General features: G+C 36.4%; 2 protein-coding genes across 4 annotated transcripts in view; both read right to left on the bottom strand.

The window, feature by feature from the left end:
• The window catches only part of LOC113110197 (kinesin-like protein KIF2A), a 17,373-nt gene extending 201 nt beyond the window's left edge, over positions 1–17,172 (bottom strand). The window contains exons 1-21 of one of the 3 annotated variants that reach the window (XM_026274249.1): positions 16,941–17,172; positions 15,098–15,192; positions 14,345–14,473; positions 12,873–12,927; positions 12,080–12,190; positions 11,315–11,415; positions 9,731–9,826; positions 9,556–9,610; positions 9,312–9,474; positions 8,451–8,541; positions 8,305–8,368; positions 8,135–8,226; positions 7,290–7,432; positions 6,355–6,559; positions 6,122–6,232; positions 5,966–6,033; positions 4,220–4,333; positions 3,100–3,235; positions 2,922–3,023; positions 1,532–1,667; positions 1–351 (exon numbers count right to left, since the gene is read on the bottom strand). The exon at positions 1–351 is cut by the window's left edge and continues 201 nt beyond it. In XM_026274249.1, the coding sequence (XP_026130034.1) occupies positions 266–351; positions 1,532–1,667; positions 2,922–3,023; positions 3,100–3,235; positions 4,220–4,333; positions 5,966–6,033; positions 6,122–6,232; positions 6,355–6,559; positions 7,290–7,432; positions 8,135–8,226; positions 8,305–8,368; positions 8,451–8,541; positions 9,312–9,474; positions 9,556–9,610; positions 9,731–9,826; positions 11,315–11,415; positions 12,080–12,190; positions 12,873–12,927; positions 14,345–14,473; positions 15,098–15,192; positions 16,941–17,001 (2,214 nt within the window). In that variant the 5' untranslated portion in view covers positions 17,002–17,172 and the 3' untranslated portion in view covers positions 1–265. Of the gene's footprint in view, positions 352–1,531; positions 1,668–2,921; positions 3,024–3,099; positions 3,236–4,219; positions 4,334–5,965; positions 6,034–6,121; positions 6,233–6,354; positions 6,560–7,289; positions 7,433–8,134; positions 8,227–8,304; positions 8,369–8,450; positions 8,542–9,311; positions 9,475–9,555; positions 9,611–9,730; positions 9,827–11,314; positions 11,416–12,079; positions 12,191–12,872; positions 12,928–14,344; positions 14,474–15,097; positions 15,193–16,448; positions 16,483–16,940 lie in introns of those variants that run through there. The other 2 variants (XM_026274250.1, XM_026274251.1) reach the window with 2 other exon arrangements.
• Positions 17,173–56,967: 39,795 nt separating this feature from the next.
• LOC113110195 (zinc finger SWIM domain-containing protein 6) lies at positions 56,968–128,151 on the bottom strand. Its single transcript, XM_026274248.1, has 14 exons — positions 127,621–128,151; positions 87,570–87,926; positions 85,953–86,101; positions 84,127–84,277; positions 75,403–75,582; positions 74,069–74,245; positions 73,668–73,814; positions 71,274–71,423; positions 68,419–68,685; positions 64,727–64,862; positions 62,067–62,224; positions 60,798–60,961; positions 60,623–60,704; positions 56,968–59,833 (listed from the first exon to the last, which is right to left on the bottom strand). The coding sequence occupies exons 1-14, from the start codon at positions 128,045–128,047 to the stop codon at positions 58,971–58,973; spliced, it is 3,408 nt and encodes a 1,135-aa protein (XP_026130033.1). The 5' UTR covers positions 128,048–128,151; the 3' UTR covers positions 56,968–58,970.
• Positions 128,152–139,988: the final 11,837 nt, after the last annotated feature.

The raw sequence follows: 139,988 nt of genomic DNA, 5'->3' as shown, positions 1-139,988 counted from the left end.
ATCTGAAAAGCATAAATGAGTCAATGACATATTTACAGGACAGACACACACACACACACACACACACGGTCCAGTCAGATGATGCAGAGCTGGTTTGTTCATGCATTAGCTCACTGTGTGCCCTCTCTATCATCATTCAGTTTAGTAAGAACTCAAATCATCTATACAGTTCAAATGTGCTTTTGTCTGATGAAAGAAAGCGTCACATCACGACCAGGTTACACATGTGGATACACTGATGAGATGAGGGCTGATGGGATTGTGGCTACAGGGCTCGTGGGCGTTTAGGGTTGATCTGCTTACTGGCCTGTTCCTCTTCCTGAAGAGCCGAGCGGAAAGACTTCACTTTATCTGAAACCAAACACAATTCACTGAGTGTCAATGCATTTGATTTGACGTGAAGGAAAACAACTTCATAAGAGACAAAACATAAAATAAGTCAAACGCTCTATGAAGTGTGCAGATTATATATTAGCCCCAAATCAGAAGTCTTAAAATAAAAACAAAATAAAGTCCATTCATATTTTTCTATTAAACAAAAACATTTTATGTAAATAGATACTTGACTCAATTGATTCTAAATAATTTGTAGAATTTAACAAATTATAAATATTTTGATCAAAGAATTTGAATGACCATAATTTGTATTATTTATAAATAATATAACCAATGGCAATGCTACAATTCATTATATATACACAATTAAAATGAATAAAAAAATAGATCTATTATTACTAGACTCTATATAAACCTATTGTATTCCACTATTAAATTCTTATGAAAAATATCAATTAAAAAAAAAGAGCACAGAAATGTAATTGTAATCAATTACATTTTATACAAATAATAAGTAATTTTATAAACAATTTATTATATTACTAATTTAAACATTTCATATTCTATAAATTTGGGAATATAAACATTCTATTTATTACATATTACAATTTGTGAAAATTAATTAACTCATTTATACAAAGTTATTTTAAAACCACTAGTTTTGGATGATGACATTACTTACTATTTTTAATCAAATAGACTATTTTAAATTTAGTATAAATAATGTACAAATATATTATACAATAATGTATTATGGCAAATTATTTTAGAATTTTAGAAATAAAAAAGAATCTTAATATTTATATAATGTTAATTTACATATTAAAATTATAATAAATTTGTATTATATAATTTTTAGTATATTTTTTATGTAATATAAAAAATCTATGCATATAAATTATATAAAACGGTCATTTTTGTATTATGACATTATTTATTAGATTTTTATATAAAATTGACAATTTAAAATGTTAAATCTTTGTAAAAAATAATGTAGTATTATAATAAACAACATCACTTCATAAAAAAATTAATTTACACTACAGTATTTATTTATTTTGAGAAAAATAATTTATAAAAAAAAAAATTATCTAAAAAGAAACTTAATTTCTATTTATTTTGGTCTTCTCTAATTAATGTGCATCACATTAGGAAGTGTGAAATCTTCTTGGTTAGTTTCTTCTAGCACACTGACCTCTCAGCTCTGTTAACACATCGATCTTCTGATCCAGGATTTGTTCAAGCTGAGTGGCAAAACACTCCACATCATAATCAACTTCCTCCGTCATCTCCAGAAGAACCTTCTCGTCCTCCAGCCAGCGTATGGACTCCTAAAGCACCAGACACAACATCAACACCCAGCTCATACCAAACTCATTCAAAACAGCTTTAGAACTGAGGACAATCAAGATAAACAGAGCAGTCCAAAGGTCTAGCCTCTGTGTATGCACTGAGGAACGTTTCCTTATTTTAATGTTACAAAGCAAATAATGATTGATAAAATGGCTTATAAATTATTTTTTTTTAATTTAAGTAATTGTTAACACATAGATATGCATACCAACAATATATACTGTTTACAGTTATACAACTCTATAAATGCATATAGGTAGAATATAATTTGAGATTTTTACAAATATGGTTTACATAAAGAACTTGAAAAGAAATGAATGAACGTGTACCTAAGTAATACTTTAGAATCTATATTATTTTTATATCAAATAAAAAATATAACTATTTTTAATTACATTTTTTAAAGGATTTTTTTTAAGCACAAAAATACTACCTTTACAGTACTACATAAATACTACATTTTTTTTTTTAAGAAAAGAAAGGACATTCAACTGATTGAAAGTGACAGTAAAGACATTTATGTTAATATAATTCTATTTCAAATGCTGCTCTTTTGAACTTTCTATTCAATGCATTCTGAAAATTTTTCAGAAATCTTTAGCAGTAAATCAGCATATTAAAATGATTTCTGAAGGATCATGTGACACTGAAATCTGGAGGAATGATGCTGTGAAAATCTACATAAGATTTTAAACTACTGTCAAAGAGAAAACCATTATTTAAATTGAAATAACATTTACAAATATGACTATTTACTGTTTTTCTGATCAAATAAATGCAGCTTTGATGAGTAGAAGAGACTTCTTCCACAAGCATTGACTTGACAACTTCCTTGTATATTCAGAAATGTGTCCCTGGAGCACAAAACCAGGCTTAAGTCTCTGGGTATATTTGTAATAACAGCCAAGAATACACTGAATGGGTCAAAATTATAGATTTTTCTTTTATGCCAAAAATCATTAGGATATTAAATAAAGATCATGTCCCATCAATATATTTTGTACATTTCCAACTGTAAATATATAAAAACTTTTTATTAGTAATATGCATTGCTAAGAATTCATTTGGACAACTTTAATAGATGATTTTGTTAATATTTAGATTTTTTTGCACCCTCAGATATAATAGTTCTGTTATATATCTTCGTGGTTTTACTTCTAAAGCAAGTCGAGCTTATTTGAAGGACAGGTGAAAGGGCTGAGAGTTTCTCCTCTGTGGTTAACAGCACACACCTGAAACACGGCGCGGTGGTCCTCCAGAACCTGCTCCTCCATCTCCACCAGCTGAGACACCACCTCATGGAAGGTAAAGAGCTGCGGGGACACTTCCTCTTCCTGTGCACAACATCAACACAGTGTCAGGTTTTCATAGCGGCCCGAACAAGCTGAGCTGGGAGGATAAATGGCTTACGTTTTGTTCACAGAGCAGCTTGAGATCGTCTCTCTGAGGAGAGCTGCCCACTCCCCACTGCGCCTCCAGGACGTCCAGCTGACTGAGCGAGTGTCCCTCCATCACCACACTGGGGTCGACGCTCAGCTCCTTCACCCTGCGCTCACAGACACACGACACAGTTCACCACACTCCACATGCAACAGCATTTATGATAAACCAATAAACCAACAGAAATGTGTAATGTTAGATAAACATGTTCATGCAGCAAGCAAACACAAACCAACACGCAAAACAGAAACATGCCTCAAATGTACACACAAAATATACATGATAAATATACGAAAGTCATATGTAAATATTTCTTATTTTTAGCATATTACAAACTCTTTATATACTATATTAATAAAAATATATATCATACATAACATACTGTTTAAACTACATTAATACTTTTCAAAAAATGTATCAATATCTGATTAAAAGTGTTACAAATTATTAATGTAGTTTAACATAAAATAGAATTTAAGCATACTGTATTTACACTTATTCTATTCTAGTCTTACAATAGTCTATATAAGATGCAATATATTTGATTACAACTTTTATTAGTTTAAAGAAGTTTTAAAAATATATATAAATAAATTGTAGAATGTATGCACGCATGTAAACACACACAAACACATTTTATACATGCATGCAATTATTAAAACTCATGTATTTATATTTTTGTAATTCTTGTTACAAAATGATGCATATAAACTGTCAATTATAAAATATAAAGTGCATAAATATGATTATAAATAGTTGTATAAGGGATCTTAATAAGTAAATAGTGTACATTTATAAACATGTCCATAAACCTAGAATGCATGATAATTCACCACAGTCAGCATATGAAAGCATGATAAACCAACAGAAATGGTTAATGTTCCATAAACATGTTCATGCAGCATGCAGCCACTCTCTGAGGCACAAGCAAACACAATCCAACATGGCAACACAAAACAGAAACATGCCTGAAATGGGACAAATGGACTCAAAAAACAAGAGGCACATGAGGCGTAACAGAAGAAACACAGGACTCGTATGGAGGCTCTGTCTGAAGTGAGACAGGCTTGAAACTGGAAAAGGATGAGACCTGCTGGGTGAGGAAGCAAAGTCATCGTACTCATAGGTGGGAGAGAGTTCGGAGCGCCCGCCGCCCCCCTGAGAGAAGGGGATGTCAGAGGGACTGATCCCAAACTCCTTCACTCTAAAGACACAGAAGACATCCTAACCCTAACATTCAGCCGTTACAGGAAGATTCCTAATCTTTGGAAAACACACTCGAGCAGTGACAGCCACTGGTTAATCATTCTATACTTCACACACAAAATTTAAATGATACATATAAATGTCATATTTAAATTATTATCAATATCATTTTTTTATAAATTAATGTGTATGTGTATAATAAATAATGTGTGTGTGTGTGTGTGTGTGTGTATATATATATATATATAATGTGATACACATATCACATTCTATTTTTTTAAATGCACATAACTATAAAGATATAAAAAGTCTATATAAATATATAAAGGTACAATATATTTGGTTATAAAAAACATTTAAATTTTTACAATTTAAATACTATGAAAATAAATATATTCATATTCATACAAAAATATAAAATAAAAAATTATATTTATTTATAGAAGGTATGGTTATAACTACAGTGGTGGCCAAAATTGTTAGAACACATATTTAAAGAGGTTTCAGTTGTTTTTGCTGAACTGGCCATTACAATAACCATAAAACAAACTATTGGCAGAACTGCCTGCGACTGAAGTTTCATGAACATTATGGATCAAATCATGTTCTGGAGGCAAAAAAGGCCAATATTTTCAGATCTGTCAAGTGTTCTAACAATTTTGGCCACAATTATGTATAGATATATTTTAATAAATAATATATAAATAATAAATGTTTTTATTTTAGTGCTGTTTAATTGCATCCAAAAGAATTGCTTTGCTTGCATAATATATCCATGTATGTGATGTGTGTGTGTGTGTGTGTGTGTGTGTATATATATATATATATATGTGTGTGTGTGTGTGTGTGTGTGTGTGTATATATATATATATATATATATATATATATATATATACACACACACACACACATAAATATTTTCTAAATAAATGCTGTATTTACATGTCTATATTTATATTCATATAATCTATATTATAAATAAATATAAAAATAACAAAATATTTTTCTGAAATATGTACATGCATGTATGTGTATTTATATATACATAATAAATATACACAGCACATTTACATATATTAAGTAAAAAAAAAAAACTTTTATTTTGGATGCAATTAATCGTTTGACAGCACTAATTTATTTATTGCTATATTTTACTTGCATGCAATTATTTAAACTCATTAATTGTTTTTAAATTCTTGTGTAAAATGTGCATAATTTTAAATATAGTGTATTAATACAAAGTTAGATAAAGGATTCTACATAGTTTCAGAATTGTATTAATGTTTTAAATAACACATTTAAAAATCTGTATAAATGTGCCTAAATACATGTGCCTAAATAAATGTGCATAGTAATAAAATATTACATTTACTTAATATATAAAAATATTCTGTAAATATATTTTATTTTTTTACATATAATTCTTAAAACCAATTAAAAAAAATTCTATTTTTATATTCTTGTAAAAAAAAATAGTGTATATGATTAATATATATATATTTTTTTCCATTAATTACAGCCCCCAGATCTGACTGAATGTGACTGTCTGGTTACTAAAAGATGAGATTCAGCAAATATGTGGATGCAGTGTATACAGCAGCTGGCGCGTGTGCTGGGCTCACATCTGTACCTGTTAGCGTATCTCAGAGTGTTTAATGTGTTTTCACATGATGCCATTCCAGGAGAGATTGTAGCGATCTATTCACAAAAGATCAAAATCACTCACAAATACACAAATATCACTGCGTTGAAACTGAATATGTGAATATCACCCCGGTGTTCTTACCATACATGTTCTAGAGTTTTCTCCGATGAAGGAATCTCTCAAGACCTGCGTGAGTTTACTGGCTCGAAACGGGGTGTGTGGTTTGTTTCGACCCAAAGCCCTGATGCACTCCTGTCACACAGACATGAATGGACCCAGATCCTAACATGATCATACAGTTTCTCCATTCATCTAAACAAGAGGAAATCACATGCTTCTGGAGCCGTGTGTGACAGACGATGTGGAGCACAAACCTTCAGCGCCAGCAGACTTTTGTTGATCTCGGCGCCCTCGAGACGCGTCTGTCGGTCTGCGCTCGACGTGTCCGCCCCTCGCTCGTTCCCCGCCAGGTCGATGAGAGAGAATTTTCCGTGCATTTTGCCCCTCCTGCGGATGATAATCTGAAACACGGCGTGACTGCGGGACGAGTGAGCGTTAGCCGAGGTCTGTCCAGACGTCCTGAGGAGAAGCACAAACAAAAACCATACTGTGACTGTCGGAAACGGATTAAGAACTATTTTAGAATAATTACAATCATAAAAAACTAGATTTTTAAAAATTATTCATATAAATAAAAAAAAGAATTGAAATTCTTTATATAAATGTGTGTGTGTTTCTCTCTCTCTCTTTATATATAAAGGGTGGATTAGGTTCAGGGTGTGTGTGACCCTGGAGCACAAAAGCAGTCTTAACCCCGTAACTGTCACTCATATTTTTGAACATTGACTTTGTAGTGCACGATCCAAACTTAAATTTTTATTATTCATGAATGAAAACATTTTGTAACATGATATTGATGTACCGTTTACATGGTAATGCAATTTCTGATTTTAAAATGGGTTTTAAATGATGAATTTTGAGATTTTAAGTTTTCAGTTGATATATAATTTCTGATGATTTCTAAAATGTGATAGAGAAAAAGGCAACAAAGTCGTCTTGTTTTTTTAACAAAGGTCAAAATTCCTGTTATAATGTAGATTTTTGAGGGTGCACTCTTGTCATAAATTAATCTATTACTTTTCCTACATAATTTTTAACAAAAAACATTGATAAACTATATATTTGGGAGTCTTAGACCTCCTTTCCAACGATATATACATTACCGATATAGATTACCGTTCAAAAACCTTTGACTGTTCATGTGTGTGTGTGTGTGTGTTTGAATTGTATTTCTTCTGACCAGTCCTACCTGCAGCTGTTGCCCATCTCGATGAGTTTGAGCACGTCCTCGGTGCATTTGACCTCTCGCTCCTGCAGCCCGACCACCTGAACCTGCTGCTTCCCGTCTTCAAGCACACGCAGCTTCGCCTTCCTGTTCAGAAGATCAAACACCTGCAACGGACCACTCAGATCTGACTTAATGCACTTTGAGAACAAATTAATAATTCATGTGAACTAGGAAACTTGCCTCCCGCGGTTCATGTTAAAAACCTTCTCCTGAAGATCTAACTGACTTAAGTTGAAGTACTACAATTACTGAAAACAAATTCAATAAAAACTGAAGCTAAATAGAAATATTAAAATGACAAAAGCAACATAAAATTTGCTCAAATTAAAATGAAGACTAGTATTATCCTAAAATAACACTGCTTTGTTTTATAATAATAACAACAATACTTTTTTCAAATTTCAAAACAAATTAAAATAATTAACTGCTGAACTTGTTAGAACTTGCTTTACCTTGTAGATTTCGAAGAAAAAGATAACAACTAAAATAAAGATAAAATTATACAAAAAATCCATTTTAAGTACAAGAATAAAAATAATAAATAAAAGCTGAAATAAAATAGAAATATAAACTATATAACTAATAGTTTTTAATACAAATATAAAATATTTAACTAATAAAAATGTCAAATCACAAAACACTGAAAATAAATAAAAGTGTATTCAAATATCATTAAAATGCTATAATATTACATAAATAATACTACAACAACACCTCTATTCTTTTTTTTATATAATGAATAATTCATTATATTTGTCATTAACTCATTTATTATGTTAATTATTAACGTGAACCACAGAACTTGCCTTCCCGCTGTAGATTTCAAAGAACGTGGCGTACACCTGAAGATCCAACTTCTTGTAGTTTGGTTTTTTTAACATGAGAAAAACATCCCGTGCTGAAAGAAGAGCACAGTCACGTTTAGGAAAATGATCAGTCAGAATGTGAACAGAAAAACAGCAGGTCAGACACACACCAGCGAGAGCGTAGATCCCTTTGGAGCAATCCTGGTTCTTCCCCGAAAAATCTCCTCCCATGGTCTGGAATGGAGGGAAACTGATTATGAGAAATAAATGATCCTCTGGAAAGATCTGTTCCAGTAATGTGATGTCATCAGCTTACATGAGTCTTCCCGCTGCCCGTCTGACCGTAAGCGAAACAAGTGGCCATTCCTCTCTCAAATATAGTCTCCACCAGCGGCCGAGCGGTGAACCTCAAACACATCACACCCAGAGACATCACTTTATATGAAGTCTAGAAATCTTATTATTCATAAGTGCATTTTATTTTAATGAAAAGTTTTTGCATAATTAAAAAAATAATAATTCCGCAGAATGACATTACATTCTCTTGTCTCTAAAATAAATGATCTTGACTGCTGATGTTATCTACACCACATAGGCAGAGAAAACAACATTAACAGATTAAAACACAAATATGATTTTCTTTTGTGTAAATTAGTTTAGTGCATACTTTCTATTTATTTGTTTTTATATTTTTTTTATTTTTGTTACTTTTTACACTGCAAAATCGAACAAATTATATTTAAACATTAATATTTTCATTTTTTATATCCGTTACTTTTTACAGTGTGAGACTGATTTGTTATATTGTAACATTTAACAAAAAAATTTAATTTATAAATTTATATATATCTATATTTGTAAATTTGTTGTTTGCATAGCTTGAGTCTGAACAAATAACATTTATATATTTTTTATTTCTATAAAAATAGATATTTACATACACGTGACTTTGTACAGTGTGAAACTGAAATAATTTTATATGTAAATATATTAATAAACTTTTCTAGAAAAAAAATTATACATTTTTCCATTTGATACTTTGCATAGTGTAAGACTCCACAAATTGTATGTATATATAATTTTTTTTCTTACTTTTATAAAATTATGTATTTATTTGTTACAGCTTGAGATTGAACTGGTTTTTTTTTTTTCACTATTTCTCAGTCAAATAACTGACCTGTACACCATTTCGTTTGTCGAGGTGTCATCGAAAGCGTAATCGAAGCGGAACGTCTGGTTCTCCAGGTATCTGGTTAAATCCACTTTCTGCTTGGGCTCGTGGACCATGACCACGTCTTTACTGGGGATGGTGATGACGTCCAGATCCTTCGTGGTCAGCTCTGAGTCGACACACAAGATACACTGCTTCACAAACAACACCAACACACTGACAACACAGAATCACAAGATTTCATCCTTACCTTTCTTGTTCAGTGGCCGCGTCCGAACACACACACATATCCTGTGGTCCTCGATCTGAGAACATATACACATTATTAAGACATATCTACTATAATAACATGCAGCACAGCCAATGCATCACATGGAAGTGAAATAACTGTGGGAGCACATGATGGTGCTGATGCAGTTCTTCACCAGATCTTGAGTGGTCAGTGGTCTGTAGTCCAAGCTCGCTCTAAAGTCTCGAATCATGCACATGATTTCATAATTAGGGGTGGTGGTATCGACCTCCTGTGTAATAAAAAAAAAAACCCCTCAGTTAATATTGTAAGCAGCATTTGAAATTAACACCCTACTAAGTTACTTTTCGTAAATTATGTTCACTCAATTTTTGGGCAAGTCCAAATTGCGCAGATTTAGTGCTAATACTGAACTTGTGAGTGATTATGTTTTTTTTAACTACAGCCTAATTGCTATTAGAAAAAGTTATAGGACTAGCCAAATTGGCCGGTGAGTGAAAAAATTCAAATCCCCATGTTCACCCAAAAAAAATTAAATTTGATGTTTATCTGCTTACCCTCAGAGCATCCAAGATGTCGGCGACTTTTTTCAGTAGAACACAAACAAAGATTTTTAACTCAAACCGTTGCAGTCTGTTAGTCTTATAATGGATGTGAATGGCAATCACGGCTTTGAGAGTAAAAAAAAAAAAACATACCGTATTTTTCGGACTATAAGTCGCACCTGAGTATAAGTAGCATCAGTCCAAAAATACGTCATGACGAGGAAAAAAACATATATAAGTCACACTGGACTATAAGTCGCATTTATTTAGAATCAAGAACCAAGAGAAAACATTACCGTCTCCAGCCGCAAGAGGGCGCTCTTTGTTCTCAGTGTAGACTACAGGAGAACTGAGCAGCATAGAGCGCCCTCTGGTGGCTTTAGACGGTAATGTTTTCTCTTGGTTCATGTCTCTCACTTCCTGTCAAATTAATTTTGATAAATAAGTTGCACCTGACTATAAGTCGCAGGACCAGCCAAACTATGAAAAAAAGTGTGACTTATAGTCCGGAAAATATGGTACACAAACAAAACCAAATTAAACCCTGGGGATCATGGCGACACATTGATGTGTAAAGACACAAAACGATCGGTCTGTGCAAGACACTAAACAGTATTTATATTGTTTTTTAATTAGTGTATTATCACCACCTATCTCTCAAATGGACCATTGACATTTCTAATTGAGATTGTAGATAAAGTGTCAATGGTCCATCTGAGAGATAGGTGTCAGGAATACACTTATAAGTCTGCAATCCGCCAAAAAGCAAGAAGAAGAGGCATCACGCCGGCTGAAGAAGACGTGAATGCACTCAGGACAGTTCAGACATTGCGGGGAAAATCAGAGGTAAAAAAAACAATATAAATACTGTTCAGTTTCGTGCACAGACCGATCGTTTTGTGTCTTTACACATCAATGTATCATCACGAGCCGCAGGGTTTTATTTGGTTTTGTTTGTGTAGGTTTTTTTTTTTTTTTTACTCTCAAAGCCGTCATTCCCATCCACTTTCATTATAAGTCTGAAAGATGGGCAACGGTTTGTTTTAAAAATCTTCATTTGTGTTCTACTGACGAAACAAAGTCACCTACATCTTGGATGCTCTGGGGGTAAGCAGATACACATCAAATTTCCATTTTGGGGTGTACCATCCCTTTGAGCAACACTAAATGTTTCACTGTAGTGAGTACACTAGTCTTCCAGTGCTTTCTGTCACCTGTGCTCTTTTCTCTCTCAGCTCCTGCTGCTGTAATCGTCTCTTTTCCCGCTTCTCTTGAAGTTTCTCCACTTCCTTCACACAGTTGGACTTCCTGCGAGCTGCAGACACGCACACAAAACTCTAACACTGGAATACAGACTCAATATTTTACAAACACTCATTAATAATACTGATCAGTTAAACCCGATTCCCTCACCGTAACAGGCATTTTGTGTTACACAATTCAGTGTGAATTAGTAGGTGTTTAACAATGGCAACATGAGGGCTCATCTCTGGAAAACAACTCTAAATGCTGCTTTTGTTCTGATGTGACAGAGGCCGCTGTGTGATGCACTGAGAGCCCTTCAGGCTCTCCTCTTCAGATCTCACACACTCAACATCATTACAACACACACACACACATGCTGTGTGTCAATAATTACACAACTGTTCAAAGGTTTGGGGTCAGTACGATTATATATTAAAAGCTAATACTATTTATTCGATCAAAAATGCATGTGAAAACAGTAATATTGTAAAATATATTTAAAATTTAAAATAACTTTTCTAATTTATTATATTGTTAAATGTAATGTGATGCAAAGCTGAATTTCCAGCATCATTCCTCCAGTCTTCAGTGTCACATGACCTTCAGAAATCATTCTAATATACTGATTTTCTGCTCACCAAACATTTCTGATTATTAGCAATGCTGAAAACACTTATTTCTGTGGAAACTCCGAACTTTCGAATGGTATCGCATGCGCTAGTGAGGTGTGGTACCGTTCTGCTGCTGCTGCAGGGTCTGGTGTTGGATGGGTGGAGGTGGGACGGGTGCTGATGGAGGCACTTCGGTCTGTTGGCTCGGCCGCGCTCGAGTCGTACCTACAGTGACTGAATAATGGACATCACATCACGGACCATAAAAACACAGACAGGTCAAATGCTACAGCTTCATACAAACATGTGAACAGGCAAGCTTATGGTCTGTTATGTTAAAATAATAGCAAGTTATCAAAATTCTGAAATAACCCGAAAATGGAAAAACAGGAATGTTGTTCAAAATTTGACACAAATGAAAATTTCATGTAGTGCATCCTGGGATGATTTAAACAGTATTGAAGGAGGAAAGTGTGTGTTTGTTCATGCTTTTCCTTTATTATATTATTACTCTATCAACCACTTAAGCCCTTAAGAAAAAACTTAAAGGCAATTTGTATCTTTGTCCATGAAAATGTTTTCATTAATTGAAAAGGCTGAAATAAAATATAAATAGTAGGAGAAAAACTGAACCAAAATTAGAAATGTTGTCTTGGCAACTAACTGAAATAAAATAAACTTAAGTACTAAAATTACTAAAACTAAAGAAAAATAAAGTTAAATAGAAATATACAAAAAAAAAAAAAAAACAAGTTCAAGTGAAATTTAAATACAAAAGCTAATTCAAAAGATTAATAACTGTTATCATACATAAATAATTTCAAGCGTTCAGATAAAAATATTTTAAAACTCTTAGCAAACTGAAATGACTATAGGACTTATATGGGTCATTCATTTTTTTTGCATGACATCATACCTCGATTATCCTTTGCAGGGGTTTCATTTTTCGGGGGCGCTACTGTTCGACGATTCTAGAAATTATGAATCCAAGAAAATAAACAGGTTTCATATTACCAGTTTGCACCATCTTTTAATTTAGCTACAATTTACATCTACATAATAAAAACATTCACAGTGAATTTATGCCAAAATTACCACCTACTAGTTGCTACAAGTATACAGTAATTTACCATGGTTGCATTATTTACCAATACAATGCATTAAATGAAAAAAAATAATTCAACTATTATAATTAAGTAGTGCAACTCATTTATATTTTGTATTATTTTTATAGAAAGATAGATACACGCTAGAGATGTAACGATAAACTGTGAGCTGGTTGAAAATCGATTCAAATTGGTTGAGATGCTAAACAAATCACGATTCAATTAGGGGTAGGAGTTTAAATGAATGCATGTCTACATGGTCAACTTTCTGTTTTTAGAAAAGTTTAGATGGTAATTTTTCTTTTCATCTAGTCTCTGTATAATGCATTTTAAAATTCATAAATTCAGGGCTGCTTTGTTTACAGCGGTAACCAAGGAAACTCTTTAAACGCCACCTGCTGGCAGAGAGTGAATCTGCATCTCGTCTGCTGTGTCATGCAGATATTTTTTATGCATAGTTTCACAAAACTGGAGTCAAACCATTCTGTTTTTGCTTCAAAAAAAAATATATATATATACAATCTAATTTAAATTAAAAACTGCTCTTGTTGCATGTATACAGCATCTTTGTTAGGATCATGATGCACAAAATGAAGTGGTTGCTTCTAATTTTAAATGGAAAGAGTACAGACAAGGCCTTATTTTGTTTATATAATGAGATTACTTATTTGATTTGGGCCTTGTTTTAAAATTTCAATTTGATTTTGTTATTTACATTATATTTAAATTTTATCGACTTACAAATGAGGACAACAGAAGCCATCAAAACCAACAAAAGAGCAATAATACACGATATACAGTAAGTGATATATTAGTATATTTCAATTTCACAAAGAAATGTACATTTTGTCCAAGCATAGTAAAATCTAATTTATAATTCGTCTTAAATCTTAATTTGTAAAAATAAAAAAATCGTGAATCGAATTGAAACAAGAAATTAAAATTGTGAATCGAATCGAACCGTGAGTTGAGTAAATTGTTTCATCCCTATTACACACACACACATACGTGCACGCACACATGCAAGGACTTATGGGTAATGTAGGATGCCATAACGCAAGGTATTTTCGTGTTTTCTTATGTTTACGACTAGTAATGACCCAGCCAGTATTGATTTCACCATAAAAGCTGGAAACAGTTTAGTTTATGACTCCTGTCTAGAAATCCATCTTATAAGTTATAAAAACAATATTGAGTGTGCTACAATCGTCTGTCTGTATGCTGCTGTGCTCATTCCTCCTCTTGGTTACAACAATAAAGGTGTAGAAATACGGACACAGACCTTGTTTTGAGGGATCTTGTTGATTTTGTTGGCACTGGACACGGACGGCGGAGGGGTCTCAGGACTTCGTGGGATTTCCTCTTCAGGTGCAATGTCTGGATTTAGCGCAAATACGCTCTCCAGATCGATCTGTTCATGGAGAATGAGAGCACGAGCATCAGGCTGGCAGGTTTAAAAGCACTTCTACTCACGGCACACGAGCGCACAGGATTTTCCACAGTTGTAAAAGCTGCTAAAAATAATCATCCCACAGGACACAAAAGGAGATCTCAGCATCTCAGCTGTTTCTCCTCGACAGCAATGAGATAAAATAGAGACTCCTGTGAAGATCAAAAAGTGCGCTCAGATTGAATATGAACTCATATTCTTCATATTGATTTATCAAACTCTTTCAGGGTCAAAGGTGCAATCCATATTCATTTTATACTTCTATTTCTCATGAGGACTGTTTGGAGAAACATCTGAGATTAAGTTGAAATTTAGCTGTAAAAGAGCAACATGAGCAATAAAACCTTTTTTTATATTTTATATTTCATACATGCATTATTGCACAGCATTTAATAATTAAAGACTGCTGATAAACCTAGAAGCTGTTTAAAACAGAGGTACAGAAACTGCTTTAGAATAAATCTCCCTTGATCCTGAAACGTCAGTGTTGTATCTACAAAGACAAACAACCATGAATCAAACATATAAGCTTTTGTCTTTAGTTGATTATGAAGGACATACTGAATATGATTATGAGACATTCACCTCTTTCCCTTTTGTGTCTCCGTTTTCAATCCACTCCACCGTCACGCTCTCATTGTCTTCGTTCAGTGACGTCACCATGGCCTGGTGGATTCTTCCTGAAATAAATAATAAAACAATGGTTTACAATTGCAGCTCTATGAGAGCACTAAAAACACTTAATAATGCCCAAAAATATAAAATGAGCTAAATGGGTCCATAATCCATAATAACACTTCCTCCAGTGAAAAACGTTAATCTCCTGATGTCCTCTCACATCAAAATCCACCCACATGTGTGACCCTGGAGCACAAAACCAGTCTTAAGTCACTGGGGTGTATTTTTAGCAATAGCCAAAAAAAACATTGTATGGGTCAAAATTATCGATTTTTCTTTTATGCCAAAAATCATTAGGATATTAAGTAAAGATCATGTTCCATGTAGATATTTAGTAAATTTCCTAATGTAAATATATCAAAACTTATTTTTTGATTAGTAATATGCTTTGCTAAGAATTCCTTTGGACAACTTCAAAGGTGATTTTCTCAGTATTTTTATTTTTCTTTATGCATCCTCAGAATCCAGATTTTCAAATAGTTCTATCTCGGCCAAATTTTGTCCAATTCTAACAAACCATAAATCACTGAAGAGCTTATTTATTCCGCTTTCGTGTAATGTATAAATCTCAATCTTGAAAAATGTATACTTAAGACTGTTTTTGTGGTCCAGGGTCATATTTTTGTTGAGAACTGTTTCGGCTTGCAAACAGTGTTCAATCTGTGCATATTTCTCTCCTGATTCAGATGAGATGACTTTTTCACTGAAGGTTTTAGTTAAAAACATCTTGATGGATTTATTTCTTACAAACTTGCAGATTTTTTTTTTCACAATGTGTTACTTGATGGACTAAAGTGGATTGTGATGTTTTTATCAGCTGCTTGCACTCATTTTTACGGCACCCATTTGCAGCAGAGGATCGATTGTTGAACAGATAAAGAAACAAACTCATTTACATTTCAGATGACCTGAGGGTGTGTAAATTGTTTTTTTTTTAGCAAATTTTCATTTTATGTTGAACTATTCCTTTAAATGCGGGATAAGGTCTCAAACTTGCAGTCTTCCACTTACAGACCCCCTGTCTGCATATTACACCCGCATTGCATTAAAACTTGTCTTTCATGTATATTATGTGTATTATTTTTGGTTTATTTATATTAGCTTACTAACTGTCGTGCTACAGTTTCAAATTAATTCTTTGTATTGTCTCTAATATACACGGAAGAAATGAAATTCAGCTTAACTTTAGACTTGCACATTCCTTGAATTTGACAACAAACTAAACTAGAATAAGTTAAATTAATACAGCAGTACAAACGAGTTTTGCAGGCGATGTCTCTGGGCGTCTTCCTCAGGGATGATGCTAACAGACTGCCAATTTATTAATGTACTATGGCGAAGGTTTGGTTTATAAATATTACATTACGTTCCGTGACGTGTCCCCAGTATGGTTCACTGATTGGCTGAAATCCTCACATCACCAATTAACGTTCTGGTTACATATTGGCTCACATTTTAGCAACGTCAAGACGACCTCATTAATATTTAATGACTCAAACCTCTGCCATAGTAGCATTCGTAAATTCGCTAACGGTTAGCAGGAGCATGCATCCCAAAAACAGGCAATACAATGGTGTGCCAAGGACGGAAGGGTATTGTATGTTTATGCGCAGGCCTATATCGAGCCTCTCCCGTCGTTTGCACCAGATGTCTTGCGTTAAACGGGTTTACCGGGTTAAACAAAGATGATGCAGCAACAAACTGCATCTCATGCAGTCTGATAAACGAGCTGCTGCTGGGTGTGACTCACCATCACTGCGCTTGATCTCCACGTAAATGCCGATCTGGATCTTCCCGAAGAGACCTGCCATGCCTCGTGTGTGCCAGGATCTGTGTGGAGGATTTTGAGCGGCTTTCACGGGAGAAGTTGATCGGCGGCGGCGGCGCAGCAGAACCCGGGAGGAGGTCAGGAGGGAGAGAAGGATGAGCGCGCATGCGCAGAGCGCTCATACACCCCTCACAGAAAGTCACATCAGCCTCTTTTGTCTAGTTACATTGGACGCAATATGTCCAACAGTTTTTTTTGTTTTTTTTCAGTTTTTTATGTTGATTATTTTTCTTGAGCAAGATTGCTTTTAATTAACTTTTTTTTTTAATTAAATTTTTTCTAAAACAAGATGTCAAAAATGTGTGTTTGTGTGTGTGTTGTGGGTTTGAGTCCTAGGGAACACATGTTAGGTAAAAAATGTTTAGACTGAATGCACTGTAATTCGCTTAAGCGTCTGCTAAATGCATACATTTTAATTTACTATATTTATATATATATTTGTGTGTGTGTGTGTGTGTGTGTGTGTGTGTGTGTGTGTGTGTGTTCCTAATAAACTATATTTATATCATGTATTCAATCTATTTTCGTGGCTTACAGGCTGACTAGTTTCCATTTAAACTGTAAATCAAATAATTGTAAAATATTTAATTCCTGAGGATGTAACTTAAATCATGATTTTGTTTCAGAAATACACATGATGGCAGCAAAGGGCTGGTTTGCGTGAAATACTCCGAAAGAAACATCAATGGGATATAAAACTGTTTAATTATGAGTAAACCTCATTGTTCAGTGATTTATTATTTTACATAACTTTTAATACTTAAGTATACTACTTTTGTGTGAGCAATAATTAAAAAATAAACGTTAAGACATTCAGTAACTAAAAATATGGACTAGTATTCAGATGTTTACAGTCAGTAAGATTTGTTAAAGCAGAAATTACAAATTTTATGCCGAAAGGATGCATTGGATTGATCAGAAGTGAGAGAAAATACTTTTATAATGCTACAAAAAATCTATATTTCAGATAAATGCTGTTATTTAATGTTATACTAAAATACTTAATACTAAAAAAAGAATGGTTTTGTGTTTTTTTTTATTTTTATTTTTTTTGCTTTTTGATAAAAAATGTTTCTTGAGCAGCAAATCAGCATATCAGAATGATTTCTGAAAGATCATGTGACACTGAAGCCTGGAGGAATAATGCTGGAAATTCAGCTTTGCATTACAGGAATAAATTAATATTTTACAATAGAAAAGGGATATTTTAAATACCAATAATATTTCACAATGTTATTGATTTTTTTATTTCATAAAAAAGCAAAAGCGACTTACTCTTAAAAAACTTACTGTAAAAAACTTTGAATGATTGTGTACAGTGGACTACAGTAAAATGAAATAAAAAATAATTTATATGTCACACTTTAACTTTACTGACACAGAAATCTAGCAAGCACCTGAGAAACTCACATTAAGTAATGGATTCTGTTTGAGCCCTTATGTGTAACCGCATGCGATGTTTGAAGAGAACACTAGACACGGGTCTTCTGAATGAGAAAATGTGCTGAACGTGTGTGCTGGAAACATCTGTCAGATGCAGACACTTCCTCACCTCCTTTGCCTTGAACTGTGCTGTCATTCTTCTGTATGATGACAATCCATTGGTGGAGATGAATGAAGCAAGCCGCTCTCGATGTCAGCTGAACGCACCTCTTCAGTTCTGGGTGGGTTCGTCATCACTCTCTCTTCATCTGTTTCCCCAGTAACAGTCCACCGGCCCTGCCACAATCTCAGGGAACTGACTTTATACAGGGGCATATTGTTAATGCAATGAAATGCATGCAATTTTAAGACCTTCTTATCTGTAACACACATGCAATCTTATTTATCTTTAGATTTGACAAATGTTTTAAATAAGGCAACAGTTTAAAAGCAAACTGGCATTCATTTCATTGGTCACTAAAGTTAGTGGTTCATAAAGAACCAAAGAAATGAAGGCAGATTTCTGCTCAAAGTCATGACAGATTTCCCTGGTTTAATTAGTCACGCAACCTCAGACTCCAGTGTTTAGATCGCAGTGGAAATGAGGGGAAAGAGAGAGAATGAACTCAATAGAGAGGTTTGATGAATAATGGGAGACGGCAGACGCATGGCCCTCTGTGCACTGGAGCTGCAAAACACCCCAGAGATTCACCACAACTGTGCCCTGCTCTCTTTCTTTGCAGTGGCATCATAACTAATATGTTTTGGACCTCTCATATATAATCATACTGACTGTCTTTTTGAGGTCGGACCTGATTAAAAATCCAACATGGAATGGAACAACAAAACTGTTCACTGTCATATATCTGAAACTAGAACGAGTTCAGAAAACTCACTGACCAAAGAATGACACATATATTTTTTTTTTACCATTTACTTTTTGGAGATTATGGGGGAAAAATATTTTGACTCCCATAACTAGTAAAGTATTATATTATATTATACATTTTTCATACATTAGCATTGAACGTTTTCCTTTTTTGAGCCTCTTGGAGATTAAAGGAATAAATTAATTTGGACTCATCCCTTAATCAGTAATAAAAAACTAAATTAATATATAATATAATCATATAATATAATATAAAATTGTACAGTTGCTCTGTAAGTTAATTTTTGGCCTATTGGATATTTAAATCAATATCATTGGGACTCATCCCTTAAGTTAGTAAAAAAAAAACATTACATACAAAATATAATAAAATACAAATAAAGTTATATAATAATAATGTTATATAACACGTTAATCTCTTTCATAAACAATACTTACAGCAAATAGTGGGCGGGGCTAAACAGGCAGCGATGTAACAGCAGGCATTGATCTGCGGAGGCGGTGCTTATCCACACTATGACATCATAGAGTAGAACATTCCACTAGCTGTTGTTTTGGCAGACTGACTTCAATATAAGCTGTTTTTAGATTAACAAGAAAGTTTTGAGTTCTGAAACTTACAAGACGTTTTTATAGTACAGTGACCTCTTATATGTCAAAAGATCAAGGGAATTTTGGTTTCTCGGTTCATGCCCCTTTAAAATAGCATTTATTTTATTGTTTATCACCTAACATAAGTGTGAAATGATCAGTTTATTTTACACAAAATGAAGAATTAATTTTGTGGCAATCAAACACTCAACTGTTGAACCCATGACCTTCCTTCAGTGGTTGTAGCTAGTTTATTGAGAACCTGACTTATAAACTAACCACATGGCACTCTGCTGTGATCATGTTATATAGGCTTGTTAAACTCCCTCTTACAAAATATAATATTTCCTTAATGTTGCTGTGTCCGTTTTCGCTTTGCTCTGCGATGACAAAGAAATCCCTTATCTAAGCCCTTTACACAGCCCGTCTGAAGCAAAGAAATGAATGTGTCACGCTAGAATTGCCATCATTCTTCTCCAATAAAAGAGGCTGGTGTCAGATATTGGCTTTTGTAAAGACCTAGACGGTGTGTGTAATTTGACTAATGGCTTCTTCCCGGTCAGAATCTGCATCTTTAGCTCCTGTCGGCTCTACGTGATGAATACAATTAAACATCCCTCTGAAAAATCACAGCAAAATGTCACGGCCAATATCATTATTTCATTGTGTTCCTTCTGATCAGGGTGTCTAGGGTGACTGTTTCTGTTTAGATGATTGAGGCAGTGGAGAGGAAAACAACACGCATCCCATGATGCATCTGTCTCTGAATGGAGCGTATTTACTTTCTTTCCACTCATTTTTCTTTTACACAGCAGGAGATGAATTACCCGGGGAATGAATTCGGATGCGGCGCTCCCTCATTCTGAGTCTTTCTTCTCCCGTGTGGAGATTTGACAGACGACACGCGGGCTGATCAGGACACACAGCGAGGTGAAGGGCGACTAAAAGACTTCCTCCAGAGACTCTGAAGCACAGAATGAGATTGTGTGCTGCAGAAAAACAAGGCGTTTGTTTGTTGTGTGTTCGTGCTTTCTTACTCCTGCCACCGGTGTGAGATTACAAAGGCCTCATGCACGGAAAAGGGGCAAAGGACATCACAGCAAACATTTGAAATCTAATATAAAACAGCAAGACTGAAAGTCCTTTGTTTATATCTGAACATTAAGAAAACATTCCATTTTAGAATTTTGCATACATAATGATAGAAATAACATTTAAAGAATATTAGTCACACATCCAACTAAAATGTTTCATTAAAAAAAACATTCCATGAACGATAAATAATGTTTTTGTGCTAAAATTTTGAGAGCATTATGAATACTGTAACTTTGAACTTGATTGTTTTTTATACAGACTGAAATTAATAACACGGCTAACAAAAACTTTTAACATTTTGCTAACCTTCCTGTTAGCCTAAGTTATGAAAACTTTTTTCCTGCATGTTCTCTTATCATACAAAATGTTAATGTTAAAGGGGTCATATGATGCATTTTCAAGTTTTCCTTTCTCTCTGGAGTGTTACAAGCTGTTTGTGAATAGATAAGATCCCTGAAGTTGCAAAAACTAAAGTCTCAAACCTGAAGCGATATTCTTTATAAAAGTTAATGACAAAAAACTTAAAACCCATTATAAACAAGGCATTTGTTGCGTCCAGGTGGGACATATTTACTGATTATATTGACATACTGTGTCCTGAAATGTTGTTCCGCATCTTTAAACTCACTGATATTGTCATACACCTAATCAAACCAACCTGAGGTGTTCTGCTGACATACTAACATACAAATCTAAGCTTTTGTCATTCATATAAAAGCAAGTTAACAAATAAACGGAGACTAGTTGCCATCAGCTGATCTGTGTGTTTTGTATAAGTGACTTTCTGAGTTGCTTTATTCCTCATTTCCAGTCTGCTGGCTGTCATTTCCACAGCGCTTTGATGATAAACTCATTATCTCCTCCTCTATTCAAAGCGCTGTCACACCTCAGCTCAGCGCGAGCCCAAATTAATTTTCTCGGCGCATACGCTTACATTATTTGTCAATTTCCATTCAGAATTGTATATTCCACCAAAGGCTGAGTTTCATACTAAACGCATTTGATACTCCATCAACAAAGCGCGAAGGGCTGATGTTAAAATGACAAACTGCGCGCCCGCGTGACAGCGTGTTATCAAACATTACAGACTGTAAATCTGCATGTTTGTCACTGTAAATTATTCACTACTGTCAGATCCTCAAAGCGGATCTCCATCGAATCTAACTTATACTGATATTTGGCATCTCTGCCTGATAAATAAATAAATGCAATTCCCCAACGAGGCTTGTGACAGACGCGCAAAGCTCTTTTGGTGCAAGTGCTGCTGTAACATCAGTAAGCGTGATATTTTACACATGCCAGACATCTCGATCTGCTGTGAAGTGATTTTACGCATGTGCACCGGGTGAATTCAATGACTATCTAGTTTTACCATTAAACTTGCATGCACAGCAGCTTTCTGCAAACTATTCAGACCATGTGACTGCTTTTAAAAAAATGCATGCCGAGTTGTGCAAGTACAACTCCTCTGTAGGAAAAGCATGAAAGTCTTTTTGGGGGAATCAAAGGGATGCTGAGAAATTATTTTTAGGCTTTGAAGAAGTTTCTGATATCACACAAACAACGATGTTTAGATGAAAAAGAACTGAGGAATTTGTCAAAAGAAATGAATTACTTATTTAACGATGATTACAGAGAGCCTGATTACTTTCAGCCAGGCCTCAGTTTGGACGGCCATTCTCACTCACACAGTCGTGTTTTATTTTTGTCTGTTTTTTAGGCCACACAGTGGCGCTCACAGCCACACATTCTTCAATGGAAATATACTTCTTGTACTTTACATGTACTGCACAGCATTTGAATATGTGTATGTATAGCTTAATACTTGAACAACAAAACAAAGAACGCTGGAATATACTCAACTTCCATTCACATCTGCATTGCATTTAGTCATTTAAACTGGAGCATTATCAAAACTGTGATTTTAGATGTACAGATTTCTCTCCACAAAACTGGAATGTGAATTAGCCTTCTATTTGCCTAAAATTGCTATTAGATGCCACTTTGTAAATTATATATGCATCCCAGCTAACAAGGAACACTTTCAGAACTCTAGGAATGTTCTGGCAAAAGTTCTGGCGGAGCTCTTTCAAAGTTATGAACAGATATTGTTCCAGTAATGTTAATAAAACATTCAGCCAAAGTTATCTGGTCAGTGATGTTTTGTTGTTGTTTTAATAATGTTCGGAATTTTCAGAGAACGTTCAACAGTAACTGTCCTATAATGATTCCAAATGTTGCCAAAATGATCAAATGGAATGTTTCCTAAATGTGCATAATAATAAAAGAAAAGTTAAAAAATGTGCAACTTTATAATGTTCAGAGAACTTATTGGGAATGTTAGTAAAACATTATTAGAACATATTTTTGTTAGATGGGAACATTCTGTACAGTAAATATTAGCCTATGATAAAATATAGTTAGAACATAGTCATTTTATTTCAACTTGCATGGAAATGAAAACATAGTAAAAGATGCCATTTTCATGCTAGATAAAAATATTCCAGTGTTATTTTAGCATAATTTATAATATTATAGTTTTTATTTATTAATTTATTTGAGTTTTCACTTTACTTTTAGTTAAAGTTTTTGTACAGTAATTTTGTTGTGTTTTTGTCAATGTATTACATCTATATATTAAAATATTTACTACTTCAAGGTAAACTAAACAAAAATGGGAAATGTTGGCAACTAGCAGAAATATATTAAGTTTACATTTTTTATATTTTTAAAATTAGATTTTAGTTTATTATTTTATTTAAAGAAACAAAATGTTTTTAATGTTTTTAGTTTTATTTAATTATAATAAATATGTTATATTCATGTTCAAAGTTGTGTTCATAATTAAACCTAATTCTAATCAGTTACATAAACGTAAAGGATTAAATATGGTTTGATCTTAATATTGCACATCTTGTTTATATAATGGATGATTATTCAGTGCATGTTATTAAGCACAAAAATGCTGTCTTGATAATTTCTATCATTAAATAAAACTTCATCCACAAACATTATTTTCTGACTGCACTGCTTCGGCTGCACAGGTTATTGGAGAACGTTAACTGATCTGTCTTAAACTGCTACAGTAGACAATGCAGGCTTTCTAAAACATGGCAAACCAGACATATGCATAAAAGTAAAACAAAGACCCTGTAGAAAACCAGATGCTTGTGCGGTTGCTGAGTCCTTCAATGGCAGTCATTATGCATTGCTATATTTTGGTCAGTCTTTTAAAGGCTTGAAGAAGAGGAAGGCCTCCGCTCAAGTCTTCAATTATTGCTCACATTCAGATATTGTATCCGGAGGCCTCACAGAGCTGCTTTTGCAGCCGTATCATCATTACATTTGGGATTTACAGCTACTGTCAGATAGGAGACACAAGGGTTATGAAGGGCTTATTTTAGAGCACCGTGTCACTCACTGTTTACATCTCTCTCTCTCTCTCTCTCTCTCTCTCTCATCCCGCTTTTCCTCTACCTATCATGAACGATGCACACCCCATCCATCTGACTTTATTATAGCCGCTCCTGAATATGCAAAGCTCGTCTCAAATGAGACGCATCTATCTTGTGTCATATTGGCCTGCCTGCTCTCAGAGCTGGAGAACTGAATCTTGGGATATCTGTAGATATTAGACTTTGCCATAAATTGAGCTTTTTAATAAAACATTTACAGCGTCTGCTATTTTAAGGCTAGCTGTGGAAAAATACAGTGAGCTAATGTAGTTTGAAAGAACTTGAAACCAGAAAACATCGCCAGGACTGACTGAAATCTATTCAGATCCACTAGGTGTTGATTTCTAGGTGTTGATGTTTTAAGTGATGCCGTACATCATCATGTAGATGCATCAAAGCTTTTTTATATAAAGGCCAGAATGACTGTTGTGTGCTACTGAGGCATTACAGCCAGTGATGTATGGTCTATAGAGGACTAAACATGACCACATCACACCAGAGCCCTCAGAGACTCATATGTGAGCCATATCCTCGTACTGTTTGTCATGATTTGTCATGATGGGTGAGTATTTTTATCTCGGAGCGTGTGGGCAGGTTTGGTGCATCTGGCTGCACCGGCCTTTCTTTTGTTCAGATGAGCGTTTGATGTGATGTCCTGTGACTGACGATGTGAAAAGAGCCCTTGGCACTGAGCTTGTAGGCATTAGCACATGTGTTTCCCTCAGACAGCCGTTGATGAATATTTCAGCCAGTAGGAAGTCACGGCCTGTCCCAAACTCACTCTTCGCATGAATTTGACACAATGATAAAAACTTTTAAAAGGTAATTGCAACATTTTACCTCACAATTTACCATTTTGATCATTTTGTGAGATACAAACACAGAATTGATTGATATAAACACAGAATTCTAAGATATAAACTCAGAGTTGTGACAAACTCAGAACTGAGGAAAAGATAATGAAAGCAAGATAGAAACTCAAGTGAGATATAAAAACAATTGCAAGAAAAATGCCAGATTTGTGAGAAAGTCAGAATAATTTTTTTTATTTTTTATTATTTAGTGATGGAAAAAAGCGTTGCGAGAAAAAGTCTGGATTCTGAGCTGAAATCTAACAATTCTGTATTTATATCTTGTAATTCTGTTTTTTTTCAGAATTGTGAGAAACAAATTTCAAATTGTGAGATACAAACACGAAATTACGAGAAAAGTCATAATTGTGAAATATGAACTTGAATTTAGAAGAAAAAAAGTCAGAATTGTGAAATACAAATTTGCAATTACACTTTATTTGTTATATTCTGGGGTGGAAAACATTTTGAATTCAGAAGGGAAAAACAATCGCAAGATTTAAACTCAGAATTCAACATAAAAAAACAGAAGTGCAATTCATAAAATTCAGAAAACAAAAAACTGAATTGAGAGATGTAAACTCAACGAAACTAATGCGAAAAAAGTCTGAATCATGAGAAACAAATCGCAATTGGAATTTGTATTCCATGGTGGAAACGGGGTTTCCATACTAATGCATTCACACTCACTAAAACATGAAAACAGATTCAGTTTATCGTAGGCATCACGAGGTCTGTTGGTTACTATGGAAGCTGTAACAGAGGTTTCTCCATTCTCGATCTAGATCATGATTGGTTTGGATTTAAACGCAGGGGTCTATGTCCAATATCCTGATTCATCATGGCCATCAAAGCCAATTATTTATGTTTCTCTCTCTCTAGAAACTAGAGGATAAGCACAATTTAGAGAGCTGATGATTATCTTTAATCCAGCGTAATCCTGTATTAAACTCCACATGGAAATTCACACAGATCAGCCAACATATGCTGATTATGGCAGAAGGACTTAAGAAACAAGCCCTGATGTCTAGACCATGACTATTTGCCTGGGCCCTAAAAACAGAAAAATCGATACAGATCTCAAGGACTCGTAATGGTCCAATTACTGCTTGTAGGTTTGTCAATGCCGAGTCTCAGAGGACAGTTGCTAAAGGCCACTTGCATGCGTTTATTGGTGTACTGTTCTGAATCTATACATGCCTAATATAAGCTGATCTAATAGCTTATACCTGTGCACTATACATAAGGCATATAAAGTTAGTTTCTGAGTGCTCTTCTGATTAATGCAAACATTTACACCAATACTCCACAGTGCACCAATTATTAATGAAATTAACACCATCCACAATAAATCATAATTGTAAAAAAGTGCATATATTTATATATTGATATATTTTCCATATATATTGTTAATTTTTAAGTTAAATATTTATAATTTCTATCATGCTTTAATTTATCAATAGTTTTATACATATATATTAACCAGCAATCAAATAATTACAATATTTTTTGCAAAAATGTAGGTTATATCTATAAATAGATGGTGATATAGGTATACAGATAGATATGCGTTTGAATATATATATATATATATATATATATTGATACGCAATTTATATCCCTATATCTATACATATTTAAATATGCAAGACCCCATGTTATTGAAAGTGATTTTGCGCATGAGCACATGTCTTGAATCATACTGTAAATTACTAAGCAAACAAACATAGTTGATGGTCTAAGTTGGACAAACAAATTTGTTACCTGGCATTACTTTAGGACATTATAGAATGACTGAAAGTCAATGTAATATTCATTATATAATGTCTGAACTAATGCCATTTGAATTCTTAGCAACTTCATTACTCATTTGTGGTCCGGCATTGCTCCACATTAGACCCTTGATTACATCCCATCCTTCATCAGCTTTGCTTTCCATCCGGCCTCTGCATGAAAAATGTGTTAATATCGAAAGACATAAATCAAGGCTCATTGAGCAGATTCCCACCTCCGTCCGGAAAGTTTTCGAACAGGTTCACTGGAGTGCAGAGAGAGAGAGAGAGAGAGAGAGAGAGAGAGAGAGAGAGAGAGAGAGAGCAGTGACTAAAACATACTTTAATGTTATTAGCAATAAAAGTATTGCTTTCAGAGCAGCCAATATTTACAAATAATTATAATAGTTAAATGTTTTCAATGGTACACTCTTATATATAAATGTATATATGGTTGCATGAAGAACCTTTAACATTATTGGAACCTTTCCATTCCACAAAAGGTTCTTTATACTAAAAAATGGTTCTTTAGATAAGTTAAACATGTTCTTTCAAGAACACTGAAAGGTTCTTTGTGGAAGTAGAAATGGTTTTTCTATGGAAACCCTCTTTTGAAGCATTTATTTTTAAGAGTGTATCTTGCACATTATCATGGCCTTGGTTTATGCAGCATGTTACATACCAAATTTTTCTCTGTGATTTTATTAATATATTAGGCATCACAAAAGAACATTACATGAAAAACACTACACTATATTGTCTGCATTTTAAGTGCTGTATAATCATGGCTGCATTTATGTGATAAAGTACAACAGAGACTTTTCTGATCATGCAAGCAATACATTGTGAATCTTAAACTTATGAGCTTCATTAACAAACATAAAACTCTGTTTGAATCATTCCTGGAGGTCTAAATCCATTACATTTTACACTAAATGTAGTGTGCATACCGAGCTGTAATATTGTTTAATAATTTCACTGTCTTCAAGCAACCAGGCTGATCATTCACTCTGTTGCACGGAAGTCCGACTGGGTCAGAGATGGGACGCCTGGCTGTGTGAATTGTAAATTTAATAACGGAGCTCTAAGAGGCTTCTTTTAAGGCCATTAGTCAAAGGCAGGGACACTACCAGCAGGGTTGATTACAATACTGCTGAATATTCTCAAGGGGACCTGCTGTTCATTCATATTCCACCGTTTAAACAGCCCATTCGTCAATTAATGTAGCGCCGGTGGCAGAATGCACATCCCAAATACACACGACTCCACTAAAACACTGTCCATGAACGGTCTCCACAGGCCGAGAGATACCTGTAGCCTGCGCTGGTTTGAAATGACCACTAAATGGCTCTTTTCTGCTCAGCTTGATCATTCTGCAGTCAAATATCTGGGTACAGTGATACAAACTCTACATGCAATGACTGGCCTAGTGCTACATAGCTGTTCTAGTTTTATATTTTATACTGTCAAACTGTGTTTACAGCAAATGCTCTACAATGTGAGCCAGCTAGACCAGATGAAACTGTCGGCCCTCCCCACATTTTTAAAGGGGTCATGACATGAGAAATCAAATTGGCCTTGATCTTTTGCCATATAAGAGGTATTTGTGCCTTGAAAACATCCTGCAAGTTTCTTAGCTTAAAACGTCCCTCTCACTGTAAAAAATACAAAAAACACTTTTTTGTTTTTCTTTTGCATTTTTTGTTCAGCCTATCCAGCTGAACCCACTGGATGCGGCGCTGCTATGTTGTTCATTCAAAATATTGTGGAAAAAGGACATCAATGCGAAGAAGATGTTGTTTACCTCAAAACTAAAACCAAACCGTACACACAGAATGCATATTAATCGCATTTCTATAGGGACATCTATAACCGTTGCACACGAGAGCCACATGTTTAGAAAGCCATGGAAAATTAAAGTTAAACTTTTAAAAAACAAGTCTCGAAACTTTATGGCGGTATGTCATGTTTTTTTTAAATGAAAGAAGTAGTCTTTGCGACTGGTTTTGGTCCTTTCATACATGATGCTGTTTTGTTTTTAATTGTTTAAGCAACTTAATTAATTATATATGCTTCGTAAACATTATTTTAAACATGCACTTTTGTGTTATTTTATTGCTTTGAAGAAACGTGCATTAGAAACGTGCATATATATAGAGAGAGAGAGAGAGAGAGTGTCACAGATATCAGAGTGTGTTCTTCATAATTTATAAACAGGCCATTCCTCTATCCATAATTTTGTTTTCTCCAAGTCATGTCATCTGAATCAGGAGAGAAATATGCACAGTTCAAACACAATTTCCAAGCAAAAACAGCCTAAACGTGAATTTGAGTAGACAACAGGGGATGGACTTTTTCAGTGGAGGATGCTGTGCTAGTTTGTTATTATGTATTTTAAACTCTTATTTTGACCAGAAGTAACTATTTAAAGTTAAATCACCTTAACGATGCATTTGTCTCTTACAAACACTCAGCTTTTTTACTTCACAAGATGTTAATTAATGGACTGGAGTGGTGTGGTTTACTTAGTGGTGAGGATTATTGTGATGTTTTTATCAGCTGTTTGGACTCTCATTCTGACGGCACCCATTCACTACAGAGGATCCACTAGTGAGAAAATGACGTAATGCTACATTTCCCCAAACCAGTTCTGATGATGATATTGTTAAACTCCTCCTGACCCGAGCACATGGTCTGCTGGACACCTGTCTACGCCTCTCACACATTTTCCCTCACTCCTTCTTAAAAGTTACAGACACACATTCTCTCAAATGCTTGCTGTTTCCCTCGGTGGTGGTCAGTCATTGTCTCGTGTCTTCATTAGTATGCTGGGAGCTTGTCTCTATGATGGGTGGTGACTTGGTTGGATGCACTCTCTCTGTCTCTGGTAAATGAGTATAATTATTTTCAGAGCTGCGGGCGACTCATGCATGTTTTATCCCTCCATCTGGACTGCGCGCGCCGCACCGCACAATGGTGATAAAAGATGTTTCTCGTCCCCACATCAAGGATGCGTGTGCGTGGACGCGGCTGGGCTCCTGAAGTGGTGGAACGGAACGGGACGGGGGGTGAGGCTTCACACATCCTGTGCAAATCGCAATGCATCTCTCTCGGCATGACAAACAGCGACACGTCCCTCCAGCACGCATTTGGGCCCCCGCGTTCAGCCGCTCTTAACAGGAACTAGTGATCTGTGAAGTGACAAATGAACTCTCTAGCACTTTTGGTCTGGCAGAGATTGTGCATGAAAAAAATCAGTGGGAGGAAAGTCTCTTTTGTCTTCACATGGCTTCATTTGGTTCTTTGTTAAAGGGATAGCCCACCCAAAAATGTAAATTCTTTTGTGTTGAAATGCATAAAGTAAATCCTTTTTGGTTGAACTACTCTTTAAGAGGAGAAAATACAGGTGAAGTGTTATTTAATGAAAATAGAACTTTGACAAATCAAAATGCATGAAAACTAATTTAACGTCTTTATCGATTTAAGTTGTAAAAATATGCAAATGAGGCCCAATCTTACAGTATTAATATATGCACACATTAGCATATTAGAACAAAGGTCATACAGACTGTAGAGAAGAAGTCACAACTTTTTGGTTTAAACATGATCATTAACACAGTTGTTGGCAATTGTCAGATTCCTTTTGTCAAAAAGTTTTTTAAAAATTAAATATATTTAATGAAATATTTATTAAAGCAGCTTTTTAAATTTATGATTTTTTTAAACAAATGCCTCAGCAGTTTCAGTTTAGAAGCGTGTAGCAAACCGTCTATGACATAAAACAGTCTTTTAAAAAATATGAAATTTTAACTAACAAACAAAAAATAAATAAATAACTAAATGCACAATCTGAGGTCTGCTGGAACATTAAGTCAACCATTCACTTGTTTAAAAAAAAGGCACATTTTTGATAAAGTACTAGAAAAAGAAGTTTTATACATTTTGTAAGCTATTATTTTAGAAATTTGATAAAATAGAATATGCACATTTTTGTATTATTCGACCTTCATTCATGTCTGACACCATAAAATGTTGGTTGTGTGTTTTTTGTGCCTGATTATGTGGAATGGCCTCACTTTTTCTCTCGGGCTCAATTTACAGGCACACATACGCAACAAAGACATTACACAGATGGCACATACATGGAGTTTCATTTGCATACCAAAACTCTCTTAATGTCAACAGGGAGATATGCGCTCATATGCTGCGCAGTATCTCTTCAAGCCAACACACAGACATGCACTTCATGTGCATACTAACATAACAGTACAGCTGTTCTGCTGCATGTGGATATGAAACGACTCCACGCAGAGGAGGATTTCAGCTGGTCATTCATCTGAATGTCTCAGAGACAAATGGCCTTTCACAGTCACACAGCCTTTGGTTTAGACAGTCAAGGACACGGCTTCTCACTGATGTAAAAGTACAGGGAAAACAATTACCCTCACAAATAATGAAAATTCTGTCATCGCCGTCTCTCCCTCATGTCATTTCTGCAAAGAAAGGGAATGATAAAGGATACGTTTTTCCATTTATCAAATACTTAATTCTGATTGGTCAGTCACGCCAGCGGTCTGATATCAGCATCATCCCTACTGTAGCAAAGCTGTATAACACTCATCAGGGAAACCAGTGTAATTTTGCCTCCCATTAAAACATAGTACAATTCAACAAAGAAAAGTGCTACCTTTCAAATTATGGTTTATTAATGTCTAAACCTACCGCAACCCTAAACCTACTCTTACAGTAATGCAAATACAGTAATAATGTGTTGTTCTGGGTTTGGCTCAAAGGGGATACAGCTATGGCCGGAAACCAACAATAAATGTACTTTTTTACCTATTAGATTGTTTTATTAATGTCTACACCTACCCCAACCCTAAATCTACCCAGTAATGCAAATACAGTAATGATTGTGGTTCAGCGTGAGAAAAGTGATGTAAAATTGATGTGTGCATGCTCAGTTCACTCTTAAAGGTGCTTCAAGAGGTTCTTCCCTGCGATGCCATATAGAAGAAGCATTTTTGGTTCCACAAACAACCATTCAGTCAAACGTTCTTTAAAGAACCATCTCTTTCTTAACATTTTTATAATCTGGAGAACCTTCTTTCGCCATAAAGAAGCTTTTGTGAAACAAAGGTTCTTCTGATGTTAAAGGTTCTTTATGGAACCATTTGGACAAAAAGGTTCTTTTATGGCATCGTGGAGCATCTTTGTTTTAAAAATCATGCAAAATGATATTCAAACTCAAATCAAACCGTTTTAACATAAAATAAAATACATAATCAGTACACAAGATTTTCATTGTAATAGTCGTATGATGTTATTCCAGTGTTTTTTCTTCTAAAATTAGCATTTTTCTCAGGGTCCTATGTGTAGTTTCAGTAAATTAACTTTAATGGCAATGAATATGTTGTTTACAGAGTAAATTTTCATACAGTTTATGTATGTGAAATTTAGCTAGCAGGAAACACAAGTTAATTAACTAATATTTTCCTACACTCTAAAAAACATTGGGTCGGTTACTGTAGCTACCCAATATCTAGGTTAAATTTATTGCTAAGTTATTCTTAGGTTATTCTTCTCATATTTATTGGATTATAATGAAACTTTTATAAAATGAAAGGTACTAGTAAAATATATATATATAATTGCAGATGTAAATGCACACATCAAATAGACGTCTCCTAGATAAACGTGTGCTATCAGGGATTCATTTGAATCAGTTTGGGAGTTCAAAGCGGGTTAGCGAATCATTTGAGTCGGTTTTGGGATCGCGAATCATTTGAGTCTGTTCGGGAGTTCGTAGCGGGTTTGCGAATCATTTGAGTCAGTTCGGGAGTTCGTAGCGGGTTCGCGAATCATTTGAATCAGTTCGAGAGTTCGTAGCGGGTTCGCGTATCATTTGAATCAGTTCGAGAGTTCGGAGCGGGTTCGCGAATCATTTGAGTCTGTTCGAGAGTTCGGAGCGGGTTCGCGAATCATTTGAGTCTGTTCGGGAGTTCGTAGCGGGTTCGCGAATCGTTTGAGTCAGTTCAGGAGTTCGTAGGGTTTTGCGGATCATTTAAATCAGTTTGGGAGTTCGTAGCGGGTTCGCGAATCATTTGAGTCTGTTCGGGAGTTCGTAGCGGGTTCGCGAATCGTTTGAATCAGTTCGAGAGTTCGGGTGTTCCGGAGTTCCGGAGTTCGTAGTGGGTTCGCGAATCATTTGAGTCTTTTCGGGAGTTCGTAGCGGGTTCGCGAATCATTTGAATAAGTTCGAGATTTCGGAGCGGGTTTCGCTATAATCATTTGAGTCAGTTCCATAGACAGTAAAAGAAATGGACACAGCGACCCCATTGGAACTCAATTGAGACAAATGAAGCCCAGTTTTAGCGTTTTTTAGCACTTCCGTTTCTGACGCGCAGACTCAAACGAAGCTTGACGACGTCAGCAACCTGTCTGACAGATGTAAATCTTCTAGTAGCTGTGCGTGCAAACTGCCATCGTTAATCTTGCAGAGACGGCGAGCTTGAGCGGGGAGTTCTTTGTCGTGAGTGAGCAGGAGTAAGTATTCTGATTAATTATTTTGTATAGTATTTTAAAATGTAACGCCATTACGCCATATTAAGTTAATTGCCTGCGAGCTTCTCCTCCTGTCTGTACGGTAATGCGACAGAGAGCCGAGTGGTTATGACGCAATCGTTAGCCTATTTTTTTACAGAAACTGTTTCTACGGGGCCATAATGTAACATAGAAGGTAATGGAGCCCTTTATACATTGTCGTGTATCTTTAGAAATAAATAATGGACAAACGGAGTCTTTAAACGCCTCAGATGTAAAGTTATTCGCTGTCAAAGTGACGCCAAAATGAATGGGAGTCAATGGGAATGCTAACGCAAGTGAAGTTCTGCTAAAAGATGGCAGCCCCCACCCGACTTCAACTTCCGGTCGAGTTCCTTGCCCCTTGGTCAGTTCGGGAGTTCGGAGCGGGTTCGCGAATCATTTGAGTCAGTTCGGGAGTTCGGAGCAGGTTCGCGAATCATTTGAGTCAGTTTGGGGTTCGCGAATCATAGCTGTATATGGATAGGCATTTTTAACTAATTTAGTAGCTAGTTCTAATAGAGTATCACAGTCCCGCCCACAGCTGGTGCTGGAAGTAAAATTTCAATGCAATTTCTGCATTGACATTTGGGGTATAAGCCATAAAAACGTAACCATACATGGTAGACTTAAAACCAGCTACGGCTGTACTAAGCGATAGTATATGCTCATATAAACGTAAAAGGATCATGGGGCACTAACCTTGTTTTGATATAAATGCCTTTTATTCGTGATGTCTTGGCTAAGTACTTTATTACCCACAATCCTGAACAATCCCACAATCCCACAGTGTTGCATCTGATTGGTGGAGCCATAGACAGTAGGTGGAGCTCGTGTAACCGTCTGGTTAATCCCCGCGAAGGTCCGTGAAGACTGATGATCATTAATAAAAAAATAAAAATAAAATAAAAACCTGTGTTGTGTTTTTGCTCGGTAGACTTATCAGTGCAATCATGATCTCCTTGGCTGCCATGAGAGTTTTGCAGGCAGGTTGGTAACTTAGCTAGGCTAGAACATTCCTGCATCTCACTCAATCCTATTCCATCATCATTTATAGCACAATTGTTTATACACTTATTTATTTGCCAATTTGTAAATTTCTCTCTTTTTTTTTTGTCTGTGTGTTGTTGTCTCTGTGTACTGGAAGCTTATGTCACTAAAACAAATTCCTTGTATGCGTAAGCATACTTGCCAATAAAGCTCTTTCTGATTCTGATTCTACTGTAGCCTTCATATGGTATGAGTCATATCAAGCATTTTATAATGCCACTGTCAAAACAATATTTAGCCTCGGCATACCTTTTTGTGCATTTACTGAACATTTTTGTAATGGCAACGACATGTGTTAACGACTGAGCGGTGATGCAGTCAAGTACAAAGCACTGCACCATGTTGCTGACTTTATTGTTAACAACTTTCACACACGCAAACAATATATATTACACGATGATAAATATAAAAATCAATACACAATACCTTTATAAAACACTATTTATTTACACGATTGTAAATTCACTATATAAATAAAATTCACTGGAGGCAAAAGTTCGCGCGAGCGGCCGTCATCAAGATTTGGAAGTCGCTCAAAAGGCTCGTAGTCGAATTCAATGGGGCGCGGTGGTTTATGGGATGAGTAGTTCCTGCGCTCGAAATTAAAATATGTACACAGTCTTGTACCCAGGACCGTTTCTAGCCTTTTTGGCACCCTAGGCGAGATTTTCCGAAAGTCAATGGGAGAAATGAATGGGAAATTTACTTCCGGCACCAACCACTGTTGGCGGGACTGTGATGCTCTATTACGTTTTCCACGCGTGTTTAGGTGTGATATGTGAACTCATATTTTTTGTTTTAATGATGTGCCTTTTAACAGTATCAAGTATTCAAAAACTAAACAAATCGTGCTTAAAAAGTGCATGCATCTAGGCTAATGTAAAGTTACATGATGAAGTCATACTAGTGCGCATGTGTATTTTGAGTGCGTTCTTTCACTGCATTATTCGGTGTATTCAAATGCATTTATGAATGCATGTGAATGATCACAAAATTCAAGATATGGGGGTTAGAAAATGTATATATTTATATAGTTTTATGTAGTTAATCAATATCACACGAAGAGTGCAATTTCAGTTTTTCTCCAAAAATCAGCATGATTAAAATGTGATATTAAGTTACTACAAACAATAATTTAATTACAAATACAAAATGTTGCAGAATAATGTAATATATGAATGAATAATAGCCTAAAGAACCTTTGTGCCAAAAGGCTTCTTTCTTGTCATTATAGAACCTTTTTAGCATAAAAGGTTTTTTGGAATTGAGTAAAGAACCCTATGGTTCTATATAGAACCCCAATGAACCCTTTTTACTAAGACTGTGCATAAGACACATGAGCCAATGAATTATATAAGTGGCAAGTTACAATAATTGCATGAATCACAACTGACATTGTGAAACTGCTTAAAATTCTGTTTATTTTGGGAAATAAAAGTCACCAATTACTATCACAAAACATCTTCAGAGAGTGCCATGCTGTGATGTTAGCATCGTAGCTTTCCAATCTTCGGATGAGGCCGGGGCCGTTTATGTATGCGTGTTCTGTAAAGAGAGCATGTTTGAGGTTATATTAGCCTGATGTGAAATTAGTATACATTATGTGTCATATCCCTCATTGCCTCTGTAAATTGGATTCTGTTGAATAGTGGCGCACGGCCGCGCTGTTCCCTCCCTTCCCTCTCATTTCTCTGTCTCTCCGCAGCCATTTGCCCAGGATGAAAGTGATCTGCGGCAAATTTGTGTATAATATATTATAATGACATGGCTAGAGGTGCTTCCACGACTTCCAACGGCGCCCCCTGGAAATAAACTAATATGGAATTCTGCTTGTCTGCATAAAATAAAAGAGTTTAAAGATTGTGCCGGCAGTAAGAGAGTATTGACTTACTGTATGGCTTGAACACAAAGAAAGGTCGCATGGATTACAGAGAGGCTCACTGAAACGCAGATGCTGACACACACACACACACACACACACACACACACACACACACACACACGGCTGTGTGCGCAAAATCATTCTTGCCCAAAAACTGCACAAGTGCATCTCTAAAAAATATTTTAAGGGAACAAATCACGCTCATTCACTTCCATGCACTGGCTGAGGTCTGTCTTTTGTGAAATGTGACTGCTTTGATGGCTTTTTCCTGCATTCAGGCCACATCAAGGGTACTTTTCTAGTTAAAAATGGCAGTTATATGAATTTTAATTATTTTTAGATCCTTGCATTCAAATTCAAACTGCAGTTTAAAGGACATTCTAAATTCCGTTCTGATTTGAAAGTACATGACCTGCATGCTGCCATCCTATTTTAGTCTGAGCCAATCATATGTGGCTAATCACTCTGGCACCGCCCATATCAAAATTAAACTGCATAGTGAAATGCATTATATTATAGATTACATATCCATGTATTACAATATATAATAAAGCTATGGCACAATCCACAGTATAGAGGATGTTGTGTTACATCGATAAAATTATTTTGTGTGCACAAGCACAACATATTATCAAGTTCTCATGGGTTGATTTTCACATGGACTCAACAAAACCTAACTTTAACACAGAATTGTTATTAAAAAATAATAATAATAATGTTGCACAACCCTTGTCCCATTCATCTCAAAGTAAAAGAAGGGTTAAATAATATCACATGCCATTCCAGCAGCATGCAGAGAAGTAAACAATGACAGTATTTTCAGGTTTGGATGAATTATTTCTTTAAAGGAGACATCTGGAAGAAATTCAACACAGCTAATGCATTTTTGTCCGTTTTTGTCATCCCTATTGATATATAAATGAAATACTAACTAATATAGGTATTATTTTTTAATGCCTATATTAGTTAGTATCCTTTGTTTTCACCAAAAAGCCTTTTTTTGCAACTATATGCTTTATTATATAATAATATGACAGCTTGTATGATCCATGTAAAAAAATATATCATATGTAATTTGAGCGGTATGTAGATAAGTAAACAAAGCTCGTATTTTGTTCCTCTAAACCTGGCATCAGCAGCTTTTGTACTGCATGTGTTTTTATATTCAGGTGATACAGAGCCTGTATCTCCTGACCCCATGTGCCTTTGTTCCACGTCAGACGCGGGGTGATTTATCCCTCCGTCTGATTGAACATGCTCTCGTTTTTGTAATGATAACCATCTCAACCGTTTGTAGCCGCCCAATGGAAGTGACACATTAGTTGTGGCTGCTCCAGCAGAGGTCCAACCTTCCTTTAATTGGCACCCGAGCTGGATTCTGCCTCAGCGCTGCAATGATGGTATGGGTAAGTGCAGCACTCCTGCAGGCGCTCGACTACTTAAGCATTCCCAATCGGAGTCAGACCTTTCATGGCACACACACAGGAAGTCTCGCAGTCATTCTGCACAGAATGTGGCACGCATGCATGCAGTCTGTTTCATCGAGCCTATTTGGCGAGAAAAAAAAATGCACACACACACACACACACTTTATCAGCATTTGTGCCTTGGTCTCCATGGCAACTGTATAATGGATTTGCCCTAATTCAATCCCAGAAGCGATTCCGAAGCATATATAGTGGGGGTGAAAGGCTGCTGCCTGGATTCTTTTGAAGTCGGGACTGACACGTCAAGAGGCGAGTCAAACGCCCCGATAACAGATAGAACACAAGAGGAACGAAAATATTCACAGTAAGCCATCACACGCTCTCCGTTTCTCTGTTCTTGCGCTTTTTCTCTTTCTTCTCTCCAGCCCATCCCCCTCTGTTTGCTCGCTCTGACATTCACAATCCAGGACCCCACTGGATTTCACTCCTACCCCTTAGATTTGTGCTTTATTGCGATGCTCTCCTTGAAATAGAATGGGAATTATAGCCAGGGTCAGAAGCGTTTCAGTGTAATAAAGTGCAGAATGAGTGCCGAAGAAAGAGTGAATCTGAAGTGACGCTCTCACGAATTCCAGGTATGTGAGACTCTTCAGCAAATGAATACTCTTGGAAGCCATTATGATGCGGGATACAATATAGCTATAGAATCGGCAGGCGGTGATGGAGAGATGCTGGGATGAGGACGACCTGCCTCTTCAGTTCATCTGCTTGGTGACCTTCTGCTCAGGGGTCGCATCTGAAGGAGACACGGACGCTTCTACTTCCTGTGGGGCAGGACAAGAAGAGAATGCATTGAATTTACTAGTTCTGATACACTTATAATTCACTTTAGGTACAAGAACACCCATTGAAATCAAATAGTGACACCCTAATATGCTGAATTATGTTCATAAGATATAAAAAAAAAAAAAATTAGTTGCATAAAAACCTAATAAGCTGCTTCACAAGTCTGAATATGAAATCAGAAAAAAATAAACATTCAAACAAACTTAATTAAATATTAAAAAATAAATATAAAAAATTATGATAATGATAATGATGACTATTAATTTTGTTTCATTTCTATTAGTTCTTGTTTATTATTATTGTCATATATTTTACATTTCAGTTTTAGTAATTCTATACTTCAACTTAAAATATATTATATTTTAGATAACAGCCAAAGCAACTTTTTATTAGGCTTTTCATCTACGTTTTTAATAAAATTTTATAGTTTAGCTATTTGGAAAATACCATCAGTCAACTTAAAATGGTACCTGTAGCATATATATATATAATATATAAAATAATAATATTCAAACAAGATATTAAAAAAGAAAAACCTGTGGGATTTTATCCATCTGAGAGGGTGAAGGTATAAATACCAGTATATATTTTTGTGAAAAATTTCTAAAATTAGAGCTGAAATTCTGAAAATAAAACAAGGAGAAAAGAAAAAATGCATTGTGATTTTCAAATAGATTTTTTCAAATAGAATGCAAGTATACTAAATCTATCTGTAAGATGCAGAAGCATATGTGAAATTCTATTATAAATCAATGAACATGAAGGAAATGTAGAAAGAAAGTGAGGATACATGGATTTCAGAAAGATTTGATGTGCACGTTTCTCTGTACGAGCCCAGCTCATAGAGATGGAGGATTCTGGCACAGAAATCATGATGAAGGGGTCTGAATCCTGACACATCCCTAGATCTGCTCCCCTGTGGACTTCCTGTGATCCGCCTGCCTCTCACCCTTTCCCCAGGGAAGCATCTCTCACCCCAGACCATCACATCACCTTCCCAGCCGCCTGTCTCCACCTTCTCTCATCCTCCGCTCTTTCAGTACGCCTTCGCACCCCCACAAATTGCTTCATCTATTCACCTGACTGCTGATATCTGACATGAGCGGCTGAGAGCTTCTGCGTTTCTGTGAGCCAAAGAAATCCTGCTGCAACATTTCAGCATCACCATCTGCCACATGTGTTTTATGTGAGCGTTACGCCAGCAAACAACATCAGATGGTCGCAGCAGAACATAACGGGACGCTGCTCCACAAACAAGGTGAAAAGAGACACCGTCCTCTTGGGATGTTCCTACTGTACTTATGAGGTCGGGACTTGGAATTACAGAAAAGAAAAGAAAAAAAAAAAGATTAATTAAATGAACATTTTTATTTTATATATATATATATATATATATATATATATATATATATATATATATATATACACACACAAAAAAAAACACACACAAAAAAAAACATAAATATAATAGATCTTATTCTAGATTTATTTTTATTTTAAGTACTTCCATTTCATTTTTTTTTATTTATAGCAATTTTTATAGTTTTTTGTCTTTTTTTATGTTGTTTTAAATGTGTATATAGTTTTTATTAATTTGTATTTGTGTTATAGGGTACATTAACACAACAGTGATCTTTACCATACAGACAACAACATTGTCAAGATGATCCCCATTTATAAAATGCTGTAATATGCATGCCCGGCCAGTAGTCGGCGATGTCACCTTTAAAGAAACACTATCTTTAGAGTAAACACATAAAATGCATGTATGTGACGTCACCGTTTTCACAAATTTGCGTTTTTGTAGTTTACACAGAGGCAATAAGGACATAATTTTGAAACGTGAACTTTGAAACCTGATTTCAGAAGTTTGCACTTTCATGCCCCCAGAACACCATGGTTGTGGAAATGAACGACCAAAATTCATAAACGTTACCGGTTTTTAGCTGAAAATGGTGTTGTGCAAAATGCTCCCTTAGTTAATATGGCACCATAGAAAATGAGATATGTTGCCTTGGCAATTAGCTGAAATAAATTTCTTAATTTTATGTAATTTAATTTCAGTTATTTTTATTTCAAGTGCAGCAAAAACTTGTGTGTTTTATGGTTTTAGTTTTAGTTAACTGTAATAACCCTGATAATCTGGTAAACATGATGAACATACTTTAACTCCTGACATAACAGACATGTTTTTAACATTGTTATTGTGCAGTGCGCCAGCCCAGCAACTGACATTGAGATGAATATGAATGCCAACGAATAGCTCCATCTCCAAGGTAGGCGTTTACCATGTGCACCTGAATGCAGCAAAAGTCTCGAGTTGCCCACCGGTAATTACGCTATTTTGGCGGCGCTCAAGTGTGCTCGTAAATACAATAATTCCACATGACTTAAAGGCAGCAAGAGACAAAGAGAGCGCGCGAGCGAAATAACAGGAAGGGGGGCCTGTAGCGCGGAACAATGGTCCATTATGCAGCGGCATAAAATGATCACCTCTGCGCGGGGACGAGGGGCACCTGTCACGCCAGCAGCTGATGGCTCCATCAGCGCCACTGGGACCTGCCTGGGCTTCTCAGCTCAGCTTGGCCTTCATCTGTGCGTGTGTGTGTGTGTGTGTGTGTGACAGCTCCACCGCTGGGCCAACCTCCCCGCTTATTATCTGGGATGATGGCTGGTGGAAAAGAGCTCCACCTCCTCTATCTCTCTCCGTCTCTGCTTCCGAAACGCCACATGCCTTTATTTCAAACTCGAGCACTTTGCCTCTCATTTCCTACTGACATCATAAACTCCCGTTATAGTTTAGCCAGTCATTACCGTATAGCTTATTATGGAAATGTCACCGTGTTTATAGCTGTATTCTCCGGTCAGACGCAGAACAGCGTGCGCGCGCGCTCTCTCTCTCTCGCGCTCTCTCTCTCTCAGAGGAAAGCGGAGAGGAACTGATGATAGACACTCGAAACGCAAAGCCACGACAACTGGTAGACTTTGCCCAGATGACATAAAGAAAAACAGACAACTGACACAGGGGTGGAGGAGGGATGGAGGTTTGTTTCGAAAGAGAAAACGCCTCTTTGTGCTTCATCCTGACGAGATATGACTGACCTGCATGTGTGTCAATTTGTCTCGTTTTCCAGTACGTTATCAAAACACTCTTTAATAAAGATATATTTACTTGATAAACTAAATTACATAAGATAACACATGATTAATATTTGTTTTTTAACGAAAAATAGAAAACAAAAATAAAAAAAGTTTTCTTAAGAATTTTTTTTCTTATTTTCGGAAATAAAACAAAAGACAAAATAATTTTCCTTTTACAAGTCTTGTTTTCTGAAAAAAAAGTGAGTTTATACTGCCAATGCAAGAATATTAAACTTAATTCAATGGGACAACTATCTATATTTCTTGTTTTAATTATTGAATTACTAATTTTATAATATGTTATAATATTTTTTTGCAAACAAGATGTAATCTTTTGTTATGTATTTTTGTTTCTCCATTAAATGTAGCCTGATTTAAGAATGTTTAGATTTGTACTAAACAAGACAGAAATACAGAGTAAGAAAATAATTTTTTGCAGTGCGTCTGCAGTCAAAACACATAATTAAATACAAAATTTGGTAGCACATGAACAGTTTTGAGGTATCTATAGGATGTGAGCAGTGTCAGCTCCAAGATTTTTTTAGACAATTTGCATTCCAGTTGTAATAATGTTTCAGTTTATTAAAGTATTTGAAACCAGCTTCAATGGAAGTGATTACCTGCAGGTGTGTCACTAATCAGCATACAAAGTGTAATAAAAAAAATGTTTGTGGTAAAAAAAACATCCAATTTCATCATATGTTAGTGCAAATAATAGAAAATAAGTTTTCTGTTTGACAAACTTGATGTTTAGATTGTGTTTTTATATAGTGGGATGAAACTGCATCCCCAAATGAAAATTTTTCTGAAAATATACTCACCCTCAGGCCATCTTGGATGTAGATGAGTTTGCTTCTTCATCAAATTTGCAGAAATGTAGCATTCCATCACTTGCTCACCTATGGATCCTCTGCAGTGAATGGGTGCCGTCAGAATGAGACTCTTTTAAGGCCGGGAACAATAGTTTAAAGTTATTTAATGATGGATTGGTTTCGTACAAACATGCAGCTTTTCACATGGTGTGGATTATTTTTGTATTATAGTGATGTTTTTATTATTGTAAACGCTGTTTGATCTGTGCATATTTCTCTCCTGATTCAGACCAAACAACTTTTTCACCGGAGAAAGCAATATTATGGAGAGAACTCATAATTTAGCAGGAAAAATGCCTTAATTATGGATTTGTTTCTTCACTTCACAAGATGTTAACTGAAGGACTGGAGTGGTGTGGATAATTGTGATGTTTTTATCAGCTGTTTGGACTCTCATTTTGACGGCACCCATTCACTGCATAGAATCCACTTGTGAGCACGTGATGCAATGATGAATTTCTCCAAATCTAATGAAGAAACAAACCCATCTACATCTTTGATGTCAATATTCAGCAAATTTTCAGAGGAACCATTCCTTTAATCCACATTGATATTACTTTTAGATGTTAAAGCCCAATTCCATCACATATCTTGAGTACAGTGGTTAAATCTGTGGAGACCCACTTCAGGTCAGTGGTGTGAGGGCTTGCCAAAACTATCTTTGTCCAGCTGCGGTTCACAGAACAGCAAGAGCTTCAAAATCTCATCTCAGCGTTTCAGCGTGGCCACACTGCAGCATCACTGTTTGATGGAAAAAACACACACCAGAAATCTCCATATTTCATTTAATTAATCTCAGGGTAACCCAAAACCACAAGCAGATGTTCAGCTAATTTCCGGTAATTACTTCTCTCTTTATATCTGCGTAGTGTTTTTGCTAGCCCAAACATGCTTTCTTAATGAAGCTTTCTGCGAGCTGCTGCGCTGGTTATGTGTATTAAATGGACAGTTAGGAGCTAATAGCTCACTTAACAGGAGGGGTCACGTCATAAAATTACAGTGAAAAGCCGTCAAACAACACACTGACTGCGATTTTAATCAGGAAGGCTTTGTTCCTGCGGTGCTGGATATTGAAAGTTAAAAATCCACAAAGTCTGTATTACTTCCAAAAGTAGGAGAATATTAGCTTGACCATCAGCCGTGATTCATAAAGCAATGCATGTGCGCTTTGCACTCTCAGTGTAGCCACAAAGGGTGTTAAAATGAACGTTAGCATGAATGGCCACCTTACAGTCAGGTTTTCTCTTTTTATTTTAACATCATTGAGATACTGTTACAGTTTGTATTAACATTTTAGAATTTTTATATAGCATTGTTATATTTAAAATAATATATGCTGTCTTTCTAGCATTTAAGTAATGAAAGTTAAAAAGAAGGCAGTAAAAGCAATAATATTGCGAAATATTGCATTTTTCTTCTAATTGAACGTATTTAAAAATAATTTATTACTGTGCAAATTACTTCAGTCTTCAGTGTCATTCTAATATGCTAAATTTGCTGCTCAGGAAACATTTCTGATTATAATTTATGTTGAAAACAGTTTCATATTTCTTTATTAAAAAATAAATAAATAAATAAATAAATAAAAATAATAATAATAATATATATAATAAATGTCTTTACTGTCACTTTTGGTCAGTTTAAGGCATCATAGCTGAATAAAAGTATTAGTGTCATTATAAAAAAAAAAAAAGTCTCACTGACCTTAAACGATAGTGTACTGTATATAGAAATATGTTGCATCTACACCACGAAATGACAAGAATGGCCCTCATTTTAACATGCTCCAGTTTGTGTATAAATCAGGTTAAATTGAGATGTTAGAAGTGTGCCAGTGTGTGTGTGTGTGTTTGTGCATGCGTCTGTGTTGTGCTTGTGTATATGTGTCAGTGTGTTGTCACCTGAGAACCTGCTCTGCATGTTTCCTACAACACACACACACACACACACACTCACTCACACACCTGCTCGACTGCCTGTCAGTGAACAGGTGGAGCGGAACATAAGGTGTTCATTGTCTCGGTGGCTCACACCTCACTTCAGAAGCCCAAGCAGGGAAACAAACTGCAAAATAATCAGCAGAGACGAAACACTCAAGCTGAAAACACAAAGACAAGTGGTGGCTTTTAGTTCATCGGAGCTGCCCATGCTGCCTGCGTTAATGCTGTCATTACACAGTCGATACAGTGTGTGTGTGTGTGTGATTTAGAGGATGGTTGAGAACAATAGAAGCAAAATGGCCCCCTGCCAAAGTGTTTTGATGTGCGCTCAGCTCTGCATGGTCTGAGAAAGTGCTTGTCTCTCAGGTTAATATATGTGTTTCTGTGCATGTTCTGCTCTGGAGTGATAGAGGATTCTGATTGGCTGAATGGCTCTACTTTGCTTTATTTTTAACCAGTCACCTGAGCCGTAAATAGCATGTGATTCAATGTATTTGTCACAGGTTTATGAACAACAATAATAATAATAATAATAATAATAAATTGTTCTACTATACAACATAATAAATTCTACTACAACATAATACATTATGGGTATTTTATGTTGCTTGAAACAGAATGTATTTCTTTCTAAATATGTCAATACTTTTATATGGCTGTAAACGGAAAAATATGCAATGTTTGAAGGTTTATATTCACTGAAAAACATCAGTTGGTTCTGGTGTAAGAACATTTTTCACATTTCTATTTCACATAGAAATTGCTAGTACATTCTACGGTTACAAAGAACATTAACATTAAATCAAGGGTGAAATTTTACAAAAACTAAAATAGTATTTTCTTGTAAAACATAGTTTAATTTTCCTGGTTAAAATAAATAAGATATTTTTGTTATATTTATAGCTTCTTTTTTTTACAGTAGACAAAAATTTTTTTCAGAATGTAATTTTTTTTACAGCGATAGAAACACGTTACCTGAAGTCTTTATATTATAATGCATAAAAAAAATCTAATAATGTATTAATTATGCCTTGTAATGCACCTTATAATGCATTGTGGTCTCTTAATTGTGGTTTCTTCATATGACATTAAAACACACACACAAGGTTTTTTTCCCCAGATGTAACAAAAAATATGCAGATATTATATTTTTGCTTTGTTTACAATTATTAATGAAAATATATAATACATTACAAGGTACATTATGAATATAATGCATTTTACAGTCTTACTGATGTTTTTTTGCCCACATGGTGTAGTTATGGCATCTAGCAGACAAATCTTTAACTTATTAAATTGGCACTGAATTCATCCAGACTATTTAATAGCGGTTCAGGTTTATAACAGGAACTTCTATAGGTCATTTCTAGAGCTTTTAGACACACCAGTACAGTAAGCTAAAGGTCAGCTATACAGAGCTTCGTTTAAACAAGCAAGATCTGTTTTATTTGACATAATAGTGTAGAAGAACTTCCAATATAAAAAAATAAACAAACAAACAATAAAGTAGAACAGAACAAATGCAACTGGCAATGTTTTTGTTGTTAATTAAAATGAAAACAGCTACTAACTGAAAAATATATATATATAAGCACACCATTAAAATTAAAATCACTTGAAAATATGTTGAAAACTGCAGTGCATATATTCCTCTTCTAATGGTATTATTTGTTTCCGTGTTGAATACAGCATTAAGCTTCACATTATTTACCGTGATGTTATTCTGAGAAGCAATTAAAAGGAAACATTACAGAACAGAGCAGAAGTGAATATTAGAAGATCAGTCATACCCATAATTACCTGCTCTGTCAAGGTATTTCTGAGTTTCACTGATCACGGACATTAATTATATCTCCTTTAAATACAATAAAAAGTAATGGGGGCCCTCCGGTAAAATGCTCCTGAATTCACAATGCCTAAATGAAGTTATCAGTTTTATTAATGGTCTCTATTCTTCTTCATCTATTATGAATCTTACAAGAGATCTATTTTACTGAGTGGTCAGGTTGCCGGAGAACGGTCCGACGTTATCGAGGGCAATTTCGAAATTAAATAGAGAGCCGGTCTTTTTTCGTGTGAAAATGAGTGCGGAGGAACGATACTTTAATCAGGAACGTCGTGAGGAACCGGCCCTCTTTAGGTAGCGTAATAGATGGGCCCCATTCATCACCTGCAAGCGTCTACAGTATGTAAAGAACGGAGCCGGGGCTGGAGAATGACAGTATTAATTACTATTCAATTATAAAAGCCTGGCCCATAAATAAAAATAAAAGAGGGTATTCATGAGGCATTTATAGAAATCCACTTGGGATGTGAAGGAAGGGCATTTTTTGAGATAAATAAATCAGAGAGTGTGCGGCTAGTCTCTCTGGAGTCACACAGCATGGCTTTACAGAGGAGAAACTATAGAGGAGATGTTACACAAGAGACAGAGAGAGAGAATTTTAATACGGACTTCAGGAAAGACTACTGTCAGTAAAAGTTAAAAGTCGAGACAGTCTGACTCTATGCTTTTAAAATGTCTTGGCCAACTTCTAAGTGTACATTGCATGTGTCATTCTTGGAAAGTCAGTTTCAGGAGACACGTCAGTGAGCTCAGTGCTAATTTTCAGCCAATTAATATATTTCTATTTCATTCAGTAATGAAATGAAAGTTCCATCCAATCAAAATGAGCTATACCACTGATATGTTAAGCACAGGGTTAGTATCATTAACTAAAACTATATTTAAAAAAATTATTATTATATTAAATATATTATTATATTAATATATTTTTGTTGTCATTTGAAATAAAATATATTTAAAGTGAAATACAAAAAAAATGTGATGTACTAAAGTAAAAAACTAAAAATTAAATAAATTAATATAATATATAGAAAATATAATTATAAAAACACAAAAAAACTATTAACTAAAATAAAAATGATAATTAAAATAGAAACTAATTAGAATATCAATGAAAACTATATGAGTGTCTCTTAAAATTAGTGATATTAAAATAAAACACTCTAAGCATTATATAATGTTTTAAATTTAGAACATAATATAACATAACATAGGACATTTAATAGTGTTGTAACCATGTCTTCTAAATAAGTCAAATAAAGTCACCAAAACATGAACTTCTGTTTAATTTTTCATTTGTGGCCAGTAAGAAAATTCTTGCACATTTTCCTCACAAAGAGTTCACATTAATGTCAAGCGTTTGTTGAAAAAAAAAAAAACATATCTACAGCTAATGAACATGCAAAAAATTACTCTTTACCCTTTAAAATCATTTTTCTAGAAGCATTTTAATGAGTTTCCTTGACCAGATAAATAAATAAATAAATAAAGGCTTACTATTTAAGTTTAAATATAACTATCTGACTTTTTTGTTAGAATAATTATTAATAAGTATAATTAGTTTTCTAAATATTTGATAGTTCTGTTTAAAACATTAAAAAAATATTTTTTATTACATAATTAATTAGTTTAGTCCCTGGAATCACACAGTGCATTAGACATTTGAGCAAATATGTAACCCCTTATCAAAAAAACCTGGAAAAATTCTGTATCAGTTTCCACAAAAATATGAAGCCACACAACTATTTTCAACATCAGAAATGTTTGCTGAGCAGTAAATCAGTATATAAGAATGATTTCTGAAGACTCATGTGACACTGAAGATTAAGCTTAACATCACAGGAATAAATTACATTTTAAAATATACTAAAATACAAAACAGATATTTATATAATAATTATATTTTACAATATTACAGTTTTTTTTAATCAGATAAATGCATCAGAATTTTTTGTGTATCATAATTTTTTGCACAGGTGAGCAATCACGTGTTTACAGAAATGTTTTATATCTAGTGAATTAAATGCATGTTTACAAAAAGCCTATTAATCCAAGTCAGTTCATTGTCCATCATTATTTTCTTCTTTCCTAAGCGGTGACATTTCTAAAAACTTTATGAACAGCATTGTTCCTGTGTGTGACATTTTCATTTGCCTTTAAAGCCGAGATGTTAGGACGTCACTCGCCTGTCCAGAGACTCAAAAATACAACGCGACATGGCTTCAAATCTTGAGAGCGCAGCTACTTTAGATGAAAGAGTGTGATGGGGCTTTCATCTCCAGAGAAAAGGTCACAAATACCCTGGTGCAATGTATCACATGCTGATAGATGTTTTAGATATGAGAAGAACTTGCAAAGACCTTGTTTAAATCTCCAGGTTAACGGTGCATCTGTGGCCAGATCGTCTTTGAAGCCCGGCCCGGCGGCTTCAAACACCAGCAATCGCTTCAGCCCCAAAGTTTCCTCCTCGCCCAGGGGAGCACGGGAAGGCTAGTTCTTCATAAAAAATAAAAATAAAAGTCAAATTTGCCAACCACAGTGAAATCCCCCTCATGGGGAACTTGAGGAGGCTGACATTTTTAGATCACAGGGTCAATACTTAAGTTAATGAACTTAAAGGGCACCTTAGATTCTTCTTTAACAGATCTGAGACCTCATTTATCACAAACTACCCATACTTATAATTCATTTAATCATTTTGAGATTTTAAGACAGTTTGTCACTAATAACCATGCCCAGATATACTTCTTTTGGCATTTTATACACTTATTCTAGGAGAAAGTCTACAAAATTCTGCAGAAATTCAATTGAACATGGTCACACATGTTTAACAGGACTGAGTAAATGTCAAAAAAGATTATAATTGTGTTATTTTATTATCATTGATATACTATTATAGTTTTTGGTAATGTTTTAAAATATATATATATATATATATATATATATATATATATATATATATATATATATATATATATATATATATATATATATATATTGTGCCTAAATTTTAATTTTAGTTACATTTGAGTAATTTTGTGTGTTTTTGGTCGTTTTTTTTTTTTTTTTTTACACCTCTAGTATCTATTATGTTTAAGATTTGTTTTTTGTTTTTTAGATTAGCAACTGCATAGAAACATCGTGGCATGTAGGAGATCAGCTTGTGGCTCTGTTGAGGTAGTAAGGAAGCCCAGGTTTCTTTGAATATGGCCTTTAACTCATCTGCATTTTTTGGTCTCTTGATTCTTGACAATAACCCATGGGTTCAGGTCTGGTGAGTTTGCTGGCCAGTCAAGCACACCAACACCATGGTCATTTAACCAACTTTTGGTGCTTTTAGCAGTTAGGGCAGGTGCCAAATCCTGCTGGAGAATTAAATCAGCATCTTCAAAAAGCTGTTCAGCAGAAGGAAGCATGAAGTGCTCCAAAATTTCTTGGTAAACGGGTGCAGTGACTTTGGTTTTCAAAAAACACAACGTACCAACACAAGCAGATAACATTGCATCCCAAATCATCACAGACTGTGGAAACTTAGCACTGGACTTCAAGCAGCTTTTAGTATCTTTCAAAGACTTGATGCTATTAACATGGAAAACTTTAGTTTTGCCCATGTCCTAGAAATTAGCCAATCAGATGTTGTTGTTATTGAACATGCAGACTAACGTTCGCATAACTTACTATTTACTCACCTGTCAGTCACTTCACTTGTGCATGTAAATGCACATACAGCAAATCCAGCATGACTGGAGTGAGCCAGTGTGACCTTAAGCCTGATGCATGCATTCACGGCGCATTCCCGGCGTTCCCAGCGGAGGCACAGGGATTACAGACTCCTATCTCTCAAGGACACGCTCGCTCAGGTGAGCTGTGTGGTATCAGTGCCTGTGCTGTCCTTTGGTTCCCATAAGCCCCTGTGTGCCTAATTTAATCCCGCACGGCCCCCACACACCTCCCGCGGCCTGTGAAAATCCCATGGTTAATCTTAGTGTGTCATAAGAAATCCTGCTGCAACACACTCACATACACACACATTCAGCAGGAATTATTAATATGTGTGTTAATGTGATTTGCTTGAAACGCTTTGGGGGGTTTTCATGATATAGCTTAGCGTAATATTAGGGGTTTCAATTAAAGAGACAAATCCACACAATATCTGGAGTTAGTGCAGATGCATGTATCTTTATATAAATACACAAACCTTAAAATTCACTTTCTATGAATTCAGATCAATATCTGTTTTCAAAGTAGTATGTATTTAACTTTGTAAACACATAGTGATATGATGTGTCTATGGAAGGCAGACGGGGCCAAAACTCCACCATTTTTAATGTGCTTCTTTTGTATTCGTAGACATGCAGATTCTTGAAAATTTTATGGCATCAGTTTTCGCCACATTTCTTTAGTACCTGTAAAGCTGCGATTCATGTTTAGAGAACAAATATAACGCCTAATGTTTGCATACCAGCGTACCATTGTGACATCCTTCAGAAACATCAGGAATGAGGTCTGATGTTCAATTCCATTGTGACATATATGCAAATATAGTCTCAAATACAGAAATTTAATTGGCTGCTATGCATGTTGTCACATCGTGGATAAACAGTGCATACTGATACACTCACATTTTTAATTCTTATGTTTAAAGACTTTTGGCCCTGTCGGCCTTCCACGTGTCTGGCGTATTCAGGATTTCTGCATGTGACTGTGATGCTTAGCGCACCAGCATGTTTTACTGTGACAGTGTGGTAAAGCGCAACATTATCCCCTTAACAGATTACACACAAACACCAACGCGTATTTTCTGTCTGTCAGAGGTTCAGGTTTGAAAATATTACGCTCTGTGTGTTCCAGGCCCACTCATGATTGATAACCACATTGTCTAAATCAAGCATTATTTAATGCAATGATTAGTTTTAAAGCCATCAGATTGCGTAAGAAACAGATCACAGAGAGCTGACACTGATTTGCACAGGAGAGCATGAAAGGTTAAAGCATGCATAATTGAAAAGTAAGATCTGAAAATCTTGAGAATGTGAAAGTTCAAAAGGGGGCCTTCAAAGCCCTCATATGGAAATACTTTTTTTCCGAAAGAGCAAACAGTGGCAACTGGGTAAAATGTGAAGCACATTGATTGGTCAGTGCATTCTGTGGCTCCCACATTATGACCAGTGGCATTTACCAGCTCATTTCTGCAGTTAAAGTTGGACGCTCTTACTTGTATCTTACACTTTTTTTTTTTTAATCATTGTGCTTTTTCCCTGAGGTGCACTTATAATGTTAGCCGAGGCTTTTGTGCTAAAAAATGTCATAGTTTAGTTTTAAAACCATTTTCTATGTTTTTCTAAATCCATTTATAAATTTGAAAATTTAATTTAAAAATAAATCTTCATTTATTCCATCAGGATGGTGAATGGATAAAAAGCAATAAAAAGCGACTCAAAAACCTGTTATTCATTTCATGGGTTAATAAAATGAAATAAGTTGTTATAAAAAATGTTTTTTTTTTTTGAATAAGCAAACCAGTTTTTAAAAAATTTGGGTAGGGGGGAATAAATGCCTACATTAGTCAGATATGATCTTAAGAACATTCTCCAGCAAACATCAATAGCCTTAAGGAAGAACTTTACTACTTTTCACCCCTGACTTCCTTCTGGATATCTTCTCAAACCTCACTCAAGGAACATTTCCAAAAAATGTTTCCTTCCATATTCTTGTCAAAGCACAACACTGAGGGTATCCAGCCAGCTGGTATAGCTCCAACAATATAAAACCTTGAGTCTTTGCCTTATTTTGGAATACAACAGTTCTTAGACCAAACTGAGATCATCAGATCATTCCTCTAATACATTCCCATACTGAATTTAGTGTATCTACAGTAAGCAGTTCTACATGCTCTGGTCAGTCTCAGACACTTAAACCTTATTCATTCAACTTGACTGTTTAAAAATTTAGGAAGGAAAGAATGGAAATACACAGCTAAACATTACCATGAAGTGAACTTTGTTTGATCAATCAGGATAGAGTATATAGTGACACAAAACAAGTAAATCATCTGATCCATCGCTTATACTCACTAGTACTGCTGTTTCCCTCCAAAACCATGTCACTTCCTGGGCAGTGATGTCACTGAGGGAGTGGCTTTTGTTTGTTAAAGGGATTTTGCAAAAGACTAACAGGATGCCAGGAAAGATCAGCTAAAATAATATTCCCAAGTCTTTTATAAACCATCTTCTCAAATCAAAGTAATTTACAATTCACTTATATGTCTACTTAATTGTGATATTGAAATAAAAAAGTGAGTTTAATATTTTATCCGGTATATTAAAGCTGCGGTAGGTAATTTTTGACGCTCTAGCGGTTAATAAACAGAACTGCTTGCGTCTTGCGGAAGAACATTGTAGCCGGAACTACTTCTCTCTGTTTATGTCTATGAAGAATCACAAAGGTACTGTGTTACTCCGCCGCGGTACCCCCGAAGCAATCTAAAATAGTCCGAATATAAACACTTATTATAGGTGTACCCTAGTGATTCAGGACAAGCTAAAAACACGGTTTGGAAAATGGATTCATGGTGTACTCGCTTATTATATACATTTTTCTACATTTTGAACACAAACAAAGTTACGGACCGCAGCTCTGATTGGTTGTTTCTTACCGGGAGCGGATGAATTTCTGCAAATGGCAATAGGACACTGGGAGGAGCCAGAGGAGCTTGATTTTTTCACAGATTATCGGTCTCATATTCTACTGTGAGGACATAATGACAGGTTTAACAAATATGTAAAAAATACATTTTTACAAAAGTTACCTACAGCAGCTTTAAGAGACGTTTAATAGGGGATGTGATGTATAATGTGACCTTGGAATACCTTCTGAGGCATTTTGGAGAGTTTTCTGTGGATGTGTGTCTGTGAGAGCAGGAGGTTGTGGTGTTCCTGGCTGCAGTCGTTCATTGTTTCAGCGATTCTGCCGGCTCTGCAGTAATTGTAGGGTGTTTGGGTCTGGTTGTCTTGTGATAAAGGATCAAAGTTGACCACTGCCCAGCACTAAATGCCTGTGTTAGGAACACATGTCAACAGACGACATTTACAACCAGCGTTTCCTCCCAAGGAGGAAGTGTACAGCGCTCTGCTACCGTTATAATAGATACCGTATCTCTTTATCCGGCCGTTCAGAGCACTGGTCGAGGAGTTGAAGAAAAGGAAATTTCACAAATGTCTTATTAGCAATGAAAGGTATAAAAGGAACGCGTTTAATGATTTATAGCTGCATGCATTTTTTTTTAAATGTTATAATAATCAGTGTGTGTATGCTCAGAATGGCGATTTTTATAAATGGATCTTCTGCATGCATGGAATACCCAGATGACCTAATACATTTGCTAAAATGTGAAGTATACAACCAGATCACGGTGTGTGAGATCCAAATCCCACAATGCAATGCTCTAAGTTTGATTAATAAACCAGCCATGTTATGTTGTAATTTGTTCATATGGTCAAAAGGTCCATTATGCAGAATTGAATAAAAATAAATTAATAATAAATAAAACAATATTGCACAATTAAATATTCAACAATGGGAGAACATACTTAAACCTTTATTTACATGCATATCTTTGAAACATTTCAATATTGCATAAAGTTTTTGCATGCTATTTGTGTAGGCATAAAGTGCATTGCATGTGAATCAAAACAAAACTGCATTAAAAATACAAAATAAATGAGAAATAGTCAGAAATGCTAATATTTCTAACATGCTAACTAGATGCCACTGAATTAATCAAGCAACATTGTTAAGTGATAACGATTTAACATATTACCTTTTAAAAGTGCTTTTCACACTTAAATAGTTAACCCAGGGTCATTCTCAGCCCCCTGGTAAATGAAATCCAAGGTTATTTTATTTCATGTTTCACACTGTTCATAATTTAGCTGCGGTTAACAATTAATATTCATATGGTGACCTTTCATAAAAAAATGGGTTAATGTTCTCATTTGCATATTTTATGGTGTCAGTGTTATTGATTGGAAGAATGCAGACATGCAACTGGTTTACATAACGTCTCTATCCTCCTATGGACATTTTAGACTATAAAGGCATGATCAAATATTAAAAGGAGTTTCCATATTTGTACAAAAATAATTTGGTTGATGGTTGCCAAGCATCTAGGTAGAACATTGTAACACAGTATCGAGTCACACTGTACACGTTTAGCAGGGCAATGTGGGATTAATCCTGGGTTAAAAGCGGTGCTAAAATATAACTGTGAAACCTTCCTCTACTGGGGAAAAAAGCAGGTGTAGAATGACAAAGTTTAGCACAGTGTGAAAAGCGGCTATTTCAAATACTATTTTAAACCGTAAAGTACATGCAGTGAGTTAATATTGTACTGTAAATATAAGCAAACATTAACGCCAGTGCTTGGTTTTTATTGCACGGCTCTTCTGAACGGCCTCATCCTGTGTCTGCGGTCAGTGGTGTGTTGTGCCAGGACTGAAGTCACAAAAAGCTTGAATTTGTCACCGTCTTCACTCAAGCACTTGGATATCTCCCCCTGAACCCCCCCGGCCTCCTGTTCCACACCGCTTTGGCAGGAACGGATCTCCTCACAGCCTTCAAAATGCTTCATGGGAATTATGGCTGAGGCTATTACAGTTTGTTCTTCCAAATGTACTGAGGGGCTGATGGTCTGGGCAAAGTGCTCCATCTTGGATTGACTGTGCATCTGTGCTCTCAGTAACAAAATGAGAGTGAAAAGCATTGGTCAGCACAGGTCTTCTTCCCATCTGTCCGTTCCGCTGATGAAGAGAGGTGGAAAAACTGCTAAACTCTGTGGTTTTTACAGCCTGAAGCAAACATGGAAAAGAATCCATATGCATTTTTTAAGTTAAAAGGGTCAGAGAGAGGGATTTTTCCTCTTTTGAAATAATTTAATAAATACTGTATACTACTGTGCAGAGGTTGCGACAGAATACAAACTGTGGTGTTTTCATTAAACAGTAGCTTTGTTCAAGTATGGAGGTCATTTCTGTATCACTAAAAAGACTCTTTGTAGGAATAACTGGTTCAGTATGTCGCATAAAATATGAAATATTGGGAGAAAAAATAATTAATCCCCAAATGGGAAACTAAAACTGCAAGTAACTGTCTTAAGTGAGTCACTGATTGATTCATTCATTCAATCGATTTGTTCAAAACAACTGATTCATTCAGAAACGAAGCACAAGAATGTATGAATGGGTCACTGAATCATTGACAACAGATTCAAAACGAAGAATCATTTACTTTTTCGTTGGCTGTATAGTGCAAAACAGACAGTATTATGTATAAATGATGTCACAATATTCATTTAGATGTAGCGTTTTTTTAAATATACGTAGTTATGATATTAACATTACCATTGAATTATTAATAAAATAGTGATGGCAAAAGAGTATCGAGTTCAAGGCTGGCATTTCAAATCCCATTAATTTACGACAAACGTAATTTACACTGTGTGAAGTTGCCCACCTTATCAGTGTGAGAATGACTTTTTCCTGCAGTATTTAACATCGTTCAGTCCTTCACGTTCTTGACATCTCAAAGGCTTTAAACTCCTGGATGGTAATTACTGGAAGTTTGCCATTAAAAGCAATTGAGAGCGTGAGAGGATCAGTTTGGGAGTAACTGTGGTCAACCTTATCGTTCCGCTCCAAGTGTGAAGGAGAAACTCAAGTGTCATAATCTTCCACTGCAGCCTGTTTGTCCACTTCCTGTTTAGTTTAGACAAAAGGGACATGTCTTTGCAGAACTGGCATCTGGAAATAACCAAACTTTAAATCCTAAAGCTAATCTAACCCAGAAGCACAAGACAAAGGAAGGTTTGCTGGATTACCTAAAATTATAGACTTTATTTAAAACTGGGAGCATTTTCTTATTTATACTAACCCATTTGTTCCAAATCCAGTGAGCCGCTACCATTTTAAGCAGATTCACAATGTGTAGGATTGACTAAAATGCAGTCAGCACTATTATTTTATATAAGAAGTCTTATAAGAGTCTAAGAAATGTGTAAGAAATGATAATATAAATAGTAATTTATTATATATTATATTTAATATATATATATATATATATATATATATATATATATATATATATATATATATATATATAAAACAGATTCAAACCATTTAAAATGGAACATTTTCTCCTTATTATTGGTCTATGTCCTGAACAGATGAACATTCTATGAAAATCAGTCATGAAAAAAGTGAGTGTCGTGCACACAAATGACTCAATGATTTGCTTCCTCTCAAAAAACTAATTTTAATTAAAACAAAAATGTTGAATCATTAACAAGTTTATAAAACAGTGATTTAGTTACATAAATAAATTGATATCGGTGTATCAAATCTTAAATTCAACTTCATGAGAATGTTGACACGGGTGAAGAAGTACAATCGTTTACCTTTCATAATAAATAAAATGGAGAAAAATGATATCTCTGTTACTAAACGAACAAAAAAGAAAAGAAAAGAGCTACAGACATACCTCTAAGGAAGGGGACACTCGACAATGTTTTTGCACCAAAAAACATATGAAAACTGCTTTTTAAAATCACAGAATACAGAACCATTCAGTTAAAATTAAAGACCGTGAAGTTGGTTGGCTTTCATTATTAACGAACAAGTTTGGTAGTTAGAACTCCAGTTTGGTTATTTTAAAGCGTTAAGACAAGGCAAGAAAGAAGGCTGTTTTTGTTTCGTTGAGGAATTCTATAGGAACGACAAAAAGAAAAACAAAAAAACTAGAACGTAAAAAATAAAATAGCGTTTAAAAAAAACGTTTGAACAGTCAGACCTACACAGCAACTTTCTGACTTGCACAAGGTTAAGATGTCAGCAGATAGGCATGTACATGTTATTGTGCATAAAAATGGAGCTTCGTTGTGACTCGATTATTGTGGAAAGAAACAAGAGCGTCAGGCCAATCGCTCAGCATGTTTGCGTTAACATTGATACTGTTGGATCTACATTTCTAGGCGTTTTTTGAGGCACATGGGCCTGCATTTCTTGCATTCCCAATTCTTAATGCTAAGGCTTGCTGCTCTGGTTCACTGGGTGTCCGTCCAAACACGGTCAGGTCTACGCCAACCCATCCTGGGCCGCTCAATCGTGCATCGGAGGTGGCTCTGCATAGATACCCAGCACACAGGTTCACTGCCCGATTCCAGCCCCGACAGCACGGCTGTGTTCGGAATAACACTCTAGCGTACTGCTTCTGCGGCTGCAGTGTGTAGTATGGACACTGTGCAATGCAATGCGCTTTAAATTGGATTAAATGTGAAAAACACCCAGTTTCATTTCCAAGATGAACTAAATTAAACATGCAACGTCATGAAATCACGTTAAACGTTAATTGTGGAATAATGCTTACTGTTTCGCATACTATTTGTCACGCAGTAAAGTGCGCTAGCCTTCTGTTCCGAACACAGCCTGAGGCTCGCGTTTAGTCCCTCTGATATGTTTTGTTTCAAACCAAGGTACTGCAGCTTCAAGTATTTTGCATTACATAGAATATTCTTTTTATAAATTAGTTAACGTATACATTTTTTCAATATTCAGACATATACTATCATATATACAGTACAATAAAATGCTCTCATTCTTTCATGACCATTTTTTTCTTCTTTTTTTCTTTCTTTTTTTTTTCAAAGAGAATCCCTGAGATGTATGTCGACAGTCGCTAAGTTTCCACAAGCGCAAGCACAATGGGGTTGTGTGTGTGAGCGTGTGTGTGAGACATGCTTTTGGACGAAACAGCACTGCAAAGCCACGCAATTAGCCTGGTGAACTGAAAGGGAAACTCAAAAAATGGAGATGTGTTTTAGTTTTTCTTGTTTCTAACACTTCTTTAGTACACTGGTAACGTGTGACTGGTTCAGGAAGGAGTAAAGCTGAAGCCGTACGAGGTACTTGTCACTTAGGATGGAGGTGTTGTTTGGTTTAAAGCCATATTTCTTCTTCACTTTGAGGCTGTGAATGTTAAACAGAGAGATCTGGAGTGCTGTGAGGACTTTTGCCACTGGACAACATATACTCAGTGTAAACCGAAACATCGTGACATACTCTCACACGCTTTCACACAAATAAAGGGGAAACACACAAACTTCCACAACATGACAACGTTCCACTTTTTTTTTCCATTTTTTTTTGCGCAAACGTAAGTCTATACACATAATACCGGTGTGGTTTGTATTGTTTTTGTCGTATCTTTTTGTTTTTTACTTAGAAAGTGTACAAAGATGGACTAGCCGAAGCGCTCGCGCACGAGCATCATGAGTTTCTTTTTGCCTTTGTATATCTGTTTCAGGTTGTCTATGAACTGTGTGAACTGAATGTGTCCGTCGTGCGCCATGAGGAAAGTCTCTCTGGCTTTGCTGAGGAACTCGATGAACTCGCTGTAGTGCCGCGGGCTGATGTGCGTGAGCCGCGAGTGTGTCGTGTTGATGTAGGCCCCGATCGTAGCGTCTAAGAGCTGTCTTAGTGGGGCTTTGTCCAATGACATCAACTTCCCAGAGTTCCTGCGGCTGTGCAGCGCCACCATGCCAGGTGTGGTCAGCGTGCAACGCCGCAATATGTCCGAAAGCACGGTGGCGCACTTGACGCTCTTCACCACCAGTGGGATGATTGCGGCGAGCTCGTTCTTTCCCAGCGAGTGGCTGAGCGCACAAGCCCAAAGCACATCATTGATGGCAGGATGCGTGTCCTGGTTGTAGCTCAGGTTCAAATGCGCCATCGCAAGGGTGGCCAGTTTGTAAGCGCGCATGGGGTAGCCGCGGTGCTCCATGTAGCGTGCGATGGTGAACAGCTGCGTGTAGCTCATGCCCGTGGTGGCCGCGTCCAGCACGATCTGGTAGGCCGTCTCGAAGGCGATGTGGTCCTTCTCGCAGAGCGTGAGGGCCGACAGAGCACAGTTCTGAGGGTCCTTCATGGCGCACTGCAGGGCTAACGTCCGCGCGCTGCTCGCCAGGTTCTCCTGCTGATGGCAGTCCAGGTGCAGCCGGACAATGGTGCTGTTGGACATGACCGTGGTGGCCACGATGCTTGTGGCTTCGGTGGGAGTGAAGAGGGTGAACCAGCTCTGCATGATGCTGTCCAGTGCGTAGACCCCTGCAGACACACGAAGAAGCAGAATGTCACTCAACTTCAAACTTTATTTATATATTTAATAATATTAAACAGCCTTGACTACCCTTACGAAAGGAAAACATTTACCAATATACTTCTTAAAATATATTGTGATATATTGTAATATATTATTTTCCCTTTTTATTTCTAATATTTTATATATTTGAATACATTTAATAATATACTGATGACACATATTATATAATATATTGCAAAACATACAAATGATTGCCGCTTTCAATATACTGCAATATATTTTTGTTTCATAAGGGTAGCTCCTTTTTTTTTTTTTTTACTAGCAAAGACTACATAATAGTGATAGCTTAAGACTAAAACTTACAAATGCATTTTATTAGTAACAAACTAAATTATTCAAGTAATTTAATAAAAAATTTAATTGATGCAATAATATAAACAAGTCCACATGGCTGTTTATAAAGTTATTCAAGCCATTTTCGAGACTTAGGTCTCTGCAGAGCAAAAGTGGGCGTTTATCACCATGTGGGTGTTTTCAAACTGCTGGGTGTTTCTAAATCATGTAATCTAAATGATCCCCCTTACCCAACCCCACACCTAAACCTAACGTCACTATTACATCAACCAATCAGGTATCATGGTGTAAAAACACCCTGATCTGGTAACTCCCATTACTTTCCTGCAGAGACCTATACTTGCCATTTTCACTAAAATACCATGGCAAAATCACTGTAACAGCCTTGATTGCCTAGTTGCGTTTTTTGTGAACAGTGAAAGCTGAAGGCTCAAACTTACCAACTTCTGTGGCACATGTGACTAGCCATCGTACCATCTCTCGTCGCCGCCAGTTGAGCGTTGAAAGAGTCATACGCATTACCTGTGATTTATTAAAAAAAGTTAACGTAAGGATATGGGTAAAACCAGGTATAAGTGGAGATCACGGTGTGCTGATGCATGAAGAAGTGGATACCTGAAGACCCAGCTCCAGGGAGACCTTCAGCAGAGTGATGTCCGGCAGACTGTCCATGAGCGTCGCTATCTTAAAGGCATCCTGCGCCAGTTTGAAGATATGAGAGGAGGAGTGAATGTTCTTCTGTATGGACTCTAATACTGTCTCTAACCTTCGAGCATCACCTGCAAAAACAACACAGGAAAACAGCGCGTGTTAAGACGTAAACAGCTATTAAAACTATGAGATCGTTTTTCATAATTTCAAAGTGCGCAAATCATGCAGTGACCAAAAAAGTACATAGAAAACACACACACACACAGATAGACAGACAGATGTGATATAAATATATATAATACATCTTACACATCATAAGCAATTTAGATATATTATTTATAATTGGATGAAGAGATAATATGAACAGAGTTAATTTTTTTATCTCTCTCTCTCTCTATATATACATATAAATAAATGTGTATATATATATATATATATATATATATATATATATATAATACTTTTTTTTATAATAAATTGTAAATAAATATGTATGCATTCATGATTAAACATTGTTGTAAGCGTACAATTATTTAATATTAATATGATTTATTTAATTAAAGATGACCGAACATTGACTACTCAGATCCTCATGTCCATCTCTACTAAAAATACAAGGGAGGACAGAGAATGTTTAATATTTCATAAATATTTAATGGGATATAAACGGATTCATGCAAGTGATGGAATTTTGACATGACTGGCCATTTCTGTAAACACTGCAAAAAGTTACCAGTGACCTTGAAGAAAAATCAGGCGCTCAAAAACCCTTTCACTTCGTCTACAGCACTGCATCTCTCAAGCGCGTGTGCGTGTACACACACACACACACACACACACACACACACAGCTGCATAATGAGCTGTGAGTCAGCACTAGTGCCAGACGCCCGGTGTGATGCAAGACACTGAGAAAACCTTCAAACGCTCAGTTCTGGGACAGGATTTCTATTTATCACCAGCATGCTGATTTCCTCTGATTTCAGCTTCTCTGCACTGCGGTGCAATTAGATCTTAAAAATAGTGCTGCGAATTTGCAACTTCTCCGAGCGTCTTGTTTCTCCAAACCGAGGAGACGAATGCAGATTTGATTTTAGGGTCAGGGCTCGTTGTTTTGCAGTCTACTAGCGGAAATGCGGTGCACAGGCCTGCCATTAAGCAAACAGCGCTGTTGTCAGGGTAATTGCAGCCTGCGCGTGAGTGATGGACGCGCTGGCGAATGCGAAGCTCTAACCTTTGGCTGCAGTGAGCATGGTGGAGGCCAGCTCGCACTGCTGGGACTCGATGTGGCTGAGGGTGAACCATCGCGGGTAACGATTGGGGACGACTGATACTATATGGTGAGGCCGGGACATGTCGCCCGAAGGAGCCGTGGATTCCAACACCGGTAACCTGCGAACAGAAAAAAGACACATACTGATTAACACCAGCTAGTTCCAAACCACATCTGAGTACAGTCAGTCATCAATAAAACAAAACAGTGGTATAAGTAAATGTTGCTTCTTTAGCATAAAACTGTATTTTTCAGGCTGGTCCACAGCAGAAGTTTCCACTGGGGAAGCACAGTGTGTCGATCTCAAACAGAGGTTTTGCTGTATTGTTTTAGCCAGCTAACATGAGCCTGGAGGCGGCCCGCGGCCTTTACACACACCATTACTGACCATCCTTTTTGTCTGGACACTCAATGCACTTCTGAAAAACAACAACGAGGCCAACAGGTGCATCTGACTGGATTCTGTTTGAATCATGACACTAACTTAGATCTTAATAGGAGCATATTTTTGCAGTGCACTTACAAAATTGACATCCTCATTATGCATAGATTTCGAATATGATCTGGCTGTTAGTTGCATGTTGGGCATCTTTGTTGGCTATCTGAGGCTACCTTGGCTTTCTGGTCATGTGCAACTAAAAATCTGATCATGCTTATTCATGTCGGAGCAGGATTTCGTTCTTCATCTCCAATGCGGCGCAAATATGTCAAAGCGTCATGTCCTGGCATGGAGCTAATTACCAAGCCATCTACAAAGGGAATTGTATTATGAGGAGATCAGCCCTCGTCTGAGCCAATGCTATGGAGAGCAGTTATTTGGAGGCCACGGTCTTTTTATAGAGAAAGTCAATACTGAGCCCGAAGCTCCTGCACTGGCTAAATTTAGGTGGATCATTGTTTGATACCATCGACTTTATACATGTATCCTGAGCTGCAAATACCCCAGTAAACACAATCTAATCAAAATATAATACAATACCATACAGATTTGGATTTTTGTGTGTGTGGCTAGGTCAAAAAAGGTAAATTAATAAAACATATGAGAGAAAATTTGTTACAAGATGTCGATATAAATCTACTGAACCAGCCGGAAGGTGGAAACCAGCCATAAAGCATCATACGATCAAAGATAACACTGATGTTCACAAATGCATATTAAACATTAAATATGTTTGGACTGGGTGTGATCACATTGCGCAACATTTTAGCTTTCAGTGTGGATGGACCAATTATTGCATCACACCTATTTAGGACACAGTTTAAGAATTTCTGTTACACATCAGCACTCATTTAAGAAACACAAGCATAACTAACAAAATCTTTCAGAGTAACGATATCCCAATTTTGTGCAGATTTTAACTGCAACTTGGTTGGAATCATAATACTCGAGTGAATGCACCAATTTACAAGCAGAACTGATTTTCAGTGTTAATTCGTAAAACTAAACGTAAATTGTTGCTTTGAAATAGGTGAATACATTAAATTTGCAATTTGGATGAAAACATCTATATTTGAATGAATGCAACAATTTATATAAAAAAAAAAAAAGTCTTTTCTGTGATAATTCTTAGAACTAAAATCAACTGTTGCTTTGAAACGAGTGTATCAATTTACGCAAGAATCCAATTTTGCGCATTTATTAAATTTGCAACTTGAATGGAAATATACATACATGTAAAGTTACATATTTGTGTGTCTTTTTTGGTAAATGACATACATTTGCATTAATTTACATATTTGTTGTTCCACGGATACAATTTTCAGTTCTATAAATAATTATCACCAAAATCTGTTTTGCTTCTTATTTCGTAAAACCAAATGTAGATCGCTGCTCTGAAACAAATGCATACATTTTGGCAAGATTACAATTTTGAACATATATCAAATTTGCAACTTGGATGGAAACATACAAACTGAAGTAAAGGCGAAAATTTTATGATGAAAATTTACATAAGAACAAGCAGAACTGATTTCAGTGTTAATAATTTGTAAAACTAAGCTTAAATTGAAACATGTCAATTAACTCAAAAATAGCTGAAAGAACGATTTCCATTCTGCTTGCGTTTCATGAACGTGTTGTATGTGTGTGTGTGTGCTGACAAAGACTTAATTTAAATATTCAAAATATGTCTTAAACAGGTTTTGTAAAGGCGCTTGAATAAATGTAAAATTGTTGCTAACATATACACACACACATACAGGGTTTGTACAAGTGCGCATACATAAACGGCCTCCAACTCACATGAGGAGTCGAGGGGGAGTGTGTGGTGAAAGGAGTGTTCTGCGTTACCTCTGCAGCCCAAATTAGACTCAACGACACATATTTATTATTCACACTTTTTCAAAAACTCATTTTCAGTGGCCATGAATTATTTAGCAGTTTTCCAAGCAAAAGGCGCCTTTTGATTAAACTGTGCCCCAGATAACCTCACGCCCTACACACACACACACATCTGAGAATCAGCGAAGACGTAACCGTGCCTTCTCAGGGTGAGTAAAGTCAGTAAAAACATGAGATGCGATGGGAAAATAAGCCACAGCCGTGGGTGTGTTCATTATTGTAGGTGGACGTGACTGAGTTTTAGCAGCGAGTGTCGCCCGTGCGGCCTGTGGAAACTCACCGCATTGCTCTCAGTGCAAGTTTGTACGCCAGTTCGGCATCGTGAGGTAGGAGGCATGTGAAGAGATACTTGGCAAACGTGTGCATCGGAACGCTCTCTCTATAGATGAGCTCTCCCAAACCACTGTAGGGCCCACCTGGAAGAGAAAAACACAACCGTTCATGCACACAAAAAAATACAGGAACAATTGCATTTACAGAAACTCCCAAACTTTTTTTTGTCAGCTAATTTTTACATTTACTTTAGTTCCCCTCACCCCAATATATTTTAACCCTAGAAATCCTACTACTGTATATTATTTTTTAAAACACAAGGCCTCTAAATGATCAACATGATCAAACTTCGCTGAAAAACCTGTTGCACACAATCTACTACATTCTCTGACCGATAGCTTTTAGTTTTTTTGTTAATAGTTATAGTTGTTAAGGGCCTTAAACAACTATACCAAACTGCATACTTTCTGAATAAAACTGATGTATTTTTTCCTTTAAGCTCCAAATTTTCATTATATCACACTGTATGAGCCAAAAAAGCCTGATGCATCCAATATGGTACTCAACAAATAACAGTTTTTTTTATCTTTAGATGACTAAAGGTTCAATAAACCATTGCATTTCAAATTTAAATTGCGTTATTTTTCTAATTTAATTTCTAGCTTTGCAGATTTGAATCAACTCATCAACTCCCCAGTTTAAGAAACACTGATTTAAGTTAACACAGTTTCAGTTTTCATTCATATGTACAACTCAATTTATGTAGGTGCAATGTTTCTGTGAAATGTTAAAAGCAATAGTCACAGTCACATAAGATGTAGATGAAACCTACAGAAAGTAAATGCAAAATCATGAACAATGATTTGAATAAAGCTGTTGTACACCTTCGGAAGATACAGCACATGCCCTTCTGAAGGTGTGAGATGTGGTTAGAAATGCACAGATTTGTAGGTACAAACAGGGTGTAAAAGTGGGTTTGTGAGAAAGAAACGCCTTCGATGTTCATGTTTCACTTCGCAATCAAGTGATGCACAGTTGCACACACACCCAAGATACCCTTCAGCATGACACATCAAAACCACATAATGTACTGAGGTGCTGCCATTACTTTAACAATATTTGCATTTTGCTTTAAACACTGCCATGGTATTGTCAGCGTATTACCATTGGTTTCCCTCCAACATCATAGATTGGTCGTACTGTAGGTCAGGAGTGAACATGGATAACAACATTTCTGAAAAGCATCAAGCAATGTTATCCATTTCTAGGGGAAACGCACAAAAAGTGGGCAGTGGTGTTTCCGGGGCGAGTACAGATCGTTTTACAGACCCTCCCCCTCCAAATCCTCAAACCAGATGAAAACCACACGCCCACTTCCAAGCATGAAGGCCTTTTCACACTTGCCTACAAAATAAACTGCTATGCTAGAAGACATATGTGAGAGCTTAGCTATTTCTGTCATTAGATTATTTTAGATTGAGAGCACAGCGACCACAAGCCGGTTCACAAATACAGAAAGCACTGGACACACAAACAGACACAGACAAACTAACCAAAATAAACATTCATAAGAGGCATACGTGCTACCAGCTACCTAAGCAGCATCAAAATAAAACCTCATGTGTGATGCTTTGGATAGGCAGAAACTCACAAATAGCACTCGACTAGACTTAGCGTACTGCTAAGCTAACTCTGATAAGCATAAAAACACATATTACACACAAATATTTAGTAATATTGTACAGAAGTATAACTAAATAATAAAGTATACACATAGTCAACATCTATCTCGACTAATTATTCATCAAGGATACAATATCTCACCAGAGTTCGTTGCAAAGCATTCTGGGATTGATCATGATCATGCCGCCTCATAACATCCCTTGTTTTGGCTAAATTATAAACACAGCACTGCATGTATACTTCACAGAATGTCTTGCGATGAGCTTTGAGCGAAACTTAAATAATTTAAATTACTATGTATTTAACTACTAAAAAGGCAAAAAAAAAACTTATTAACTGAATACTATGTAATTTATACTTATTAGATCTTCGAGCTGTTAACTTAGCATCATGCTAATGTGCTAAGCTAATGTGATAAACTAAAGTCCCTTTCAAGGAAAGTCTGCTTCCTTTTTATTTTTGCTAGGTATTTTTCAGTGCGTTTGAACATGTGGCATGAGAGCACCAAGGCTTATCAGACATAGCAACAGCAACAAAGGCGGCAGGACTTTGCAAAGAGTCAATTGGCTATTGGCTCTTTCAATTAAAAGGTAGGACATTCTGCAATTTTGTGCATTTAACATTTTCCCATTCATAGTAATAGGAGTAAACCATCTTGGTAAATATAAAGTGTTTGGTAAACCTCTGTTCAACTGAACCTTGGGAAGCATTACAGCAAGGAAGCTCACGAGGCTTGCAACAGAGCTACAGTCACGTCCTGCTGAAGATGCTAACTGAAAACACACACACAACAGCTGAGCATGCTAACTCTATTACAGCGTGTACTGGAAGGGGGTGGCATGCTCTGGATGTCTCTCAGTGTGAGAACGCTCTTGTTGTTTTGATGGATTTTCACATTTGGCCAGAACTCCCCCAAACCCTTTAGCCAATAGAATGCATGCCTTCCTGTTTATTGTGCCCCTGTCACGCTCTTGGCATATGCTGGGTGGAGGAATCCACACAGCAGGGCCAGTTTATCAGTTCTCTTCATTCTTTCAAAACAACCCAGTGGCGTTCAGAGCTTTGCCTCTGTAGGCAAAGACCATTTCATTTTACTCCCAACACCAGCCGCGAGTGAAACAAACAGCCTCACCCCCCACTGAGTGCCTTTGCGCATGCTGAACACCGCTTTGAGGGAAATGCAACTTAATGGAGTCTGAAACTTTGTTAAAAGAGGAAAACAACTAGATTTTCTGAAGAAAACAAGCATGGTTCTTGCCCCTGCAAAGCACGCCACCATGCTGTTGAAGTTTGTAGCTTCACAACTTTTCTAGTTCATGCATTACTTAAGTTTCTGAATGATTTGCTAGACTGTTCTAAGTTAGTTGCTAAGGTATTCTTAGTGGTTAATAAGGCCTTGTGAAGTTAGCGACCATCTATCAAGACCCTACCTTTGCAACTGACAAGCATCCACCCAAAACACACTACCAATGCCCTATAAATGATTCAGAAACATCAGCAATGGATAAGCAATTACAGGTAAAATTGCTGAGCTAATTTCATGGTAGCGAATTTTGCAGAGGAGGCTTATATGAGGCTTTTGTGATACCTAGATAGTTTAACATCATCTTTGTTTAGTAAAAAATGTGTGAGATTTAACTGTAGCTTTTTCAAGCTTTATTACAGTACCAACTTCCCGAGCATCGCCTTCTGCGACAACTACTGAACCAGCTAATCAAGGTCTTCAAGATTACTAGGAACATTCAATCAAGTGTGTTGGAACAGGTTTTAGCTCAGAGAGCAGAACTGGACACCCTTGGTATATAGTATGTGCTTTTCTGCAGCAGATTTTTAAAAAACACTTCACAAACTATTTGGCTAGATATTAAGCTGACGCATAATGAAATCAGATGCACCCATTCCAGAATTGTTAGCTATGTCCAAATGGCTTCCCCAGGCTATTGCTTTCAGCCTCAGTTAATGAAAAACAAACAGCATTGCCGTCATTCCCTCGCACTGTAAATCACCAAGACTTACCCTCTAAAAGGAAGACAGCTTGCTTGCGGAAGATCTTGACCAGGGTGTCATCCAGGTCAACTTCCTGCAGCTTGGCGATCAGGTGCTCCTCGTTGCGGCACACCTTCTCTTGCGCGTACAGTCCATCGGGCATGATTCTCTGCTGCCCCAGTCCCATCAGGGCCGTTTCCACCGCCAGGGCCAGATATGACTCACCCTCCTCTAGGAAGCGACGCGTGGACGGAAACAAGTGCAGCTCGCTGTGCTTGCTCGAGCTCATTGTGCTGGCTACAGAGGGTGAGAAACAGAAAGAGCATAAGAAACCGGGAGGTGGTGACACCTCCGGAGTTAACCACTGTAGTGAGACCTTCCTCCCAGGCACTGGTTCTTAGACAGGTCTTGTTGTATAATGAGGCACCAGAGAGGAACTCTGCCTGGACTCTGCCTGGTCTAATGAAGCAGCTCATCCTGATATGGCATAGGGCAAGGCATGCTCAATTAGGCTCCAGAGTGACTGAGGTAATACACTGTACCCTGCACTTGCAAATGTATTGGATGGTTCATGCATCACATTCATATCTGTGGGATGGTGCGAAATGCTATTGGATATGATGAGGCCTAGGCTGTATTTAGTATGTAGTAGAGAGTGAGAGAAAGACAGAAAGACAGACAGACTGAGCCCCTGCTCTTCACTCTTCACTGATCTCCAGCTACATTGCTGCCAACTTCGACATGCAGCTCTGAGCCTCGCAAGGCTTCCCACCAACTCGGCATCAAATCCAGCTTTTTAATTGGCTGCACTGGAGTCGATTGAAAAGGCAGGTTTTTGTGCCGAGGATTAGCCCCTTAACCAATCAAAAGGCTGTATTTAGTGCCGAAGGCTCAACATCTCGGCCAATTAAAAGGCCAAATATGGTGCTAAGGATTGATGCCTAAAACAGTCTTTCGATTGGCTTTGAGAAAATTATCCTTAGCACTAAATGCAGCTATATTTTTGGATGAGAAGTCGATCCTTTGGCACCAAATTCAGTCTTCTTATTGGGTGTGAGGAACAGAACCTTTAGGTGCAATCAAAATGATGGATTTGTTGCTGAGGTGGCAGTCCCTCAGAACTAAACTGAGCCGTTTGATTAGCACCAAATTCAACCTGTTAATTTGCTAAGAGGTCAATCCCTATGGACTGAATAGAGCTTTTTAATTGGTTGCACAGTCATTGATTGAAAAGGCTGGATATGGTGCTAAATACTGACTCCTAAATCAGACTTTTGATTGCACCAATTTTTTGACTAGTTGAAAGGTTGAGCCTCAACACTAAAAGAAGCTTTTGATTGGCCACGAGAAACCAATCCTTTGCAGCCAATACAAAGGCTGGATTTTTTTCCTAGGGAGTCAGTCCCTCAGAACTTAATCCAGCCATTTGATTTGCTGCAAAGAAGTCAACCCTAGTCTTTTGATTGGCTATGACGTATCTACCCATCTGATTGGCTGGGCATCACTGATCCCTCAGCACCAATTCCAGGCTTTTGATTGGTAGTAATGATTAATTCCCTTAGGTTTTTAAAATTGAGATTCCTCCATGCAAACACTGGGCCAAAATGAGATGTGCTATGCATGAAGGCCTAAAGATATGCTTGATTAAAACAAGCTTTATAAAATGACTTTGGTGCAAACCCCTTCCTTAAAACCTTGAAAAATATGAAACGGGCCATGTATATATTTTTTTTTAAAACATAGAAAAAAAAGAATTGGATTTCTGATCGTTCATGTCGTTACTATTTTAACAACAAATTGAATCCAGAGCTCCATGTTCTTGGTTACACATTAACACCATTGGCGACTCATTCGGGGCTAATAATGAGAAGCATCATAACATTTTAATGATGCCTCTTTGGACCCGTGCGGCTGGCTCCGGGAGGATTTAATGTCCTAATCAAAAATGAGCACAAAGAGGAAAGCTTGAGGCTTCAGACCTTCTTTTGTATTGCACTCCCACCACCAAATCGCTTTCTTTCTCCTTTCCTAATAAACTAAGTTCAAAGCCAACCACAGCAAGAGAGAAATAAGTGCTTTGGCTTGAGGAGAGCCTTGTCTACTCTTGGACTAACTGAACCTAACAGGAAGCCTCAGACAGGAAGCTGGGCAAAATCCTATCCTCATCAAAATCCCTTTTGCACTCCTAATCAGGTATGAGTTCATTCATGGGTTCAAGTGCGGATAGGAGTTTGCATGTACACTAGACCTATGGCTCTACGGTGTCCATCTTGAGTGGGCTTGCTAGAGATGGACGATCACACCCACCCTTTCAGGTGCCAATCAGAATGGACATGAGCCCAAAGGCAACAATAATGTATAATTGCAGCACCGTGTTCTCTGATTGTGATACAGTCATCTCTCCAATCAAAGCTCATGAATAAAAGATTGGAACAGAAATCATTAAAATTAAAAGTGCATTAAAAATGCAGCAGGGAAGAATAAAGTTATGACTTTTAGGCTCAGATGAAAGAGGCTCATGCTTTACTCCTTTATCTTTTTAATCAGAGTCTAAAGTAATAGCATATGTGAGGTTAATTCGAGAGGGTTGATCAGTTCTACTACATTGTTCTAAAAACCTGAAAACTCTTGTTGCAAATAGAGGTTTTGTCGATAAAGCAAAAAGACGTACAACTTACAGACCGGCTTTTCCTAAGTGGAGCACATGGCGCATGAAATATGCTGTATAGATGTTTACATTAACAGTTTTTACTATAAATATTACAGAAGATGCTTAAGACGCCTGACGCTTTAACCGGGTGTTAATAGGACTTGACAGTTTCAGCTAGTTCGTAAAAACACTGTAAATAACATGAATCATGCTGCGGCATCTCACATCTTTGTACCTGAGAAATCTAGAAACCCGCCTTGCGAACTGTCTTCTTCCCCACGGCCCGTTTCCATCAGCGTGCTGAAGAGCGTTCCAATGGGGTCCAGAGGGTGTCCCACCCATCCCTCTAGATTAGTGATGGACGTCACCCCTTTATGAAGCAGATCTAGATAGAGAAAAAGATAAAGTGGTTTATTTTTTTAATGGTACACAAAGAAACACTCTTTTTGACATTATTTATGTAAGCAATGGCCTTCAAGCTCCCTATCTAGGCAAATTACATCACAGGGATGTCCCCTAAGCAAATGCTGTTCCAAAAAGAAGGTAAGAAAACTGCACTGCTTTACATGGAACTTTGTAATTGCCAGCACCTTGCAACTGTTCCAGAAAGCATTGCAACAAACTTGAGATCATTTTTCTCAGTACTGACATGCATTGAAAAAAATTAAAATAAACGTAAAAAGGCACAATTTTACTCAAATTTGTGTTATTTATTGTGCTTATTAGGGTGAGTCATTATCAATATACGAGTCACACTCTAGTTGATTTTAAGTCTTTTCAGATGACTAGAGAGAAATGATAAATATACGTAATTCAATAAAGAAACAAATACCTAACAGTGATAAAAATAGCACACAATCTACCAAAAGACAAAACCGTATCTAGAGTCTGACTATGTGAGTCGAACAATGGGAGACGGTGATTTCCTATAGCATCTGTCTTTTGTGGAAACACTGGTGTTTTACATAAAGCCCAGAACCGGGCCATAGAGCTTCCTCGCTCATTTGAATAATATGAATTATGCGTGGGCACTTTCACCACAACAAGCAGTCATCTGCATTTAAATGTAATTGACCTGGGCATGAGTGGACATTCAGCTCTAGTGAAGAGCAGTGCTGCATGAAACTGTTACCTGGCCATTAGGTACAGAGACAGCAAGCACAGGTACACAGTACTGAAAAGATAATTGGGTAACAATGCTACCATTTTTTGGCCTTTTTGGCACTGTTAAGGATGCAGATGACAGAAAAAAAGATGCGAAAATACAGAGAAAACATCTTGGATTTAAACTGCAGGTATACTACAGCATCAAAGCATCTGCAAATCACTTAAATAAAAATGGATGTTATCTGGCAACACAAGTGGCTGTTGGAAATGCAATGAGGGTCTGTCCAATCTTAAAAAAAACTGTTTAAAGGGCACCTATTATGCAAAATTCACTTTTATGTTGTTGTTTGAACAGTGTTTGTACACAACCTGTTCAAACAACAACATAAAAGTGAATTTTGCATAATAGGTGCCCTTTAAACAGTTTTTTTAAGATTTTAAGATTTGTAAGATTTTAAGGATAACAATGCCCTGACTCCTTTTTTTAAATCCCCATGAATCATAAGCAGTGTCAAATAACGTGCCGTTTGCCAAATCGGTAAAATGTGACATCATATTTTACAAGCCCCACCCACGGACACTGCCGTTTTAGCAATGACCCCACCCTGAGTGAGCTGCACACAATCTTCTATGTTTATCTTCACGCTAGAGCGTTTAAAAGCAGCATTCAAGTAAGAAATGTATTTTTATTAATTCTACAAAAGTTACTCAGTTCAGAGCAGAGTGTTTTTCTGTTTGTCTGGGTCATATTAACAGCATACACACTACTGTTACTTAATACACAGATCTAATAAAGACATGTGATACCTTTCCCAGACATAACCAACTGTGTTTTTGTTACTTATATGTGTGTATTTAACAAACCTGACAGTTTAAGTGCAATAAGACATAGTACTCGCATGCCATGTAACAGCTGCTTTCTGTTTACTCAGAAAACAGTGTAATCTGAAGTCTAAACTGATATGGCTTTAAAACGCATAATTTCAGTGCGATAGACATGATGATCAAAATTAATGATGTTGTTAGGCAGAGTATCTGAGGTACAGCAGCTCATTCGCATTTAAAGAGAGAAGCACAAAAACAGCATGTTTCTGCTTCCACTCAAATAAATGATCCGTGGGGTATTTGGAGATTAAACTTCACAGACACATTCTGGGGACACCTGAGCTTTATATTAAATCTTGTAAAAAGGGGAATAATGTGTGCCCTTTAAAATCTTTGAAATACTATGCAAATAAGCAGCAATGCGATGCATCAAATACCATTAAAAACTCAGACATGGGCTGCCTTTCCCAAAAGCATAATGAGCTAAGTTGATCATAGAGACCACTGGTGCCTTAGCAAGTTCATCTAAGGCACTGCATCATTCTATATGATTTATCTCCTTCCATATTTATGAAAATAATAAACGCAAGAAGTGATTATGCATTGTAACAACTTGCACACCAACGCTTTCCCCCACCAAATGTTAATTTTTAGCAGCAAGAAACCAATTCGACCAGCAGTACAGTTTTTAACTGACCTTTCTTGTGGTTTCGGAAGAGCTCCAGCTGTTTCTGCTGCTGCCGGCGCAGGGTGTTGACGATGGCGATGGCCAATCGCAGTGCTTCCCGTGGGTAACCATGAGATCTCAGTGCATCTACCCTGGCGCAGGCCGTAGGCACGTGTTCTGTGATAGAAAGCCCCCCCAAAAATCCTTTAACAAATCTCAGATGGGCACAATAGAAACATATTCACCCGCACACAAAAGCCAGAAACTAAAAATGCCTTTCATATTCTTAGAAACTCTTGTTCTTGCTCCCTATAAAGCCTCCATTCATTGCTTTTTTCTTAAACTCACTCTGCTTTATTTCCTTATGCTATAGACTGCGTAACACAAAGAGGCGAGTCAAGCAAACGTCTTTTTCCGGCCGAGATGCTCACCGTGCCACAGGAGCCAGCCGCGAGAGTCAAAGAGGGAATTTTCAGTGTTGTCATGGTAACAGTAGTTGGTGTAGAGGTCGTCGTTGATAATGTGCTGTAAGTGGCTGTCTTGCCAGTGGAGATCGCACGCCTCGATGGCTCGCGTGAAAACCGTCCGGTGGGGACGGGTGCCCGAATCTGAGGACGAAGAAGAGGAGGGAGGAGGAGGAGGAGAGACAGGGAAAAGGGAAAGGAAATTGCTCTGTCATTCTCAATGCTAGCGCTGAGAGCGAGGACCCTGGGGGTCTGTCAGTCAGGGGCAAACTGTAAAACCTTCGGAAATAAGTCCATAGATTAGTGCAGCGAGCTGAACTGTCATTTACAGGTGCTACAGATTCCGACATGACCACTGCAAGGTGGCATTACATGGGCTGGGTTATCTAGCATCACAAATTATTATATCATGCCCTTGGATCATATTTAATATGCAAAAACTCAGTTAACTATATGATGCGGGGACTTCTGTAAACATTTTTGAGTGATAACACGAATGAATAATTTAATCAGGCAGTCAAAAGTTTGTGGCAGCATTTATTTGATTAAAAATACAGTAAAAACAGTAATATTGTGAAATATGTTTACAATTTAAAATAACTGCTTTCTATTTGAATATATTGCAAAATGTAATTGATTTCTCTGATGCATAGCTTAATTTCTCCAGTCTTCAGTGTCACATGATCTCATTGTAATATGATCAAGAAACATTTCTTATTGTTATCAAGGTGAAAAACAGTTCATTCATTCATATTTTTGTGGAAATTGAGATACTTAAACAGCAAATGTAGTACACTGAGTTGAATTAATTCATTGTTTTATTGTCAACAAAAAAAATACAATATATCATAAATATTTGCTATATCACCCAGCCTTAGTGCATTACAGACAAAAAAAAAAACTCTAATTAAATCTATACAACCTCTGTGCCAACCAGTCTAGAGCCCATTCATGCCCAAAATACCCATGCCTTAGGAAAAGGGGAAGTCATTTCACTGCAATTACCTGTCTGGAGCATGAATATTTATAACAAAACACATCATAAAATCTCTGCAGACGCTGTCGCCTTGGTATAAAAGACCTGACTAATCGAAAAGTTTCAATGGAGCTATTTCCCCCTCGCTTTCGCCCAGAGTTATGATTAGCACAGCAAGGACAAAAGCCAGGGAGGAAGTACTGAACCGCTGTTATTAGGGGCATTCCATTAGTCACACAAAGCCTAATAAAAAGGGGTGCACGTTGATTAAAACACCCCCGTTTTTGCCCCCACCACCGTGACATGCACACACACACACACTTACCTTGGTTGCCGTGTGCACCCTGAGGCAAGGCATTGGTTAAATTGGGCAGCTCGTTGCCATGGTTACCGTCCTCCAAGGGACACACGTCCACACTGTTCCACTTCTTGAGCTGCCTGAGCCAAGCGGCCTTCTGTTCCGGCTTACAGTGGGGGTTCAGCACGATACACATCCACAAGGCACCTGGGAAAGACCGGGAGCGTTAACACAAAGCAATATGGAGGGATGCTTGGCGCTTCCTTAAGAAATAAATGATGTAGACCTCACCAAACAGCCTCCGAATCGGCCTGGGAGGTTCATACGGTACAAACAGACAGAGAGCTTCATTACATCTGACAGACAAACAGATAAATAGGTCAGCTGACTGCTCGACTGAACGCTGTTAACTTTAACACAGACAAACGACCTCCGAGAGCTCATCAAATCACTTCCTTTATACTGCGCTTTACATCTGATGCTAATCAGATAATCCTGAGTCACTAATGACAGCAATTTCTCAGAATCAGCTTCATGTATTTTTGCTCAGGCTTACTGAAGATGACAAGGAACTGAATGCAATTCTTTTGATTGGATGAATAACCAGATATGATTTTTGGATTTATATTGTTGTGATGTATCTTTCTGCTCTGTGGGGCAGTGAAAATGAAGATACAAAATTTGGGTGTGTAAATGAACAATGCAATTTAATAATGACAACATTATAAAAAACGATCTATCTACCCATCTCTCTATCTATGTCATTAAATGTAATCTGGAACACATAACTAGATTATATTACATTAAAAGTCAGACTACAATTGCTTTTTTTATTGATTAAATGATTACATATTCACATGGTTGAAATGCCGATAAATCAAAATAATACTTTCTATCTTTTTATGAAGTGTTTGTTGCAATTTAAAAAAATATTTATTTAAATGTTATGATTTAATTGATTATTAGCTCTACATTAAACTCATATTAATAACATTAAACATTTTGTTGACAACAATGAATAGAAGTATAAATTCTTTATCTTGGGTTTTTATATCGATATAACCTTAGTACAAAAGTAATATATATATATACACAAATATATAAAGTATAGTTTAAATCAGTTAACATATGAACTGACATATCATTCGAGAGACTTACAGATATAAAAATTATAATTAACATTTATTTGGAGTGCTACTTGAGCACAATGCACATTTCTTAACATTAAGGCTGTGTTTTATTGTCACTACTGATGAGGATTGTATGATCTATGAATAATATTGGTCTTTAAATGCAAGTGTACCTGAAGAATGCTTGCAATAGTTCCACTTTAGAACAATCACATATACTTCAGTGTATCTTTAGTTGGAATTCAGCAAGAAATCAACAAAAGATTTCTGCACAATTAAAGTGCATGTCCAATTCAGCGGACTTTTAAGTATTCCAGTTTAGTATACTAAAAGTACAATTGCTTTTATTAGGTACATAAATATGTAAATATATTTGTAGTATACTTAGCATGAAACAAATGCATTTCAAATACATTTACATTCAGTAATTTAGCAGACACTTATCCAAAGCGACTTACAAATGAGGACAGTGGAAGCAATCAAAATCAACAAAAAAGCAATATATTCAAAACCTACGACAAATCTCAGTTAGCCTAACACATAGCAAGGTTTTTATTTATTAAATAATAAATAAAAACATATAGAATAGAAAATACATTTAAGTATATATATTTTTATCTAGGGGGTACATGATTACCCTGTTTAAATCAATGTGAGGTCAAAAGTAATCTAAAAGTACAGTAGTCGGATTTTATCACCTGAAATGTGTAATGTAAAGGATTACTTGGATTACATTCCTAACTACAATATATATTTGTAATTAAACCAATTTTCTCATCTGTTGACCAACGTTACAGTAGATTTGGGAACTGATGAGAGAAAACCACTTCTAATTGGGCAAGCTAGCATTATTATTGGCCGATAACCTAAAAAAAAAACTCCCCAAAATCACTCTATAATAGCACAATATCTACACAAATGGCTGCTGTCAATCTTGACAAATGCAACTGAGAAAAGCACTTTTGTTTACTGCAGTAATCTGTAATCTGATGATGAACAGTCCAGCTGATATGTTGGTTGATCAAAAATGATGGCAGCGTACTCTATAAATACACCAAATGCTCACAATCCCTGCTTTAAAAAAAAGAATACAAATAAATAAGAGGACATCCATCCAGAAATACAGGCCTCTTTCAAGCCAAAAGGTACAAAGAAGTTGAGCATAAAGCTCCGGATCGATACACATACGTTCCTCACAGGGCAAAGCTCCTCCAGATCTCCAAGCAGAAACAACCCATGAGGTTCATCTCGCCTCTAATTCATCCCATTGGCTGCATCAGGGAGTGATGTATGGAGCCTGACACGAGCGCCGTGCCATACGGATCGTGTATGATGGTTTAATCACCCCCAGAGTGCTCCACAATGACACACTGAGAATACCTGCAAGAGCCAGCTGAGAGAACCAGAACCAGAGATGGAGGATGGGTGAAGGAGAAAACAATGAGACGGGGGGAGAAACGAAGCCAGCGGGAGAGACAAATCTATGATGGCAGCAGAGGAATTAGATAGTGGCGAGAGAAAAGAGCGGAAGACAAAGGAGGAGAGAGAGAGAGAGAGAGAAGACAAGATGTGAGGAAATCTGGAAGAGCACGGGAGGCTCGTGGGGGGATGGGACCGAGTCTCGGCTCTTTGTTTGGGCATGAAGGACAACAGACGTGGAAGAGATGAGAAGACATGCACCAGAACATGCAAACACAGGACGCAGCGGCGTATCTGAAAAACGCAAAGCTCAGAGACATTAATGCCTCTCTGCCAGGAGAAGGTAAGAGGCAGGAGTCAGGGCGCAAATATCATCAAAGTATAATAAATGTAATATATTGTTTTATAATAATAATGTAGAATATAATATTACATGCAAAGTTTTTTTGCTGCAAAATACTACTACTATTAATATAATAATAATAAATAATAATAATACAAATTATATATATTTATTTTTTGTCCTGGGAAATAAAATAAAATAAAATTTGATAGCCAACAAAATGTTTTTTTTTTTTATATAAAATGAGAAAAAAAAAATGCTGGGAAATAATAATAGAGCCAATCAAGTCATTATTATATTATGATTTGATGCCTAAGACAAGAGTAGGGTTAGAAATCAATCGAATATTACAGAAAACCAGAATTCCTGATTTTAAAAATAAATAAAATAAGACATCAATGCCTTTATAAACAGCCTCCACACAAGTAGTAAAGTCAGATTTATGAGAGAATGATTCTTACGAGTCGATTCTTTTGAAAGATTCATGACTCCAGTTAAAGATACACATCTGGAGTTCTATTCTAATAAATGCTACTAAAACAGCGCCAAGACTTGCTACAGTAAATTAAACGTAGTCTACATCAGGCAACAAAAGTAATTCACCCATCATCCAGTTGCCCTTAACTTGCCGATAACTAGTTAGTGAACATTCTTAGGTGGCATCTTCGACACTTCCAGTGTAGGGAGTTTCAAGTCGACACGGTTGCTTACAGTATAAACATGTATTAAGTGGAAACCAGAACTGGTCAGTGTCTTACGGTTACCATTTCTAGACAGGCGCGAACGGATCTGCAATGAACAAGACAATAAACACCACAAACAACAGCAAATAAGACATCATAAAACACTTCAAATGGCTAAACCAAAGCCAAACTTGCCCGTCACATCATCCAGTACATTGATTGAAAGCAAAAAATGGTTACAGCAGCTGTAATTCATTACGCCAAGATCACAATAAGTGAGGTGTGATGTTAGGGAGGGGAGGACGCTACATGCTCATCAAGACGCCGCTGGCTGTTTAGCACACTATTGTCTTAAACTTGCTGGCTACACGGCTTTGTGTTTGGACAATGTGAAGGGTTAGCGCTCGCTAGTGTAATTATGTCAGCTGAGAGAAGTCGTGGCCTAATTTCCAGGCTCCTCCATCACATACATAACCTAGATGAAAAGGAGTCGCTTCCAGCACACAGGCCCCTGTGCCCAGATTAATTAAAACAATATTGAGCTTTGCTGAATAAACTCATCCACACAATCACGCACACACATCCTTCCCCCTTTCTTTGACCGCGTCTTTCACGGGCCTAATTTGAGCTTTCACTCCAAATCTCATCCCTGCTGTCAGCACGCCTGTCCCAAGCCCAAAACATCCCATGGTTCCACTCTCTCAGAAACACACATACATAAACATAGCAAATTCTCAAGCAATATGGCCTTTTCTATGGGATAAACATCGACCAGGGCAACCAAAATAATAATATGAATAATAATAAAACATTACAATTAATATAATATAATATAATATAATATAATATAATATAATATAATATAATATAATATAATATAATATAATATAATATAATATAATATAATATAATATAAGTGTTAAGGTTTTTGGTGGAAACTAATCAATTATAATATATAATAAAATGTGAAAATATATCAGAAACAATAATCATCATAGTTAATACACAATATTTTAGAATATACTTGAATTATTAATGATTATTAATAATTTAAATGTATAATATAATATAATATAATATAATAATAAGAGTGTTAAGGTTTTTGGTGGGAAATAATTTATATATAATAAAACGTGAAATAGTATATTAGAAAATATATTCATCATAGTTAATATTTTAGAATATACTGGAAATAATAATAATAATTATTATTATAAATAATTTCAATGTATATATAATATAATATAATATCATATCATATCATATAAATAATATAATATAATGATGCTTTTTTTAGCTGGGAAATAATTATATACAATTACATGTAATGTAATACAAAATAAATAAAAGATTTCTTGAACTAATAATGAATGGTTCTTGAATGTCTACACATTACTCTATAGTGCTCAGTAATATAATAACATCACATCAATCTCCGTGTTTTCACTGGTTGTACACAACAACAATCAGACGACATCACTCAACTAGTCCAGTCTGATCGGTGAGGATCAGTCGTGTCTATGGGCCACTGCCACCAGAAGCACCAAACAGAACTGTGAAAATAATGAATAAAAGAGATCCGAGACCTGCCTGATGCAAGCGTGCCTTTGTTCTCCCAACAAAAGCGATTGGCTTGCAGCAGAGGGAGCGAGAGATGGATGAAGGAAGTGGTGGAGTGAAGGATGCTGGGAGGGGCGAGCATATAAATCTGGGCTGTAATCTCCCTCTCGCACTCGCTGGCAGCCGTCTCCTCCGCTCCTCATCCTCAGCCTACCTGACCGCCGGTGTCAGATTAAGTGTCCGGGATTTAATGAAACGCTCTTCGCATTATCGCGCCTGTCAGGGAGGAAGAGGAGGGGGCAGCCTTCATAACGAAGGCTTCTCCAATTACGCCGGGGCTTAGAGGGCCTGACAGGCGTAATGATTCATCTGAGAGAGGGAGAGAGAGAAGATCTCGCTCGCTCCTCTTTTTAATGAACCAGTGCCCCTCCACGGGTTCTTCAGGGGTGTAAGAGCTCTCAAAATGGTGGAGCTCGCCCAGAGGAGACCGTCTCAGCCTCGGTCAACACGTCCACAGAATGTTCACCAAAATAAACTCATGAGAGCATAACAGAGCTCCAAACAGTTCGCCTTAACTAAACAGCTCAAAAGAATCAGGATGCAAATGTAAAATAATAAAATAAATGTAATTAAATTAAATGGGTGCAAAGGTATAACTGCTGAGAAATGAGAAATGATATTACTGATAATAATAATAATAATAAATGACAAAATAATATGTAATAAAATATAGGCTGAAAGAGTTTAAGGTTATAATGATAATATTAATAGCATGAAATAAATACAATACAAAATATTGGTATAAAGGTTTTTGGTGAGAAATGATAATATGAAATCCTTTGAACCTATTATGTTGTATTTTATAAGGTTTTAATAATACAAATAATAATAAAAAAAAAAATAATAATAATAATACAGATGCAAATGGTTATATGAGTTGTTACAAATGATAATATAATATAATATAGATGCAAAGGATTATATAGTTAAAAATAAAAATATAATATAGATGCAAAGGATTGAACAGTGTTAAAAATAATAATATAATATAATATAGATGCAAAAGATTGAATAAAGTGTTAAAAATAAGAATATAATATAATATTATTATATAGATGCAAAGGATTATATAAAGTGTTAAATATACAAATATAATATAACATAATATAGATTCAAAGGATTGAATAGTGTTAAAAATAATAATATAATATTATATAGATGCAAAGGATTATATAAAGTGTTAAAAATAAGAATAATATAACAATATATTATAATATAATATAATATATAATATAGATGCAAAGGATTATATAGTGTTAAAAATAAAAATATAATATAGATGCAAAGGATTGAACAGTGTTAAAAATAATAATATAATATAATATAGATGCAAAAGATTGAATAAAGTGTTAAAAAAAGAATATAATATAATATTATTATATAGATTATATAGTGTTCAAAATAAAAATATAATATAATATAGATGCAAAGGATTGAAATAATAATATAATATAATATAATATAGATGCAAAGGATTATATAAAGTGTTAAAAATAAGAATATAATATAATATAATATAGATGCAAGGGATTATATAGTGTTAAAAATAAAAATATAATATAATATAGATGCAAAGGATTATATAGTGTTAAAAATAAAAATATAATATAATATAGATGCAAAGGATTATATAGTGTTAAAAATAAAAATATAATATAATATAGATTCAAAGGATTGAACGGTGTTAAAAATAATAATATAATATAATATAATATAATATAGATGCAAAGGATTGTATAAAGTGTTAAAAACAAGAATATAATATAATGTAGGTTCAAAGGTTTTAATAAGGTGTTATAATAACAATAAATATTAATAATAATAATGAATCAAATAAAATATAATAAAAATGAAAAAAGTGTAACTGTTTGTTTCTGTCCATTATTGGGGCATCATTATTTCGGTTTTCAAATATCTCCTAAATATGAAGCAATGAAGCAGAGCTTGCTTTGTTTTACATGTGGATAATATGTTCTCTTCATGTATATTAATCTGTAGACCAGAAAAGACTCAAAACCTGGGAAATACTGTGCATACTGCAAACACTGGGATGCAACATTATAAGGGTGTAGGACTCGTGTTGGTTGGGAGCCCCCATCCAGGGGCCACTCATTAAACAGCCCACTCCCCTCTGAGACACAAAGGGCCTCTCTTCCCCTTCCTGCAGCCTCTCCTCATCCTCCGTCAAACAAAAATGTGACACAGAAGGCCTCACTACACACAAACGCCCTGCAAATTCCTTGTAGTCACACGGTCAGCTCGGACACTAAAACTCCAGCCCTTGAAACCTTCAAACAGAGGACAGAAACCTTGTGAAAATATTGTGAAATATTAAGATTTCAAATAACCATTTTCCATTTGAATATATAGTAAAATGTAATTTATTCCTGTGATGCAAAGCAATCATTCCTCCAGTCTTCAGTGTCATATGATCTTTCAGAAATCATTCTAATATACGGATTTGCTGCTATATGCTGAAACATGGTTTTTTGAAGATTATTTAATGAATGGAAAGTATATAGAAGTCTTTTCTCTCACTTGTGACCAATTTAATGCATCCTTGCCGAATGCAAGTATTAATTCATTTCTTTATTGTAAATGCTGATGCTTGGCCAATGCAGAGTAGATGAAGTCCTACTTTACTCTAATGCATGCAACGACACCAGTGCAAAAACACTGAGAAGAATTGCACTTGCACCTCATTAGCAACTGCTTTCGGCCACATTTCAACACACAAGATCAAGCTTGAGTAGCTAGAAACGGTTGCGTTCACATACTTGCGTAGATATCTCATCAAATGCTTGAACATCCGATTTGCAGGTCCATTGGTCTAGTGCTTATCTCCCGCTCTGCTTCTGCGCTTGGCACACAGGGACCTGGACGCCAGCAATTGTGCCCACTGCCGCCAAGTGCCAAGGCAAAATTGATGAAACATCACAGGATTTGAGAACTGGCAGCCTGACACGATGCGGTGAGCCAGTCACAATTAAAATGATTACACGTCCTTCCAATTTTCACCACTTTCATTCCAATAGTGCTGATAGCAGGAGAAAAAACATGATATATTCCTCACATATACTACACTATGTGGACTGAATGGCAGTAAAACAACATTTGTTATTGGCTCCATGTGTTTTGATCCAGTTACAGTAATTGAAGCAAAAGAAGCAGGACGCAGCACTTCGGAAACGGCCTAAAGTGCGTCGCCGGTTTCTAGTGCTTGGGTTGGCTCGTGTGCTTACCACAGTATATTTTAGACGGAAACACCCGAGAGGGTTTTAAGTGGGAAAAGAATATGCAATATTGATCAAGAGCAAAAGCTACGAATATGCAATCTGGCAACGGCAGCATCCTCTAAATGGTCGTCCTCAGAGACGCAGGTGGATTTTAAACGGAGATCCGCACAGACGCTGAGTGCAGTGAAGACTGACTCGAAAAACAACACAACCGAGCGGTTCCCATACAGATCTCACACAAGACCTACTAGCAATCTAGCACAATAAGTCTTGCATCCAAAAAAAAAGATTTAGCCGTTCAGTGTTTGTGTTGTTCTCACCTAACTCGTCCCACAGCTGCCGGTATTTGTCCGTCATGGTGGTTCCCTGCTGCCGCCACAGAGCCAGCCGCGGGTCGGCCATGAACTGCTCTGTGATTAGCGTTAGCATGCGAGCGCCGTTCGAGTCCCGCATCTTCAGCATCTCCCGTACCTACAGGAAAACACACACACGCGCAATGTTTAAAAACAGGCACCAAAAATGCTAAACATGACACCATATCCAAACGCAGCCATGATTAAAAGTGATAGAGCCACGACCATGAAAAGTGGCGCAGGACAGGACATTTTATTTTGATATGAAATGTTTTTAAGGCTGCATTTAACTGATAAAAACCAGTTATAAAAACCTGCATATTTTTATTCCTGAGGCAATTCTATTACTTGTTTAATTTATTTTAATATAATATATTTTATTAGAATATAAGTATTTGATAAAATAATATAAAATATATTAGATTATATATAATCAAATATATACAAGTGTGTGTATATATATATATATATATATATACACACACAGTAGATAAATCACAGGTGATTATGTGCATTATTCAAAAGTAAACGCATCTAATATGAGTTTTTTAGATAATTTTGTTCGACCTTAGAGCCATACTGAAAGCAGCAACAGATCTTGAAAATAAATTAGATTAAAGATGTCCGTTAAAACAGTGAACTTACTGCAGAGTGTATTCAACAATAAAGATGGTATCAGTCACTCAGTATGTACATTTAATAATGTTAAAAAGCTTTAATATTTATGAATTCAATTATAAATGCATCCATTTCGTTGTGAGTGCAGTACGCCCACACCACTTCTGATTGGCTGTTATATTTGATTGAATTGCGATTTCGCATTTAGTCTGGTCACCCAAATTGTTTGTCGCAGGAATCTTGTTGCACCACGTGTAGTTAGGACTAGGGCTGCACAATGTGTCATTTAAGCATCGATATCACGATGTACGAATTCATGATAGTCACATCGCAGGATGTGCGATGTAGGCTGTTGTAGTTGATCCTTTATTCACTAACTGTACGGGCCAGCTGCTCCCCGGCCCTTAACGAATGTGATTCATGGAGAGCGCGAGAGAGAGCGCGTGCGAATTTGCCGTCATAGAGAGAGAGTGAGGGAGAGAGAGAGCGCGAGAGAGAGAGGGAGAGAGAGAGAGAGAGCACGAAAGAGAGAGATCGCGAAAGAGAGAGAGAGAGAGTGAGGGAGAGAGAGAGCGCGAGAGAGAGAGGGAGAGAGAGAGAGAGAGCACGAAAGAGAGAGATCGCGAAAGAGAGAGAGAGAGAGTGAGCGTGAGAGAGATAGCGCGAGAAAGAGCGCGCGCGTGAATTTGCCGTCATAGAGAGAGAGAGAGCGCTTCAAACAACATGAGCGCGGTCTTGCTCTCTCTCCCTCGCGCATATTAATAAATTGACACGATGGTTTCGATGTTTAAATCACTTAAAATGAGAATTTAAATCTGCTCACCCCATTTTTGTTTGTAAGAAAAAAAATTGATTAGATTTCATATCGCAATATATATCGCTGAAAAATAAAATATCGCAATGTCATTTTTTCCCAATATCGTGCAGCCCTAGTTAGGACACAGTGTTAAAGTATGTTATTTGCAAACAGACCACTTTTTTTCGTTCAAGGTTGTGTGATACCTGGTTAGAACCTCTTTTATGAGACCATCCAGACATTTTATTCAAATGTCGTGAGTGAGTTTATACTAGCATGCTAAATTTAAAGCATTTCATCATCTGATCGCTTAAAATGCTAATGCAGTGATGTGGAAAAGGTCAAATCATCACGAGTGGCTCCAGGAGCTTCAGCCCACCTTTGAGAACAGGAGATTGAGCTGTTTGCCCGAGCCGTGGTATCCCCCCTGGGACAGGAAGAGTTTGACCTGCTCCTGCACCTGCTCCTCGTCCAAATGCCAGCAGTTCTCATCGTCCACGCTGGCCCCCGCCGTGGGGTCCGGGGCCCCTGGTTTAGAAACACACAAGCAAGCGATCAGCGAACAGTATGGTGATGCTTATGCTGATCAAATAAAGCCTATAAAACGAGGCAATACTGATTATAGTCATGGAAAACCAAAACCAGAGATTATATATCAGCCAAAACTCTTCAATGCAATTAGTGCAATCAACACAGAGCCTTAATGCAATGCAGAAGTGCGCTGGTGTTCCAGAAGGAAACAGCTGATGATTTAAACACCGTCGACAATGCTGAGGGTCTATAGTAAAGATTTATTAGACGCCACATCAAACTAACTTCCTGCATTCCAGCTGTGACCTCACACAGGCCCGGCCTGATGAAAGCACTTCCTTTCCCCCTCATTCTGCCATACGCTGTTTGCCGACGCTTTCCCCCACTATAATTGGCACATCCGCTTTAGATTTCCCCTTCCTGAAAAAAGTGAAATATAATATGGCCATTGTGCCTAATGCCGAAACGATAAGAGAGACTAGAAGAGTCTTTCTTTCCCTTTAGATTTATGTCATCAGGGCATGATACTGGCAGCAACAGCTCCAGCCGACTCATTTTAAAAGGGTCTGGTCATTTTCAGCAGATCTATAAAAACTAAGCTGCAAAAAGATGTTATCTTCATGTTTGTGATGCCACACTTTACTTTAGCAACTACATTTACAGGCAACACACAAGGAAAACTGGATAATCAAAGCTCATTAACATACAGAAATCTTAAAGGTGCTGCCGAAAAAAAACGGTTTGTTTAATTCTAAGGATAGACAAAGGGTGGGAAATTGGTATGTAAAATAAACAAATAAAAGTAATTAATAAATAACAAAATAAAGTATAATTAATAAATAAATAAATAACGGATAATAATATAAGCTCAACATAATAACAAATAAACAAAATATAAAAATATAAAATAAAATATAAAAATATAAATAAAACAAATATAATAATTTTGTATTTTTTTTGTATTAATTTTATAAGCATAACAAGAAAAAAAAATTATATATATAAATGCTACAAAATGCAGAATATGGGTCTTTGAGGTTATAACAAAAAGCATCCAAAAATCCAAACAAAATGTCTTTTAATATCAATATAGTAAAATAAATAAATAAAAACTGAAAAAAAATGATATATATATAGATATCTATATAATATATATATATATATTTATAAATATAAAAAACTACAAAAATAATTTTTTAAATAATTATAAACAATATTAAAAGAATAATAAAAATAGTATCATGTCAAAAAAACATATTTCAACAACAAAAATTTTTTTTTTGCAGAATATGGCCTGTATTATAGAACATGTAAAAATTTTAAACAATAAATCTGTTGTACTATTGTAAATATGATATTATATAAATAGAAATACGCAAGTTTAAGCCCAGTTCTGGTAGTTGGCTCTGTTAGACAGAAGAAATGTCAAGCAGTAATGGTTGATATCAAGGCAGCTGGAGCTCACCGTGCACTTGATTGATCTCAGAGTTCTGTGAGAGAATCTCGTCTGCTAGTTTCTGGGCCGTGGGCAGCACTTCTGTGTGGTGGACGGTGATGAGATACTGCACAAACTTCTGTAACTGGTCCCTGTTCATCTGGAATAGAGTCTCTGAGATGGGGAGGTGAAGTTTGACCTGTTCAGGCCGCCGTACGCGGTACAGGGACAGCGCCACCACATGGGCGCAGTAGAAGATGTCCTTGTTTCCACAGCCGCACGTTACGGAGGTGATCTTGCAGCGGTCGAAGCTAATGGCTACGCTGCACACCATCTCTGGTTCTGACGTCGTGGCCGGTTCTGTTACTGTGCCGCTCAAATGGAAACCTGAGAGACCGAGAGAAGGAAAGAGTTAATTTTTGGATACAGTGTATGCTATATTTTTTCAACTGTTTGGACCATCCAGAAAATTGTGTGAAAATGCCCTGACTATATTTTCTCCAAGAGCTTTGATGCTCCACTTAATAAATTGTGCATTTTAAATCATCAGGCTTTATTTTTTCAAACTGATTGGTTTTCCTGTAGTGTAATGGATTAAATAAACAAACAAACTAAATTTAAAAAAAAGTAAAAATATAATAAAACGAAATAAATAAAAATACTTACACAATGAATATAAAAAAACTAATAGACAAAAACGAATAATAATAAAAAATACTTTAAAACGAAAACACCAAACATTAATTAAAAATAACAAAAGAAAAAAAATGAAATCAACATTTAAAAAAAGAAACAAATAAATTAAAAAAAAAATATTATATATATACTATATATACTATATATACTACTAATATATATATATTTAACTTAAGTGAAAATAAATAAAATATATTTTTAATAAATAGAATGAAAAAATAAATCTAAAATAAATTCTTAATAAAAAATTTACAGCTAAAAAATTTATAAATAAATCACTGACAAATTAATTCATGAAATTCAGAATCAAAAATAATAATAAATAAATCCACCTATCTATCAGTCTGGCTGCATAACCAGGCACCTAGCAACCAATCAGAACACCTTAACAAACATTCAATATTAAATGTTAAGATAAAGTGAAAATGGATGCAGGCACAATGTAAAGCGGGAGAGGATGAGGAAGTTTCAGTCTATGAGTGGTGAACAGATGTGTGTGTGTTGTGTGTGTGTGTGTGTGTGTGTGTGTGTGTTGGGGCGGGCGTTGAGGGCGGAGCTGCTCGGTGACTGGCGTGTGCCACTACAAAGGCAGGACTGAATAATACAGATGCTCATTTGAATATTATTTGAAGTGTTGATCCAAAAGAGGCGGAGAATTGTACATTTACTAGTAAGTAAAGCAGACATTAATGAGTGTGTCTGCCCCACACCTAGAGAATTCAAATGTGCCCGTCTACAGCCGACTTCACTTCCTGCTCGGGCTGCCTCCAGTTTAAGCACTGAAGTACTTCATCTGTGCTTTTGTTCTATTGTTTTCATTCGTCCTACTGCTTGCCAAGTAGTTAGTCCAAAAATAAATTAATAAAAACAACAACAAAACACACAATTAATAAAAAAAAAGAACTACATAGAAATACACATTTTATTCATCCCACTGATTATAATTGTAAAAAAAAAAAAAAATCAATATATAAAAAAGAAATTAAATAAAAAGTACTTCTAAAATTTATTTAAAAAAAATATATATATTAATTATAAATAAAATAAGATCTATATATTAAATATAAATAAAATAAAATATAATATACATGAAATATAAATATATAAAATATTAAAATATTTAACAAGGAAAAAAGAAATACTAAAATAAAGGTTTAAAAAATTAAAACAAAAAAATAATAAAAATGTAAAAATAAAATTTAAAAAAAAAGAATTCCCTCTGACAAAAATGAATTCATAAACATTTCAAAAATCAGAATCTGAAAATGTAAATAAACACATTTAAAAATACTTTGCATTTTTTAACTTTTACATAAATGAGTGTGTTCAATATTAGTTTTGTATTGACTACTACTATTTTGTTACAGAGACAATCTTAGTCTATTCTTGCTACCCTAGTACACATACACCCCAAAACCATCAACCTGCATTAAAATAAGATCATAAACTTGAGTATTTAATGGAGTCTGCTTGCCTAAAGGATAAGAAAGCCTCCTAACTCTTAAACAGCACATATCCTGTTAGCACTGAGAGCAGCCCACTATTAGCACAAGAGAAAAGGGATGAATGTTCAAGTTTCACTTCCTTTCCCAAAGTGCTGACCCAGCAGTGTCCATCTATACGCCTTTCCACCACGCTAAATATATTCAATCACTGGAGAAAAGCCTTCACTTGTAGGATGTGGAGAAAGAAGGCGCCAGAAGCGATTTCGAAACAGAGTTCAAGAAAAGCTTTTACAGAAGGCCGAACACCGAGAAACTGGCCAGCGGCGCTGCAATCCATGTTTTAGCCAACAACGCTTACGCAAGACAACGTTTGATCCTCCGTTCGCACCCCACATGTGCAGGTTAGTGTGGAAACAAGAAGACAAGGCTAATACACACACAGTGACTACTCGCTTTAGCCACATTGTCAAACCCAGGTTAGTGTTTGAGACGGTCTGATCCTAAATAAACACGTGACGCACGTCTAGACGTCTTTAGAGGGGATTCCTCATCCGCCTCAGGAAACAGCGCTTCTATTCATCTGCACGCGATGCAAACAAAAGCAGCGATGTTGTGTAGATCACGCTGCAAATCAACTCATTACGCAGGCGGTCTCAAGGTGGCCACTTCCTGCGCGCCGTTCATCACCAGACACAAACACTTACACTCTCAGCAGCGAGCTTCATAATCTAAATTATTTTTCTCTAAAACGCTCCCCGAGGACAGGGAAGGTAATAACCAAAGCAAGAGCAGATCTCGGAGCCAATATAAACAAATGCAGGAGAGATTCTGCTATTCATCATAACCCAAATGAAGCTGGAGCAGCGCTCTGGGTCACCTTACATCATCAAATTAACAAAACAAAACAGAGGAAAACAAAGATGAAACACACACACACGCACACACATGTATATATAAATAAATCTAAAAACTGAAATATAATAATAATAATAATAATATAAATTATTTTTCTCTACATAGAAAAAAAATTGTAAATTATTAAAATGTAGATACAAAAATCAAGCATTAATAAAATATTATTAATGAAAAAATGGAAGACAAATATATATATAAATATTTATAAAAGAAAAATAGTTATGGCAGATATATTTTTTTTATAAAACAAAACATCATGTCAACATGAAAAAAAATATTAAATATTAAAATGTATATAAAATTATTAAAATAAATCCATATATGAACATCGTTTGTGATCATTTATACCTATCAATCACCTGCAGGTGTGCGGAGGTTATTATTGATTGATATAAACAAAAACAAAAAGGCACAAATTTTAATTTCATATTCAGATAAATGCAATGACACCACAGACACAAAACAGGTTTTGTTCTTTGAGCAAAGTGTATTTTCTCCATTCCATGATTTGAATTCAGGGTGAAATATAAGCTGTATATTTTCTTGGCAAGGTTCATGAGACTCACACAAACACACATGTATTCACACTCGAAATGGTTTTCTTGGCATAGAGGCGGATTTGGAGACGGGAGAACTCTTTAACGAGCAGTCGGCGTCAGGAGAGGATGTCGTAAAGAGAGAGTCTCCCGAGTCCTCGTATCACGTGACAGTTCATCTTCTCTGACAGCCTCCTAATAATCAGCCTCACCTCCACCAAACACCACTTTCTCTTCCTTTAGTGGAAGCTACTTCATCTCTCCGGTCTTCTGGAAGATTCACTGAAGCACTCGATTCTACAGCACTAATAAAAAACGTATAACTTAGTTTTCTTAAAAATTATATTTCCATATTTTTTAAATATGTACGAGAAAAAAGTATTTTTTTGTAAAAATGCATTTAAAGTATTTTTAATTTTTACATGTACAAAATTTAAATTCATAATTTTTTCATACATCATGTTTTAAAAAATAACAAATAAATATATATTTTTCATTTGTACATATTTTACATTACATACATTATGAAATTATATTACATACATTAAATAAACTTTCATAATTAAATTATAAATGTATTTTTATTATTTACATATTTTTTGCAACAAAAACTAAATATTTAAATTCAAAAAAAAAAAAAATCACACGGCATACAAACTGCATGGAACTTTTTTTAAACAAGCAATTTTTATATTAACACATTTTTTAATTTATGTAAATATGAGAAAAATATTTACATTAAAACTAACATTTTCTAAATATATACATATTTTTTATATTTACATATATTTTACCTATTTGTAAAAATAATATATTTAAATATATTTGTTAAAAGGTTTATTTACAAATAATTTTGTTATACATTTAAAAAATTGTATATGCATTTCTAAAATACAAAAAAATATATTCCATAAAAACTCTCAAATGAGCTCATCAAAGATGCATGCATAAAAGTACAGCATGTCACAGCACACATCACGTTTTTCAAGTGAAGGCATTTTCTATTATAATTGCACTATGCACGCAACGCAATGGCGAAAGTAGCTTCAATGAACCTCATGCACATGCCACAGTGACATTTATTGTTTTTTTATGACAAATAATTATACCTCGTGTCGTATATCATGCTTTTATAAGCTGGAGCTGGCGGATGTGTGCGTGAGTTATGTCAGCGCCCGTCCTGCAGGGGGATTTTTTGCGTCGACAGATAAGGTTTAAGGCAGAGTTAATGGAATAGCTGGGGCAACAAGACAATTAGTACGACTTTAATTAAGACATTTTCTCTGTGGTCAGTTTTATTAAAGCACTTAGGTAAACCCTGAGGAGTTCACACACTTCAGACTGGCACAGAAGGACAATCTATAGCTAAAACGCAGCTTGGGATAGCGGGAAATTACAACATGCTAGAAATGCTATTGCGACGCTGCTACAAGACGCAGAAATAAGCGGTTTTGAACTTTGTCTGACCGCTGATAAGGTCAGGATTTAGATTATGGATGGATCATCTAGTTCGGCGATTATCAACTGAAGGACATTTGCCACTTAGCATTGCTTTTTCTTTTCTAAGCATAGATTGATAAAGGGATAGTTGACCCAAAATTTAAATTGTAATAATTTATTTCACCCTCATGTCAATACAAAAATGTATGGCTTTCCTTCTTCTACATATAAAAAATAAATTAAAAAATTATTGAACCCCATCATTTTTTGATAGCATTTTGAATAAAAATAAATAAAATGTAAAATTAATTTAAATAAAAAAATAGTAATAATATTAACATACAATAACAACCCGAAATAGGCTTTTTCTTAAAGCAAAATATTATTAAAATATATTTTAAAATAACTATAAATAACAATGAAATCATAAAATAAACAGAAAAAAAATTATACATTTTACTACACAAACATTCCTTTTTGAATATTTATTAATATATTGAGTCATTTTCATGTGATTTTATAATAAAAAAAATTTGACCTATGCCTTTAAGACGGCAAACTATATGGATTTTTTTTTTTTTTTTTTTAATCAGGTGAAAGCTATTCCCTTTTTATGATGTCAAAAGTTTCAATAAAGCAGTTTTTGGCATAAATTCATTGGTCACTTGGTAAAACTAGTCAAACGAAGAGTGTTAACATAAGGAGTGTGTGACATGCCCAGTTCCTCAAAAACGAAACTCCACAAAAAACAAAGAAAATACAACCAGACTTGGTTTCTTATGAACTTATATTATACAAAACAACAAATATAAAGTGTAAATCCAGTGAGTTTCTAAAAAAAACCAGTTGAGAAGCACAAATCGAGATCACGTAAGGGTGCATTTCTGCCACCAGCGAGGTGAAGTTTCTATCAGACGAGCTGCTGGATCTGCCGTGAGGACCTGACGCTACCGAATCCAGGAGATTGATAACTCCTGGTTTCCTGGCTGACAGCGAGGCTAGTCACTCTCACACACCCTGACAAAGTAAATGAAGAAGAATGGAGGCTGGGGGGTTTTTCCGCCCCTGAAAAGCACAGCAGAAATGTGCGCAGACAGCCTTGTGCTTCCAGAGATCGACAAGTCTGAGTGCTGTGCAAATTTCCACCGTAAATCCTCTCCTGTCCAAAGCCGGAGCGCTACGTCCCATGCCGGCCTTCAAGTAGACATGCATCTAACCTTTCCGGCCCCAAAACCGACCTTTTCGAGTATTTCGGTCTTGAAATGTCCAATTAGCTCTGACCTACACTTTGGAAAAGGCAGAGGAATGCAGTACAGCTACTAAACAAGACAAACGTCTCATGCATGCTTCCCTGCATAAACAGAACCACGCACATCGAAGATTTTACAACAAGGACTGATCGCTTTCACAAGGAAACCCACAATGCATTGCTCAACATCGCTCGTGCAAACAAACAAGTGGTTTCCATTATGCTGGAAGATATCGGAGCCAGGGAATGTTTGCTTTGGGGACGAAGGCAGCGATTTGAAACACGGTGCTTAATGATGCAAAACTTGTTTTTGGGGTTTACTTTTGTAGGCCTGTATCTGGCCATCATCGTATTCCCGCCACTCTGGCAAGAACAAACCGAATTGAATGTGATGTGTTTTCAGCCCACTGGCTCCACAGTCACACCCCTCCAGATGAACAGTGAGACACCACCTGCTTTAGAAAGCGCTTTGGTTTTTAAAGAAACAGTTCACCAAAAAATGCCTTAAAAATGGCCTCAAGTCATCCAAGATGTAGAGGAGTTTGTTCCCTCATCAGATTTGGAGAAATGTAGCATTGCATCACTTGCTCACTAATGGATCCTCTGCAAAGCATCCTCTATAAACACACAGCTTTTCACTTCACAAGATATTAACTGATGGACTGGAGAGGTGTGGATTATTGGGATGTTTTTAACAGCTGTTTGGACTCTCATTCTGACGGCACCCATTCACTGCAGAGGATCCATTGCGGATCAAGTGATGTAATGCAACATTTCTCCAAATCCGATGAAGAAATAAGCTCATCTACATCATGGATGGCCTGAGGATAAGTACATTTTTAAAAAATCTTTCTTTTTAAGACTGGAAAGTAGAGGAAAAGATTGTTTAACTTAGTTAGCCATCAAATCAAAAAGTCAAAAATAAAAGGAAATAAAGAAATTTGATTATTTCTATTATTAATATTATTCTTCAATGATGCAATAAACTGAACAAAAGTGACGGTAAAGACATTTACTATGTTTCAAAAGAATTAAATGCAGCTTTGAACTTCCTGTAATAAAATAATGTCTGTGCTCTTTTCCCTCATGATTAGAAAACATGTGCGTTTCTGGGTCTCATGTGCAAGTTATTAAACGCTGACATTTCAACCCCTCCGCGCCCTTAAGGCGGGTCACCCACGAGATCCAAAAGAGGCCAGCGTGTCTCAAAAGTAGCCAATTTTAGCCCGAGCCCAGAACCAAGTTAACCGTACTGAAAGCCTCGCTCCGTTTCTACACAAACCAGTTTGTTTTCTTCTCCGGACCACCCAGACACACGGGAGCGGATCAAAAGCATTTCTAACACAGCAGTTAACGTCTGCTAAACCGGTCGATGGAGCGATTACCACCACGTCCCCTCAGAGCTCGCCACTTCAAGAAAAAACGATGTTTAAAATATCAATTCAAAGTCTAATAACAGCAGCCGAATATAGAATATAACACTCGCGAAACCAAAGAGGGGAGCTGGAGACCTTGAGCGGGGTTTCCCTGCTTACAAATCAAATCATTGATCTCACGAGACGTTTGGAAAACATTAATGACAGTAACTGCAGCCTTATATCTTATATTTGTGAATACTTCAGCAAATTCAATTCCATCGCCGAATACTTGTCTAATTGAGTTTGGAAAATCCCAGTGAAGTAAATATAACCGACGTCCTCAGCGGTGAGTTATCTGGGAATAAACGTAATGAAAGCATGCTGGACTGTTACTGACATACATTCGTGATGTTTTCTTCATCCTGCGGAGGACAATATATGCTAAAGTATAAAAATCATCTAACATACATGATCAATTTTTTAATCGAATCTAATGTTAAGTCTAAAGAAAATATTCACAATATATCAGTGATGATTGTGAAGCCAATACAAGATATACATAGGTAAATATTGCTGTTTATTTATATGTACTGTTATATTAGTGCATATAAACAAAGATTTCTAAGTAATATTTATAGTGTATTAAAAACATGACCCTTGTGACTTGAAAACAAACGTTTTACTTAAATATTGAAAACAAAATGAGACAAACGCTAAGAAATTCTGTTACAGCTCTATTTGATCAATTAATCACCTCACAAAAAACATTATACACACACACACACACACACACGTGACAGTAAAGACATTAATAATGTTAGAAAGGATTTCTAATTTCACACAAATGCTGTTCCCTTGAACTTTTCATTCATCAAAGTATCTTGAAAAAAACTATTCTTACTGATTAGCAAATCTGTATATTAAAATGATTTCTGAAGATCATGTGACAATGAAGACTGGAGGAAAACTTCAGCTTAGCATCATAGCTTACATTAGTAACTTACATCTTTCAATATATTTAAATAGATAACAGATATTTTAAATTGTAATATTTCACAATATTACGGTTATTATTGCATTTTCAACCAAATAAATGCAGCCTTGGTGAGCAGAAGAGACTTCTTTCAGAAGCACAGGCGAGCTCATGAATTCATGGACATTGGCACAGCACGGTCTATCAGACGTAATGAATGAATCCCCCTCTGACCCACAGAGAGCTGCATTCTGGGTATTAGACTGGCTATATTGTCTCTGTGAAAGGCTGACTGAAAATAAGCAGAAAATGGCCCTTGATCTGCAGGCTGGAATTACATCTGGTCTCCTGAAAACAGACACTACAGGGACTCGCCGCAGCAACATTCAGCCATTTCAATAATCTTTACATCTCAAGTCAACAAGAAACGCCGTTCATAAGCCTTTTTACTTCCATAAATAATGCAAAGTGCTTAATAAGAAAGTTGCATTTGATTTCATGTTGATTTGCAAGCTTGCTTATACCTGCTTCATGCACGACTCTGTGTGTTTCCACATCCTATGCTGAAGTGTGGAGTGTGTAAAAGTCTTGGTGTGTGGTCTGTGGGTAAACAGCGTGCCACAGGTCTTCTCCTCTCGGCTCCAGAGGCCTGGAAAAGCACAGCTGCAGCCCAGCGGTGGTTTCACAACAATCAGGCTTTACCGTGCCACACGGGACCCTCGTCCACCAGCCGGGTCTCCAGCCCCTCTTCCAGCACGTCAAGCGGATCGCTTTCCCAAAACACACGAGAGAGGAGTAGCGGAGACCAGAGGTACACACACAGATATGCAAAAGAAAAGAAGAAACAGACGTACACCTGTTTCCTACGGCTGTGCTCGTGTGGGAGGGTCGCACTCGGGCACTGATTCATGTAACAGGATGAAATGGAGAACCAGGTTGTTGGAAAAACATAACGAGGGAACAGCACTGAAGTCTACGGACTGACCGCTTCCCTGGTGCTCGGGATCGAACTACACGCTGAGCGCTGAAGCTGTTCAAATATCCTTCCTCGTTTCCTCAAACAGAAGAAAGCACCAGCATGAGTTCCTCTGAACAGCCCAACAAACGTAAGCATAGACTCCCAAAAGCATTGTTGTCCATTCAAAGTATTCGAAGAAGAATTATTTGCCTTCAAGATTCAGAAGGCTATTTTGGGTTGTATTATTATAAAATAAAAAAATATATAAATTTTAATAATAATTAAAAAAAATCTATAATATATATATATATATATATATATATATATATATATATATATATATATATATATATATATATATATATATATATATAATATATATATATATAATAAACTAAAAGATGTCAACTAAACGCAAAAAAAAACAAAAAACAGACTAAATCTGCTTCAGTAAAGCAGCCAGGGAGAAGACCAGATAAACAAAGCTAAAGTTGGAGTCTGAGCACTGGTGGTAAAAGCTCCTAAATATAACGTTCCTGGCCTTTATCATGAGTGCTGGTCCACTTCATCACTGCAGGGAACAACAGCGCTGACATTCAGCTCGGCCTGCCGGGGAAGTGAAAAAACACTATTTGGGACACACTTAGTGCTTCAGCAGGGTCACGCTCCAGGATCGGAGCTCCCACCATGCTAACCATTAGCGTTAGCCAACAGCCACTTAAAGAAAAAGAGTGCTAGTTTAAGATTAGATAGAGTCCAGAACCTGGTGAACCTTGTGCTCTTACTTTGCTGTAAAAACACAGCTTAAACCAGCCTAAGCTAGTTTGCCGGACTCCCAGCCTAACAACGCTGGTTTATCTCTGGTTTTTAGACACGTTTTTTTTGCTGGGAGACTTTGTTTGTGAGTTGTAAAATACAAAACGTTTTTCATCAGACAACAGGGTTATTATCATAAACTAAAGTCATAACCATAAAGAAAATTGTAACTTGATAATAAACGTTAAAGTAAAACCTTAACTTAAAATATTATAACTCTTAGTCACTTAGTCACTTTACACTTAGTTTTTTTTCAAGGCAACATTTCTTTTTCCATTTAGTTTATGTACTAAAACGATACAATTAAATGTATAAAAATAAATATTAGATTTATAAAAAAACTAAAAACTAAATTTTGACTACATTTAAAGTGAAAACATATCAAAATAAAACCCAATTAAAAATATTAAATTTAATTGATAAGTGATACTAAAAGCCATTTATTAATAAACATTAATATAAATAAAATAAAATATATAAAAAACTTGTTTAACTAAAGTTCAGAAGTACTAAAACTAATGAAATGAAAATGTATAAATATACACATTTAAAAAAAAAAAAGCAACAATTTAAAAAAATGTCAAATTAAAGTGAAAAATTAAATATGAAGAAATATTCAAAATATTAACAAAAACTATAACAGTATATCAATGATACTAAAATAAGAACTAGACAGAACCATTTATAATTATATTGTTACTCTATAGGGAATAAAAACTAAAATTAAATTAAATCAACTATTAACTAATCTATACTCAACATTTTATGATTCCAATGCATTCTGAGATGGACTTATTTGTGGATCATACTAGTGTTTAGTCTAGTCTTCACATTGGGAGCACGTCTAAGCTGCCTAAAAGTGCCATTCAGGCGGGCCGTTCACTGAGTTTCGGTAAAACGGTCTCCTGCTGCTGAAGCCAGAGACTTTCAAGGAATAAACCGGGTGGAAGTGTGGCGTCTAACCAGTATGCACACAGTCTGACGTGAGTGAGACCGGCCGCGCTGTGACTAATGTCAGCACTGAGTCTGCCAGGCCACGACCCCATCCCAGGAGCAGAGGCGAGGCTCAGATCTGGACCCCTCCCTGCACATTAGGGTCCCCGTGGTGAGGGCCAAATGCCATTTAAAAATAGGAAGGAGCCACGTAACATGTGGTGAACTGCGTTTACGCCCCTCTGCCACATAACATTAGTGATAGCTACGTGTGCATGAGGCTTTAGGAGAGAATTTTATGACAAACTTTTGCTAACTAACTGAGGAAGAAATAACAGTGATGCACAACTTTTAGTGGCTTTCTGCTTTTATACACTTCTAAAATAAAAGGCACAAATATATGAAAGATGATTGTATTTGAATTACATAGAAATTGTATATCCACTTGGACTGGATTACATAGTTTTAACAAACTAATGAACTTAAGTGATGCATATTTATCAGTTATACAGATGCAAAACAGGTATGAAAAATAATGGAATAGTTTATTAACTATTTGCATTGATTTGATTTTAAATAATCTTATTTTTAAATTGCTTGAAAAAAAAACTGAAATCTGATTGTGAAAACAATTAGATTTATTGACTTTAAAACTATAAGTTTGGTTCAAATGTAGCTAAATTCAATTAGTTAAAACATAAGATTGAAACTAATAAGATTTAATTTATAATAAATGCATACACACATCGGTAATTGTGCATTTAAAAATTGGATCTGTTTCACATTAAGTTCATTAGTTCATGTTTAAACTGTAATCCAGATAGATCATACACAATTCAAAAGACAAAGTATATCTCGATCATAATAAATTTAGGTCTGTGTAAAATGTGTAAATCTGCAACAACAGCAACATGATAGAAGACACTATTGCTGAATTTATATGTTACTTACAAACTATATTACTTGTATTTATTAGTAATAATCAGAATTAACTATTCACCCACCAAGTAATACAGTTCAATCAGACATTTAGAGGCAAAATAATTCATGGAAACACAAGCTTTGTTAGTAAGTTTATATAAAAACATACAAAGCCTATAAGGGCTCTAGTGATAGGATTTAACTGCAAATTAAAGTCTTGAGTTTACTAGTCTCAAAACTAATTTTAGGCTTCAGGAACCAAGCGGTTATTCGTTGAAAACAGTGGTGAAGATGTGCACACTTCAGCAAGCTTTTCACTTCCCCTTGAGACGCTTGCTCTGTTAGTATGCCTGGAATTTACACCCAGACTAACCGACTGGAAAACCTGACTAATAATGTGCACAAGAGGAAAGCAGACAGGCACGGAGGCCCGCGGACGAGAGGGGTTGACAAATATGTAGTGGATGTGAAGAGACCTCCCCAGACAAACCCCGCCTCAGTCAGGTGACACAGAGGTCACACGGGATGTGCTTCACATGCACCCACACACAGACACACACACACACACGACTCCTTTGCAAAAATGTAATTATAAACAAGCCTTATGCAGTACAGTATCCTTTTAAAATATAAAGTAACATTTCTTGGCCATCTAAATCTAGACTAGAATTGTACAGTGATATACAGCTAGTAACAAAAACTACAACCTAAACATAAAACCTCTCTGAATTAAAAACATATATAGTGCATATAAATGAAGATTTATAATATTATAAATATCCTACATTTTAAATAAGGCTAAAATTCTAAAGTGTTATATTGAGCAAAAGGATGTAAAACATTAAATTATAGTTCCATAAAATAAAATAAAAAAGAGATTTATACATTATCTGAATGCTGAACAAATAAAATATAACATAACACTGAGAAAATTGCCTTTAAAGTTGTCCAAGTCCTTAGCAATGCATATTACTAATCAGTTATCATATATAATTTTGATATATTTACGGTATAACATTTGCTAAATATCTTCATGGAACATGATCTTTACATAATATCTAATAATTTTGGCATAAGAGAAAAAAATTATAATTTTGACCGCTATAATGTTTTTTTGGTTTTTGCTACAAATATACCCCAGCGACTTAAAGACTATAAATTTCACTGGGATTGATAAAAATGACATTCAATTGTGTCAGAATGTGTTTGCACTGCATTGTGCCTTTGCTGTCTTTGTTTCCATAAACACTCTAAAATAAAACTGCATTTTAAGAATAGAAAAAACATGTTCCTGTAAGATTTTTTCAGGCGTCCTCAAAAGGAGTCAAATCTCACTAACGTCTGGGGATAAATTCATTTTGAAAGTAGAGCCAAGTAAACCCACACACAAACGTGCCACAGACACTCCCCTGTGTGGCCCAGCCCCGAACCGTGCCTGGCCCCGAGCTGAACTGCTGACGTCACGGGCACACGAGGGAGGAGCGAGAGAGAGAGAGAGAGAGAATTCCTAAACAGTAGACAAACCCACTGGTGGGAAGCTTAGAAAGCCCTCAGCTGTGACGAAGAAAAAAAAATAAAAACCAAGGCTTGGCCGCGCGCCAGACCTCTGAGCTCAGCATTTTGTAATGCACTTCCTTTTCGCTTAACAGCTTGCATAATAGAGCCGGCCGCCACAGCCGCCAACCTTTAACTCTTTGCATCCTAGTCTCTATTTAGTGAACACACCATGTGGAGGGTTAGAATGAATGCATGACGTGTGCTACACCAAAAACACTAAATAAACAAGTGAATCTTCTTCCCAGAATTCAAATACCCATGTCCTGCAGCTCTTGGAAACACCAAGCTCCTGCCTGACGCCTACTGCTCTGCCAGATATGAAAATATGCTACTTGAACTCAAAGTTCGATGGACGGGAAGGGTACATAAATGGCATTTGACATGAGTCTGGTGTACAGAGTTTAGAAACACGACCAGACAAGTGGCAAAGAGAATCTTGAGCTTTGTGAGGGCGGACCACTTTAAAAAGTCTAATCTAGTTCCCTTTGTGCACAATCAAGAATTTCAATTCAGCCGTGAGACTACGGCATCTCATAAATGTTTACCAGCTTTTCATTGGTGTGTTAATACAGCGCCAGCCGCCCGGTCTACAATATCCTCCAGTCCTGGGAGACAGACGTGCGCATGGCTAAAAATAGGAGAGCAAATAGCATGTTTGAAAAGGTGAAACTTCACTGCATCGCCCACAAATAAGATTTAAATGTCACCCCTGAGGAGGAAGGTCCCCTTGCCTACAAATTAGACCTGGCAGCCTTGTGTCCCTGAACGTGGACGGGTCTCCTGAAAGACCTGCTGCTGGATTGAAATTAGATTTGCCAAATCTTAACCAGTAAACTAGACTGTGATATCAGATTATTTGGCTACTTTTGAGATCTAAAACAATAATAAACATGGAGCACTGTTCATGATTTCTGTCCACAGGATTCTCACAATTTCTGATTTTGCATAAAAGGCTCAAATGTTCAAGCAATATATAAAACGTGTGAAAATGTACAGAAGTTTCCTTAATTCCTCAATATTTCAAGGATCATATGAACCCTGTTTGTAAATGATTAATAAAAATTACATTTATATTTGTAGATTTTTTATTTTCTCTTTTTATAAATCTAATACATACATGCACACATATAGACATCCATATATACATATTATATACACACACACATATATACATATACATATATGCAGACTTTGAATGATATATTCTTGTAAAGGTCTATATTATATTTCCACACAGCTTTAATATCACCATCACTGGCAGCTGTGAGACCCATATCAGTTGACGAAACTCAAAAGTTCACCCATTTCTGCCTTTGTTTGTTTGGATGTTGAATTGGATTGTAAACAATGGCTTAAGCAAACAAAACGGCACCACCACTTCACCGAGCCAGCGAGCCAAAACCGGCCATGAGAGGAAGCTGTAAAAGAGCCAAGGCACCATAAGGCACTTCCTCCCCCATTCAGAGCAGCGGTGGTGGCCGCGGCGCTCAAGAGATGGTTGACATGATTGTCTGGAGGGGGTCATTCTCAACTTGCTGTGACCAGACCTGTCTTTAACTGCAGGCCCGGGACACAATAGCATTCCCCACCTCTTTCAACAGCATCCCACCCCTCCTACAAGACCTCCGACTCCCCTCCCAGCCCTGCATTGTGTGCAACTGAATGTGCAGGGTTAGGTGTGCAGTATAAGGTAGCTGTAAGCCCCACTTTCAATAGAGAACCCAATCTCTTCTTTAGACACACCAGCTCGCCCCTGGAGGGGTCGAATCGAGGAGGGGGTGGGGTTTAGGTCGGTACGTAATTGTCAAGAATAGTGAGGGGCTCTCCAACTAAAGATTTGCCAACAATAGGCCTCCAAACCCTTCTCCACGGCCCTTGGAGAACCACAAAAGGAGCCGCCAAGGCCTTCCAGCCCAAAACGCCAAAGACCTCCAAGCAGACGACAACAATGAGAGATGGAGGAGCATGTGACGGGAGCTGGGGGAGGAACCGGGATATATGCAAGCAAGCCGTCCACAAATTAGGTCAATGAGGATTCCCCCCAAACTAGGTCAAATGAAACCCTGATGAATTGAAGCCTGATGAAACAAATTAAGATGAGGGTGGATGGGTGTGCTGCAAAAATTTGCTAGCTTGAATTTTTGCAGTTACGTTTCGGGAGTTCACCTAATTTTATGCAAATTTGTGAGACTGCATAAAAAAAATGCAGGATGGAAACGTTTTTATTATGTTGATAAGAAAATATGCAAATAAACTATGATAAATTTCTTGATGCGCAACAAAAAAACTAAATCTTAAATGTTGTTTTAACGGTGTTATATGCATTTTTTGGACTGTGCTAAAGCATAAAAATACCATAGTATGTTCGCAGATATTTTGGAAACATGTTAACATACTTGTTACGCCAAAAAAACAACACTACTGCCTGTGACTTTCACTTTGCACTTATTCTACTTTTCAAATGTGTTTCATGTCAGAATGATTTGTTTTTGTTTTGGTCTGTGTGACTCTACACACTGCCAATTTAACCAATAGTATTTCTACCGCACAGATTGCATGTTGGCGAAAAACACGGCAAATTGCAGCCTTGGAAGCCAACAAACAAACTGGGTCAAAGGTCGCAGATTCTGACTGACCTAAAAAGCCTCGGCATCCATCTAAAAAGCTCTATGACCAGAGGAATATTAAATCATGGATAAATCAGCTCAACAACTAACATTGTTTGGCTTGTTGTTTTTTGCAATCGTTCCTCTGGAAACCCTAATCTGGAAACCCACATGAATGTAGAGTCTGAGGAGCAGCATGCGGGAGAAACGACTCTAATATTTAGAATATAGACTGCAGTACCCATTTCAACCACTAGCATACTGCAATTTTAGTCAGTCTAAAGTGTAAATGGCTATGCTCACTTTCAATAAAAACTACAACTTCAGTTTAGACTAAAGCAGCTCTCTAGTGCATTCATGGTTTGATCGAACTGAAGTAGTGAAGCAAAGAAGGCGGCGCATAACTATTACACCATTGCCACAGACCAATGGTAGCTTGAAGGCATCTTCCAGCCGAAGCCGACTTTTCCGAAAGTCTACTTTGACAAGCTGTTTCAAACTCCTGAACTGAACTCCATTTAGGCCTGGTTTTGTTCAAAGTGACGTCCCACCAGTTATTTCTTCTGAAGTCTGAGAGACTTTACTGGCAACAAATCGATTAAACCACTCAGAACTCATCTCTGAGGGCGGTCCGGTGACATTTTGAGTCTAATTGCGACCATCATGCCTCTACCGAAGCCTGCCAAGAGTCATTTGAGGAAACTGGTGGGCTCCTCTTCAAACATTAGCTTTAAAATAAAAGAGCTCCATCTGGCCATGGGAATGATTGGATTTTTGGCTTTCGGCAGAATGGTTGGTTCATGGTTCACAGTTGAGGCACAGAGGAGGATGCACTCTTTAGGTCTGAGTCGACAGAATGACCAGTCTGAATGAGGATTACCACGCTTGCTGTAACTCACTAATTGCAACGTGGGTGGAGAAAGTGAGGTCAACGTACAATAATAAGGTCACAGTTTGAGTCTTCTCTTTCAAAACAAAGCTGACAGATCATTCAAACAACGAGGTACAGAAAGCTACAACATTTGTGTTTAAGTATGTAGGCTTGTAAAAAAGTCCAGTGGCATCTCTACCAGCTGCACAGCATTACTGACTAACGACTCGCCTTGAACCACCATTTCTTCCAGCCGTGACATACATTGCTCAACTATTAAAAGGCCTACAGAGATCCGCCAACATCAGAAATTAATGATGTTCAGATACTTCAGCGATTAGTTTACTAGCGATCAGGGATCACAGCGGTGATTATGGGATACAGAATCTCATCGAAAACCAGAGGAATTTGCTGACAACGTCTCCATTCCCGTAAGACTGGTTATAAAGTCTGGGCTTGATTCGACAAGCATGCTGGTGACCACAAATGTGACGTTAACACGTGCCAACTTGGAATGACTCATTACAGTCACCAAAACATTCATAACCAAATCAACGGTCTTACCGAAACTATAACTGCTGCTGGCTATTTTTATTACTGGAAAACAAGTAGCATGACTGAACACAAGCACTCAGTGTGTCATAGAGAGAGAAGTTCAGTTTAAGAACTGATATTTGACAGTCTTTGCTCTAATCTCTACTTTAGTGCAACCAACACTTAGGCCTAATTGGAGGGAAAGTTCATGCACTTAGCTCTCTGAATAATAGATTATAATATGTGGTTGTTACCCTACTGGCTTTCATGAGCAAAATGGATGGCAACAAGTTATTAGTGGTTTTTGCAAAAGCAAGTACCATGATTACTATTGCTTCTACTTAAGGTAGTAAACTTTTCTGTGTAGCTCGTCCCTCGCAGTTTTTGAGGAGAGGTTTGCAATGACTTATAATGCTTACCTGGAACATAAAAACAAACACAAATAAACTGCAAAGAATTCAAATAAAATGGCAAAATATAAAACTAAATATTGTAAACAATAAAAAAAGAGATTAAATAAAATACAAATTATAAAAATAAAAATAAACTAAAACATAGAAAAAAACTGAATGAAAATAAACAAACAAATAAAACAAACATAAAATAATATAAATAAAAAAGTTGAAACAAAAACAAATTAAAATAAGATAAAAATAAAATACCATAAAATGGCAAAGAAAAAAATACAAAATAAAATAATAACAAAGAATAAAATAGCTAAAAGACCAAAATATAAAAAACTATAAATGATAAAACAGCAAAGAAAAAAAAGATTTTTTATAAAAAAAAATGTATTTCTTTTTTTTTTTAAATATAAAAGTACATTTTAAAAAGCAAAATTAAAAGAAATAAAATGGATATTTTGTTTTTCAAATAAAACTATTTAAATAATAAAACAGCAAAAGAAAAAGAAAAAAAAAGGAAAATTCAAACAAACAATGGCTATAGCTATAAACATTAATATTAATGAAGATCTAGACGTAAACTGGTGGAGAAACTCAAGGATCACAAAGACTTGGGCCAGAAAACCATCACCTAGTAACCATCCAGAACACCCTAGCAACTGCATAGCAACGTCCTGGCAAGCACACACAGCCTCCTGGCATCCTGGCAGTGAATTCTGCATTGGCATGCACATTTTCTTCAGCAAATGTAAAATGCTAGTTCTCTTCAAATACCGCTGGAACCTTTTCCTGACACGAAACGTTCACATCGCTCATCCTAAACAATCCCCCCTTGCTCTCAAAACAAAGTTCCTCTAATTAGTGGCGCATTGGAAGCATTCTGAGCGAGAGTGAATGCCCGGTCAGATATTGGTTTTAGCCTCTATGAAAATTCCCCTTTGTCCTGTACATTTCCAACAGCAACAGCTAAGAGCAGTAAATCAGACAGGACAGCTGGCTAGTTCACTGTCATGGCGCTTTGACACACAGATCAGGAACAATGCAAACACACAGCGCAGTCAGCCTTTTCACTTCCCTCACCTTTAACTCCCAGAATTCCTGCGCAGAGAGGGGAGCCACGGTACAAACCGTCCTCCTCCACGGCGACATGCATTCGGTCTGTGTTTTCAATTAAGAAAGAAACACAGGCACGTCACGACTGGAATGGGGTGAAAGCTCACACGGCCAGCATCGCAGAAGAGAGGCAAGAGAGAAGATCTAGGAACAGATCCAAACCCAGACGGTAAACTACGCTCTGTTGAGCATCACGATTCACAACTTTACATGGACATGGAGTTGTGACCCAACACTCTGCCCAAGACACACAAAAGTGAACAAAGGTGTCCTTAAATTAAACATTCAAATAAATACTGTTGTTGTTTTTTTTTTTTTTTGTTTTTTGAATTCTAAAAGTATTTTAAAAGTAAATAAACAAACATGAAACAAACTTTAAAATGAAACAAATGTTTTCAGGCATTACAGCAAAAAAATAATAATAATAATATAGAAAGAAATAATATATATTTATAATGTATGGAAAAGATATATTTAATATATCTTGATTCGAACATTTTAAGATTAAATGTAGTTGACATTTAAAGATGAACTTGAAGAGCATCAGATGATTTAAATAGAGGAAATGTGCAGCAAGTAAATATATATTAATATTATTTATAATATATACTATAATAATATTATACATACATTTTATTTAAATATGTTTTTAACTTCTGTATTTAAATATTAAGAAACTATACATAAATAAAATGTATATATATTCACACATTCATATATTCAAATATGTTTAGATATATAAATGTATTAAAACATTTATTTTATATACATATTTAAACTTACTATCATTAATAATGAATATTATAAATAATACAATTAGATTCCATACACTTAAATTGTATGTAAATATAATAAACAAAATAAATATAAAATAATGATATGCAATAAATGTAAATATCATAAAAACATATAATTCATACTTTAAATATTCATATTTAAATATTAGTGCTGTCAAATGATTAATAACGATTAATCACATCCAAAATAAAAGTTTGTGTTTACATAACAAATTTACACAGTACACACACATATATTATGTATATATAAAGACACATACATATAGCATATATTTTGAAAATATTTACATTATATTATATATAAATATATAAACGTAACATTTTTCTTAAATGTATACATGCATGTGTATGTATTTATATATACATAAATATACACAGTACACACACACACACACACACACACACACACACATTATATAAACAAAAACTTATTTTGGAAGCGATTAATCACAATTAATCTTTTAAAAGCACTATTAAATATATAAAATAATATAAATATATTTTTAAATATAAATAATCAAATACCTTCATATATTTAAATACATTTGATATTTCATATATGTAATACAGTTACTAAAAAAAAGAATCTGTCTAAACTATACCGAACTAGATGCATTTTATTTGCATTCAGTAGATTCTTCGGTGCTGTCCGTGACCCCGTCTGAACCACACATTGAGAAACACTGCTGCAGATCACGCAGGGTCAGGCCCGTTTTCCTGCCACGCTCATATTTAGACTCTCTCTTGATGATAAGAGAGGAAAAACAAGGCTAAAACGGCTCCTCCGAGAGCCCGGATCTCCTTCCAGTCCGATAGGAGCAGGGGAAGAGGGCCGAGAGGCGGTAACAGGCACAGAAGCGTCTAGAACAAGGCCTTATCAGGAGGACAGGGCCATCGGTGCCATGCTATCACGGTCAGCTCACGGCTAAAAAGCCGCACGCACACACACACTCGGGCATGTCAACAAACAGCGCGTTCGGCTCCAAGTTCTCACCGAGAGCGGGACAAAGCCTCCAAAGAGCCGGGAGAAACGGACACTCAGCTGAATTTCAAAAGGCTTTTTTTTCCCTCTCCGTTTGATTCTCAAGGACACAAGCTTAGAGAGCGACTTGACAAGTAGTGCTTGAGTTTTTGAATCAGCGGAGACTAAGAGAGACAACTGAAAAGCAGAGCGAGAGAGATAGAGAGAGCATAATAAAGTGAAGGGGGAGGACAGAGGCGCGCGGGATGCATTAGAGCCATTTCACTGAATATGAAAGCAAACCTCCAACAGGCTTTAAAGAACACGGTTCTCTCAAGAGCACTACAATCTGTAACCCAAAAACGTCTGGTTGCATTTCGCACGCAAGTACACAAATTAATAAGAGCACAAGCAAACGACAGCTTAGTTTGCCACCCAGACTACACTGTCATCACGGACCGAGCGGCGTCGTGTTTTTGACAACTAAACGCAAGCGACAAACATGTGGTAATGATCAGGTGGGGGTGGATGGGTAATTAAATATAGGCACATGGACGTGCTGCGAGGCCCCATTGATCAGACTCGGGCATATGGCTTTCAGCTTTGTTCCGCTATAAACCAAAGCCCCAGCGTCTGTCTGCTACTTAAAATGAAAACATATTTAACAGAGCAGGCCTGGTCGGCCATCTTTAGTCTCCCCGAGACCCTTTTGAGGGTTTGGTGAGGCTGGATCTTCTTTCCTGACCTCCACACTTTTCCACCCATTTCCTGATCAGCACTTGAGTTGTTTGCAGACACAAAAAAAGCTTCCAGAACTCTGGCCAATGTATATTAAAATAAAAATCAATACATGTCACTTGGGAAAAACCACCACAAAAATCTCAATTTTTTTACTGATAATGTATCTACCATGAGCTCAGATGCAGGGGGAAATTATGACATAATACCCACAATACTGATGCGATATCCAAATGATACCATTAGATATTTAATGGTTTAAATGACTGATAACTGAGATCCAGTATAACTCATGCCAACAATACATAAATAAAAGTAGAACAAATTAAATTAAAAATATATATATAATAATTCTAGTGTGTTCATAATTTATATATTTACATATTTATTTCTATTACGACAATTATTATACATAAATAATTAAAATTAATTATTTTATAATATATTTTTGGAATAATGAATAGGTATAGATATTATAATAATAATAATAATAATAATAATAAACAAAAATATACTTGCATTTATTATTTGAAGATAGATCTATAGAAAAAAAGAGCGATTTGATATGTACTGTGTGTGTTCACACACACACACACACACACACACACAAGTATCAAATCACATTTATATATCCCTTTGATAACTTTCAGGGGACCAAAAAAAAAAAAAACAACACCTAGAAATTAAAGGCAATATATGTCATGAATGAGTCTAAAAATAAGTTGAAGCAGCCAGAAAAGTTACCAGTTACCAGTCCGTCATGACATACAGTCACTGGAGGACTAAACAAAGGGACGTTCAGATGCTCCGGAGGGCTTCGGCCTGTATGAGACCAGAGGCTCTGAACACATGTGAACACCACTAGCTTCCAGCTGTTTCTGCAGTAAATGCTGCGGCCAAAACTCCTTCATTCCCCCTACTGACGGGCCACGGCTTCCCACAAGCCTCCTGGGCTCTGGTTTAGTCAGCTGTTCTCAGAGCCAGCTGCAAGGGAAATGACTAAAGAGCTCCATAACACATGAGAGGAGCCACCTAAAGCAAAGCTGTCCTGAGAGCTTCACTTTGGCCCACAGACACATCAACGCTTTATCATTTCACAAGCTTCATCTCATCCGAAGGCAAGCAAACATCACTGCACTTGGAACAGACATGAAACATTACATTCCACCTTCCGATTGGTTTACTCAATTATTCTTGGATTTTAAGCATGCATGCAGCTTTCAGAGATGGGATAAGATTTGTATTGTGACCATGATGTATGGTGTTCATGAACAAAACCAAACACTTGGGTTAATCAATGAAGGGAGGAGCACAAGTACGAGCAAACAGCTAAACGAAACGGCGTTCGATACGGAGAGAGAGAGAGAGATGGAGAGAGAAATAACCCTCTGAAATGATTCTTTTAAAAGGGGAAATGTCAAAAGGATGCCTTCTGCCCTCAGACCTTTGCCAACCACAGCACAGATCAGAGTAGAAAACCTCCACGCTCATGAATCGCATGAATATTCAGACTGCCTCGCCTGAACCTTGCGTGGGACCATAGAGGAAATGAAACATTATATAAATAAATAAAAATATCTCAGATAACAACAGAAAAAAGGCCATGCGTGCCAGGACAGAAGTCACAATGTTCTCCTTGAAATCAACTAAAGCATCATTTGTCAAAGTGATTCCTGGAGGCCCTCAAACGACACACACTAGAGATCAGCCGAAAAAAAACTAAATACTAAATAAAAGCATATTTTGCTCTTGTTTTATAAAAGATAAAACAGCCTTAATTTCTATTTCATTTTGGGAAAAAAAGCAAACGTCATTAGCAAACATTTAAGTGACTTTACAATTTATATGTGTGTGTGTGTGTGTTTTATTTCCTTGTTTTTTGTTTTTACTTAGGTCTTAGAAGATGCAATATAGATGCAAAAAAAACTGTTGTAAGTTTTTAATTATAATTTAAAATTTATGCTGTAAAAAGTCAAATACATTTTTTAACAATGAAAATATGAATGGAAACTGCAGCTATAACAGATCAGAAACTCGAAGGAAAAAATATTTCAAAATGCAAACACTGGCTGATGGTGATATTAGCTGGAAAGAGCTCATGTTTACAGTTGTGCCTATAGATCTCCGTTTGGAATTAAGTTGTTTAAAGTCAATATTACATAGATCATCACTGACATATACATATTTACACTTTGTCTACACAGCTGTCAGTTTATTTAAACCATTCATTTAAACATTTAAAAAAAAGTGTCTGAACCAATGTGTTATTGTAACAATTGATGAAATTTGGATTAGTGACTTCAAAAAAAAAAAAAAGTCATTTTATAAACTAAATTTACAAGTGATATAAATGTATAAATATAATTTATTAACATTTACATTTAGTCTTTTCAATCAACAAAAGAGCAATGTTACACAAGTTCTGTAACAAGTCTCGACTCAGCTTAATGCAGTAAATGCAGCAGGGTTTTTTAATAAATAAAAGAAAATGGACAGAATAGAAAAAGAATAGAGCAAGCTAGAGTTAGAGTCCTTCTTCTATTTTGCTAATAATATAGTAAAAAGAAAAGAAATAGAATAGAAAAAGAATACAGATGCTAGTGTTAGTTTATTATTATTATTATTATTATTATTATTATTATTATTAAAATGAGGGACCCATCACAAAGGACTTTTAAAAATAAATCACATACACACATTGGAAAATGGTGGAATTCACAAAATGCCAATGCTATTAAACAAGCCCGAGAGCAGGCATGTTAATTAAAGCTATCTGTTAGCAATGTGCAGTTGGAGTAAAACCTGTCAACAGTCTGTCACTTTAAAGTCAACTGGCCTGCACCATTTGAGAGCCGCCAGTGCTGCTCCACCTGCACAAATGAACACTTGCTGCTGCTCAGAGACTGGGGGCAGGGCACAAACAGAGCAGCATGACCCTTGACATCTTAACTCCAACAGGTGTGCTGGCTGCATAAATAGGCAGAGAAAAAACCCCCAATCCAATTTGAACAAGAATCCGTCACCTTGGCGGTCAAGATAGTCATATTCAACAGTCTGTTTAGCGGCCTCCAGCTACTCAGCTGTATTTCCTGTTAACAGAATCTTTTCAAAGAAGTTTGTTTAAAGCTGACTGGAAAGAGTTATTAAGACAGAAAAAGATTCTCAATTGGCACCACATGCAGCATCGGCTCATGGACAAAGGAAGGAGGTTATAAACGACGTCCGATCCTTCTGGTTTGGTAGAAGAAGAAAGAGCAGCCCACCACATATGCTCCCACTTGGGCTGATCAAAAAGAGACAGTTGTCATTTGTTTGTAGAGGTTAATGGCCAAAACCTGAGCTCGGATCCAGCAGGGAGATGGCGCATTCCTGTCTGAGGGGAAAGTGGAAGGTGGACTCGTTCCATCTGGAAATGCCCTCTCGCATAGCGGGAACGAGACCAGCATGCAGCTGGAGCCATTGGGTAGAGTGGCATGGCGACAGGCTGTCACGCCAAGCCCTCATTGTGCCCGCTGGAACACTGCTAAGGAGATGGGTATTGTGGCGCTGCTCATTTTAGCCACATGGCTCATTTTTAAAGCTAACGAGCACACATGTCCTTGGTCTGCGACATCAACGGACATGAAATTCGAGACAAAGCCAGACCTAAAACTGCAGCACAAAGAAGGAATTCTGCTGCCAAGTTCCGCCCCTCCACACCTCCTCCCTCAGATCGAGAGAGAGAGAGAGAGAGAGAGAGAGTGAGCGCAAGTGAGCCAACCAGCCATGTGTGTGTCAGACCTAATTCCCAGTGTGTGATCAGAGCTGGAGGCACATGCGGCCACTTCCCAGAAGGACGCCGCAGAAAACCGACAGCAAACAAAGACATGCTGCGCCCAGATCGTATCAGTATTGGTGATCTGCAGAGGTGTGTTAACACAATCTGTGTTTTAGTGCAAGCACACTGTCAGAACATATAAATTGGGTCCAGTGTGTGACTCAAAGCACAACACAAACAAATCCATTATTCTCTGTGTGCGTTGTGGAGACAGCTGAAACCTTTTGAGAACCCCAGGGTTTTGTCAGCGGCCCGCTTACGTTTTCGGTCCGCAGCTGCGGTTCTGACTGGTGACCGCCATATATTCGGTAATGAAGTGTTTCACTGTGAACAGCTGTCAGGCTGATATTAGAATTACAAGTTTGCCATCAAGTAGAAAACATTCACATCTTGGAATACAAGTTTCTAATTAGCATTTAATCAAAAATTTTGCCACTCATTAATACGTCTTGTTATCAAAGCCACTGTTAAATTGCAATTACATTTATGAATGTTTGGTGAAATTTCTCAAAATCCAGTCATATTTATAGAAATCTATACAATTGAGTGTTTTCCACAACTTTCGCCATGCAAATTCACCACATTGACCAAAAGACAGCTGCTTGTTTTGAAAGTGACTTCTGTGTGAACGGTACGTCCCAACACTGTTAACAAAGTTTTGCAAACAAATTTTTAGCACAATTTTGCTAATGTAACTGGGGTGTTTGTAATTAAATATTTAGCAAGAGAATACATCAATCACCCATTTATATCTTTCTTGTGTTCACATACTTCCTACTTAAACAGGAAGTAGCATATTAGATATGCTAAACTGCAAAAAAAGTAGCTATATAGTATTCTTCTTATTTTCCAGCTATAGCAACTAAACATTATTGAAATTATTAAATTAAAATGATCTAGTTTTCTATTTAAAAAAAACAACATCTTAAAATCCTTAAAACAAGATACATTTACTTCATAAGACTTTAAAACATTTTTATAGATTAAACAAGTGTAAATTCTGACAGTGTCGCAGGACAAAATACACTAAAATTTCATGAAAACAAGTCTTAATATCTCACGCAGTGTCGCTTCAAATAAATGTATATTGTTTTTAGAAATTTTTTTTTTAAAAAAGAATGGTTAAAAGAGTATTTTTTACAAAGTATTTCAATGTGGGTGAATGTTCATATTCTCGACTTAACAAAAAGTCCAAGATAAAATTTTAGTCTGTTTTCCTGAAAAACAAAGACTGAATCTGCTCGCAAAGTTTTAACCCTGGTTAAACAGATTAAGCTCAAAGCTAACAGGTATAAACAAAAGAAACAAAACCAGTTTTGCCATCAGCAACACAACTGCCCCATAGATCCTCTTTAGCAATAGAAAATGAGACATTTCTGAGTCTGGGAATGTGTGAGCTTCGACGAGACATGAATGCAGCAAACAAGGACCCAACGCTTGAGGAAAAAAAAAAAACATCCCTTTGCCTTTCATAAACGCTTGCAAAAAAATCTCTAAAAGTTAATTATGTGAGCATTTCAGCTGTTTCTTCTCCACAGATGCAGGGCACTGTGACACAATGCCCAACTTTAACCTTGTCAGAGACAAACATGCCAAAACCTTAGTAATGCAAACGCCACCCACGCCTGCTGGCAGCCAAGAGTGTGTGTGTGTGTGTGTGTGTGTGTGTGTGTGTGTGTGTGTGTGTGTGTGTGTGTAAGAACAATCAGTGCCGGCACAGCTGTGCTCTGCTCAAGAACTTTTTAAAAGCGTGTCAAAGTCACAGCAGACTTACAGCAAAGGGCTGCCATGCCAATGTGGCCGCCCGTCGCAAAACCGCAGACCAATTTTCCTTAACGTTAAACATATTACTTGTGTTTCTGAGAGAAAACGCTTACTGGGGAGTTCTTAAAGACTTCTGGCCTGGTGTTAAATGATTCCTTATCCAGAAAAACTCGTTTAGAGGATATGAGCCACTCCAAACCACGTTTGAACAGTTACTGACTCACTAGCTAGTTTTATGGGGGTACTGTGAACTCTGACGAGGCACAAAAGCAGGCTTGTACCGGAGTCAAACACAAAGAATGACTTGTTCGCTTATCTTGCGGCACGTCTCGAACAATTCATTCACTTAACGTCAACTTAATGTGCCGATGGCTTCACCTTTCATCCCAAACACAAAGACCAATCGTTCAGGTTAGGCAAGAGGCTACAAACTAAACAAAGGCTCACGGTGTCTTTTACAAGCAACTTAGCAAAATTCCATCATGTAGGAGTAAGTCAGATTACATGCTGGTGAACTGACGTTAAAAATAAATGCATTTCCAAACGCACCCAAGCTTTTGTTTTCTTTCTCCGGGAGTAATTTACAGACTGCTAACCCTTTTGGTTTGGCACGGGTGATTTGTCATGCCGCACACCATTTCTGAATCCTATTCCGCTTTGTAGCTTTTCTCGCCGATCACGGATGGAATTACAATCATTATTACAGTTCACAACTATCCTCTTTCCCCCCGTTTTCAAGACATTTTAAATACCCACGCTAAAATAATGGATGCCGCCCAATTCTCACAGCTCTAAATATGTCATTTATGGCATATCTTGCCGTCGGAAGGCGCTCCGCGGAGAAAGTCGGGGCCATTCATTCGTCTTATGCACCCATAAATCTCGGACAGTTTTGGGCTTTGCCAGCAAATTGACACACTCCTACCTCCCTCACTCCAGTAAATAAAAATGATAAAGGCCTGTCAATAGTTTGCATACTCTGGCTCAAATCGAGCCACCGCAGTGCTGCAGCCTCATTTCAAATCCTGATGGGAAAAAGTGCCACCACACACACACACACACACACACCAAAACAATAAAAACATCATCATCTGCCATAGAGAATCATCATTGCATCACATCTCGGACCCGATTTCATCTGATATGTTGATAGTGTACCCTTAAAAACAGCCTTAAAGCAGATACTGAACCCTAATCACTAAAAAGTTAACATTAATCATGGCTCACAACTCATTTTAGTTCAGCAATTCAACAAGTTAGTAAGTAAAACAAAACATTTAGTGACAAAAAATAGATTTTAGTGATTTTCATGCACCTCTCATCAGTAAAGACGCTCCTGTAATTAGAAATATATTTCCAGCACGTGCGTTCAGATCAGGGTTGCCAGGTTTTCATAATTCCTGCCCAGTTGCTTCTTAAAACTAGTCCAAAACTATCCCAATCGCGTTTCCAGGAGGTTCCCTGATAAAAATTGCTTCCCCGGGGTTAAAATAAAAATTTTTGGAAGGGTTGCCCTGGTAAAATTAGCATTTTAGGGGCTAAATATCACGTTATTGGTATTGGGGTTGCTTCAAACCACGAACATGAAAAACAACCGCAGACTTGGCAACACTGGTTCAGGTGGAGCGGCAGTTACTACACAGAGCCGTAGTCTACCGACAACTAACACAAAATCGCTTTCAAAATCGACAAAGAAACGCCTGCGATTTTAACATCGATTTTGTGTAGATTGTCAGTGAGTTACAGCTCGGTGTAGTAAATGCCAACCAGTGTTGCCAAGTCTGTGATTGTTTTTCATGTCCGCGGGTCAAAGTGACCCCAATACAAGTAACGTGATTTTTAGCAATTTTTTTTTATCGGGGAACCTTCTGGAAGCACGATTTGGCTAGTTTTGAGAAGCAACTGGACAGGAATTATTGTGAAAACCTGGCAACCTTGATCTGAACGCATGTGCTGGAGATATACTTCTAATCACAGGAGCATCTTTTCTGATGAGATCCGCATGAAAATCGTATTCGATTTTCTGCACAGCCCTATTCTAAAACAAAACTGGCAAGAGGGGAGGGAATAGAAAACATTAGTGATTGTTGACACAGCTAATAAGGAAAGTAAGGATAGATTACAATAACAAGGGCATTTTTCTGAATAACTGATGATTCATTCATAAAACCAGAAACGTGCATTAAGGAAGTAAACCAGCCCAAATGTGATTCACGTTCAATCCGCTGTGACTCCCAACACACACTTCTGCCAAGCGCTCACGCCAAATAGCCTACGTTCATCTCGTGCGGCACGCCACCAGACCTGCGCTTCGTCATACATTTCAACCTGTTTGACTTCAGGATCTTCTGGTTCTCATTTCTCCACGGGGCGGCTGAAGGGTGAGACCGAGATGGGCGAGGCATTGGATCAACAACAACGATTCACACAGGGCACGAAGGGCCTGTGCGAGCATGTGCGGCCCCTGAAGGAGCCTGCGTTTGATTTGTTTACCTACAGACGAGTCGTTTGAACGGGAAGGTTAAACTCTCTGCGTCCTGTTCTTCATAGCTCATTAGAGGCGGTGAGCAGACGGAAGGCAGGGGCGGAGGTGTGTGTGTGTGTGTAAGTCTATCCGACACATGGGTCCCAGAAGGGGGAGCTGCAGCAGGAAATGGTGGATAAGTGGTGACCCGGGTTTGCTTTTGAAACTGATCGTCAGGAGCACAGCTGCTAGCTCTGCTCCGTGGTCAGGTTAACCACGCTTAGACAAAGAGAAGAAAAACAAGAGAAAAGGGAAATAACAGCCCCTCGGACACAGCCCACTGTATCCCCATCAAACGTACCGCGCCGGGATCCTCCTCTACAGCGGAGCTCTTTAAAGAGAGAGTTCACCTACAAATTAAAATCACGTGATTATCTACTCCCCCTCAGACACGTGTTCTTTTCTTTCCTTTGAGAAAGGAGATATTTAGCAGAATGTTAAAGCTGCTCTTTTCCATAAAAAATGAGTACTGCCAGGCACCAAAAAGCATGCAAGAAAATCCAGAAAAAATAGTTTTAGTTCAAATAATTCAATCATATTCAATGATGACGAGGATTGACACATTCGAGTTGCGCGAGTTGAAAATAGAAATCTTTATTCACATTATAAATGTTTTACTGTCACTTTGATCAATTTAATGCATCCTTGCTGAATAAAATACATTTCTTTAAAAATTTTATCTTACTGACCCCAAACATTTAAAAAGCAGCGTAAATGATATTTTCATCCAATTGAGTAGAATATAATTATGATTAAAAAAAAATGTATTCTGCTCAAACATCAGGTATAAATACAAACATGTGCAACAGATGAAGCAGAACTGGGTCTGTTCTTCAGGGGAAAAAAAATCATCATGTATCATGTATCAGATAGTCATACAAGCTACTTTTATGTGCGTTTTGTCATCTTTGGAGCTTATGGCTGAGTAAATGATGACAAAACGTGATAACATTACATGATGGAGCAGAGCGACTGTTTTCGCAATGTCTCTCAAAGCCTGTAGCACTTTACCAATCTCTGAGCGACCTAAAACACGTAAAATGGTGGCTTTATCTTTCTAAAAGCAGCACAAGCACTTGAAACGCTCTTCAAAGACACACAAAGACATTAGCGGTGAACGGTGCACCAATCAAGCAGCGAGCGCCAATCTAAAGCTCCTTATAAGCAATACTTAGCTATTAATGTGAGCTTAAAAGTCTCATTCATCACTGTGCTGTTTCCAGGTCCCAGCTGCGGCCTAGATAATGAAGACCGATCGAGTCCTCATCGAAAAAGAAGAGGGTTCGGGACAAACAACCCGCTAGCTGTCCCTCGTATTAGTCAACATATGGAGCGCGAGAGGTCGCGAGATCCGACGGGCCGTTCCCCTGCGCGACTCAACCGGTTTGTGCGTCAACGCGCTTCGGGGTTTCCGTCCGAATCCAGGTCCGCTGCCAGTAGCCTGGATTAGGTACAGGACCAGCAATCTGGCTTTTGAGGCAATTCCCTGCATTCAGGAATACTGGGCCCCGACGTTTGAGCCTTTTTATAGGGCCCGGTGCCGTATGGACCTGCGGTGAGCCCTGATGTCTGCTGCAAACGCAGGCCAGGAGCACAGGGCCGGGCGTAGAGGCGTGTAATGGAAAACAAACAGAGCAGAGAGAGTCCTCGGTGTCCCTGCCCCCACAAACTGGACTCCTCACCCCCCTCTTCCTCACCCTCGGTGAAGGTTAATGGTGCTGGAGGAATACAGATCAGCGCAAGATGGATGAAGAGGTGCTGGAAAACTCTCCCGCAGGTCTGGAGTCTAGAGATTAACTAAATATTAACTAACAAAAAAACCCATACAGCTGCGGCCCTAAAAGCAATTAAAGACGCTCGTTCCTCCATCAAACGCCTCCCTATGAAACAAACCAGAGAATGAGCTAATAATATTTAGACTTCCCATGCTCCTTGCCCAAGTGCATGTTGAAGGTTAGTACAGAAAGCCTCTTAAAGGGGAAGTGCGTTTCTGTGCATGCTACTCTTACTGTTTCTGCAGGATATGACTTATGTTCATCAAGGCTGCATTTATTTGATCGAAAATACAGCAAAAGCAGTAATACTCTGAAATAGTATTAGAATAAAAATTTTTTTTTTTTAAAGTTTTCCATTTGCCATTTTATTTTAAATTGCAATTATTTTTGTTATGAAAAACTGAATTCACTCCAGTCTTCAGTGTCACATGATCCTTCCAAAATCATTTGAATATGCTGATTTGATATTTAAGAAACATTTCCTATCATCTAAGATGAAAACAGTTTTTGCTATTTTTATATATTTATGGAAACTGTGATAAGCTACCACTGAAAAACCTGGGTAAGTAAGAATAAATCATTTATTAACACTTATTCAGCAAAGATGCATTAAGGTTATGAAAAATGGGATTGAAGACATTTATAATTTAACTAATTTTTAAAAAGAATCCTGAAAACAAATGCACAAAAATATAAAAAAGCAGCAAAAACTGAGCATAAGAGAATTCTTTCAAAAACAAAAACAAATTTATTTACAGATGAGGTGTATAATAAAAAAAACTTGATTATTCCGAGAAGATATTTTTACACAAACATGAAATAAATACTAAATATTCTCATGTTAAGAATCTGACGTCACATGCTGAATTACAATATGGTTAATGTAAGTTTATGCAACAGCTAACATGAAATGAATAGTAATGCATTATGAACAATCATGAATAAACAATGTAAAAAGATCACAAATATTAATACAATAATTGAAAATGAAAACTATTAATTTTTAGATCATGACACCCAATTCATCTAATTCGTTCCATATGTTAATAGGTAAATAAATAAAAATGTGTTCATTGTCAGTTCATGATATCTAATGCATTAACATACTGAACCTTATTGTGTTGCCAAGTGCCAACTAAACACATGTGCCAAGTGAGGTCATGTGACAAGTGTGTCATACTACTGTCAGAAATGTTTTTATTGCATAATGCATCTGCAGCTTACAGCAAGCACTAGGTTTTCCGTTCTGCACAAAGTCAAAAATAGAAATGTGCCATGTTCAAGACAAAAAAAAAATGATGTTAATGATATGAATCATAACAAATTTTCATCCTGTTTACTATAAATCTCAATTTCTAGACTTAGCCAAAAAAATCTGAAAGTTCACAATACCTTTTCTCAGATCACTAGCTTAGTTAAAGATTCAAAGCTTCTCAAAAGCAACTAAAGCATAACCTTTTGAAATCGCTGAGCGCGGCCTCGGGTTCATGTGCTTGAACTCTCTACTTCAGCTCAATACAGCTCCAGAATCACGGTCACTTGAAGAAAAATTGATCCTGTACAAACAGCATTGAATTCCATTTGCATTTAAAGCAATGCTGATAAACACCCAATGAATGCAAAGAAACACACGTCAACAGCTTCTCTCAATACACTCAACGAATCACTTATGCCATGCATTTGAATGATTAGCCATTATCTTTAGCTGAACGTATTGATTCAGACAATGAAGGGAAACAATGAGGGTGAGGTGTCTTCATTCAGGCCTGAGCACAATCCAAAAATAAAAAAAATCCCATGCTGTCTACAAACGCCTGTAGCTTCATAGAGACTGGAGAATTTCAGAAGGAGCAGAGCATACACTAATCCCTCAGATTACTAATAACTGAATCAGATTCAAAAGGTATTCACTGGGCAGGCAAACTTAATACGACAACACCATATGCACAGATGGAACATATGCATTTGAAACTGTAGAGCGTGACACTAAGTTAATGTTTATTGTTTTCCATTTACAATTTTCATATTGTTTCAAGATGTATAAAATAACATTAATGTATAGCAAACAAACAAGTAAAAATGCAAACCAACATAAACATTAAAAATTAAAAACTATTAAAATTCTTCATTGTTGGTTCATGATACCAAATGCATTAACATATGTTAACATATAGAACTACATAAAATATTTTTCATTGCTGATGCATGCATCATATGCATATTCCAATATATTACAATAACATTTATTAATAAAGAATTTTCTCATTAACAATTTTTTTTATATTTCTTTATATTTAAAACTATATAAATTCCCTTGTTAACCAAAAATTAATTAACAATGCTGTTTGAATTAATATTAAGATACTACACACATGAATGCAAAATTTAACATTAAAAATTAAAACAATTACATTATTTTAAATTTTGAATTTCATTTAAAATTATTTATTTATAGTTCTTTATTGTTGCCTGTATATGCGTTTTAAACAGAACAACAAAGGCAAAACCAAAGACATGCAGCAGTCTGTTTGTTCAGCCCATACACCGTATGGATGAATGCATGCTAAACTTTACACTATGACACTAAAAAAATATTCATTTCAAAATTAAAACTTGATTTCAAACAGCATTAAAAATACAGAGAAAAAAATTCTAACATTTACAAATGTTGAAATGCAAACCTTCTAATTTCGGAAACCTATTTCAAAACGAACAGTTGGAACCATGTTTGGCTGTGTGAGATCTCAGATAGCCATGTTATTGATGTAAAGAGGGCCCAGGCAGGGCACTGTGACCAAACTCCACCCGTCCAGGGCACTGGATGCTGCTCAAGTATGTAGATGTTGGGAAGTGGAGCACATTCCAGTCAGTCATGGTCTAAGAAGCATACGCAAGTGGCTACTGAGTAACATCTTACTTCACGATATAAAATAAGACCGGGAGGAACAGGAAGGGTGGATATTAAATGATGATATAAGGGCAGCCTGTCGTTGTTCTGTGATGCTGTGGAGAGGTCAAACTCCTTGATCCTCTCCAGATACTTGACCATGATGCCGCTCTCAAACTGAAGTGCGTGCAGATATTATCATTCCGAGAAACTACAATCCTCCAGAACAAGGTCAAATGCTACAGAAAATAACAGCCAACTGCTTACTGGATGCACCTCATTCATCTCACAGAGGAGTTTGGGACGCACACGTTTCAGTGTTTTACTATGGTCGCAAAACCCTCTTTACCAGGGGAAAATAATTACAATCTCAAGCAGCCGTAAGAGATCAAAGATTCAAAAATTCAATAAATGGTTGAATCTGCACATATTAATCATCAAAATGAACACATAGTAAGTCACAGGTCTACATTTATTTCAGAACTTCATAACAATCTGAATGCGGATTTCACACCAAAAATTAGAGTCTGTTTCACCTTATAAAACAAAAATAAGAATGAAAGACATGTTGTCCCGAGTTCAAGTCCCGGCTCGTGGACCTTTCCCCGATCCCAGACCCCTCTCTCTAACCCACTTCACTTCCTGTCGACCTACTGTCCTATCTAAATATGAATTGACTTTTTAAATAAAACAAATCACTATAGATTCATAAAACATTTCTGATTCTTATTATGACATCATAGAAATCAAATCAGAAGCTCGCTGATATTGACCATGAATGTTTTCATTGTGCATTTTAATTTGAACATTTTGACACCCATTTTAAATTAAATAAAGCAACTTAAATTCTTAAAATTTAGAAATAGGATTTTTTTTTTTTTACAAATCATAGAAATCCAATCAGCAGCTCACTGACAAGTAAATAAAATTGTATAAAAATGCTACAAATTTATTAATTTCTTTATTTACTCATTTCAACATTTAATTTATTCATTTCTGATTCTCGTGATAACAAATCATGGAAGTTCATCGAACACTGAAAATTGATCCTTATACTCAAATCACAAGGTCATTGATATAGATTTTTTTATTATTATAATTTTAACATTTTGAAATCAAATAAAGCACTGCAAACTCGTACAACACCTCAAATCAGAAGCTCACTGATATTGTTAACACTGTTTTTCAAGCTTGTCAGAAAAATTTCACCAGTTTACGAGGCTAAATTATATCTCCCATCATTCTCTATGACAGCACAAGAACACTAAAACACAAAGCATTGATTACATGCCTAATGCATATTTTTTTGTACTATAAAAGCTTCCTATCTTCATTGGGAAGTGAAAAGTAGATGCCAAGCAAGTCCACTTTGTTCTGACCAACATCACTTAAATGCATATCACATCATTGTGCATTACAACTCACAAGAACAAACTACTCCGGAGAATGGATGAGCACAGGAGCTTGTTCAGTAACAATCCTCCATCTTTGCTTCGTCGAACACAAAGAACCAAGTCTGTCATGCATGTAAACGTCTGAGTTCAACCTAGCATCCAAAATATGAAGATTAGCTTTCATCTGACAACTACAGGTTTCTAGTTTTGCTGAGTGCTTTGGGTCACAGCAGTAGTTTGGAATGGCTAAACTTCACAATGAAGTCAAAATGCAGTTCGTTATGATGTGATATTTCACAACGTAGCTCTCCAAATCTCCAGAACAGACTGAATTCCACAAGAATGAATCGCTGGGTTTTTATATGACTGGTAATAAAGCTCTGGTAGACTTCTAACTGAAGCATGTGACGTGTGAAGAATCTACAGTCTAATATTATAGCAGACCCCGCAGCAGAGAGCAGAGCTTACGCCCTCCACCACCAACTACATCAAAGAGCATTGTGGGTGGAGCGCTAACTTTCAATACATGGTGCAAATCTGTAGGCTTACTGTCAATCTGACTTCTCAAAGCTGCTGCGGAAAATGTAGCATTTATGGCTAGACCATCTGATCTGATTTAATGCTGAGCTAAAATAATATCTTAAAAACCTCACAGAACATAAAACAATATACAGCAGCATTTGTGGCAAATGATCTGCATCTGTAAAGAAATATTGGATTACTTGTTAAGAAATCCTATTTTTAAAACATATGATGTGAAACAGAACTTTTTATTCATAGCATAGCCTACTTTTCAAATTGTTGTATGCATTTTAAATAGTTAAGCATCTTAGAAATAAACTGATATAGCATTTTAAATCCAATTCTGAGTAAACACGGACTTGATTTTCACAGTCTTATTAAGTAAAGGAAAATCACAACTGTCATTACATCAGTGGAATATCAAGCCGACCACATTGTATTTTGACTATTGTATGCATACAATAAATGTGTATATTCACAAGTTAGCTATATCCTGAAGGAATGGTAGTATTATAGCATGCTAAGCCCATTAGCCATCAATCAATTTACATTTCAACACTCAATTTCTTCTAAACTTAAAAAATAATAATAATAATAATAATGTTGTAAATAGTATGTTTTCCAATAAAAAAATGTTTAATTCTATTTCTTTGTAATTATTTGTGACATTTACTAGCAGTTTCTGAGTAAAAATGAGAAAAATAAAAGGGGAAAATCTTGGTCTCTTTCTCCAAAACAACTCAAATGTGTGTTTGAAAGGTAGAAAAAGCATCAGCAGTTTTACAGACACGTCACGCATCTTATAAAGCACCATAAAGCAATTACACAGGCACACTGACCTCGAATCTACCAAACCAGAGGCTCTGATGCAGTTATACACTCAGCAACGCTCTCTTCCACATGGCACTTCTGACAGGCCCCAAAAGCAACAGCCTCATGCAAGATTTAAGTTGTACATCTTAAATTTTGCACTTCTGTGTATGAATGGCAGAAATGTTAACCCGGGCATAAGGCTTTTCTTTCCACTGGCTCAGTGAGCTGGAACACACATTACAGCATGTGCAGCACTCTATTCTTCATTCTTTACACACACACACACACCCTTTTTGGGTTAATAAGGCTGATGGAAATGTGCATCTCCTCTGACGCGAGATCAATAAACAAATCAGTTTATTCTGTCCCGTTATATCATTACGCCGCTATGACACAGTCTTCTTCATCTGATCAATACACCTCTGGGACTCACATATGGTTCTGCCATTAACATCTACAATGCTAGAATTTCAAAAAACCTCCAGTATTTCCGAGAACACGCCGCAAAACGTCCTGACTTGGCTATAATAATGGAAAATGACATCACTGGGTCGCTTTGAGATTTAACTGTCAAGTTATTACACCAACTGAAAGTACTGACATATACCATACTAATCATAACAAATGGAAACGCAACACAAGGCTGGAAAGAAGGGGCTTGAACTTGAACCTGATGACCTTTTGGGCTCAGGGTGATCAATATGACGCAAGTCGCAGCAACAGACACATAAGCACTGGTAATAAATACATAACTTCTACTAGGTTTTCAACTGCAAACCAGAGCTTCATCGCCTGTGTTTCCACAGCAGTAGTCCCGCAGTGTGCTTCAGCCAAATTGTTCATGAAAACACACACACACTTTCCACCCAGATCAGTGCTGCATGTACCATCTACACATCCTGTAACACGATAAACATTCCCTGCATGCGCTAAAAGAGGAGGGCTGCTCGGATGCCCTTGGTATGTAAATATAGAGTATTGTGGCCAACGGCCAGCCGAGGGACGCCACGGCCACATTTATGAGAAATATATAGCTTTATTTCATCCCCTCCCCCTGTATATGACAGAAAGGAAAACAAATTCCTGTCCTGATTTCAGTCTCAGCTCGTTCGTCACGGTGAGCTCTACCTATCGGGGCTAATTCGGGTCTGCTGGAAGCAACCCCCCCGGCCCTGCCTGCGCCGCAAGATTGCATCTTTTATTTATCGCCGCTTGGCTTTATTTTTGCAGAGCATTCCATACTGGGATGCAATCAGCCAAGAAACCCTCCCCGTGCGTGCAGGCTTGTCATTTCCCATCGCTGGAGCTCGGAATGAGGAGCACACAAAGGGGAAAAAGCAGAATCAAAAGCAGAGAGCTCCACGTAGCCTGTTGGAAAAAGGGCAAGAGCCCTTGATCTTCCAAGACAGCCAGTCCGCTCGAGAGGCTCCGGGCAGGGAAGACACACATGGGCCAATGTGTGCGTTTTCCTGAAAGCACAAACCTATTTTGGCTGAAGGGTGAGGGCACAGAGCCCAGCTGAGGCACCTCTTCTCTTGCGGGCTACAGACATAGAGGAGGAGGGGAATGGTCACACAGAAAATTACGTCTGCTGATTGCATTACAATTCGAATTAAGCAAAGGCACTAATGTGATTAAAATCTTGAATTGTTTCCAAAGGGCGGAGAGCCTCTGAATCAATTGCGGGGACTTTAAAAACAAAGGTGGATAAAGTTGTGAAACGACAAAGCGAGTGAATCACTACATGCCAGAGCTGAATATCGCGTTCGCAGCTACTTTGACAATTTTGAGTCGCACGCTGACGTCACGAGGGTCAGCCGGAACGTATGCATATCATTAGGGGACATTTAAAAAGAAATCGAGGCGCTGCGTCTTTAAATCGCCATTCCTCCCACCCCTTTCCCAAATCTTTTCCATTTAACAAGCAGTGAAAGAAAATAAAAAGCCGCTTTTGTTTCCCTTCCTTTTGAAGGGTGACGGAAAGCTGAAAAGACACAAACGAACATGAAAATGGGAACAAAGTGCCAATTTCAATAGGGATGCCTGACGGCTATTTGATATGCGCACCCACTAAATACAAAACCAACAGTGTTTTCGCTGCTAAAAACAAGAGTTAGGGTCTTGTTTGCAATAACAACAAATAGCTATTCGCGTCCATTCTAGCTATTTTAGTTGACATGACAGCTCTACATCCAGCAGTTGGTCGACTTACTACGCCAATAACCCCCCTCACGCTTACACTTCAGAAAAAATAAACACACCAGACAAGCCTCGGAAGAGGTGACATTTCAATCGCTTTACGAAAAAACACACGATTAATATGTCGCCACACCGACTAAAGTCGAACTACAAAACAAGTCCTAGGTGAAATAATAACGAAAAAGTCACGAAAATGTGCTTTAAACGCTGAATGGATCGAGCTACAGACGTCGAGTTCCACTTCCGCGCTGCTTATCTCGCGCAGATACAAAAGCGCTACAATCTATTCTGAACGTTTCCCATTACGCTCGGAATGTATCGATAAACCGGAGAGCTCGGTGTCTAAAAGTGCGAAACGAAACGACATCACCAGCACCCTGTCGAGAGATTTAAACCCGTTGTATTCCTCCCTTTGTTCGACAAATTTCAATAGTGCCTTTCATTCGACTCGTGTTCCTCATTTAAACGACATTCGAGCGTTTTCTCTCGACTGTGTCTGCGCGATGGTGACTGGATTCTCAAGGTTTATATGTTTTCCAAGCCGCGGGTTTACATCCACACTCACCGACTTGCAATACGTTGTCCACACAGCCGCTCTCCAGCAATGCGATGCCGCGTCGGAACGGTAACCGCGTCTCGTCTATGTTCTCCCCGCTAGACGCGTTCTCCTCTCCGCCAGTGTTGAACGAGGAATACATGCAGATCTCCCGTTCGCTCCTCGGGAAAGACCAGTACACGATCCGCCGCTGTACGGGCTCCGGGATGCGCTCGAAACGCTCCTCGACCCGTTGGAACGGCCACTTTTCCGCTACTTTCCGCGCTGCAATGTCCAGGAGCGACTCGGGGCTCTGGGTTTTGCTGGATCCCCCTTGGCCAGAACCAGAACCGCCGCATACTGTTCCACCGGCTCGCTGCCCCTGTCTACACGTCGTACTATAACCGGGTCGGCAGCAGAGCCGTTTAGCTGGGGGCTGCTGAACGCGCTCCGCCATGATCGCACTGCTTTAACGGCAAGGGCGGAAGTCGCCGTACTATTTAAACGGGATAAGGAAAGGAAAAGGCTGCGACGCGCATCGATTGTTCGCCGTGTAAGGACAGTCTGGACTTATTTGGTCAAAAGGGCGGGGCTTCGGAGCCTTTGTGTAGACAAAATAAGCAAGGGGCGTGGCCTGCGCGTCTGCAGCCGTGCTAAAAAAGGCATGGGAGGCGGAATCTTTGCTAGTGATTATAAGTGTCAGTTCACAACAGGAAGAGGCATGAGCGCTTGGAAACGCCTTCCACACCAATAAAAGAAAAACAGAAATCGTAGGTAGAGGGCTTTCAAAAAGCAAGCATTTCATTAGGAGGATGAGGGAGTTTTGAACCTGCGTCCCAAAAAAGCTGTCAAAGTATACAAACCTACATAACCTATGAACACCTTGACAGACCCAATTATACGTGTACAAATAGAGCATGGTTAAAGCATGGTTCAACTATATGCATTATAAAGATAACATGTTAATTATAAGTAGCTTTTGTTTGTAAAAAAAAAAAAAAAAAAAAAAGATTCATTTCATACACACAATATTTTTTGAAAAATAAAATGTATATTTATATAGACTCATATATATATATATATATATATATATATATATATATACATACATACATACATACATACACACATACACACATACACACACACACATATATATATATATATATATATATATATATATATATATATATATATATATATATATATATATATATATATATATATATGATTTGATACTTAAAAAATCTAAAATGCATATTTGGTTTTATAATTTCAAATATTTAATTTATAATTTTTCTAATAGATTTTGTTGTACATGAAAAACAAAGAAAAATAAATGTAATTGTATTTATTTTTTGTATTGAAAACATGGTTTTATTTAATCTTTTTAAATAAATAAATAACAATTTGTATTATATACATAGATTATCGATTTATTAATGTTTTTCTGCAACCAAACATATAATTTGATGATTATTCTCTAAAAAGTTTTCATAAAAACCCCAGAAATAAAAGAAATGTGTGCTGGTAAGTCACAACACACAAAACTACTAGACTTTTTGCAATAAATTCTGTAGATTTTTGTTTGGTTTTATTGATGCCATACACATATTCTAAACAATGATCCTAAATTTTCAACCAAAGCCATTTACTCTCTGTGCCCTTTACCAGATCGAAATGAAAAGAAGTGATATTGTTCATCCCTTTTATAAATATTTCTCCCCTTGCTCAAATGTATAGCCTGAAAATCCAATACATGTAATTTCATTTCATTTATCTTTTATGCTGCTTTGGTTTAAAGGCTTCTGCTAAGCGCTAAACAGATAAATGAGATCTATTCATCTTAAATGTGCAGTGTAAAGGGAAAAGGTTTGCTCCCAATTTAAGTGGATCAAACGTTTGCTGAGAGAGTTATCCTTCACACAACCTGAAGGTGAATCCATGCAAACTTTAAGCCATACATTTAGGAGTCAATTCAGAGTCATTTTGTGCAGATCTGTCATATCTCAGCTGTTTTAACTCTTATCTTTGCTATAGTCAGATGTTTCATATTAACTCCTGTCTCTTCTCATTTTCGTTCCAGGTGATTCCTTGTAGTACATCTGATCAAGAGACAGATCTGAAGACCACAGTCGGTGTCTGTGATAAAACTACAAAAGGAGAAGTTACCACCTAACGAGAGAGAGTGCTAATTTAATTTCATGCAAGAGTCTCACCGGTGATATTAAAAAGTGTGGCCTCAGGGTAAGTTTAATTGATTGAGAAATGTGATGTAACTAATTGCAACTCATTGCAGGGACGCTGTAATCTCCAGCCGATCAATGCAGTGGATTTCAGATTAGTGTCCGCACAATTTGAGCTTCCCTCATCTGTCATTTCAGAGCTTTTAATGGACACATGCAGCGTTGCACAGCGTTTAGTAGGCAGTGTTTTTGATGGAAGCATGTGGTTCAGTTTAATATTTCTACAAATGAAGCACTTATCTAAAGCTTTTTTATTACTTAGTTTGCATGAAAATGTGCACACTTCAGACTGTTTGTTTAAACGTATCAAAGGTTTCTTTACATGATACTGTCAAAAATCTACATTGAAGTATTCTTAAAATCTCAGTTTTACTGACAATAATTCTTACTTAAAACGACATGCAAATTATTGTTAATTAAATGTTTATGGATATTGTTATACATTTTTGAATTCGCTTTTATTTTTACATTTTCAGCTTTAAATGTAATTTTGTAGGCTTAAATGTTTAGGGGTTAAGTTATGTGCTTTTTTATTTAACTTTTTATTACTTTTTAATATAAAATTTCTGGTTTGGTTTATTTTTATTTGAGTTTTAGTTGAGTTATTTTATTTAGTTTTTCATCTAAACGTTTTTCATCTAATATTTATATTTTATTTATATAATTTTTATATGCTATTTCAGCATTTTAATTTAGATGAGAGTTTAATTATTAAAAAAATAATGATTTATACATTTAAATACATTATTGTAATATTTTGATTAATTATTTTGATTATATTATAATATTAAATAAGAAATCTAATCTTGATTTATGGTATTTCAAATAAGATTTTATATTTTAATATATCAATAGTAATTCATACATTTAAATACCACAATTTTATTATTATTTTAAATTTACTATAATATTGCAATATTACAATAAATAAATGTCTTGATTAATGTATTTTTAGTGTTTTAATTATTTATTTATAATAATTTATACATTTAAATACTCACATTATTTTATTATTGATTATTTTATTACCTTAGAATATTACAAAAGAAATAGTTTAGAGTGTACATCTTGTGTTTCAATTAAAAATATTAATACAATTTTATACATTTAAATACTTAAATTATATTATTATTTAAATTTACTGTACTATTTCTCTAACATTATATTATTATGTAGAAAATAAATATATTTTAGCATTTAGTAATTATTAATATGTTGTACATTTTAATAATTATAATCTTATTTTATTACATTATAGTATTATATTTTTGATTTTTAAGTATTTTAATATTTTAATGTAGTTTAGAGTTCAGTTGTTTTAATATATTAATAATTTATACATATTACTTTTTAATTATTTTATTACATTATATTTTATACATAAGATTTTTTTTTATTTAGTTTAGACTTCAAATATTTAAATATTTTGACAACAATTTATACATTTTTACAAAATATTTTATTCTAATTTATTTCAATGAATGTTTATATATATATATATATATATATATATATATATATATAGAGTTAGTTAGCTGGCAAAAAGATCCATGGTTCAATCACAATCGTTTTATCATGTCTGCATATTCCTTAACATACAAAATAGAATTAGTTTGTCCATGTAATCCCTGTCATCAGTGAGCTGCCCTAGCCATGTGACATTCAGGTGATGATGTACTCTTGAAAAGTTTGGGCTGCTCCGTCACAGAGGACAAACTTTATTCATGCATATGGAATTCTATCCTGGATAACTGTCCTCCTAATTAGGATAATTGATCAAAGGATCCGGACAGGCTTGGCCAAAACAAATCTGTTTGATCTGACAACATTTTGGCATCATGTAAATGACAGCTGGCAAATCAGAGAGTCGGGGGATTTGGACCGACCCGAGTCGCCTGTACTCTGATCTTTCCCGTGTTTTTAATTATACAGACACAAACATAGATTTATCATAGCAAGGCTATTTTGCTGGTATTAAACTCAATCACTTTTGTTTCCCTTTAAAGTGTGTCGATGGATTTAGGATGGCATCGCCTCTTCTGCTTTATGTCAATTTCAGCATGAAAAGCGAAATGTCACATGTGCAATCATTACTATTTCAGGGATAAACAGAACTGAGAACTTCTGAGGACATTTGTTAATTTGGCAAACACTATCGAAAGAGAAGTGTGAATGATTAAAAGAATAGTTCATGTAACTAATTAGTTTATTATTTTCTCATAAAGCCTGCTTTTTTCTGTGAATATTTGTGATTGTTTATGTTTCTCTACATTTTTTTTGTATGACTCATGTACTGTATTCTTCTGAAGTCATATGATAACATGTCATGTTTAGTAACAAGACTCACAGACTCATCTGATTTCATGTTGTAATGATTAAAATGTCATGCAAAACAAAGTTTAAAAGTGATCAGAAAAATATAGACTAGTTAGTAGATGCATTTGTGTCACAATTTTTACATTTATAATTTTATTACATGATAATTTTACATAAAAATGTCTTATAATAATAATATAATCATATTAATATATTATTACTTAAATTATTTTCTTTTTATTTTATTATTGATTATTTTTATTACATTATAGTATAAAACACATTATTTTTATTTATATATTTTTCATATTTTAATGTAGATTTGTAAAATTACTTAAATATATTAATACTTACAATATTAATATTTTATTACATAAAAATGTCTTGATTTAGGTATTTTTTATATTTGAATTTAGTGTTTATTTAAACACTTAATTTTCATTTTTATCATTTATTTTCATTACATTAAATCTCTTAATTTAGGTGTTTTTAGCTTTTTAATTTAGAGTTTAAATATTTCCATATATTGATAATTATGCAAATTGTAAATAATTTTTATTTGTATGTCATTATTGTTTTACATTTTTTTACGTAGGAAATACACTTGAGATTAAATAATTTTTTTAGCATTTTGAGTTAAAAACTTAATATATTAAACTAATATATTAACAATTATAAATATAAATATTATTTTTATTACATTATATTACACAAGAAATGCATTTAAGTTTATTAGGTTTTTTTACCATTTTAAATTTAGATAGCATTTGGTTATTCTAATATTTTAATAACAAAAACATTGAAATACTTTTAAGAGAGCCTCTTTGAAAAGCATATAGATTAAAGCAGGACATACACTGTATGTAAGTCTGGGCTTCAGTCTTTGGTACTGTTGCTCACACAGCTCTCAAAAAAGAAAAGACGTTGAGAAAAACAAGACAATTTCCTGCAATGCAATGCAAGCTGAAGCTTCTGAGAATTGTGGGTAGTCAGTAAGGTTTTGCATTGTTCCCAAATGCCTATGTGAATCTCATTAGCATCCGGGAACCCCCTCCTGGTGCCGAGCAATCGGACCAGCGCTGTCATATCGCTGTGTGCTCACATCATGCTGGGGAGAAAATGTATGGGCCTCATTTTGAATATCTTTATTATTGTTTCATCTTGCCCTGCAGACAGAAATATGGAGCAGCTATAATGACAGAAGCTCTTCTCCCCACATGTGTGCCACTGTGAGGGGCACGAGAGGACACTCGTTTATGCTCTCTTAGTCACACACTTGCACACTTCATACATTCATCTTTGCTTTCACAATAACAGGAGATCATTTTTTTCACTAAATAACTTAAAAATGCTAATAATATTTCCTATTTGCATTTTTATCAGCTTTTAAAAGCATACTGCATCATTTTTTTTTTGTTCACTTAAAAATAAAGATTCTTTGTGGGCATCTATTCTTCCATAAAGAACCTTTAACATCCTTTGGACCTTTCCACATTCCACAAAAGGTTCTTTATGGTAGAAGAAGGTTTTTTAGATTTCTAAAATAGTTATTTTAATGGAAAAGTTCACCCAAAAATGAAAATCGGCTGAAAATAACTCACCCTCAGGTCATCCAAGATGTAGATGAGTTTGTTTCTTCATCAGAACAGATTTGGAGAAATGTAACATTACATCCCTTGTTCACCATTGGTTCCTTTGCAATGAATGGGTGCCGTCAGAATGAGAGTCCAAACATCTGATAAAAACATCACAATAATCCACACAACTCCAGTCCATCAGTTAGTCTTGTGAACTGAAAAGCTGCAAGCTTTGTAAGAAACAAATCCATCACAAAGGACTTTTAACTTTAAACCGGCTCTCCTGAAAAAATACAGAAGAGTCTATACTCCTTAATAACGCACCTCCAGTGAAAACGTCTATCCACTGTCCTCTCATGTCAAAATCCATCCATATATTTGTTTTGGGAATTTTTTTTACCCTTGTAAATGGTGCTTGATTGGTACAGATTTCTCATCTGATTCAGACCAGACAACTTTTTCCACTGAGGAAATCATATTATAGAAAGAGGACTTGCATTTTGGCCTGCAGCAACGATTTAATGGTAAAATGTCCTTAATGATGGATTTGTTTATTACAAACATGCAACTTTTGGCTTCACAAGACATTATCTGATGGACTGGAGTGGTGTGGATTACTTGTGGATTATTGTGTTGTTTTTATCAGCTCTTTGGACTCTCATTCTGACGGCACCCATTCACTGCAGAGAATGGTGAGAAGGTGATGAAATGCTAAACTTCTCTGATTTTGTTCCCTTGAAGAAACAAACTCATCTACATCTTTGATGGCATAAGGGTGTGTAACTGCTAAGCAAATTTTCATTTTTGGGTGAACTATTCCTTTAAGAAAGGTTCTTAGGAAAACCTAAAATTGCTCTTCTAATGGCATTGCTGTGAAAACCCTCTTTTGGAACCTTTATTTCCAAAAGTGTAAGATGAATATCATCTGAACACTTGCACTGACTTTATGATAAAAGGAAACGTTTTCAATAACGAGTCTTTTTTTGTTGTCCTTTTGACCAGGGGCGAATCAACCGGGGTGGCATAGGCATAGGCAAATGCCACCCTAAAAGAAAGCCTTGCCACCCCTGCTGCCACCCCAGTTGGCAGCAATGAATTAAAGGTTATGGCCAATTTGAAAATTTACAAGCGCGAATCTTTCGTGATTCGTGATCCCGCTCCGAACTCCCGAACTGATTCAAATGATCCGCGAAGCCGCTACGAACTGACTCAAATGATCCACTATCCCACTCCGAACTCCCAAACTGACTCAAATGATTTGCGATCCCCAAACTGATTCAAATGATTCGCGATCCCGCTCCGAACTGACTCAAATGATCCGCTAGCCCGCTCCGAACTCCTAAACTGACTCAAATGATTCGCGATCCCTATAACTGACTCAAATGATTCGCGATCCTGCTACGAACTCCCGAACTGATTCAAGTGATTCGCGATCCCGCTACGAACTCCCTAACTGATTCAAATGATTCGCGATCCCCATAACTGACTCAAATGATTCGCGATCCCGCTCCGAACTCCCGAACTGATTCAAATGATTTGTGATCCCCAAACTGACTCAAATGATTCGCGATCCTGCTACGAACTCCCGAACTGATTCAAATGATTCGCGATCCCGCTACGAACTCCCGAACTGATTCAAATGATTCGCGATCCCCATAACTGACTCAAATGATTCGCGATCCCGCTACGAACTCCCGAACTGATTCAAATGGTTCGCGATCCCCAAACTGACTCAAATGATTCGCGAACACGCTCCGAACTCCCGAACTGATTCAAATGATTCGCGATCCCCAAACTGACTCAAATGATTTGCGAACCCGCTTTGAACTCCCGAACTGACTCAAATGATTCGCGATCCCGCTCCGAACTCCCGAACTGACTCAAATGATTCGCGAACCCGCTCTGAACTCTGACATATATTCAGATATAAATGTAATTTAAAAAATAAATTAATAATTTTCGATTTTTAAATATTGCTCCTGTCAAACATAGTTACCCACTTTTAAAAAGCGTGAGGATATGTAACAACTTCGTTTTGTGTCAGAACTTAAACACTTTCATTCATAAATTCACCCCGTTTGTGTTTGAAAAGCAACAGAGATTGAATCGCGGAAATCAAAAGTAGAGCATTTAATCAAATCTCGATATGGGCTAGTGTCTCTCAAAAATTCCTGCCCCCTTCTCGCCACCCCATCAATATTTTTCTTGATCCGCCCCTGCTTTTGACCCATCCACTTTCATTATACAGAAGAGCTACTATCTGCTTTTGTGCTCCATAGAAGAAAGAAACTCATACAGGTTTGGACATGAGTGCAAGTAAATGACAGAATTTTCATATCTGACTGAACTATTTCTTTCAAGTTTGATATTTTGGCTGTTTTTATTTAAATATCTAGTTTTCCTTCTTTTCACCATAATCAAATAAGTATGTAAAATATGTTATTATATAAAAATATTTCCTTTGTGCATGCACGCTCACAAAAGCAGGAATAATTTGGGCTGTTTTTACACAAGATTCCAGTGCAAACAGCATCGCACAATGTACGTTTTCCATTCACAGTGGCTGCTGCAGCTTTTTCCCTTTCTGTACTGAAAGCTATTTCTATCTAGCGCCATTGTCCTAATTGTTACACGGCAATGAATAGTTCTTTTTATCATGCTCCTTTCCATTCTTAAGCTGGCTTTTTACATGGTCTGCTCCATCCCTGCACATGTACCAAAAAAAATCTATTTAGCCCGAGTCATTTCTTTAGCTTGCTGGGGACAGCCACGGCAAGAGATAACTAACGACACTTCTGCCAACAACTAGGGATTCTTTTATGCCAGCCTCATTTGCATTCTGATTAGTATGCATGAAATTTCTCACTGAACTTTAATACCCTAACTGCTGCATAATACACTTTAATGAGCATAAAAGTGAGCTTGACAATTAAAACTCACATTAATCACTAAATGCTACACTAGTGGAAGGGCAGGGGGAGGGTGTCTTTGTGGGTGTTGGGGAAGGGCTGAGTGGGTTTTGACGGCCGGTCGACGTTGGGAAGGGGGTGGAGAAAGAGAGATGGAGTAGCACCAATGTAGTGAAGAAACTGTGATAGCTGCATCTCCACAGGCCGAGGAGGAACAGAGCCCACTTTATCTGAGGGATTTTCCCCATCCATTTGTACAAATTCTTCAATAAACACTTCTAAGCCATGAACCAGTAAACTACTCATCCCATGATGCACTGCAAATGATGCCATCAAAAACATCAGTACAATATGAAATTACTGACAAATCTTCATTGATTATAAGTATTTTTTTTTTTTTTTACAAAAAAATATAATAAAATGACTAAAGGAATGAACATTAAGAAATTTTTATTTGTTGTTTGTCTAGTTGTTATTAATTTTATTTCTATTCGTTTTTAGTTTTTTAGTTATTTTAGAACTTCAAACTAAATTACACAAAACTGAGAAATTATGCCTTGGCAAATACCTGAAATAGAATAAGTTTAAGGATTTTTTTCTGGTGTTATTTTATATATTATATTAATCAAAGCCTAACCTTTAGATTTAAATACAATTTAACAGTTTCAAGGTGCAAATAGTTTCAGTTTTAATTTATTTTTTATTTTTTCATTTCCATGGGACCAGTTCCTGTTTTGTTATTGGTTGATTCTCTCTTCAGGATTATGAGTAATAATTCACTGTTTTTATAGGAACTGATCCTTGTGGAAAGTGAACTTGTATATAAGGTAATATGTGTCAAATTTTCCCAAAGTAAATAATTAGTTTTAAATAAAGCTCAGATTCACTCTGAATTGCACCAAATGAATCATTCGCCCATACAGACAGATATATTTATGAGAATTTGCAAAATTCCCACCTCTCATTTGCTGTTGGTTATGTTGTTTGGTTTAAAACACTCTTTCTGAATTTAACAATTCACTTCAGCTGCCCTTTTGCATATACAGATTGTGTGCTGCCAAAATGCATGATGCATCCAGGCATGCTTTAGCACACGTGTGCACACATGCATACAGACATGTGCTCTCACACATCAGAAGAAATCCCAGCCCCCTTCCTGGAAATTAAGACTCAAACCACTGGGCAATATGGGCTCCTACATGAGCGCTCAGCTTGATACAGATGGGCTGCATCACACACTCTGGTTCAGTCGCTCGCCCGTCTGGTGAAACCCACACTCCCGCTGAGGCAAGAACAGATCCTATAAGCCTGAATATATATGGTACATACAGCTCAACATGATTTTTGTATGCATGCGCTGTTTATTTGGGTGTGTGTGCGTGTGTGTGTGTGCTGGTAGAGCAATGTTTAAAACATAACCTCCATGCACAATTTATGATGATGCACCTCGGCTCTGACAGCGCATGGCTTATTAGACCGCCGGACCCCGAGGCCCTACTCTTAGGATACTCAGTTATAATGGACAAATGTGCTCCACAGATTTATGTATGTAAATGCAAGATGGGGGAGTCGCCTCCCACCACAACAGCTCATGCAAATCTGCACCGAGGATGAAAAAAAGACAAAGGAGGGGCAAATATTCTTTGAAATGCCTGGACTATCCTGCGTGGGCTGCTTTAATTAAAACGGGAGCTTTGCTGTGAAATTATGGTGCGATGAACATCATACGTGGCCTATATTATTTTTTATTTTTTTTGAGTGTTGTGTTTGATTTGATTAGCGAGGGCAATGCAATTTGTAGTAATGCTATATCTGGCAAAACCTCCTCAAATCTCATTAATTGCATCATATCGGAACATACTGAACCATTACGCTTGATTTCAGAAGCTTATCGCCTCGCAACCGTGGAAATTGTATAATTATTGACCTGAATTAAGAGTGAAGTGGCATAGGCGGCAGTGTTTCACTATAGTGTGACTAATGACTAATACATTTTAAAATATGTTTATATTATTTTTACATTTTTGAAGTGAGTGATATTTGCACTGTAAGATTATCGCCACAACGTTAGGGTTTTGCTATATTGGGTTATTTGACAATTTACTGGAGTAATTCAGGGTGATTGCTAGCTGCTTACTGGTCCAAGACAAAGGAGACATTGTGAGATATTTTTTATGATAATTTTGCCCTTAACGTGTTGTTATTATTAACTAAAAATAAAATGATAAAATATTTTTTTTAGTAATTGAAATCAAACTGAAATAAAATGAAATTCCAAATTAAAAAGATAAACTTAAATGCTTAAAAAATTATCTGAATTATTGAAATTACTAAAACTAAATAAAGCTAAATATGCATGTAAAAAATAAACAAATTGACTAAAACATTTTTTAACTAAAATTGAAGTGCCAGTTAAAAAATATAAAAACAAACACTAACATTACTTCCTATAAAATCATTGTTATTAAGGTACAAATTAAATATAAATATAAATGTAAAATATATGAAAATAAGTAAATAAGTGTTAAAATTAATAAAAACAGCTAAATAAAAATGAAAAACAAAAACTAATAAAAATGACAAACATAACTAAATTACTAAAAATAATACTAAACGTATGAATAAATGTAAATAAAAAATAAACAAAAAAATTAAAACTGAAAATATAAAAATAAAAGTTAATTCAATATAAGTACTGTAATACTATATAATAAAATTTAATATAAACAAACAGCACTGCCTTAAATATGACGTTTATTGGATTTATTTCACCCCTTTTATTGTTTGCTAAACGAAAGTCATAATTATATTCAATTAGTAAAGTAAGAACACCATTTATCAGTTACACATCAAAGTTTGATACTTACAGTTTAGGGTTTGTTGGAATTACTAACCTAAAGTATAAGCAACAGCAATAGTCATGCATGACTTAATCGTTAATGAATAAAACTGTTGTTATGATACGGTACTTATAATGAAACAATTATGCGAGGTCATGTATTGTTTTGAACAAAATTCGGATGACAAAGCATTGAGAGCTGTATTACATCTAGCTTGTTTGCTAATGTATTATGCACCAGAAGAGGACCTCATTGAAAGCACAGAGCCGCTCCAGGCTCCGCCCCCTCCTGGCGGCGCCCTTCATGCTGGAAGTCACTGTCAGAGGGCGTTTGCATGATCAGTTCAGCTGTAATGCTGCATCACTCAGGGTGTGTCGACGACATGTGCTTCATTATTGTCTGTTTATTTATTCAAAAAGCTCTGGCGCTTAAAGAAGCCATTGTTTTCCGGCCGGCTGCATCAGTCTGGAGGTCCGGTGTTCTCCGGCTCTGTGGCTTCTCTTCCCTCGT

This window comes from Carassius auratus, chromosome 10 (assembly GCF_003368295.1).
Source record: "Carassius auratus strain Wakin chromosome 10, ASM336829v1, whole genome shotgun sequence".
NCBI classification, from domain to species: Eukaryota; Metazoa; Chordata; class Actinopteri; order Cypriniformes; family Cyprinidae; genus Carassius; species Carassius auratus.
Note: the sequence above shows the minus strand (reverse complement) of the source record. Positions and strands in the feature narration are given on the sequence as shown.

Excerpts from the sequence above, each read along its gene's own strand:
- LOC113110195 (XM_026274248.1), bottom strand. The coding sequence starts at position 128,047 with ATGGCGGAGCGCGTTCAGCAGCCCCCAGCTAAACGGCTCTGCTGCCGA. Across the intron at positions 86,102-87,569 it reads TGAGATCAATCAAGTGCACG|GGGCCCCGGACCCCACGGCG; the intron begins GTGAGCTCCAGC and ends TTTCTAAACCAG. Across the intron at positions 60,962-62,066 it reads CATGCTCACTGCAGCCAAAG|GTGATGCTCGAAGGTTAGAG; the intron begins GTTAGAGCTTCG and ends TTGTTTTTGCAG.